Consider the following 144,179-nt stretch of genomic DNA (forward strand, 5'->3'; position numbering starts at 1 on the left):
ATATGTGTATATTATATCACTACACTTTCCGTGTTGTAGTACCTTCAATGACCACCAGAGGGCAGTATAAGATCAGCTGAGCAGTGTGAAGTGGAGCAGTGTGTCACATTAAGGCTCTGTTCACAATAGTATACTGTCATACCACTTTTAACTCCCTCTTGCAGTATGTATACTGTGCACATTATGCACATCGAAATTATGTATCCCACAATGCAAATGTGATCAACATATAATCTTCCATTTTAACGTTCATATTTTGACTTTTTAATTATTTGATCAGACAGACAAACATGAAGACATTTTCACTCAATGTTGGATTAAAGTGGAAAACTTGCTTTTTAATTTAGAAATGACAACTGGATATCACTCACTGAATTAAACATGCAGTGTAATGAGATAATGTGACTCACTCTAATATACTATCACTGCATAATGCCTAGCAACAGTACACTTACTATTTTTTTAAAGTAGTAGGCAGCATATGGAATATATTGAGCATTATTCAGTGGGAAGCAATCTGGTATTTCATCCTGAACAGCCTAAGGCTGCGTTTCATTTACGGATCCTAAAAGAATGTGCTGGTGATATAAAAAAATACTTACTTTTGAGGACACAGAAAGAGTGTGTCAGTATTTTGACAATGTACAGGCAAGTCCCTTTAAAACAAGTCATTTCACTCGGCGGCCATCTTTGAAACGTCTCTCGGGCATTCAAGTGCAGCTCCTATCTCTTTGAATGGGGAAACATCAAATTCTCCAAAGCTGTTTGCCAAGCTTTCGATTAAATTTCATATTTGAAATTACCAATGAAATCTGACAACAACTGTCTCATAAATTTTGTTTCTAAACGCTCGATTCATAACAAAAAAACGGTATTTCTCTGGCTGGATCAAGACTATGCGCATGCGCAGTCCTAAAGTCAGACGACGTCTGACTGTTTCTATAGGAACCGGAGCTTCTAACGGCCGCCGCAGTGACGCGATGACTTTACCAAGCGGCGATTGGCTCTTATTTAGAAGGCGGGACTTATTCCGCCATATTGCGCGTTGCACTTTCTCCCATTCAAAACAATACGAGTGACGCGTCTTGTGTTATTCTATAGTCTTTGGTACAGGTTACTGATTATGTTAGCATATAGCTGCATTAGTAACAGATGCAAACTTTGAAAATCCACAGGAAAAGTAATTTATCCGGGCACCTTTGGATTGCTCTTTTTAAGGTACAGTGATTTCGTTTTTTTAAACCTTGCATACTATTTTAGTGTGCAAATTAGGATGAGTGCTGCTCGACTTGCTTTATAAAAGATGGGCAGATCGAAGAAAGAATCCATGCAAACAATTAGCAGATAAAGACACCAAACAAGATAATACATGAACATAAACTTTGAGACTTTCTATTTTGTTTTTTAAATATTTGAGCTCTGAAATAATTTCACAAACTCACATAAAAATAGATTAAAGAAGGGCTTACATTTTTTTACATCTACATGTGTGAATATGATATTTAACCATCAATTAAACCATGTTTACAACATCAGAGATGAGGGAATTTAAATCACTCTTAAAAAAGAGGACATCTTGTAGAACAACTGGAGGAATCCAAGCCAAAAGAGTGAAAGAAAAGGTGATCAAATGTTTCAGGAAAAGAACAAAGTAGTTTGTTTTAGTCATTTTGTTATGTGCTTTTGTCTTTTTTTTTTTATTAGTTTTATTTTTAAATAGCTTTAACTTATTTTTTATTCGTAATTTTTGTATTTTGACTTAAAGGCACAATATGTAAGATTTTTGGATTAAAATAATAACAATATTTTATATTTTGTTGACTTGTGTACTTCCACTACCCCAAAATGTTTGAATCCAGAGAAATCAGATATTTTAACCAGTGTAACATTTCATGTCAATGAGTCGCCAGTGACATCATATCCGCGTTACCCTCGATTTCCAGTTTTACTTCCGTACAAACCATGGAAAAACCAAAGACGCTTTAATATATTGTGTGTTTTATTAGACAGGTGAGCAACTGTTTGGATACTTTTATCAACAGAAAACGAATCATTGTTATATAGCTCAACACGAATCATCTTATTGTTTGAATCTCTTTTCTTGATTTCCCGCGAGTGGCTAATATAGCATAATCAGAACAAGCTTTATTTGTAATACAACATTTTCTCCATCATACAATATATTTTAACATTAATTACATGCCATTTAGCAACACAAGTCATCCAGCTTTTATTAATATGATATTCTAATATCGATCTAGCTTACTGCAGTGTGCAACAAGTAATGTTAACTTTCAACATTGTTTTGACCAAGTAAAACAGCGCTGCGTTACCCCCACAGTTTTAATTCGTCAAATAAACTGACCTGTATGAGTATTAATTCAGCACTTGTGGCCATTTCAGATCAAATGTAACTGTAACAAAGTTCAAATTCAGGGAAGAAGGAGGCGGACGTTAAACTTAACTTTAATCATAAAATAAACATAAACAACAAAACAAAAGGAGTGGCATATAAGCATAATAACAAAACAATGTGTCGCGCAGTTGTCTCTCATTAACATTCCCTCCAAAATTAGCTCATCCATGAACATGATTTCTGCCTGAATCCCTTCGGATTGCTTTCCATCAGCTGTGGAGGTGAAGACCACAACTCCCATGATTCCACACTCATTCACAACATCATCAAGCTACGCCTTTGTTATTGTTTTGAATAAGCGACATCTAGAGGCCAAACTTACATAGTGTGCCTTTAAACTTATATTTTACATTTAAATTTGTCATCTAATATATTTTATTTCAGTTGATGATTTTACTTAACAAGAACAACACTGCAGTCGGCCTAACTTCTCTCTTCTGAACTGGCATATGTTGAATCATGGATTCCAGCAGGAAATGATTAACATTACAGTTTTTCATGTTTAATCATTAATAGATGATCCAAAACAAATCGGCTAATCTATAGTATCTAGAATTGTGCTGAAGAGAACCACTAAGGACTATTAAAACCCCCCAAAAAATGTTGGGAAAAGCTGCAACTGTTTGAGACCAAAAATTCTCAGAATTTAAGATTTTTACACTTTCTGATTTAAACGTGAGTAGTGATTGCCTGTGCAAAACTCAGAGAGGCTCAGGCTATAGATCTTAGTCAGGGTGGCGCCATATTTTGTGACAGGAATTAAAACAAAGCTTAGGGACAAAAGTACAGTGTGTTCAGTGGTTTGTACTGTTGTTTAACAACAACTTACCTATTGTCCAACAGACGAAGACTGTAAGACTGTAAGTATCCCTCACAGCCTCGGTTTTATCCGCATTAAATTCAGTATGGCATCTACCTGGACTACAGCCTTAGTAAACACCACTAATGAAACACTAGTAGCTTGGGCAGTTTCTGTCAACGTTCAATGGATATTCTAATAGAGTGAGAGAAGTCTAAAATCATTGCATGGCCTGTATTAAACAGACTTTCTCATGCACAATAGCTGAGCATCATTAGAGGCAAATTAAATGAGTAATTATGTAGTCCTGCTCCGTAAATGCACAAAACATTGTGTCCCGTCGGGTGAAACGTTTCTATTGTTGTTTCAGTTTTGCAGATTGAAGAACACATCATTACCGGGGAGCGGCACAAACTCGCACATGCACTCGGACTGAAGTTCCTCGTGGAAGAAAGGGCCACACTGTTGGTTGACCAGAACAAGCAGTCATTGTGTTAGTGAATGAGAAATGCTGTTAGTTTTCTTAAGGTCTTGTGACTTTGTTAAAGGGCGACCTTAAGAAACCTTCCACCCAACCTTTGGGAAAACTTGCTTATCGTGGAAACAGCAGAGACACATCACTCAAAAGTGGAATAATTAAACCAGCAGAATAATATAACCTGTTCTTGGTTGAGAGATCTTGTTCCTTCACAATTCAGGAGCAACTACCTGAGTAAAGTTTGATGACAAACTTTGATGTTGGCTTGACAAAGCCAGGTCTGAAAGTTTAAAATAACTTTAAACAGCCTGAAGTTTGAAGGTTTTAATACATTTTTTTTTTTAGTCTTACTAGCATGTTTTAGCATGTTACAGCATGAATTAGTTGGTTGTTGGCATGGTACTAGCACGAATTAACATGTTGCTAACATGTTTATACATGTTGCTAGCATGATTTAGAAGGTTGCTAGCATGTTTTAACACATTTGTAGCATGAATTGTCATGTTGCTAACATGATTTAACACATTGCGAGCATGAATTAGCATGTTGCTACCATGTTTTTCCATTCAGTTACCATGAATTAACATGTTGCTAGCATGTTTTAACACTTTGCTAGCATGAATTAGCATGTTACTAACATTTTTCAGATCTTTGCAAACATGAATTTGCATTTTCTTAAGATGTTTTAACATGTTGCTAACATAATTAGCTTATTTAACACATTGCTGACATGCATTAGCATGTTGCTAACATGTTTTAATACATTGCTAGCATTTTTGAACACTTTGCTAGCATGAATTAGCATGTCGCTAATATAAATTAGTATTTTTAACATACTGCTAACATGATTTAACGTTTTTTTTCTAGCATGAATTATCATGTTGCTAGCATGTTTATACATTTTGCTAACATGTTTTAACACTTTCCTAGCATGAACTAACATGTTGCTAGCATGATTTAGAAGGTTGCTAACATGATTTAACACATTGCAGGCATGATTTAACACATTGGTTGCGTAAATTAACATGTTGCTACCATGTTTTAGCACATTGCTAAAATGAAGTATCATGTTTTAACACTTTACTAGTATTAATTAACATGTTTTAACACTTTGCTAGCTTGAATTGGCATGTTGTTTGCATAAACATATTGTTAACTTCAATTAGCATTTTGCTAACATGATTTATCACATTGCTAGCATGAATTAACATGTTTAGTACATTGCTAACGTTGCTAACATTTTTTTAGAGACTTAATTCATTTTTCAAGAGACTTAATTATGTTTCAAGAATCATCTTAATCTCAAAAGTGTCTTTAGAATTGAATTTATATAAAAGGTAAGTTGTCATACAGTATTAGTTAAATGAATATGGATAACAGCTCAGATCATTTGGTGAGAAATGTTTGAGTTCATCTTGAGATCTTATTTTGTCTCGATTACAAACTGGAATCTTGAGGAATTGAAACAAGGTCTGAGACTTCTTGGTGGTCTATTTTTGGGAAGCAAAAGTAATTTGAATCTCATGGCGAAACATGTAGGAGAAAGAGCTGAGATGCAATTTTCTTGCATCAGATAAAGTAGTTTAAAGTGGCTGTTCTTTCACATTTGTTTAACTTTGAGTTCTTTAATGAAAGTAATTGTATAAAGCACAGAGTTTAAACTCAAAGCACTCCTACTGACCCGTGTATTTAGTTTGGCTCATCTCAGTGAATTTGGTGTCAGGTGATGTTTTAATCTCTGAGGTATGCTTTCACATAAACATCCTCATGATTAAGAAGAAAATAAATCACGGCAGCTGGGTTTACAGTAGGGTACCGTCCACATCCCGCGATATCCTTCAAACAAACCCAGAATTAAGAGCCTGCATGTTCCAGTTTCCCTCTTCAATCCAAAATCAATGTTGCTCCAAACCCATCTATTGTTTTTAGCCTGTGAAACACAAAAGGAGATTTTGTGATTTATGAAATCTCCTCTTGCGCTGCATGGTAAAAAAACAAACAAAAAAACATCATGAATTTGAATAACATGAAGGTGATTAAACAATGACAGAATTTTCATTTTTGGGGTGAACTATTCCTTTAACAAGACACTAGAATAAACACTGTCTGTTAGACTGAAAGAAGGCAAGCTGTTTGTGATAAACTGTCACTCACAGAGTCTTTGGACTTTATCTCCTCAGGAGAAAGCAGCTGTATTCTCAGTGGTTTTTATGTGAGAAGAGATTTAACAGCACAGAAATAGGCCACCATTAGCCATGTAAGAGCTCGTGTACGCTATTTGCTGGCTGTTTTTGTCCAGCCTCGAGGTCCATGTCCCGGTCATGATCCCAGCAGGGACACAATCTGCGTTTGAAGTGTAGGAGGTGCCACAACAACACAGCCCGTTATAGAGTGACTCGGAGGGGTTAGTTAAGAAGCAAGCCGAGCACGAAGCGCTGAATGCTTGACTCGAACCTTGAAAAGAAAAAGAAAACATGCCGAAGCCCTCTGGCTGTCTCTCACTCCAACTAGAGGTGACTTTTAAATAACATGCCACCATCGACGCCGTTTTTTTTTTCTCTCCTGAGAAAAAGATGTTTCCTGTAGAGTTTAAAAAGGAGATTTTAACAATGACTCAAACTCTGCTTAGATTTGCCAAGTTTTCACTCCCATGATATCCGATATATATTCTATGTCCATTGTATTGTACCAAAAGCATGTTTACCAGCGCGACCGATAAGTCAGAATCCTTTGTTGTCAGAATGCACGAATGAATTTTATCGTCATAAAATTAGCCATACGCTGGTGGCCTATAATTTTGTCAGTATGATTGGAGTATGATTTTAATTCGAGGAGCCACAATAGGCTAATTTTAGTTACATTACACTAGCTATAGTCATTTTTTTAACACCTAAATTGAATGCCCCCAGCCTGAAAAACACTTTTTAGACATTTAAAGGCCCGCTGAAGTGTCTTGAAATGCGCAGCATTATTCAGTGTGTTGACGTAATTTCAACTGAAACAGGAAGACGGCGATATATCGAACAGCTCCGCCCCTTTTTTTAAAATAGCCAATAGAGTTTCGTTTATATCACAGCTCAGCCAGAGCCGTTAAACTCAGTAAAACCTCTGTTTCCTTTTAATATCTAACCATTTATCCTCCTAATCTCTGTATCACTTTAAAATATAGCATTCTGTGCAGAATTTAAATGGGTCCGATACCTTTCGTGGTCTGAGCCGATTTGTGGATATGATCCGTTCTGTGCTCTCGTGTCTCTGGACCAGAGCAGACAGTGCGGAGGTTCATGGGAAACTAACGCGAAAACAGACTTCATTCGCATCAATGAAAAAGCATATTTACACTGTCAGAATCGTTCCCTATTCTCTACATAGTGCACTATGTGCCATTCCCCATGTACAAACTAGTAAATGTGTGAACAAATAACCGATTTCAGCCGCAGCTTCAGTGTCTGTTAGTGTAGGAGGGGGCGGGACTACAGATTCTAGAGAGCATTTGATTGGACAGAAGATTTGATGAGAAGCTGAAGTGCAATGTGATGTCATGAAAATCCGTGATCCATTTTAGCGGAAGTGAGAGACTATAAGTTTTGAATGCTTAAATCTCCTAAATGTAGGGCTGCCCCAGACTAAAGATTTTTCTATTCAACTAGTAGTCGTTCATTTAAGCCATTAGTCGACTAATTGCGTGTTTACATTAATAAGCCATAAATCATAATAACCAGCTTTTAATTGCCTATATATATAGCCTAAAAAGCTTTCCACAGCACACCGGCAAAAGTAATGATTATGAGTGTGTCGTGAAAAAAACGGAAGGCGACTGTCTAAACATATTAATAATTTATTGTTTTCTGTGTTTTTGGCTGCACAACGATGCTGACTCGTCATCTCCGCAGTAGTGGACGCGCCTATATGCATGTTTCATACGGACGACATAATCTGAGAATAGTTATTTTCCGTTTGAATTAGTTCGTTAAAAAGTAAACGTCAAGTTTTTTATAGATACATTTCTCATGTTTGTGAAGCAAGGATACGCTGAATTTCAGTTCATTTTGTGCTGAAGTTCACTGAGACCGAGGCGACAGAAAGCGCATCCTGATTGTTTTCATTATTTTACAAATGCACAACGTTTTGCTGTAATTGTGAGTTTACAGAAATAAAAGTAGTCCCTTTACAGTTTGCATTACTAAAATGGAGTATTTTAAAATGCAAAAGTGATAAATGTCATGCAATAAGCACGCTCCACACAAACACTTGGATATGAACCTAATAATAGCACACATTTATCTAGGACTAGGCTAACATTAGAGCGAGCAACTTGTAAAGTTGCTACTACTAACAATTTTCAAGTGATAAGCCATATTTGAGGTCGATGAAAGATATGCGAATGTTGGGATTTCCTGCCGTTAACAATCTGTCCCTCATGGACTGCGTGACTTCGCCACTTCCTGTAGAGATTTTTTTTTTCTGCGACTAACCAACTAATAAAATCTTGCTCGACAAGCCTCGTCTAATCAACTAACGGTTAGTCGACTATTAGGGGGCAGCCCTACCTAAATGCGAATTTTGTCATTGTTTTGAAACACACCAGCTTATGCATAAGATTAAGGCTAACATATTCATACTGAAAGCTAAAAAACTTATATAATGGTTATTTAAAATCAAAATTTAACAAAGATGCTAAATCAAATAGGCTTTATGCCGAATTCACGTGTCTCGTGACCATTTGCTATGTCAATATTTGGATTTATTTTAAACAAGGCCATTATAATATAATATAAATCATAACAGCTGCGTCCAAAATCGAATACTCTTTACTATATAGTACACGAAAACAGTATGCGAACAGGGTAGTATGTCCGAATTCATATTCAAAAAACAGTATGCGAAAAGTACCCGGCTCACATATGCTGCGTTCACGCCACCTCGTATTTACCAGAATCCTGAGATGACAACACGTGACGTTATATTCGGAGCTGTTCACATCCTCGGACTGGAAATTATGCATTTCTATGGCACCACTAATCAACACCTAAATGAATCTACAGCGGTCAGGTGGTATAGCGGCCATGTGGTACACCTGGGAGCTTTCAGAAAACTCCCAGCCTACAAGCTGTAATTGACCATTCGCGAAGACCCACCCCCTTTAGTTACTGTTGCTGTGTCCAACAAGCCATGCCGCTCTCAGTCGTAGCCTAATGGTTAGTGAGTCTGACTGGTAAGCCAAAGGTTGCTGGTTCGATTCCAGCACCGACAGGAAATGACTGAGCAAGGCACCTAACCCCAAATCGCTCCCTGGGCGCCACAGCATAAAGGCTGCCCACTGCTCCGGGTGTGTATCACGGTTTGCAGTTCACTACTCACTACTCTGCTCCTAATGTGTGTGCACTAACTTGGATGGGTTAAATGCAGAGGACAAATTCAGAGTATGGGTTACTATACTTGGCCTTCATGTGTCACTTTCACTTTCTCATGCCACACGTGTTCTCACGCAGTGAAAAATACAACGCGGAGCAAAGAGGAAGCTGACAACATGTCGACATACAAGGCAGAGCAGGTTACTTGTGATATGAAACAAAGTCTCAAATTTTGTAGTTTTTAAAGAAATTTAGTTTTTAAAGATCTTTAATGTGTCGTGACAGATCGCTGTAGCGCCTCAGATCAAGCGGCTCATGAACCGATCATCTCTTCTTACTAGTTAATTTATATCATCAAATAAACGTGAATGAACCACATTTCAACCACAGAAAGACGTCAGTACACATCATTTTTCAAGTTCAAATCCACCGATGTTAATCTACTAAGGCCCTGTCCCCAATGGCACTCTTCATGTGCACTTTCGGTCTTGTGGACTTACAATGGCCGCTGCGTGCGCGTGTCTGTTAAGTCCACAAGACCGTAGGGTGTCCCATTCGTCATTTAAGCTTAAAGAAGGGTGCTTGTGATTACGTCATTACGTCATGAAAGTGCGGACTCAGAGGAAGACCGTGAGGGTTTAGGGTGCCATTTGGGACAGGGCCAATCTCCCCTGATTGTTTTGTCGGACAAAATGGCGGATTTGGCGTTATGATTGGTTAGATCGCCTGTCAATCAAACTCCTAGCGAAGGGTCAATTACGAGCTCTACGAGGACGTGAACGCTTTTTACAAGCTAGAATCTCGTTACTACAGGAATTACGATGCGTATACGATGAACACTTTACTATCCCATGAGGCCACGGGAGAGGATTGTAAATGGAGTTGAAGGGACGCAACCATAGACATAATAAATATTATACAATAATAATAGTATTTATTATGTCGATGGATGTAAATGATGCTGGTAGGTCATGTGACAGTAACAACATGGTGGATGTAATACGTCCGAAATCATTCACACTACACGCATTCGTACTATATAGAACATATCTTTTCAATGGTCGTGAAGTAACTTGACAACTTGAGGGTGAGTAAATGATGACAGAATTCTCATTTTTGGATGAACTATACAATTAAGAAGACTGAATATATTTTCCCCAACATAAGGCTACAGGAGCAACAGATTTTACAGCAACAGGAATTAAATTTGTAGTCTACACTCTAAAAAATGTTGGGTTAAAAACAACCCAAGTTGGATTAAATAAGGACAACCCCAGTGATTGGGTTGTTTTAACCCAGCGGTTGGGTTAAATGTGCTTTTAACCCAACTATTGTTTAAAAATGACTATATGTCTGGCTTAAAATGAACCCAAAATAGGTTGGAAATTAAAAATCAGACACATAATTACTAGAGGCAACAATAATAATAAAAAATTATTAATAAGCAATTTAATACATGTTTATTGTTTAATTATTATTCATTAAACATATTAATAAATGTTCACTTCCAACCTATTTTGGGTTCATTTTAAGCCAGACATATAGTGATTTTTAATCAATAGTTGGGTTAAATAAAACTAGCCAGCAGGTTATGCAAACATTTAACCCAACCACTGGGTTTGTCCATTTTCAACCCAACTTGGGTTGTTTTTAACATGTGTATATACGATCCTAAAAATATCAACGCTCGTGAGTATATTTGGCAGTACCTGCTGCGTAGCAGTAAGGACGATATAGTGCGTGTTTTGCGTCTGAATATTGACGAGCAGCAGTGGCTCAGTTGTTTATTTCTTCCAATGAATTTTAAGAGAAACATCTGAGAAAAAAAGGTAAAACAACCTAGAACACATTTCATCTCCTGAAATACGAAAGAGCAACCTTTGAGCAATACCATTTTCATCTGGGCAGGTCAAAACAGCTCTATATTTCAGAGAATTTTATATTCTGAATGTAGATCAAAGCAGCAGTGAATTAGAGGTCAGTGATGGAGTCAATACACCAGCTTCTGATTCACTCACAATGAAAACTGCCGTGAAAATGATATTGTATCGGTTTTGCAGGAGAACTCTGTGAACTCTGTGTTGTTTGCAGGGAACAGATTGATTGGTTTGCAGAAAATGTCCATGTGAGTGAATGCATCTCATTTGATGGCCTCATTTGTGCTTGATTGTTTCTTTTGCTTTGTTGCAGCTGCCCGGAGAGAGCAATATAACAACATAAAAACAAAGACCACTCTGTTTAATTTGGTTTTGAAGAAGATATGAATCAAACAAGTGCTTCCCGCGCCAACACCTTGACTCTTGTAACGAAACACTTAAACTCAAGTATTTGGCTCGAACATGGGCTGATGTTCTCAGCTGTGTTTGTATATCTTGTTCTGTGTGATTGTTGAGTAGTTCTGTTACATGTCCTGTTCATGATCCAATGCAGAACCCTGTGGTAGTCATCAACTCAGTGTAAACTAAGACATCTCTGTGAGGTAACAAAAGTGTGTTCTTTTACTTTTTTTTTAAAAGCTTTTTTGTTGTTAAAACTACAAAAATGAGAGGATTGTGAAGCTTGAAGGCATGACAGCATGATTTACTGTCAGCGTGCATGTTGTGGCTTCTGCTGCCTTCAAGGAATGATCAAATTTATGAGATAAGCGCACATGAACTTCACCACAATGTCATAATCAGCACTGGGAAACTCTGGATTTTCTTTGATTTTCTTACTTTGCATTGAACGTTGTAAATGTTGACTGTACAATTTAGTTTGTGCACATTTTGTGTTGATGAATATAGTGAACGAGTATTAACTGATTTACTGAAAATATAGCTTCAATCTTTGACTATATGACAATGCTCCTTGAATGATGATTTGAGTATTTGTGATTTAACACTCTTGTATCAGGTTTGTCATTCAAACACAATTGCATCATGACTTGAAACAGTTACTCTTTGGCTTAACTCGATGTTTTCATGTTGAAAGAACATGTTTCAGTCAAGTAGCTCGAACAAATATAGAAAACAAGCTTTCCATTTCTCATTGTACACTTTGCATGCTGGATAGGATGAGTAAATGTTGAAATAAAGTGTTATTTTATGTATTTTTAGCAAGATGGGAAAATGGGGAGACTTGTAAGGAGTGTCTGTTATGTTGGTGTTTTGGGAGGGTTTCCATTGTGGTCGAGTCGAGTGCTTGGGCTGAAATACAAGTTGCTTTAATAAAAAAGCAATTACTATGAGAATGTAAAGAATGTATAAAGAACAACTTTAGCTCTTTGGTTGAACTCGATTCAATCATGGACTTGATGGAGAGACGTGTGATGAACTAAACTGAAACGTAGACGTGTTCAAATAACTTGATTTGGAACAACTGTCCATGATTGACTCCTTCAGCCAAAGAGTTAATTTTTTGAGTGCAGAATTGGCATTTTAGGAAAACAAAGAAAATGTTGTCCTTTTACTGGAAAACATGCAAAATACTGATTAAGAAAATTATTTGCAATGTTAAAAATAGCATACATTAGAGTGACATTCAGCAGATGGTTCCATGACATTTATGATTTATATGTTTGTAGGCTACTAGGGCTGTCAAAATTATATATATTTTTTTTTTTCATTTTAATGTGTTAAAAATATGTAAAGGGTTAGTTCACCAAAAAATGAAATTTCTGTCATTTATTACTCACCCTCATGTTGTTCCACACCCGTAAGACTTTCGTTCATCTTCAGAACACCAAAAAAAAAGCAAAATAACGACTTTATTCAACAGTATCTAGTGATGGATGATTTCAAAACACTGCTTCATGAAGCTTTACGAATCTTTTGTTTCGAATCAGTGGTTCGGAGCGCGTATCAAACTGCCAAAGTCACGTGATTTCAGTAAACGAGGTTTCGTTACGTCATAAGTGTTTCGAAATTTCAATGGTTCACCACTGGGGGGCGTAACTTTAGCAGTTTGATACACGCTCAGAACCACTGATTCAAAACAAAAGATTCGTAAAGCTTCGAAGCTTCATGAAGCAGTGTTTTGAAATCGCCCATCACTAGATATTGTTGAATAAAGTCGTTATTTAGTTTTTTTGGCGCACAAAAAGTATTCTCGTCGCTTCATAACGTTAACGTAGTACCACTGTAGTCACATGAACTGTTTTAAATATGTCTTTAGTAGCTTTCTGGGCATCTGAAAGTCTTAATAAAGTATCTTAATTTGTGTTCTGAAGATGAACGAAGGTCTTACGGGTGTGGAATGACATGAGGGTGAGTAATAAATGACAGAATTTGCATTTTTGGGTGAACTAACCCTTTAATGCAATTGCGGCTCACTACTCGAAACATGCGCATTGAGTTCTCTTTCACACTTGAATGGACAGAAACACACAAAATGAATGCCGAAATGCCAGTTATTGGCGAGTATCCTCGTAAGCACAGTCTTAAGTTAAAAAGTTTTAAATGGCCGTAAAGAGAACATCCGATGTGCGTCAGATCTGCGTCGTGCGTCAGCTCTTAAAGTGACAGCAGCCTAATAAACCTGCTGCCGTCTGTGTCAGTATTGTTACTCAAACAACAAAAGACAGAGAAAATCACTCACTGCTCTTGACTGAATCAGTTTTGTAGCTTTAATAAGGATTAATCTATACATTTTGGCAGAGCAGGCAAAAATCAGAACCAGTGTTCTGACAATTTGTGCCCTGTCAGATTTTGCTATCTCCTATTAAAACAGTTCGCACAATTCAACAGCAGATTGTGCTTCCAGCGTGATATTAATGTGGTTTAAGGCTTTATTAACATCTACACCTACCCCAACCCTAAACCTACCCTTACAATAATGCAAGTACAGTGGTGGTAGCACAGTCTAATAGCGTTAGGTAACATTTTTCGCTGTCGATTCTATCAGATGTGCACTAAATGCACTAAATCTACCCTTGCAACAATAATACAGTAATTTTGTGTTATTTATCATGACAAAAATGTTGTAATATTGATGTGCGCATTCATTATAATAGATTTATGTGAAGTTCACTTAAAGTTGTAATATTTTTAACGCCTATTAAATGTTAAAAATGATGGCTGTCGATCATACTGTTGAATGGCTATAATTACTGGTTTCATTCTCAGAAATTGAGAAAGAAATTTTAATCGATTGACAGGAATAGTTTGCGCACAATCACTGTGACACTTGCATATCAGGGTAGAACTTTCCATTTAAACAGAATAGTTTCTAGGCCACTAATTAAATTAATTATTTTAATTTATACTAATTACATTTTTTTTGAAAGATGCTCTTTTTGTGAAATCAGTATGTGCTGAGAATACTAAAGAAAATCATCTACATTTTTGTAAAGTTTTTGACTTTTTATATTATTAATATAATTTGCAATAAAAACATGTATTAAATAGAAGCATTTATATTGGTAAGCTCAAGACTTACTGTCATAATAAAGAGAAAACACAAATATTTCAGGAATCTGTCAAAAAACTTGTTTAAAACTAAAAAAAAGTATTGTCATTTATTATGTAAATATCAAAGAAACAACTATATAGCCTATATTCTCACATAATAACTAAAAATGTATGTCCTCGTTTGGCCTTGATAACAGTTTGTATTCTTTCTGGCATTGTTTTTATGTACTTTTCCAGTCTCTTTTGTTATATTGACTTCCAAATAGTTTCTAGTTGTTCCTAAAGACTTGCTTTTGAGCGATCTATGATCTTTGAATCCATTAAATCCCAACAATAATTATATTTTCGCATTAGAAACACTACTGTGACTAAAGAGCTGACACATACTGGTGGATTAACCATTACAGAAACATGAAAAATGATTCTAGTTTAGGGTAGCTGTGGCACAAACCGTACATTGGGTGCTGGTCTAATAAGTTTGTGTTTATTGGGGAGGTATTGTATTTGTCTAGAAATGGCTTTCGATGAAGGGTTTCCTCTTATTGGGGAGGCTAAAACAAATGAATTCAGTGGAGTGTGTCAGTGTCAAACCTTCCCAGGTGTCCTCAGCAACAATCCCACATGTCCCTGGGGTTTTTCCATCGCTTTCCACAAATTGTAATGTAATCAATAGTAATGCCTTCAGTCCGAGAGCGTCATGTCATTGAGTGAAAAATCTGTGCTGGCTCTCCAGGGTTGCTATAGATCTCTCAGGATGGGCCGTGTTCAAACGCACCCGTCTGAGAGAGATCTATTGGGTAATAACACTAGAGACTCTCGTCGCAATCATTATTGCGATTGCTGTTACACAAGCTCATGAGCAGGAGCCAAGCGTGATTCATCTAATGGCTGGAAGGTAAACAGAGGTAGAGCGTGTATATCATCTCTTTCAGGTGTCATTACTGTGTACTTTGAGCACCAGAGAGCCGTGATTTAATGATCTTTCACATACACGACAGACGCTGCCTCTTTGTTGGTCTTACCTGGACACATTCTTATGCCCAAAGGACAGCTCTTCATCTAATGAAGTCGAGATAACTAGATTGAGTTTGATGGAATAACTGTAAATCCAATGTAACTGGAATCTCATAAAACCTTTCAGCAAATACTCGGGTATATATACAAAAGTTTGGTGGCAGTACGATTCTTTTAAAGATAAAAAAGAGACAGTAAAGACTTTTACATTGTTACAAAAAGATTCCTGAAAAAAAGTGTATCCCGTTTTCTGCAAACATGTGAAGCAGCACAACCGCTTCTAACATGATAATAATAATCATAAATGTTTCTTGAGCAGCAAATCATCATATTATTCAGATTTCTGAAGGATCATGTGACACTGAAGACTGGAGTAATGATGCTGAAAATTCAGCTTTGATCACAGGAATAAATTACACTTTACTATATATTCACATAGAAAAGAGTTATTTTAAATTGCAATAATATTTCACAATATTCCTGTTTTTACTGTATTTTTGATTAAACAAGTGCAGCAATGGTGAGCAGAAGACTTCATTCAAAAACATATAAAAAAAATCCCCAAACATTCGAGTAATGAATTATTTATTTTAGTGCTGTCATTCGATTAATTGCATCTAACGTAAAAGTTTGTGTTTAATGTGTGTGTAATATAAATATATGTGTGTGTGTGTATGTGTACGTGTGTGTGTACAGTGTATATATATATATATACAGACATACATACACATTATATAAACACAAACTTTTATGTTAGATGCGATTAATTGATTTCCTAATTTATATATATATATTTATATATATATATATATACACACATACGTGTGTGTGCATATATTATATTTTATATATATATATATATATATATATATGTGGGTCAATGACGTGACGGGTCTTTTTTTGTCCAAAGGTCTTAATAATAATAAAAAAAACAAAGATATGACATCCAAAGTATGTAAGGTAGTACAACTAGATCTCTTTTATTGAATCCAAAAGGTTTTAATTATATTTTGCTACATATAAAGGTATTTTAAAGATTTTGAAGTGTCAAAAGGTCATTCGGTTTAACCGTCCAAAGACCAATACAACCATTTCATTTGTGATTAAAATATCTTAAAATGTAATAAATGTCTATTTTTTTTTATTCTGGCGTGATTTTATAACATCATATATCAACATAGTGCAAAATGGTATTAAAATTATGTGTAGAAGTTGTTGCTTTGTTATGAGAAAGAATGTCCGGAGAAATTAATTTCATTGATGTCATTCGGAGTTTTTGGATCAAGTCATGTGGTCAATATCATGTGACAGGATGTGACATCATTCAGACACCTGCAAAGGACCACATGATTGTGAAGCAAAGTAACTAACTCTCTAACTATTTAAAAAATTCATGTTTTCACTTGATCATACGCATGTCCCGAAACATCAGGTCATTCGGTGCAACCGATATAAAACATGGAAAATGTTGTAATATTTTAAAAACTTGTACTAAATATAAAATGTTTGATTGTCCTTTTGCTAGCTAGATATCAGCCTGTTTTGACCTTGACCAAAATTTTGGTTGAACCGAATGACTTTTTGGTGACAAATTTTGTTCATCTTGTAAAAAATGACAAAAGCAGTGTTAATTAATTATAAAAACCACATAATCTCATTGTTAACACACTTCTTAAAACTTAAAATGAATTATATCGCCATTTTTTTTTTTTTTACACTTTTAAAAACCTTATTCGTCAATGACCCATATATACATGCACACACATGATATAAGCACAAACTTTTATGTTAGATGTGATTAATCATGATTAATCGAATTAACATCCCTATATGCATGTATGTGTCACAATGCCAAACAAAAACAATTCATGGTTTTAACATGGGCTATATGAATTAAGAAAATTAGAAAAGTTGTTGTTTTTTGGCTTTGTGACATTTTCATAAGTATTTTGTGTACAATATAGACATTAGAAACTAGAAAGAGTTAAAGCATGTAATCATCGTGGTTTATTTCAGAGCACTGGGTCTTAACAGAGTTAAACAAAACTGATATTGTCTTTGAAACTATCACCCACTCCTTAAACGGTTAACTATAATTATAAATACACAATAACAGCACTGAAATGTATAAACAAATTTGTCTTTTTTAATCTGGTCACACTGTGTAAAATCCAATGGAAGTGTTTCGGCGGTAGATTGGAATGAGCTGGAGACAAACACTCACAAACTAGAAGCAACTTGTTGGGTTAAAAAAAGGCAATGTAAGACAGAACTTCAGCAACAAGGCAGAATCATATCTGAACAGTATCCATACACACATGGACTACTTTGTTTCCAGGAATGCTTGAGAAGCTTTAATCGCAACACTTGATGTACAATATTCAGTCCGCTCTCAAAGGCCACGCACGAACACACAGAATAAACAGAAAAAAATTGGTGTAAGATTTACTTTGGAACAATTTTCAATATTGTTGTGGACAATGGAGTCATGTTTCTGTTTTACACTCGCTGAATGGCAATCGAAGTTGCTTTGATAAAAGCATCTGCTAAATGACTAAATGTGGACGCATTAAAACTGCAGTGTGTACGTGGCCAAAGAGACGCAACGATCGGCCGAGAGACTCACCTATTCACTTGTACAGTAGCTGCTGGTAATATCTAAAACTAGATACATCCTCAAATCCCTCCTGCATTTATACAAATAATTTAAAAATAAGCCCATAAAGGGCCGGGCCCGTCTCATAAGATCCTGTTCTGTACAAGCAAATAAAATATGAGCTCTTTAAAACATCAATTTCTCTTAACAAAATAATCTGATCCATTAAAAGTTCACATAGCAAAAAAGGTAACAGATCTCCATATATATATATATATATATATTTATATACACACATACTATTTTGGCAGACAGAACGCGAAGTAGTTCTTTATTGTAAACAGCTCTCTTCTTTCCACACACGACGTCTCGTTACATTCATGGCTCCAGTTCTAATTCCTCGTAAAGTTTGTGCTTGTAGAAAGGCCTTTGAGCGAAGCTCGGCCTCATCGACACCCACCTGACCCCAGAGACCGGCGGCGTTGAGGACGGAGACGGTAGACGAGGCTTTGGCTCCGCTCATGAAGACGCTTTCCGCTCAGGGTAAAACGTGCAGAGGTCTTTTGAAATGTGTTCGGTACACGCTGACCCAGGGAGAGGATTTATGGGATTTGGCGGGACGCTTCGGCACCCTCAGTTCTCCTCGTCTGTGATGTCGTCCTCCCCGACTGCCTTCTCCGGGATGGCCTCCAGGTTGGGGCGGCCCTTGGACTCCGACCCCGACGAAAGTCTCGCTCCTCCCTTGACCAGGTTACAGGCGAGGGCGGCGTAGTGGATCTGCTTCAGGTTTTCAAGCACTTCGGCCCGGGCGTGTTTCAACAGATCCGCCTGACCCTGAAACACAAGCACAGACGAGGGTCGTTCACTAGCAGCTGGACACTAGTGTTCTTGCAGGTAAGGGTCTCCCGCTCATGCAGAGACTTGTTCTTTTCTTTGCTGTATATACAGCAGACCTAAACTACATTCAATCAGCTTAAGTTTTTATGTGGAACCTCTGAAATGTTTACCTGTCAGAATATGCTGACATTTGTGTTACTTATTCTACAGTCATAATGATGCATGTAATCATTACACTAAAATAAAAACTTAAGTGTTAAAAAATAAGTGTTATAGTGTTATATATATATATATATATATACACACACACATTTAAAACATTTACATTAAACACTATGTAATGATTATTTGTAATTGGCAAAATAAAAAAGGACATAAAATTATGAAAATTAAAACAAAAACTGATCATATAAAAATAAAATCCAATTCTATAAGTGTGATCAAATATTTTTATTATTATTATATACATATTCACACACACACGCGCACACACATGCACATATATACACACGCACACATATATATACACACACACATACACACACACACACACATATACACACACATACACGCACACATATCTACACACGCACACACATATCTACACACACACCCATACACACACACATATTGTACACACACATCTACACACACACGCACACATACATATTGTATACATGCACGCACACACACGCACACATATATATACACACACACGCACACACACACACGCACACGCACACATATCTATGCACACACCCATACACACACACACACACACACGCACACATACATATTGTATACATGCACACACACATATGCATGTACACACACATGAGCACACATATATACATGCACACACACACACGAGCACACGCACACACACACATATATATATATATATACACACACACATATATACATGCACACACACACAAACATGCACACATATCTACGCACACACCCATACACACACACACACACACACACACACGAGCACACATACATATTGTATACATGCACACACATATACACACACAAGCACACACGCATATATATATATACACACATGCACACATATCTACGCACACACCCATACACACACACCTACACACACACAAGCACACATATCTACACATCTACACACACACATACATATTGTATACATGCACACACATATGCATGCACACACACATATACACACACACAAGCACACACACATATACACACACACACATACACACACACAAGCACACACGCACATATATATATATATATATATATATATACACACACAGACACACGCACACATATATACTCGCGCACACATATATATACACGCACACACATACAAACACACATATATACACGCACATACACATATACACGCACACATATATATACATACATGCACACACACATATACACGCACACACACATATATACACACACACAAATACACGCACACATATCTACACACGCACACATCTACGCACACACCCATACACACACACACGAGCACACATACATATTGTATACATGCACACACACACACACATGCACACACAAAATGAACATACAATTGTGTCGAGATCAAAACTTAGAAGAGTGTGAGTGAATCTGGAGTGAAATTGAGCTTCATCCACGTGCAGAAACACACTGGAGTTCAGAGTGATGTGTGTACTGAAGCTCTCGCATCAAAATCTGATCAACAGTCTTCGCAGGAAACGCATTTCAGACATGTTGATGTAAACAGAAACCATCTTGGCTGAGTCTTTGTGACTGGACAGCAGCAAGAAGAAAAAAGCCTCTGTGATGGACATCACTCCACAGCTAATTTCCAACACAGTGTGTTTTGTTCTGAGCAACAGGCTTGTGTAAATCTACACACACATTCACCATTTAATGATCACTGATGTCTTTAACCAAACCAAATCGCCACCTTAATGGTCTTTAATGGTGTGATGTCACTCGAATTGATTCTGTCCAGCTGGGGCGTTTCAATTTGAAATGATCTCTGTTTAAACATCTTATTTCCAATGCTGTGCATGTTTAGGCACTGAAAGGCCTTCAGAGAGCCTCTCTGTCAATCATAAACCACCCAGGCTGAAGAAATGGAAATTTTTTTTTGCCACTCTATTTATGTGGTTCTGATTTCTATTATTGCTATTTGCTTCGTATTAAACAGTATTAAAGAAATGCCACATTGCTAGTGAAAATATTAATATTCATCATATATTCAAGACTCTAACTGCATCTTAAATCACAAGAAACTTCTTATGCTAAAATATATGCAAATCTCAAACAGGGAAATCGTTTTTCACAGGTGTTAACCGCCTGTTTAATGTTTCATCTGTGATCACCTTCAGAATTGTGATGTTCCAGGTGAAGCTTTCTACGGATTTGTGGAGTTTTCTTCCCTTCAGTCCTTCTTTCATCGCCATGTCGTGTAGATTCTCATGAAACTCCATCGCTGAAACGACAGATTCAGAGGTTCAGATGAGGCCTCGGCAATACAAGTTTTTGAAAGTCTCTTCTGCTCACCAAGGCTCAATTTATTTGATCACAAATACAGTAAAAACTGTAATATTTTTACAATTTAAAATAACTGTTTTCTATGTGAATATATAGTAAAATGTTATTTATTCCTGTGATCAAAGCTGAATTTTCAGCATCATTACTCCAGTCTTCAGTGTCACATGATCCTTCAGAAATCATTCTAATATGATGATTTGCTGCTCAAGAAATATTGGTAACACTTTATAATAACTGCATGCTATGAATCATTAGTTAAGCATTAGTAAATAGCTAATTCATCAAAGCATTAATAGACATTAATAAGCAGTTTATAGATACTGCTTTATTTTTGATTTTTAAGCATATCTATGTGTTTAATAATTGCATTTTCATAATTTGTTAAACATAATATTAAACACATTAAAGATATGCTTATAAAGCATTTATAGGTGTATTTATACACTGCTTATTTAATGTCTATTAATGTTTATATATGAATTTGCAATTACCGCCATAGCGCCTAAACAGCTAATGTTATACACTTGTGGTTTAATGTTTGTGTAGACATTCACTGTTTTTATATTGCTTGTTGAAATATTCATGCAATATATGTTGCATTTAGTTGGTAAACAAAGTTTTAGTACGCGTTTGTGACACAGAGACTGTTCTAGAAATATGTGATCATGCTTAATGCATATATGTAATATTTCCTGCCAATATGTGATATTAGCATTATAGGGATTATTATATTTTGATTTATAAGCATATAATTTAATGCTTATTATCCAAAGCTGATGTTTAAATGTTTGTAGAAATTTATTTGGTGATGAGAACAATACTGGATAGTAGGCCTTTGTTTCGTTTGACCACACACATATACACATAAATGTGCAAAAAATACTCAACTAAAATTAAACAACAACAACGACCAAATGTGTACATTGTGAGTTCTGCACGAGAGGAATAAAAGACAAAATCAAGATCCAAGTTAATGTTATCATTTCATGTGTAACACTAATGCTTAACTAATGATTCATAGTATGCATTTATTATAAAGTGTTATGAAACGTTTCTTATTATTTTAATGTTAAATATTTTTCATATTTTTAGGGGAAACCATAATACATTTTTTTGTTTTTAGAATTCTTTGATTAATAAAAAGTTAAAAAGAACAGCATTTATTTGAAATAGAATATTTTGCAAAATTATAAATGTCACTTTTGATCAATTTAATGCGTCCTTTTTGAATAAAAGTAGTCTTTCAAAAAAAATAAATAAATAAAAAAATAATAATAATTTTTTTACTGAGCCCAAACCTTTAAACGGCAATGTAAATCACAACATATTTGCAGTTTTTTTATTTAAAAAAAAATAAAAAATAAACGAAGTAACTATAATTCCATCCAAACACTCACTGCAACGAAGATTCAAAATGTTTAACATAAAAACGAAATATTCAATCTTTTATATTTATATACACAAATATAACAATACATAATAATAAATGCAATATATGCCTACATACATTTTACTACAATAATTTTAATGTATGAAAAGCTCATTTCCTTCAGATTTTTGAATCAATTAATTTAAACCAACAGTTTGAACTGGTTGACAAAAATGTATCATTTCAACTTCAATTGATTTTTTTTTAACTGCAATTCAAATCAGAGACGTTATTAATATTTCTGTCTATTAAATGATCAGTTCACTTCAGAATTAAAACATTCTGATAATTTACTCACCCCCATGTCATCCAAGATGTTCATGTCTTTCTTTCTTCAGTGGAAAAGAAATGAAGGTTTTTGAGGAAAACATTCCAGGATTTTTCTCCATATAGTGGACTTCACTGGGGTTCAACGGGTTGAAGGTCCAAATGTCAGTTTCAGTGCAGCTTCAAAGAGCTCTACATGATCCCAGACGAGGAATAAGAGTCTTATCTAGAGAAACCATCTGCCATTTTCTAAAAAAATAACATTTATATACTTTTTAACCACAAATGCTCGTCTTGCACTGCTCTGTGATGCTCCAAGCTTTACGTAATCATGTTAGAAAGGTCACGCGTGATCTAGGCGGAAGTACCGCGGTAGGGCGAAAAAACAACATCCTTGTTTTACCTTTTTTTGTAAAGGGTGTTTGACTTAGTCTTTGTAAACACTGGATCGGTACTTCCGCCTACGTCACGCGTGACCTTTCCAACATGATTACGTAATGCGTGGAGCATCACAGAGCAGTGCAAGACGAGCATTTGTGGTTAAAAAGTAAACAAATTTTTTATTTATTTTAGAAAATCGCTGATAGTTTCTCTAGATAAGACTCTTATTCATCGTCTGGGATCATGTAGAGCTCTTTGAAGCTGCACTGAAACTGACATTTGGACCTTCAACCCGTTGAACCCCAGTGAAGTCCACTATATGGAGAAAAATCCTTGAATATTTTCCTCAATTTCTTTTCAGCTGAAGAAAGAAAGACATAAACATCTTGGATGACATGGAGGTGAGGAAATTATCAGGAAATTTTAATTCTGAAGTGAACTAATCCTTTAATACTTGAGTTATGAGACACAGAATCATTGCAAATAGGTCATGTAAATTCAATATATAGTACAAAATTCTGTTTGTGGGACATGCACAACTCAAAAATCGAGCTAAACGATAAGGATGGCCAGTGTGAGAGAGTTTGGAGCCATCTAACCAAAACCCCTGCAACTAGTCATGCCTTTCAAGCTTTTGTACTTTCACAACTTTAGTTACGAGGATCAAAGAAACTGGGATGTGGGCGCACGGTTCAAACAAACACATTCACTTCCTGTCACGAGGCAGTTTTATTCTGTTGGTTCGGATTAAAGCCTCGTGGGAGACGTGAGGACGAGGCTTATTGTGTGACATACAGCAGATCACCTCATTGTGTTACGGGAGTTGTGGTATAAATTGCGAGTGTCACGTTTATCCTTGAGCCGTGCGGCACAAACAAGGATGGTAAACGCTTGTGACATGGTCAGAAAACAGGTGCCTAATACAGAAAGAGAAAAAGAGAAATACAGAAGGTAGGAAGCAGAGATGAGAAGATGCGAGCGTGGGCGCAGCAGACAGACATGGAATCCTTTCAGACCGCATTTACATCAAGGCAAAGAACACAGAAGAGATTTGTCACCCGAGAGCCACACCGTTCTGTTTCTGTCTTCGACTTTCTTTCATTCGCAGTGATCTGAAGAACGGACACTGAGGAGAGGAAACATCACTATTTGGTGATAGTTTAGTTTGGTGCGCTGTGTCTTTAAAATGCTCGACAAATAAAGATATTGTCTCCTAAAAGAAAGAATCGACTCTAAACTACCTACGTAACAAATTTGCATAATGCCAGCCTATGGTTTTCATTGGCTGCCTGCGAACATCGTCTGCTTTGCCCCGCCCTCAAACACTGTTGTTGTTTCTGAGACTGGAAGAGTTTGGTTTGTGTTGTTCATGTCGAGAAGACGCTGTTTTCTGCTGCCAAAGCAAATCCACTTTGATGAGATTGATATGATCATCGTTACTGTTCGTATAAAGTGCTGAGGAAGAGCTGAAATCCATATATGGTAATGAGCGTTTCATTTCAGACTTCCGCTGTAAGCAGCTGACTAATCACAACAGACTGGGACGTCTGACCAATCAGAGCAGAGCAGCTCTCGGAGAGGAGGAGTTTAGACCGAACCTTCAAACGAACCGTTTTCAGACTCTTCGAGAAATGAGGTGATATTCAATGTATATTATGAGAAAATTCAAGTGTTTTTTGGCCTTGGATGCATGTAAACTTATTGTAGGAGACTCCAAAACAAGATTAGGAGCATTTAAAGTAGCATAACAGGGGCGCTTTAAAATAAAAAGACCCATATAAGATGCAGGCCGCACACAAACACGGCAAGATACAGGTGAAAATGCAATGTTTCAATCTGAAATTGAATTGAATTTTGCATTATTGTTGCATTATTATTACATTATTATTTGCAACACTTATTTTCCAGTTTATTAATGTGACGCTGCTTTGAAACAATCTGTATTGTATAAAGCACTATATAAATAAATAAATATGATATTAAATTAAAATGTGTTAATAGCGATTAATAGCGAAATTAAAATTAATAGTGATTAATCATATCCAAAATAAAAGTTTGTGTTTACATAATGTGTGTACTGTGTATATTTATTATGTATATATAAATACACACACATGCATGCATATATTTAACAAAAAAATATTATAATATATATATATATATATATTTAAAATATTTATATTAACAAATTCTCTCTCTCTTGCTCTCTCTCTCTATATATACAGTATATATATATATATATATATACATACAGTATAACAAAATATTATATATGTATATATATTATATATACATATATAATATTTTGTAAATATTATACATGTTTGTGTGTGCATTTATATATGCAAACTTTTATTTTGGATGCGATTGATCATGATTAATCATTTGACAGCACTATTGTTAACTAAAACAAACTAGTTTTATTAATTGAAAAAACAAAAATAAAATAAAATATAAACATTAGATGGAAAAACTTTAAACAAAAATGACAAATTATGCTAAAACACTAAAATTACTAACGGGAAATAAATTAAACCTAAATAGTACACAATATATATATAAATAAAAATAAATTAAACCTAAGGAAAATATCAAAAGCACATAAAATTACTAAAATTTAATTAATTAAATTAAAACCGAAAATATAAAAACAGAAGCTAATTCAAACTAGAATAAAAACTATAATAGTATATAAATAATATTTAAATAACACTGTGTGAGAAACAGACTGCAATTTAAACTTTAAAGACATCAAACATTAAATCATAAGGCATCAGAAGAAATTGTACTAATATTATTGCTCTTTTATGGTGTTTTTTGGTCCTTTGCAGAGATTAAAACATGTCTTTCGCAGGAACACTTGAAACTAAACAGCAAAAACATCAGAATATTGCAAATGGCAGCACATTTTCATGCATCAACTTGCACATTTGGTGTTCAGCAACTTGGCAAGCACGATTAAGAAATGAGGAGGAGGAATCAGGACAGATACTGTTACACCTCCTAAAATCCTGAAGGACTATCAATGGAAGCGCCTGTCAAACCCAGTGCTGTTTCTGTCTGTGTGTGAGAGCTAAACCGCCTATAAACGTGCTTCTGTCATCCTTCTATATATATATATACAGCTGTGCAAACGATCCCACAGCTGTAAACCTTCACTGAAAGGCGCTTAAACGACGGTCTCTAGATGCAGATTGCTGGCCAATGAAGCAGCACACAAGCCTGAGGGGAGACAGCGTTTGACTTCGTACAAATAGAGCAATAATGCTCAAGAGGGGGAAGCCATTACCGTGAATAGCGCAAGCATATTTCAAGATGATTTGTATTCATTCCTGACGTTACTTTCACACTCTGTTAACCTCAGCGGTGGTGGGCTCTCGTGTCTGCGAGCCCCTCGGATTTGACGGGCGGTAAGTAAGGAGAGGTGCTGTCGGGTTAATGATGCGTGATCGTGCCAAGGAAGGCGGCCAATGGCACTCCGACTGCTCTTCGTGGCAGGGGTTGCCTAGCAACATACTGTAGGCTGAGCGGGAAAACCCGGGCTGTCATTCCACACGCTCAGCGTCTCTGTGAAGGCATGCTCTGTGACACAGCGCAGACACCATGAAAGAAAGCCGCAGCCCCTGAATGCACGTGCAAGGGCGGCAGCGTGCTTCTAAGGCACCTGCACATCACTTCATAGCCTTTTATGTGCTTTAAATGACTTCATTTTTCAGAATTGCCTGAACTCTGGCACGCCGCACAGTTATGCATCATGCACCTCCTGTCAACCGCAACAACAAGAGTGACTGCAGTGTCAACATGCAACTTGTTTTTTGGCGGTGCAAACTAACTAAAACTTGCCCTTTTCACAGCATTTTAGATGCACAAATAAACTTTTACTAAACGAGACTAAAGATGCAGTGCACTAAAAAATTAAAATGATCATTTTTCAGAATATCTTCTTTTGTGTTGACAAAAGAGAGCAACATGAGAGTGAGTAAATGACAGAATTTTCATTTTTAGGTGAACTATCGCCATCGACGTAGCCTACATACCCACTAGAGCTGCACGATTACTCGTTAAAAGATTGCAGTCTCGCTTGAAACACCCACGCAATCTCATTCCTTAATGACAACGATTAACCTCTGTGTCTATTAAACCTTTGACTAAAACACACAAGTCTGCATTGGCGCTGCTGCTGATCCAGAGAGAGCCATTGTCATGGATGAAATTACTTCACAAATAGTCTTTTCAACCACATAGTATCGTTATTTCTGTTTCAAATATTCATATCACAGAAAAACTGGAATTAAAGTTTATAGTTCGGATATAAACACTGATGTCTACAGAAGCGTTAAGAATAGAGTAAAATCACCTTTTGAAAGTAACTTGGTGCTTCAAATAACGATTGAATCATTACATCGTTACGCCAGTAGGTGGCGACTAATGACTCTTAAAAAATGTATTTGTTATTGAATCATTCATTCAAGAGATTCGTTCCAAAAACACTGATTCATCCAGTAATAAAACAAGTATTTATGAGTGAGTCATTGAATCATTCAGTCAAACTGATTTTAAATAATCAATTCCGATTCATTAAACATGTTAAATAGACTGCAGCGATTCATATTCTGTCAGAACCAGCGGTGTAGTCTACGTGATACGCAGGTATACGCCGTATACTCACTAGGAAAGGTCAAGGATTTCTGGATACGTAACCATCCAATAAATCACAATAAGCTTTGTGCTTTGTTGCTTTTGACATGAAACAAACAAAGTCTCATATTTCAAATTCTGCCTATTTTACTATGAAATAAACAAACATAAATACCGTTTTGGCGCTGTTTAATGTGGCGTGACAGATCAATGTAGCGCCTCAGTTCAAGAGAAGCGGCAGCGTGAAGCGCACGTGAACTGATCCTCTCCTCCGCTTTACTACCAGTTACAGCGCAAAATAAACATGAATGAACATCTGAAGGTACACTATATTGCCAAAAGTTTTGGGACGCCTGCCTTTACGTGCACATGAACTTTAATGACATTCTTAATCCGTAGGGTTTAATATGGAGTTGGCCCACCCTTTGCAGCTATAACAGCTTCAACTCTTCTTCCACAACGGTTTATGGGAATTTTCGACCATTCTTCTAGAAGCGCATTTGTGAGGTCAGGCAGTGATGTTGGCGAGAAGGTCTGGCTCACAGTCTCCGCTCTAATTCATCCCAAAGGTTTTGAGGTCAGGACTCTGTGCAGGCCAGTCAAGTTCCTCCACACCAAACTCACTCATCCATGTCTTTATGGACCTTTCTTTGTGCACTGGTGCGCAGTCATGTTGGAGCAGGAAGGGGTCATCCCCAAACTGTTCCCACAAAGTTGGGAGCATGAAATTGTCCAAAATGTCTTGGTATGCTGAAGCATTAAGAGTTCCTTTCACTGGAACTAAGGGGTCAAGCCCAACCCCTGAAAAACAACCCCACACCATAATCCCCCTCCACCAAACTTTACACTTGGCACAATGCAGTCAGGCAAGTACCATTCTCCTGGCAACCGCCAAACCCAGACTCGTCCATCGGATTGCCAGACAGAGAAGCGTGATTCGTCACTCCAGAGAAGCGTCTCCACTGCTCTAGAGTCCAGTGGCGGCGTGCTTTACACCACTGCATCCGACGCTTTGCATTGCACTTGGTGATGTAAGGCTTGGATGCAGCTGCTCGGCCATGGAAACCCATTCCATGAAGCTCTCTACTCACTGTTCTTGAGCTAACCTGAAGGCCACACAAAGTTTGGAGATCTGTAGCTATTGACTCTGTAGAAAGTTGGCGACTTCTGTGCACTGTGTGCCTCAGCATGCGCTGACCCCGCTCTGTGATTTTACGTTACCTATCACGGTACCACGCTTGAATACCCATTCTTTCACAAATGTTTGTACAAGAAGTCTGCATGCCTAGGTGCTTGATTTTATACACCTGTGGCCATGGAAGTGATTGGAACACCTGAATTCAGTGATTTGGAGGGGTGTCCCAATACTTTTGGCAATATAGCGTATGTTAAAAGATACAGTACAACTTAATGAAATCTGTATCATATCTTGTGTAATCGCTCAGTGTTTCAATCGTGGAAAGACGTTAATAACAGCTTGGAAACAAGCAAATATACCATCACATTTACCTCAGAACAAACATCCAGTGACCATAAACTCATTAGTCAGCTAGAAAAATTAGCATTTAGCTTAATATGTACACCATATTACATATTAATTATAATTTTTTTATGTTCTTCAATAGCTTATGCAATGCATGTTTGAATAAATCCGTCAAGTTGACAGCCACCATTTAAATGTTAATATTTCAAAAAATGAATTGGAGTAGAAATAATTTTAAAGTTAGTAGGCCTATTATAACTTTATTATTATGAAAATTTCCTTAAGTGTAATTTAAGTTTGTAAACAAAATAGTTCATTTTAACCTTCAATATTAATGTAGTACCAGCTGATTCCTATGTATATTTTACAGCATTAGCTGAGAGATTTTTTTTCTTGAGAAAATTTGCCATGTACTGTACCTGATATACAGTATATCCAAAATAACTGATATCAAATCGAATTGCAACCTTGTGAATCGAAATGCATAACTATGATGACAGACTGGCAGGAAATGGTGCAAAACAGAAAAAGTCCAAACAGGGTGATATTGTGACATACGGAGAAGCCTCATCTTTTATTGTTAATAATAGTTGCAACTCTTAAATGTGCATTGAAAATTGGCAGCTGATAAAACCTATGATCCAGAGACCATATTCATATAACATCTAAGGCTAAATGTAGATCTTAACTGGCTGAGTTAGATGGTGATTGACACTAAACAGTAGAAAATCTGTCCAGTCTCTCCAGCTGTGAATGTCTTTGGCTGTCAAAGTCTTGTGTTGCTTATAATAAATTGACATGTTGATAACACACACATAAGCATTGTTTCAGAATGCTCTCAATTACATGTAGCCTAGATCAGACGCATCCTATATGCATTAGTGAGTGTGGTGGTGCTTATGGGTATACTCACTACAAAAAAAAATTTACACCACTGATAAGAACCTCTAGTAAATTACATGTTATTTTGTTTAGCTGTCTGTTCAGAATCTGTTTGAAACAAAAAAAAATTGTGATTCTCATTTTATCCAGAATCGTGCAGCTCTAATATTGTTTAACATAAGACTTGTAACTTGAATGTGCGAGTCTTCTGGTTTCATCTGCTTCCAGTTATTTTAGCTGTCCAAAAAAAGTATTTTATTCTGCTAACTGGTATTTATATCATATTACCAACACACTGGTTTGTGGCACAAATAGTTTTACCATTTACTTCTCTTGTTATTCTTCTGGTTATTTACATATAGTGGCTAATGAATCTGAAGTCTCGCACATTCACAGAAAATAGCTTACTTATGCAATGCAATGGTATATTTTGCAATGCAGGGTTTTTTTTTTGTTTTTTTCAGTAAATTGCATATTCAACCCTGCTGCAAATAAAAACAAAAGCAGCGAACCCAAAACATAAAGCATCGTGATTTGTCATTACTGTATGTGAAGACTCACTGGCCAACTCAATTAAAAAACACTCAGGAAAACTCTCTCTGCTCGTCCTGCAGATTATCATAATCATCTTAATAAGCATGCAACTTTTGACCCTGTATTTTCAAAATGCGGCTAGCCTGACCAGAGTTCAGCACTTAGCATCGTGTTTTGTAATATGGCGTGTCAAGTTGAGACCCTGCATTCTGTTCCACTCTGTTCTCCTTATTAGTGCGCACTGTTATTGAACTCCCTGAAACACCTCCATTGTAGTCTTGAGTTTTCTCACGTCACAATATTCCTCATTTAAATAATTCATATGCAGAATAAAGGGGCGGGGCCTGGTTGAGTTAGTTAGTAGTGTGTTGAAACTGGCGGTTATGGTAAGGGGCGGGACATTTCCCAAACACCAATCACAACACACTGCTCCAGCTGACCAATCAGTGCTTTTCAGAAGGAGGGGCTTCATAGAGACAGGAACTAAACAGAGCGTTACTGACAGACTGGGAAGAGAGGAGCTGCAACAATGGAGAATATGGGAAAAAATAAGGCGTTTTTTGAACATTCAATCATGAAAATTTGTTCCAGTAAAGCCCAAAAACAAAATCAAGACTTTGAACAAGTGCATAAAATGTCCTCTCATCACAAAATCCAATTCAGTTTGTGAAAACTTTTTTCCATGGTTTCAAAGTAATGTCTCAACCACACCACCCAATCTGGTCCACTCAGGGGGCCAATCATTATCCCCTACAGGTAGAAGTCGGAACTACACCATTATAGAGGCAAAAAGCATTGTTTTCTTTAACTAAAAGGAAATGCTAATTCATTCAAATTAAAAGAGAATGATAACTGCTTCGGTCTGCATGCATGTCAAATCCAAAGCACATAACCACAGCCTCCTCACACGCATCAACTCCCGCTGGCATCAGGGTGATTGTTAGTGCAAACATTTTCAAATATTTACAGCAAAAGTATATCCTCCACAGGTCTCTTAGACAATTAGAGCACTGGCCGGCACTGTTATTGTTATTTACTCTGTCTGTAGATCAATACCTGCTAGGTCTTTTGCAGTAGCCAGTTTTGATTATACAAGCCTGTCGATGCCAGAGTTTTCCACCGGATTCCATGGGGGAATGGGCAAGTATTGACCCACTTTTCCTATTCACAGTTAGCAGCTTGAGCTCAGCATACAGCTCCATCAGTCCATCTCTGCCTCCGATACGCCACACCTCAAATGAAGTAAAGATACTGCCGGTGGGCCATTCAACCACATTTAACAATGAGCCGGGCAGAGACGGGCTTCTTAAGAGAGGAAAGAAACCACAGAGATTGATTTATGGTGTTTACTGCAGATTAGACAAAGCCGTTCTCTGTGCGCTTGTACTGGGACAAAAGACGATGAATATTTGATGTGGCCACAGACTCTGGAAATCAATAACATCTTTGTGGTTTTGGCTCACTTCTAACGCAGGATATTAAACTGCATTAACAGTGGTGATAAATTACAGTGTTAAGCAGAAGAAATCAAAGTAGGAAGTGGCTGAGAGATAGTTTTATGATGAACATACATTTTCTGAAGGATGCGTGAGTGGTGTCATAAGCCTGATCACTTAGAAAAGTAACGGCAAGCCTTTCCTTGACAAGCTGTATGATCTTAGGAATCAAGTTAAGTGCCAACTTTTGCTACTCAAAGAGTTAAGGATTTGAACAAACTCTTAATTTTAAGTATGAGCAACAGTAATAGTGAAGTAAAGGTGAAGATTTTTAATGTTAAAACACATTCTCTTAACCCAGTTTATTGTTCACTGACTATTATTATGCCATTCATGGGTTTATTTCCCCCACCACAAGTGTAAACACTGAGCCTCTCAGGCAAAAGGAGAACATTGAGAGTGTCCCCTCAGATCTGTCAGTCACTTTCTAGCTCAACCAATAGAGTTTGGGGCGTGGCTACTGTAGCAGACGGAGAGTTTGGGGTGTGGCTACTGTAGCAGGCGGAGAGTTTGGGGTGTGGCTACTGTAACAGGCTGAGGGTTTGGGGCGTGGCTACTTTAGCAGGTGGAGAGTTTGGGGCGTGGCTACTGTAGCAGGCGGAGAGTTTGGGGTGTGGCTACTGTAGCAGGCGGAGAGTTTGGGGTGTGGCTACTGTAACAGGCTGAGGGTTTGGGGCGTGGCTACTTTAGCAGGTGGAGAGTTTGGGGCGTGGCTACTGTAGCAGGCTGAGAGTTTGGGGTGTGACTACTGTAACAGGCTGAGAGTTTGGGGTGTGGCTACTGTAACAGGCTGAGGGTTTGGGGCGTGGCTACTTTAGCAGGTGGAGAGTTTGGGGTGTGGCTACTGTAACAGGCTGAGGGTTTGGGGCGTGGCTACTTTAGCAGGTGGAGAGTTTGGGGCGTGGCTACTGTAACAGGCAGAGGGTTTGGGGCGTGGCTACTTTAGCAGGCGGAGAGTTTGGGGTGTGGCTACTGTAACAGGCTGAGGGTTTGGGGCGTGGCTACTTTAGCAGGTAGAGAGTTTGGGGCGTGGCTACTGTAGCAGGCTGAGAGTTTGGGGCTTGGCTACTGTAGCAGGCGGAGAGTTCGGGGCGTGGCTACTGTAGCAGGCTGAGAGTTTGGGGCGTGGCTACTGTAGCAGGCGGAGAGTTTGGGACGTGGCTACTGTAGCAGACGGAGAGTTTGGGGCGTGGCTACTGTAGCAGGCGGAGAGTTCGGGGCGTGGCTACTGTAGAAGGTGGAGGGTTTGGGGCGTGGCTACTGTAGCAGGTGGAAAGTTTGGGGTGTGGCTACTGTAGCAGGCAGAGAGTGGCTAGAGTAGCAGGCGGAGAGTTTGGGGCGTGGCTACTGTAGCAGGCGGAGAGTTTGGGGCGTGGCTACTGTAGCAGGCAGAGAGTTCGGGGCATGGCTACTGTAGAAGGTGGAGGGTTCGGGGCGTGGCTACTGTAGCAGGTGGAAAGTTTGGGGTGTGGCTACTGTAGCAGGCAGAGAGTTTGGGGCGTGGCTACTGTAGCAGGCTGAGAGTTTGGGGCGTGGCTACTGTAGCAGGCTGATAGTTTGGGGCGTGGCTACTGTAGCAGGCTTAGAGTTTGGGGCGTGGCTACTGTAGCAGGCAGAGAGTTTGGGGCGTGGCTACTGTAGCAGGCAGAGAGTTTGGGGTGTGGCTAGTGTAGCAGGCTGATCGTTTGGGGCGTGGCTACTGTAGCAGGTGGAGAGTTTGGGGCGTGGCTACTGTAGCAGGCGGAGAGTTTGGGGTGTGGCTACTGTAGCAGGCGGAGAGTTTGGGGTGTGGCTACTGTAACAGGCTGAGGGTTTGGGGCGTGGCTACTTTAGCAGGTGGAGAGTTTGGGGCGTGGCTACTGTAGCAGGCTGAGAGTTTGGGGTGTGACTACTGTAACAGGCTGAGAGTTTGGGGCGTGGCTACTTTAGCAGGTGGAGAGTTTGGGGTGTGGCTACTGTAACAGGCTGAGGGTTTGGGGCGTGGCTACTTTAGCAGGTGGAGAGTTTGGGGCGTGGCTACTGTAACAGGCAGAGGGTTTGGGGCGTGGCTACTTTAGCAGGCGGAGAGTTTGGGGTGTGGCTACTGTAACAGGCTGAGGGTTTGGGGCGTGGCTACTTTAGCAGGTAGAGAGTTTGGGGCGTGGCTACTGTAGCAGGCTGAGAGTTTGGGGTGTGGCTACTGTAACAGGCTGAGAGTTTGGGGCGTGGCTACTGTAACAGGCTGAGAGTTTGGGGCGTGGCTATTGTAGCAGGCGGAGAGTTTGGGGCATGGCTACTGTAGCAGGCGGAGAGTTTGGGGCGTGGCTACTGTAGCAGGCGGAGAGTTCGGGGCGTGGCTACTGTAGAAGGTGGAGGGTTCGGGGCGTGGCTACTGTAGCAGGTGGAAAGTTTGGGGTGTGGCTACTGTAGCAGGCAGAGAGTGGCTAGAGTAGCAGGCGGAGAGTTTGGGGCGTGGCTACTGTAGCAGGCGGAGAGTTTGGGGCGTGGCTACTGTAGCAGGCAGAGAGTTCGGGGCGTGGCTACTGTAGAAGGTGGAGGGTTCGGGGCGTGGCTACTGTAGCAGGTGGAAAGTTTGGGGTGTGGCTACTGTAGCAGGCAGAGAGTTTGGGGCGTGGCTACTGTAGCAGGCTGAGAGTTTGGGGCGTGGCTACTGTAGCAGGCTGATAGTTTGGGGCGTGGCTACTGTAGCAGGCTTAGAGTTTGGGGCGTGGCTACTGTAGCAGGCAGAGAGTTTGGGGCGTGGCTACTGTAGCAGGCAGAGAGTTTGGGGTGTGGCTAGTGTAGCAGGCTGATCGTTTGGGGCGTGGCTACTGTAGCAGGTGGAGAGTTTGGGGCGTGGCTAGTGTAGCAGGCTGATAGTTTGGGGCGTGGCTACTGTAGCAGGTGGAGTCAGAGGGTGTTTAGCCGCTGTCGGACCATGACTGATGCGTTACAGAGATGCAGCTGGTGCAGAAGGATGTTGGATGGGTTTATTATAAGCAAGACGCTCGCGTTCACTCTAGACGGCGTGTTCGCCAACTCAATTGCTTACTCATGACACATAGCAAAACAGCTAAATGTACCTTTTATTGAAAGTAACCTACTTTTACCTGTTGAGACATGCCTTCACAAGCACCCGTAAGAGCTGTAGTTGTGATGTTTGAGTTGGAAGAGGCGCAACGTTTGAAAGGGGCGTTTGGAAAATATGCTTTATTAATGTAATTCCACTAGGTGCCACTAGTAATCGCAGAAACTACATACTTCACCTTTAACAAGCATCAATTACTGCTGTGCATCAAGATTATTTGCCCATTATTGAAGACAAACAGTACAGGAAACGACATGTGGTATTAAAGCAATCGGCAAGCATAATGATTCAGTGTTGGCTTGACAAAACAAATGGTAGTGTGTGTGCATTTGGGTTGTGATAATTGCTCATCCAGAGAACATATAATGAAGTCTAACAGCTTCCTGTGCCAAGATTCCATCAGCTACGATCAATGAAACACACTGCCAGCCTTCCGCATCGATCACCTGCCAATCACTGTCTCCCAGCAACAAACCCAAGATGCAAAAAAAAAAACCCCGAAAGTGATTATCAATGTTTCCACTCCGCATCGCAAGGTTTTATGAACGCATTAGCACATAAACAGATAAAAGGCGATGGGGGAAATGAGGAATCACAGCAGGAATGACGCACCACTTTGTGTTTGGTCACATCTAATAAAAAGCAAAACTTGGAATGGTATACTTTGCCTGGGTATATTTAATTTCGTCTGTAAAGTTTGATCTGATTTGATTTGTAAGATCAGAAGTGAAGCTAAAGATGAAGCCACGTCGCTCGCTGCATACTACATTGTGCACTTCAAAAAAGAAAAATCAATGCAATTTCAAAAGGCCACAGATGCACCTTAAAATTGCATGAATGCTTGATAAAACAGACGCCGCCTTTCTATTGCATTTGGTTGTTCTCTTTCATTTCAGAGCGAATGCAATTGAGCCTGATCTTCTGTTGGCGTCACCATTGATTGCAGGGCTTTGATAGGCCATAGATGTTTACCCTTTTAGTGGCCTGTTAATTAGAGAACAGAGAGCGAATGACACTATTGAGAGTCAAAAAACCCCACTTGAACAGTGTTTGAAAGGCATCACGCAGGTGAAGAGAAAAGCATGCACAATGAGCCTTATACAACACACCGTGGCATAATTAGTTGTTTCTCTTTGAGCTTTTTTAGTATGAACACACTTGTGTTTTCCGCACTCTATTTCAGAGGGAAGTGCGATCGAAGGGACGCGTCGATCTGCTGTGTTCCAAGAAACATCCCTCCCTAGTGGAACACTGTGTTTTTCTCTTTCTCTCGCTCTCCTTGTCTTTGATTTCGTTCTCTCTTAAGGTTTTTCATTCTTACCTGCTTTCTGGACTTGCAGTATTCGCTCGTACACGCTGTCAGAGTTCTCCAGCAGCGTTCGGCTGGTCTGGATCATCTGTGAACACAGGAAAAAGGGACACGTAATGAGCATCTGTGCGGTTACGGTCACAATCTGATGACAGCTCATTTGTAGTGGCCTGCAGATACTCGTGTACATTCAGAGGTCATGCGAAACACAGCGGGCACATTCCAATAACACAAAAAATAAAATAAAAAAGCAAAATTAAATAAAAATAAAATGATATAGGTAGTAATAAAATAATAAAACATTTAAATAAATTCTATTCTACTTTTGTATAATTGTCAGGGAGACATGAATGTGTGCCTGAATATGGGTCATGGTTGCTGTGTAAATATTATATTATTATAAATATAAATAAATAAATATTATTACAGAGGTCATTCGAAGCATAAATACATTCCAGCCAGCCAAAAAATACAAAAAATAAAACAAAACAAAAAAATGAATAGACAGCAACAAAATAATAAAATTAAAAATGAAAATAAAACAAATTAGTATTATGTACTACTTTTGTATAAATGGCAGGAAGATATTTTGTGTTTATGAATTTATGCCTGAATATGGATCATATAGTAGCTATGAAAGGTATTAAAAATATTATCAGAGGTCATATGAAATGTAACAAATACATTATAATTACCAGAACAATAAATAAATAAATAAAATAAGATAGATAGTAACAAAAAAAAAAATACAATTTAAAATAAAATAAATTAGAATTCTGTACTACTTTTGTATAAATGGCAGGAAGACCTTTTGTTTATGAATTTATGCCTGAATATGGGTCATATAGTACAATTTAAAGATATATTACAAATTATATCAGAGGTCATATGAAACATAAAAACATTCCAGTCACCAGAAAAAAATAAAATAAATTAAATAAAATAAAAAAATAAAATAATAAAAATAAAATAATATAATAAAATTAAAAAAAATATATATAGTATTCCAAACTACTTTTGTATAAATTGCAGGAAGACCTTTTGTTTATGAATTTGTGCCTGAATATGGGTCATATAGTAGCTGTACAATTTAAAGATATATTACAAATTATATCAGAGGTCATATAAAAAAAGGCATTCCAGTCACTGAGAATAAATAAATAAATAAATAAATAACATTTTTTAAATATATTTTTATTATATATATATATATATATATATATATATATATATATATATATATATATATATATATATATATATAAATTATAATTAATGATATTAATGAATATAATTAATTAATTATAAATAATTATGTATAATATATATTATATATAATTATAAAAAAATATAATATATTTTTTATTATATATATTTATATTCAGGAATAAAATATGTTATTGTAAAATAAATAAATAAATAAATAAATAAATTAAGAACCCTTTAATTTAGTATTCTGCAAATTAAGAACCCTTATAAAAGTTATACATTTGTATATAAAGTTATACATTTATATATAAACACCCCACCCACACAATAAAAATAATGTAATAAAAACAAATATTTTCCCAAGGCAAGGAAAAATATGAACTACTGGCCTGATGAAGCCTGCAGGAAAAACATCTATTTTAAGCCGTGTGTTCAACTTAAGATCAGTAGCTACAATGCAAAAGAGGAAGTAGACGGTTGTTGAATTAATGAGGAAAGTCATAGCAGGACAGGAAGTGGGGCAGATTATGTAATAGATATACTCTTTTGTTGAGCCTGAACCCGTACCCTTCTAATGAGGTGAGCGAATTCCCACAATTAATTACGCCAGAGCATTCAGACACACACTCAAACTAATTCAGACGGACATCTCAGCACAGGGCCAGCGGCTACAGATCCTGCACCAAACCACATCATACAGCCATAGTCTAGATCAACAAGCTTTCCTTGTGAAACTCAACATGCTGCCAAGAAAGACAAAGAAAAGCTGCATTTACTAAAGGGTCTTTGCTGACATTCACTTCACAAGTCTAGTGATGTGGTTTACATGCCTATCTCTGTCCTTTAGAAATAATCACAATTTTAATTATGCTAATAAGTGTTTTTGCTACTTTATATTTAATACTTCTCTATGTAAATTACCTGTGTTACGATTTGCTGGCATAGTCTCCAGTCTCTGTTTAAGTTTATCTATGCAGATTATGCATACGCTCATTCTGACCTTTAGACTCCTGAAATGCTGGCCCGTATCATAAAAACAGAGTTCCCACCTTTAAAAAATACACCAGGCTGGGAAATGTGAAGTCATGCCTTGATTGTTGAAACTTCCTGCATTAAACATTTTGAATCTATTTGGTAACAACGGCTGTTTGATCATTTATTAAAAACAACAGCCTTCATTTGAGTCATTTCAGAGCAAATACATAAATATCACAATATATATTTTATGATTTACAGTGCCTTTCAAGATGTTGGTGTCAATAAGATTATGTTTTTTAAAGAAGTCTCACTAAGGCTGAATTTAAAAATACAGTAAAAACTGTGAAATATTATTAGTTTAAAATAGCTGTTTTCTGTGTGAATATATATATATTAAACTGTAATTTATTCCTGTGATCAAAGCTGAATTTTCAGCATCATTACTCCAGTCTTCAGTGTCACACGACCCTTCAGAAATCATTCTAAGATGCTGATTTGCTGCTCAAGAAACATTTCTGATTATTATCAACTGTTGCTTAAACTTTTTGGAGCATTATTTGATCAATAGAAAGTTCAAAAGAATTTGAAGTAGAAATATTTTGGTGTCTTTACTGTCACTTTTGATCAATTTAATGTGTCCTTGCTGAATAAAAGTTTGAATTTCCTTTCAAAAATATACTTTTGACAAGTATATATCAAATATCATAAGATATAAGATGATGATTTTCGCAACCTGTTGTGGTGTCATTACTATGACAGTGAATCAGCAGACCTCATCATCTTGAGCAATTACTAGCTCATGTGCAATAGCCGCCTTTGCTATATTTCAGCCATTTCGCAACAGAAGGAGCCTTGAAAAAGATCACACCGCGCACTAATGGGCAAAAACGCCACCAAAATTAATAAAAATGCCCCAAAATTCGAGATATGGGGCAAAAAAAATGTCTCTGTATGAGTTCTTGTTTTTAATATTTATAACAGTATATAGTTAAAGGCACAGTATGTAAGTTTCACTGCTAGATGGCGCTTATTCAAAAATTCAAAACAATAACAAAGGCATAGCTTGATGACGTGAGTGTGGAATCATGGGAGTTGTGGTCTTCACCTCCACAGCCGATGGAAAGCAATCCGACGGGAAATCATGTTCATGGATGAGCTAATGTATTAAAGTTTTGGTAATGTTACTGTGTTATGAAGCAGAGAGCCTTGCTGTTTTTATTATGCTTGTATGCCGCAATCAGCCGCTCATTTTGTTTCATAATTTATGTTTATTTTATGATTAAAGTTACGTTTAACGTTTGCCTCCTTCTCGTTTTAGACTTTTAATTCGTGACCGTCATTTTTTTTTTTTTTTGCTCTATCCTCTGCACTTCCACGTTCGTTAATTCTCACCTGAGCTTACGTTACGCTTAAGGTTGCAAAATTCCAGGAATTTAAAAAATTGGAAACTTTTCATGGGAATTAATGGGAATATATGGGAATTAACGGGAATATGTGGGAATAAACTGGAAATTTACAAAATTGCAGGTTAACAGGGAACTTAAATATAGTTGGAAACATCTTGCAGCATAATTTGGTTAAAACAACCAGATTTAACGCAAATTCAGTTAACGCAAAAATGCAGAAACCAGAGGCTTGAGAAGCTTGAGAGAAAATGCTTGCATTTCACATTTTTAACGGGAGTTTTTTTGTAATATAATGTTTATTTTATTCAACATTCATGCATTTGTTGTTCAATGAAAGAAGTGATTAAAGTTCTACTCAAATTAATCAAAGTCAAAAATGTAATTTTTAGAATTTGTATTAGTTTGCATGCATGTTGACCAAACAAATTTATGTTTGTATACGAGTTACCCTAAATTTCCAATTAATTTCCATAAATTCTTGTTAATTTTTTTGACCAAAAAAAATGTTTATATTTATGTTTGTATATGATACAGTTATGCCAAATTACCCCAAAATTTCCAATTAATTCCCATAAATAAGTTTCCAGCTTGTAAAATTTCTAAAATTCCCCAGCTTTACTTCCCATGGAAAGTTTCTGGAAATTTACCTGAAATTTTCCAACCCCTTTACAACCCTAGTTACGCTACGCCTCTCTCATGAACACACGTACGGCCATTGCCGGAAGCCAGTTATTATAGTTAATAAAGTTTTAAATATGGATATTTTTCTTACAAAAACCCATCGCTTCACTTCAGAAGGCCTTTATTAACCCTCTGGAGTCGTATGGATTACTTTTATGATGGATGGATGTGCTTTTTTGGGCTTCAAAATCTCGACCCCCATTTACTGCCATTATAGAGCCAGAATATTTTTTAATATAACTCTGATTGTGTTTGTCTGAAAGAAGAAAGTCATAGGCTTGAGGGTGAGTAAATTATGGGATCATTTTCATTTTTGGGTGAACTATCCCTTTAAGAGTGAAATATGAGAGAACATTGTTAAATATAACAGAGATAAAGTAATTGTAGTCGCATTGCATACAATGTTTTGTCTGTCTGTTTTTCTCCAACTGTTTCTTTGAAACGGGCCACCGAATCTACTCGTGTGACGAGGAAACAAAGGATTAGCTGAAACTTTCATTTAATGCAGTCAGGGATCTTCTCCAAACACTGCCAAGGCCACAGGTCATTATGTACCGCAGGTCAGTCTAATTGAATTGTACATCTCTATAGTGGCTAAAAGCATGGCAGGGTCACTTGTCAGGACCAGATTATCTTTCAGTGCCAATAAAGAGAAGAAGAACAGCTGCTTTAGTTTTGTGCCAGCATGGGTCGTGCTCAGAAACCTCTCGCAGAGATCAATCATGAGGATGTGGCGACTTTCCAGGAAGTCGGGCGGAGCACACACTTTCTGATGGCCTGGCCACGTGGCGATGGTTGCCCAGACATGACAGATGCAGAGAGCAGAGCTAACAGTGTCCGAACAGAAAATTGCTGAAATAATCTAGTTTTGGCCTTAAACAGAAAAACACCACTCAGATGTTCTGCAGAGAACGTAAAAATCTAGTTAGGTGACACTTTATAAGCTACTTACAGTACACACTTTAAAGTGGAGTAATCACATTTGGAGTAACTTGAGGCTAAGATCAATGACACGCTGGTGAAAGTTCATGAATGCATTTGTAAACGCCCACTGCTGTGATTGGCTGACATCTTTGCATATGAAATAGCTAAGTATTACTCTCTCGAAAACTTTTAGCACGTTTTTACTATTACAGCTCTCAAGGTTAACAAAACGTGAAAAGCATTACACTTAAATCTATGGCATTATATTTAGATCGTGGCATGAGAGGTTGCAGTGATGAACATTGTAGCCGATCACAGACATGTTGTTGAGCTCATGAAAGCAGTGATCTCGTCAATTTCTGCACACTAACGAATGCTTTCATCATAACTAACAGTGAGGTAACTAAGAGATTCGTTGAATAAAACGGGAGTTTTGGCGCGAGTCCAGAACTCAGTCCCTGATAAACTCACTCTGTTTGATTGACAGCTCCAGCGATTGTAAAAGGAGCGTTCTTTGATCGCTTTCTATATATAACTTAATCACTGTTTAAATAACAGATTATTTTCATCCCACTAAGAGAAACAACGTGAAGTTGAGCGTTTAGTCACTGGTTTGATTTACTGACACATAGACAAAGAACATCTGACTGTACATGAATCATTAATATCAGATCAGGCATTAGAATGAACACAGTTACTGACATGTTGTTGCATTACTGTCGTAAAAGTCTAAAGTCCGAAATGCGATTGATTTACCAAAAAATCCACAGTGAAATGTACCGAATACAAATAAATAAAGCTCAACTGAGACATTCACATTGTTGAAAATAAATAACCATATTCCTAGCATTAGGATCCTTTGAAAGGTAATGTTATTTTAGTCCTGTATCGCTCTTCTCTCCTCCTCATCTCACTAACACACCAGTGGGCGGGGCTAACAAAGCAATGATGAAGTAGGCGTTGATTTCTTCTGCGGAGGCGGAGTTTCAAATATCTATAGGCACATTCCAGGACGAGTCGTTCGCTGGGCCTGGTGTCAATAAAAGCGTTTATTGGACTAACAAGGACGCTTTCAGTTCTGAAACTTACAGGATATTCTTATAGTACGTCGATGACATCTTATATATCAAAAGCTCAAGGAAAAGTTGATTTCTCAATTCATGACCCTCTTTATGTTTAATCACCTTTTGCTTGTATCTGTGACAGAGAAACACAGGCCGCACGGGGGGGTCGAAGCTTGTGCGCATCCAGCTGCAGCAGCTGTCTCATCGCTGACATGCACACTGTCATTACATTACTAATGGCTGAAGAAATTGCAGACTTGGTGGCAGACAAACCACTATAAGGGGGTATTTATAGAGCGGGGGACCAGGAGGAGGACAACAGCCACCCCTCGTTCAACTGGTGCACAAACACTGCTGCTTTTCCTCAAGGATGTGCATATCGTTCAGATAATTCATGTGCGTGTCATTGATAAATAAACAGTCTGCTCTTTAGATTTCAGCAACAATATCAGCCAAAAAAAACATTTATTTAACGGCCTATGGTGATTATTTTTATGAATGTATTTTTTTAAAGCTATTTTAAAGATTCCTGTTTTTGTTTTGGAGTCTCCTACAATAATGTATCCAAGGTCAAAAAACACTTTTATTTTCTCATAATATACATTGCAGCATCAGCTCTTTTCTCACAGTGTCTGAAATGGATCGATAAAGGATTCAGTCTCTCTAAACTCCTCCTTTCAGAGAGCCTGCTCTGTTGTGATTGGTTGGAAACCAAATGCTTATTACCATAGATGGATTTCAGCTCTTCCTCAGCACTTGATACACAGTGAGACGAACAGCAATGATGCCGTCGGTTTTACCGTATCAATCTCATCAAAGTGATTCAAGAAGACTGAACAACGCGAACCAAACTCTTCCGGTCTCAGATACAACTACAGTGTTTGAGGGCGGGGCAAAGCAGGCGTTGTTCACGGGTAGCCAATGAAAAACATAGGCTGGCATTATGCAAATTAGCTACAAACCTACACAGGTTCGTACAGCAACTGAGACTGGAATTTCTGACGACTCATTTCAGGCAGTTCAGAATCAATTCTTTCTTATAGGAGACAATAACTTTATTTATCTGCACTTTGCAGACCTTTTACATTCACAAACAGCTATATTACACACATGAAAGGTACAGTAATATCTGAAAAAGCATAATAGGGGAACTTTAACAATGTAAAACTTGGTCTCATATGGATCTGTTGTGGTCCTTTGCTCCAGCGATCTTCCTGAAATGAGAGCTCGGAGACTTTAATTCCGTTCCTTCACATCAAACTGCAAAACACGGCTATTCTCTGGGCAGTTTTCCCAGGAGTTTGAATTTACAATTTGTGATGGTGCATTATTCAAACATAAGCAAAAACAAAAACTGTTGCAACTCATTATCATGACCTATGAATACGGACCTGGTTTATTCGTGACTGCATCAAATCTGAGTCAACATGCATCTAAAAAGCCTTTGCATTTCACTACAGGCTACATTACATCATGCAAACCACAAAATGTGTGCCTCCAGAACTCCTTGGGAGGATCTGCAGATTTCAGTATGTGTATGTGTAATATTTTGGCTAATTTGATGTACTCACCATCTCATAAGCGGTGACCACTTTCTTCAGGACTTCAGGCAGCAGGCCCTGGGCCTCCATGATGGGGTACTGATCTCTGAGGTTAAACAGCAAAACCGGGCTGCTGTCCGGCCCGATGAGGCGTGGCGAGAGCGCTAGTATACACTGCTTCAGGTTTGCCACCGCTGACAGACCGCAAAGCTCTTTAAACGGCACAATGGCGTTCTGTGGAGGACATGTAGGTCAAAGTGTGAAGTGTGCACGTAAAATGTTTTGAAGCACAGGACACATTGTTTTGTTTATGATAATATCTGTCACCAAATATTGGGCTGCATGATTAATTGAAATAAAACAGAAATTGCAATATGGTTTGAGGATGCAATTTAATTAAATACATATGAATATGTGCTGTGAGTTTCAGAGTGAAGCATGGCAGTGAGTTTGGGTCGCTTTAATGTGCATTTGTAAACTAAAAATAAATATTGATATTATAATTTTACAGTTGCAATGGAAAATAAAAGTATTAAATATTATATTTTCCTTAAATATTATATTTTTATTTTAGTTAGTGTAATATTTCTTATTTTATTTTTAAGTATTTTTAAAAAAATATTTTATTTAGAATAATAATAATAATTATTATTATTATAAATATTATAGAATAATAATAATAATAATAATAATAATAATAATAATTATTATTATTATTATTATTATTATTATTATTATTATTATTATTATCATTATATATAATTACTATTATAATATTATATAATTATTCTTATTTATATATATATTTATATATATATATATATATAGTATTTATTGATTTTATAAATATTATTATGTAATATTTCTTATTTTATTTTTTTTAGTACTTTTAAAAATATTTTTTAGTAATAATAATAATTATTATATAAATATAAGCGTTATTATTATATAAATAATAATTATATATAATAATAATATATAAATATATACAATATAATTAATAATAATATTAATAATAATAACTATTATTATTATAATATATAATAATAATTACTATTATAATATTATTATATATTTATTATTATTATTATTATTATTATTATTATTATTATTATTATTATATATTATATTAAATATATTATATATTATTAATTTTATTTATCATTATATATAATAATAATTATTTATTATTGTTTTTTATAAATATCACTGTATAAATAATAGTTATTATTATTATTATTATTAAACAAATTTTAATAAAATAATAAATTACTATTATTATAGTTATTATATAAATAATAATAAGAATTATCATTATCATATCGCTATATGCATTTAATCATAATATTAAAAAAAAAAAAAAAACTTTTTCAAAATTGCTATAACGAAGTACAATAGTGGCTGGCTATTATTATGTTCAGAATGGAATACTAAAATAACGTGCATATCTCTTTAAAATGCAGTTATACATTTATTTTGGTTTCAAACAATACTAAAGTCGCAAGACCTCATCCGGTTGCATGTTTAAATCAGCAAGCGGTGTCTAATTATAATCTTATAAAGAAATGCATATTTAAACTTAGCAGTCCAATCAAATGGTGAAAAAAAAACATGGCTGATGATATCACAGTACACTGGAAATGGAAGGTCGAGTGCATTGCATTGTCGGATATAGTATTCCTTGCAACAATGTGCTGTTCAATAGAGCACATCTGGCAAATATAGTAGGTCATCTGGGTAATTTATGCATATTGCATGCCACACATTATATACTGTACATGCACATACATACTACGCACAGCACAAACAGGAAGAGCATAGTATGCTATTTCAAACATACCCATTGACCTAATTGTGGGAGGTGACGAGAAAACAAAAACCAAGCCGATGTCAACTTCCCCATAGTGAACGTCCACGAACAAGAAACGCAATAGGAAGTGGTTTTACTGAGTATGTCTTCTACAAAAGCACCGCTCTGAATGTGGGAGGAAGACTTTTCTTGTGAAAGCTCCTCTAGTGAGTTTAAAACACAAACAACAGCAGTATTTAACAGGGGCACATTTAAATAGTGAACGCAGCAGAAGCGCCTGGAATTGTTTCCACAGGAAGAATGCAATGTAAACAGAACTATTAAAATACCCGTAATGTACAGTGTGTTATGAATAGAATAGCTTGTGCTGAAATAAAGCAAACACCAAAGCAGGAGACCTTGTACAGTGCTCCATCCACTCTCTGATTTAAAGCATCTGAGTGTAAAATAATTGAGGCATTAGGGATGGATGTTGTATTAAATAATCATAATATATTCATGGTGTTTTTGCTGGAGATATAAAACTAAACAACATTCAAACTGTTAATTTAAATGAACTGATTCTTGATTCAAAACTCGGATTCAACAATTTATTTGCATCATTATTCAGAAGTGATAAAGTAATGTGCGGGATTCTATTATATACATTTATACAACAGTTCTTTCTGGTTCTTGAATCTGATTGGCTGATAGCCGTGCGATATTCTAGTGATAACAGCACTCCTACCTTTTCACCGTTTGTATCACTCCGCTTGAAGCGACTGTCATGGCGGTCGAGCAAATCCACTGTATTTTTTACGAATACTACACTTGTTGTACCACGAACTGTAGTTTTAAGAGTTTTTAGGCGAGAATGTAGTTGTTTAGACCTGAAATATGTGACTCGTACTTAATCTCAGCATCTATTTTACAATTTGTTTAGATGTTTTCGGAGATGCGAGCTCCAGACCGTCAGCAGCCGTTCAGTGCTCGTGTACCCGCTGAGAACAGCTGCTTCAGAGATTTGCCGCTGGCTCTTATAGTGGTTAAACATGAGATATAATTCATTTTGTGTACATAAAATGTGCAATCTTATTAATCTATTACTTGTCCCTGAGCAAATCTTATTGTTAAATTTAATAATTTAATATTAAGGCTATATTTAACTTTGTTTGGCAGCATTACCTGTGTCTGATATAACATTCATTCTTCAGGTCGATGTCCATAATATTATATCCATTATAAAAATCCATTTGAATGTCCGCTGAGGAAAGCGATCTTTGTATTTGTCTTCTTTACAGTTAAGGGAATTTTTCATAACAGAGCTAAAACAACATCCTTTGTTTACAAAAGTCCCTTTCAATTTAAAAGTCTCTTGCGACTGACTCATTCACTCGTAAAGTTTGCCGCCATCTAATGGCGTATTAATGTAACTTTCACTCAATCCATATTATACACTAATGGACCCTTTCTCAATACCAAATACAACATATTATATATATAAAATAATATTTATTGAACAACAATAATTAAATTGACAACAACAGCCATTATAAATGACAATAGGAAAGAATCACAATTGTACAATTTAGTCAAACATACAAAAGCAATGCTCTACAGTTAAATATAGTGTTAATATAAAACTATTAATTTTAACATAGCCCAATTCGATTTGCTCAGGAACAAGTAATAAATTAATAAGACCAAATACTGCCCGTTTTATGTACCCAAAATGAATTATATCTCATGTTTAACCACTATAACAGCAAGCAGCAAATCCCAGAAGCACTGGCCGAGATGAAGCTGTTCTCGGCGGGTACACGAGCACTGAACGGCCGCTGACAGCCTGGAGCTCGCATCTCCGAAAACGTCTTAAATTGTAAAATAGGTGCTATGATTAAATATGAGTCACATATTTCAGTTTCATCATCAACAAAGATGCTGCATTAAAATATTATTTTTATTATCACTGATCCTTGAGTATGAGTCAAGATCATTCTGACAAGAGAGCTATATGTGCATTCTAAAGGCAACAGACCAAAAACCAATGAACGAGAAACAAATTGAAACACCATCTGCGGTATAATCTTAAAACGAAAAAAAAAAAAACTATTTCCTGACTTAAAAAATCATCTCAGTTCTTTCCTGTTATAGCAGTGCCACTCCTTTTATCCATGAGATGGCCTAATCTCTACTTAAGGGGATATAACTGACACATGCCTCAGGACATACTAACCCTGTGTTATGCAACATTTTCCACATCAAATATTAAAAAGGAATTTGGCTGATCTCCTACCTGTAGCCTATATAGGAGTATATTTTCAGTTCTCGTGGCTAAATAAGGGACTGCTGTTGATCTGGACAGTGTTTTTGTGTCAGTCTGACAAGTTGTGCAACATTGAGGAATCACAACTGATTAAAATCAGCACTTTTGTTTTTTGTTTATCAGTGCCAGAGAGACTTCAGTTCAAATGCTCTCAGCCTTGTGAAGAGAAACGTCCTGTAAGCTGTGCTTCCTTCTCAGGGTCAACTCTCTGATGTGAGAAAACTTTCTCACGCTATGAAAAGAAGGTACTTGCCACAATGAAATAAGGTTGGAGAGTCTTGGCAAGCTGCAAACTAAACATTTGCTGAGTCGAGTCATTTGCATACTTTGCAGACAGTGAATGGGTGAATCTCACAAAAAGTTTCTAGATCAGGTTTCACCTAAAAATCTAAAGACATATTGTCCTTAATTGTCCTACAAACATGACCCCAGCACACCCAAATCTCATTACCATAACGTAGAAGGACTTTATTGTTGCTGTTTTTTAATTACAGCAATGATTTTTTTCCATTATATTTACATGTCACCCCATCAAAAAATCTTTCACTAAATATAAAATAAGTGGTATAGAGGTAAAAAAAATAATATACCTAAAGTCCTACAATAACCCCCAAAATTTTATTACCATAATGCAATATGATTTTATTATAGTTACCATTACCCAATAAGAAAATTTAGCCGATATATTAAAGCCGATAAATAATGGATTATTTCCTTCAGCTGAGACACTTCAGATGCGCACTGTTCACTATGATGGTTTTAAATTGCTTGAAATATGATTGGAGTCACTTCAAAAAGGAAAATACAGTTAAATGCAACATGGGCAGCGCAAATTTGTCATATAGGCTACATAAAATTATAATGAGAACATTATAATTGTGTTCTTGGGACATGGCTTTTAATGGTGAGACTTTTGTCTTTGTAATCAGGCTCTCAAAAATGATATAAAAATTTGGATTTAGATTTATCGGCCAATTTATCGGTTATCGGCTTTCAAATATAAAGAATTATCGGTTATCGGTATCGGCCAAAATTTAAATTACATAAATGACAATAGGAAATAAACACAAGTGTACAATTCAATCAAACATACAAAAGCAGTGCTCTACAGGATGCAAGTTAAATATAGCCTAAATATAAAAATAGCCAAATATAAATAATTTTCGGTTATCAGTATCGGCCAGAATTTTAATATTGGTGCATCCATAGTTAGAAATTTTATGGCATTAATCTGAAAACAAGTCACGACTCTATAGTATCTCACCTGCATGTTCTCTCTGAGATCAGTGGCCTCCCGTAGTGGCTGTGCAGCAGATTTAAAGACTTCATCTACAGCCTTGATCAGAAGTATCCTCATAGTGGCGTATTCCCGACCCCGCTTACTCTTGCGGACCGAAAGCCCTCTTTTGTGAGGCTTACCCCCACCACGCCGGTTGGTAATGGCCACATGGACGAAGATCCAGGCGTGTGGAAGTACTTCACCTGTCAGCGACTGGAGGGGAATGTGGCGGAAGCCTGGCTGAATGCATTCAAATGGAATCGTGTACTGACCGATAAATTCATCCCCAATGTAGTCGTCATCCAGAACAACAAAGCGCACCATTGCCAGTTCTGGAAGGTTAATCTGAAACTCGAAGCTCTCATCAAAGATGGGGTTGTCGCCATTCTGATGGATCGTTTTAGTCCTTTGCTCTGCGCAATCCGCAGGGATACCATGAATTTCGACGTAAACGTAAGGATCAACCACGTCGCCTTTGGCGCCTGAGCCCTTGGGTTTGGGGAAATTTTGTCCGCTAATGATCTTTATGTGAAGAAGCTGCGGAGACACTCCCGGAACTGAGTCTTTAGTATTGGCGCTGAAATAAGACACCTGCTCCCTCATGATGGCTGGGCGTAGAACATAACCACAGTTGCCATTTTGTCTAAACCAGCCAATGTTGAGGTCCATCATGAGACCTGGTGTTTGATAGTTCATCGCTACTATTTGGCAGCCGCATTTCCAAAAGTCCTGCGGGTTCATGTTGCTGGAATCGATCCGCATTGGGCTTGGGTAAACCCTCGCTAGGAACTTCTTGTTGTAGTTAACAAAGTCACCAGGGTGGTCAGTAGCACAACGACTGGCAAAGACCTCATTGAAAGAGCAGAGCTCCCAGTGCTTCTGGTTCTGGAAAGCAGTCTGAAAATCCTTAAAACTAACAGACTTGCATAAGGTTACCATGTCGGATAGATCCTTGGAGAGCTGGAACTTTTTGGGTTGAACAACCGTCTGCTGTTCACCACCCTCGTTGTTCATCCGCTGAGACATTTCTGCACCCTCATCCTCGTCCGTCACCTCGCCTTCGGAGCCGGCGCAGTTGCTCGCCAGCTTCTTTCCTTTCAGAAGAATCTTTCCCTTTAAGTCCGAGGGGGACGGAAGGTAGTTGTCGTCGAGGTTAGGAGGATCCGAGTGAATTTTGTCTCCAAGTATTTTCTTAAGGTGCTGAAACATTACCTTCTGTTGCTTCAAGGAACAGTGGTTCTCCAAGCACAGGATCAGTGGAAATTCAGAGGCCACGAAAGCATACTTGTTAATGATGTCGATGACGCTGCGAAAGACAATCTGTGAGGTCATTGTATGGCCCGTGTAAATGAGTGGTTCATTATCAGGCCCGTCCCACACATCAAGTTCCACACTCCTGCAACCCATCTTTAGGGCACGGATGTAGCCAGTAATGTCTGAGGGACCCTTGAACTGGTCCTCAATCAGGTACGTATTGTGAGAAGAGTTTATGAAATAGTGAGAAAGAGGTTGGTTCATGTCTTGGCATACTGTTTTTTGTTCAGGATCAAAGATGTGGCAGTCCGCTGACATGAGGTAATTGGTAAATCCATCCAGGGAGAGCCATCCCTTGAGTTGCCCTTCCTTTGAGGGTTCATATTTCTGAATTACTTCCACACTGATGTCTTCGCTCACCTTCGCCATGCCTTGCTCTGCCTCCAAAAAGATCATCAAATCCTTGGTGTCGAGAAATTCCTTGTTGCTTGAGAACTGCACCAACAAAAAATAGATCTCTGGTCTTGTGCAAAGGTCGTGAAAGACTTCGATGAACTCCTCCTTGGTCACGTCAGAACCTGTTTTGTCTTTCGCTTTGTGCAACTCTTTGAACTTGAGCTCTATCTTGACATTTTTCACTCCAGGACTTAACTTTTTGATCAGCTGTACGGCCGAACAAAGACTAATGCATTTTCCGCCGATGATGTCCGCTTCATCGAATAGGTCACCCAGCCAGGACGCTCGCATGTTATCCTGACAGCTCTGAATCATATTGAGAGTGTGTTTTCCGTACGATATTAAGTACCTGAGTCCCGTTACCCATATATTTGCTACATCGGCTGAATTTGCCACTAAATCAAGCGATTCGTAGTTCTCCCCATAGATGATGGAGAATGCACAGTCCTCAGAAATCTGATCTGAAATTCCATTGGTCCTGAAGGTGTCTGTGTTCTTACCGGTTCGCACCTCTTTAATTGATTTTACGTCAATCTTGGCCTTGTCAGACTCTTTTTTGGACGGCTCCCACCGCATAGACTGCATGTCGGCGTCTAGGAGGAAGTAACGCTGGTAGACTCTAGAGTTGGAGCGCACCTTCCTCAGTTCAGACCCGTCCACCATAGAATTAATGCAGTCGCTTGCACTGCTGATCTTTTTTTCTGTTGGCATGCTACTGAAAGACACCGTCTTTTTCCGTTCCTTGCACCGCCTGGAACCATCCTAAAAAATAAAGCAATTTATCATCAGTATTGAACTGCTGCAGTATAATATGATGAACACATTTATGGAGAGCAGTACATGTTTTTTACCATTTTGACGTTCTGTAATATTTTTCAACTAAACATGCTAAAAAAAAAAAAAAAACATTTATTTTAAAAAAATGTTTTATTAAATATTGATACGTAAACATCTTTTTATTAAACTGAGTTGTTGATCAGACATCTGTGTGGTCTGTAACTTGTTTCAATAAAAATTCACATGAATGCAAATTTACATTTGAATAAGTATAAGTGCATGATTTGCATATTTAAAGTCCCCCTGTAGTCAATAATTTTATCCCTTAAAACTCATCTTTGATCACCAAAATTACATATTTAAATGTTTTTTTTCCTGTGAAAAAAAATTATTCATGCCTTAAAATAGCTTCAATGTAACTCGACACCCTTGTTTCATTTAATATACGCGGATCAATGAATATGCAAATTAGCCCCGCCTCCACTCGCTCATGCCAGCTCAGAGATCCACTCAGTCAACTCACTGAGGTAAACGCTGCACAATAGTATCGCTTTTTACAACGTCGGACACATAATGGTAACTAATATGATTAGCCTTTTGCTTGACTATGCTATCAAACAGCTAACGGCCAAAAAAAGTGGCTGTTTGGATTTAAATAGGCAAATGCTTAAGAGTCTATGACTGGATCATTATTGCAGTGATTATTATGTTTCTAGCATGTTTGGGAACAGTTCTTCTAACCCTAACTAATGGAGTGTGTGTGTTGTGATGTTATTTCCATCAAGAGGTACATAAGTCTCCTCTAGCACATCCCAAAGACTTTCAATGAATTTAAGGTCTGGACTCAGAGGTGCCAATTCATGTGTGAACATGATTCTTCATGCTCCCTCCCAACCATTCTTTCAAAATTTGAGCCTGATGAATCTTGGCTTTATCATCCTGGAATATAGCCATGATGTGTCTTCCTTCATGATTGTTTAAGAAATGAAAACATCACGCTCCACCAATAAGGGTTAGAAGAACTGTTACCAAACATGCTAGAAACATAATAATCACTGCAATAATGATCCAGTCATAGAATCTTAAGTATTTGCCTATTTAAACCCAAACAGCGACTTTTTTTTTTTTTTTTGGCAGTGTATAAACTACTGAAATTGCATTTTTAAGTATGTAAAGGGGGTAACATAAAATGACAATACAAACTAGAGTTTTCCTGCATCATCTCTGCTGGTACCGACAAAACAAAACATCAATGTGTCCTTTTCTTTTATACCACCCTGAGCCTAGAGGCAGGAAAATATTGAGCTACAAGAGGCTTAATTAAGAAAATAATTACAACCATTTCACAAAGAGAGAGCAGTTCTTCACCGGGGTATGTATGGTCTAAGAAAAATGCTGTATAAATGCAAATGTTCTTAGCACTGTTTCTATCACATATCTACTTACAGCAGAAAATCTGTTTTTTTGTAGAGAAATGCACCGTTAAAATAGTGTTTAAGCGCAGCGCTGCTTTGTTTACAGCGGTAACCAAGAAAAACCTATATCGCTGCTATTCTATAAGCGCCACTCACTGTCAGAAAGTGAATTTGCATTTTATTCAGTCCGTCTGGTATGTTTCATGTAGCACAATTTCACAAAGCTAAAAGTAAACCGTGCAGTTTTTGCTTTAAATCTTGAAATTATACAATCTAATTTAAATCAAAAACAACCGCTCGTGTTACATGTGTGTAGCATCTTCGTTTGGATCGTGATTAAAATGCAGTGGTTGCCTCTATTTTCAAATGGCTACAGATATTTGTTTAAGGCCAGTTTGGCCTGTAATAGAGCAAATAAAGATCAAATAAATTTGCTTCAACAAAGAAAAAAATAAATAAATCGGAAACCGGTATCAGAATTGGCCCAAAATCGGACATGAAAAATCATGATTGGTGCCATATCGGTATCGGCCGATACATGTTCATTTTTAATGTTATCGTTATCGGCCCGATAAGAAAATTTGGCCGATATATTAAAGCCGATAAGTAATGGATTATTTCCTTCAGCTGAGACACTTCAGATGTGCACTGTTCGCCATTATGGTCTTGAATTGCTTAAAATATTATTTAAATCACTTAAAAAAGCAAAATACAGTTAAGTGCAACGCACAGCGCAAGTCTGTCATATAGGCTACATAATATTATAATGAGAACATTATAATCATGTGCTTGGGACAAGGCTTTTAATGGCGAGACTTTTGTTTTTGTAATTAGGCTCTCAAAAATTAAATACAAATTTGGATTTAGATTTATCGGCCAATATATTGGTTATCGGCTTTCAAATATAAAGAATTATCGGTTATCGCATCAGCCAAAATGTTCATATTGGTGCATCCCTAATTTAGATTTATTGGCTAATATATCGGTTATCGGCTTTCAAATATAAAGAATTATCAGATATCGCATCGGCCAAAATTTTCATATCGGTGCATCCCTAATTTAGATTTATCGGCCAATATATCGGTTATCGGCTTTCATTTATAAAGAATTATCGGTTATCGGTATCGGCCAAAATGTATATACTGGTGCATTCCTAATAATTTGTAAAAACAACTTTATAAATCATAATTTATAAAGTGGATACTTGCATTTAAATAAATCTAAAAGTATTTTGAGTGTGGAAGTTCACAAAAAAGTGCCCAATGCCCAATGTTTTGAATATCACAGGTTCCCAAATGTGAACCTGTAAAACAAAAGGTGCACAATCGAGATAAAAAAAATAGTGGCTTATCTTATGTAAAGTACTGAATTCACTGGATTAACCACATTTAGGCATTCATGCATCATATGATTATTTAAAGCCAAAACAATGTCCGTAATCTTATTTCCAGGTCAAAAAATATGATCAATGGGGAAAGCTTTTATCTGCTTTTGACTGGATCATGAATACTCAGAATTTCATACCAGACTGGAGTCAGATTAGTCAAATATTAAAAAAAAAAATAAAAAAAAAAATAAATAATAATAATAAATATAAAACAAATAAAGAAAAATATATAATAATATAGTTTGCACATACAATGACATACAGTTATGTCACCCATCTTTGAGTGTGTGTAATGCTCAGAATTCGCAAAATAATATTTGTTTGAGCAGAAACTGTAGAGTTTGCTCCGGGGACCATGAGCCCCAGAGACAGGCAGAAGATACGACACTGACAGATTATATAACAGCCTGCGTCAGCTGTGACAGGCACATCAATTAACAGACATTAATTCACTTTAATTAGAGAACTTTGAGCTGCATCTATTCTAACATGAAATAACAATAATTAAGACTGTGTAGGTATGATCTGTTGCCATTATGGAAAAACTTTCCAAATTCCAATAATTGTATTAAAAAAGCTAATTGTTTATGCCAGTATTCGACACTCTACATCTGTCCTTGCTGTGCTCTACCTGCTCATAAACATCAGAACTTCAGTGGGTTTTGTGCCCGTCAGCAAACACAGGCACTCCCCCGTCCCATGGTAAACCCTGTCCCATGAGAGGTCAGGCCAAAATCTGGCCCCATCCATCCGCCTGTCTCTCAATACGATGCCGCACAAGCGCTGCAGCACTTACTGAGAGTAATGGCCCATGCGAATGTCAATGGCTTTGGTCCACTGGAAATTTATTCTAGCTGGGTCAAAGGAAATGTGCCTTCCTGTTGGAAAGAACTGAGCTTTGGAGGTTAACCTAATTCTGCTTGGAGGGAATAAGCCCACAGTGACCATAAAACATCAATGGAAAAACTTTTTTGCTTTCTAAAATCCTTTTCCAAACAATTCTCCCACCCCCCCCAAAAAAGCAATATGCAATATTTTTAAAAGTATTGTAATAATTATATACATGTTTTAATTGTATAAAAATATCTATATCTTTTAACAGTATCACTGTCTCTGAATATCTGCGTCGTTTTAAAACTACAATTTCAAAAGTGAATTTAAATAAATTAGAAAGTGTTTATATTTGTGACCCTGGATCACAAAAGCAGTCATAAGTCACACGGGTATATTTGTAGCAATAGCCAACAATACATTGTATGTGCCAAAATTATCAATTTTTCTTTTATGCCAAAAATCATTAGGATATTAAGTAAAGATTGAAGATATTTTGTAAATTTCCTACCGTAAATATTTTTGTGAGTGGATATGCATTGCTAAGGACTTCATTTGGACAATTTTAAAGGCGATTTTCTTAATATTTAGACTTTTTATTTTTTTTGCACCCTCAGATTCCAGATTTTCAAATAGTTGATCCTAACAAACCATACATCAATGGAAAACTTATTTATTCAGCTTTCAGATGACATATAAATCTCAATTTCAAAAATTGACCCTTATATGACTGGTTTTGTGGTCCAGTGTCACATATATTATATTGTATTGTATTGTATTGTATTCAGGGCTGGAAATGGCTGAGATTCACTGGGGGGACTCTAGACGGGAAGATTTTGTTTGTCACCTGTTTGTCACCGGATGTCACCTGTTGGAGTTTGGGTTCCTTGCCGCTGTCGCCTCTGGCTTGCTTAGTTGGGGACACTTGATATTCAACAATGTTTTTGATCTGCCTGCATTGACACCATTGTATGCGAACTACATTAATAACTACTGATTTTTACAACGGAATGAATCAATACTGAATTTACTTAAGCTGAACAATGACACCATTTTCTTTAAGAGCTGCTGTGCAGCCAAAACTATATACCAGTTATCACTGTAAAGCTGCTTTGACACAGTGTGCATTGTAAAAAGCGCTGTATAAATAAAGCTGACTTGACTTGAAGTATTAAGTTACTTTCAAAAGGTGTTTTACTCTATTTTGTTCACTTCCGTTTGGGATGGGGGGACTGGTTGTCTCCCTCGGTTGCGAGAGAGTTTATTAATAGGTTTATTTATTTGTTTGTTGCTTTATTTTTGAAAAATGGCCCACACAAGCAAAGTTGGTTGATAACACAACTGCAATAAAGTAACAGCCTATAGTTAACAATTACTTGTTTACAAAGTGCCATGGGAAGTCAAACTATCTTTACTTAAAATGTTCTTATACTGAACATGTTAATTCTTGGAATACAGACAGGTTTTTTCCTAATAGGCATATCTGTCATGTTAGCAAACACATTTTACACATGGGGAAAACCAATATTTAGTCAAGAAGGTCCATACTTCAAAGCTCTTGATTCTAACTTGTACTTGGCCAATGAAAAAGTAGTTCTTGTAATTGTTTAACCATAGCATTTGTTATAATAAGGATATAATTACAGCTAGACCGTTGATGACTCCTCATTGCATGCTTAGGGCAATGTTAACTTTCTCTCTTTTTTAAAATCTATTCCCTTAATAGATTATATATTATAAATTCTACAACAAGTTAGTTAAAATGTAACACAATAAACACAACAGAATGTGATAAACTCTAGTAAAGGTGGTCATGAGAAGTTTAACAAGCTTGCAGGATCATCATCATGTTTTCCCCTCTTTTCATCAGTCTTTTTAGTGGCTGTTTTTAGATCATGTTTGACTTTCTCCATAGCATTTACTACACTCTCAATAGAATTCAAATGGGTTTCACATTTTGTGAAACCCATTATTGAGTGAATAAATACAGAAATCCATTCATTTTGCTCGATTATCAGTGTTTTGTAATGATTTAATCTTTTGTAATGATTTTAAACTGTCACATTTGATCAATTTAATGCATCCTTGCTAAATAAACAGTATTAATTTTTTTAAAAAAACAATTTCTGCTGTTGCACGATATTAAAATACTTTTGTATTTCCTTAAGGAACTCCAAATGTTTAAAGTGACGGGCATCAAACAGCCCTTACTCTCAGACTCTCGCTTTTGAAGGTACGGTAATTAATAATTTGGAGATTATTCTAGCATCCTGCGGTCTCGTCTAATGGACTCACACTCACAAACTGCCAGAAAACCCTGAGTTTACTAACACACACAGTCTGACATTTTGCTGATTATTTAGTCAGAATTTCTATGTATATGTAGTTAATTATCCAGCACAAGAGTCTGTTTTCTGCTAGACTTGACGGGGTATTGTGTAAGGGGCCGGAGGCCTGGAAAAACAGCGGTCAACTCTTACATAATGCACATTCTTCAAGTCTTATGAAGACTTTTGAAGAATTAGTCGAAACATTATTTTGCGCTTTAACCTTATATGCTCACGCTGACTGACTGACACGACCAGGAAATGACTGACTAGAAAAAATCATTTTTTAGACAGTGATAAAAATAACATGTCACACCGCTGACCACATCAACGCCCGATAACAGCCTTTGGCAAGATCAATTGAGAGAAACAGATCACCATCTGAGGCTGGAGATGCTCGAGGTCTCGTCAAACTCAGAACTAATAATATCTTATATGCTTTTTTCGTCAGTTTCGAACAAATATGATTGAAGGCTGCAGACTAACAGACATCTGATATTTCAACGGGTTTTTGTTCTGTCTGTACAAAAGGTTTGGGTTCAGAAAGATGTTTTAATGTCACTAAGGCTGCATTTATTTGATTAAAAAATACAGTAAAAATAGTGAAATATTTTTACAATTTAAAATGGCTGTTTTCTATGTGAATATATTATAAATTGTAATTTATTTCTGTGATGCAAAGCTGAATTTTCAACAGTCTTCAGTGTCACATGATCCTTCAGAAATCATTCTATATCCCAGGACTCCTTTCATTCAGGCCAGTAAACAACAACCACTTTTTTTTTGGAAGACTTTGAAAAGCACGACATTTTCCATGTCTTGCGCTCTTCGACGTCACAGCTCAGTGAAAGATTTGGGACTTTGTGTGTTCATCATCAGCCAATCAGTGTCGTCATGATGTCATTATTCCTGCGGCTCTAGAGTGGTTAGTCACATGACATTTAGTTGGCACAGAACTGTTTGACAGGCCTATAAAATTCCCCTCTCCAAGCAGCGCTGTAAGAGAAACCAGTAGACATAAACAGGGCTAATTTAATAGTTTATATTCAGACCTTGATTAAAAAACTCCCGGATTTGCCACATAATGTAGTCTCAGCTAAATCCTAATTCCAAATGTTCTCAGGAAAAGCTGAAGCGCATGACTAAATATAATCTGCCTGATCTGGGAAAAAATGCAGAAGGTCCTGTCTGGGAAGGGGTTTGACATGTGTTGACCTTTAGGTGTGGCCGGTTTCTATTCTGAAGTCGTGTCTTTGAGGAGAGGCGTCCTTCCCGAGGATTTCCTTACGGCGTGTAAGGGACGCCCTCACATCCCCGTGTTAGAAAAACAATGCTGTAAAACCCCCTCAGTGTCTGAACAGCTGTTTTATTATTTCCGTAAAAAAGTCTATTTCTGGCCAGTTACGTAATGACCGCCTTTTTCAGGCCTGCTGGGATCGGGTCAGCCGTTTCATTGTTTTAATGAACACAATTTGATTACGGTTCACATGAATGCCGGCATTCCTCGTCAAATCACATTACTCTGATAAAGATAAAGGCAAAATTATGCTATTTGAATTACATAACATTTAAATGCATTTCCATAACTTGTCTTTGTTCATCCAAAATACACATTTGAGTGTTTATTTTATTACACTTCATCTATTTGAATCTGTAGAGTTACAATAAATATCTTTAAAGATCATTTTTCTTAAAATGTGACAGAAATCTCCACTTTACACACACCAGACTTCACAGTTTTATTCCCATCTATATTCTGAAGGTTTGTTCGCCTGGTTTATATTAGGGCTGGGTGATAAAACGATAACAATAATTATTGTGATATAATTTTCCTCAACCAAAGTTTTTGGTTCCCAGAATGTTCTTTTTTTAGGTTTGTTTTTGGTTAGCCAGGAAAGTTCTCCTAACAGAAATAGAACGTTAGTTTTTGGTTTGTAGAACGTTATTGTAACGTTACCCTAACGTTCCCCTACCTCAGTTCATCATGTTTATTTTTATATTCATGCATTCGTACATCTTTAATCATAAATAAAACAGTATTATATGGATGCTTACAATCAGAACTAAACAAACCATATCTTGTTTGTATATATTGTTTAATTAATAACAATAATCCAAGCACATCAACCATCATATGGAAGATTAAAAAAGATTAAATTTGTACCCAGATTTTACATTTCTTAAGCACCAAACAACGATAACTTCAAAACAATATACGGTTTTTAATATATTCAGATAATTTGAAAATAACCATCATGCAACGTTCTGGGAATGTTATTTTACGGTTTTGAAATAATATCCTAAAACTAACCATTAGGGAACGTTCTGTACAAGTTATTTTTAGGTTATTTAAAAATAACCACCCTACATCGTTTTGGGAACGTTGTTTTATGGTTGCAAAAAATACAACCTAAAAAGAACGTTATTATTTGGTTCCCTAAAAAAATAATCAAATACTAACAACGTTAGGAGAACGTTCTGTGTTTTTCTAGGTTGTTTGAGCCACACAGAGCATTTATCAGCTCGGATCAAAACACACCGCAGCGTGAGCTCAGACCGAATGCGTTTACTCGCTGATCACATGACCACTAAACAGCGCTGTGAGATCCGGTGAGAAGCGTTCGAGTTTGGTGTAAAATTCTCACACACAAACCACTAATCAAATGCCTTGTGATATAAAGTCCATGTAAAGCAACATTAAAATGTGTTTTGAGTTTGTTACACCAGATAAAAATGTGTTATTAACCACCCAGCCACATTTGAATGATTAAAAAAACAAACCACCAAGTAAATTAAATAAGTTATCAAAATCTTAGAATAATAAGCAGTATCCTCTGCTCTCAAACGCTGGGGGCGTGTCCGCTGTCAGTGCTGAAACCACGCCCACTCGCGAGAAAGATGCCATCTCTCTCAACTTACTTGTCTAATGAGTCAAACATACTGATGCATATAAACAAAAGAATCACGTTTGAGGGCTGCAAAGTTTAGTAGAGTTACTGTGGACTGCCTACTAATTAAAACATACGCACAAGGCAACTTACAATCATTAGTGGACACGTACCACCGGGATGAAGGCCGGGACGGGAGATAGTCGGTCCGGCCCCATTCACCAATAATCAGTGAATCCCAGTTGTCTCTGATGAAAGTTTGTATAACTATCTGGTTTAAATTATCAACTGCAGAGGCGGGTGTTGGTGGTGATTGTCAGCTCTCCATCAAGATGGCTCTTCACAAAATTAATCCACCTCTTCTTCATATCATCATTTTTAGGAAATTTAAATAAGGAGATTGAGCTGTTTTGTATATTATCGCAACCAGGTAATATGTATAACATTTAAATGCATTTCCATAACTTGTCTTTGTTCATCCAAAATACACATTTGAGTGTTTATTTTATTACACTTCATCTATTTGAATCTATAGAGTTACAATAAATATCTTTAAAGGTCATTTTTCTTAAAATGTGACAGAAATCTCCACTTTACACACACCAGACTTCACAGTTTTATTCCCATCTATATTCTGAAGGTTTGTTCGCCTGGTTTATATTAGGGCTGGGTGATAAGACGATAACAATAATTATTGTGATATAATCCTCAACCAAAGTTTTTGGTTCCCAGAATGTTCTTTTTTTAGGTTTGTTTTTGGTTAGCCAGGAAAGTTCTCCTAACAGAAATAGAACGTTAGTTTTTGGTTTGTAGAACGTTATTGTAACGTTACCCTAACGTTCCCCTACCTCAGTTCATCATGTTTATTTTTATATTCATGCAGTTTGGTGTAAAATTCTCACACACAAACCACTAATCAAATGCCTTGTGATATAAAGTCCATGTAAAGCAACATTAAAATATGTGTTTTGAGTTTGTCACACCAGATAAAAATGTGTTATTAACCACCCAGCCACATTTGAATGATTAAAAAACAAACCACCAAGTAAATTAAATAAGTTATCAAAATCTTAGAATAATAAGCAGTATCCTCTGCTCTCAAACGCTGGGGGCGTGTCTGCTGTCGGCGCTCAAACCACGCCCACTCGTGAGAAAGATGCCATCTCTCTCAACTTACTTGTCTAATGACTCAAACACACTGATGCATATAAACAAAAGAATCACGTTTGAGGGCTGCAAAGTTTAGTAGAGTTACTGTGGACTGCCTACTAATTATAACATACGCACACAGGGCAACTTACAATCATTAGTGGACACGTACCACCGGGATGAAGGCCGGGATGGGAGATAGTCGGTCCGGCCCCATTCACCAATAATCAGTGAATCCCAGTTGTCTCTGATGAAAGTTTGTATAACTATCTGGTTTAAATTATCAACTGCAGAGGCGGATGTTGGTGGTGATTGTCAGCTCTCCATCAAGATGGCTCTTCACAAAATTAATCCACTACTTCTTCATATCATCGTTTTTAGGAAATTTAAATAAGGAGATCAAGCTGTTTTGTAAATTATCGCAACCAGGTAATATGCATTTGCGTGACGAAGGCATAGCTGGCAAAATGCAGTAAGGAGCGGTAATGACAGTAACTTGCGATTGAGCGGGAGAGCCACTGATGCTAATAGCTATAGTTAAAAAATCCTGAACACAGAATTGGTGAAAAACTGTTTATAATTTATAATGTGTTGAGAAACAATTCTCAGAATTGACTTTACACGGACTTTAAACTAAAGCCAGATGAAACAGCACTGACGTGGAAAACAGGAGAAACATTGAGCCACAACGATAGAAGGCTTTTCAATCCACAAATCACCGACATTTATCATGGATTTACTCTAGCAACACTAACTGTAACCATGGTATTGTGGCAGAAATGTGGGATATTCATATTGAATTATTAATGTAGACATTAAATGCATTAAAGGAGTAATGAAATATAATTACAGTATTTTTTGTTTTTAAACTATAGCAGTTTTTGGGCATTTGTATTATACTAAATGCTTTTAGGTTAAGGTTTTTCATAACAAATACCATTGAAACAATATAGTTACTTTTTACCATGGTAGTGTGGTGCAGTGTTTACCTGTGGTTAACATGATCCAAATACTATGGAAGACCAATGGTTCATTTTAATCAACTCAAACAGTCAGAAAAATGTCAATTTTACCCAATTAAAATGAAGTTGTTAGAATTTTGACAGATGTTGCTGTTTTTGTTATAAACATAAATTTACATCTGTATCCAAACTCAAGCTACTGTCAAATATGCATTTCTAAGAGACCAAACATGTAATATTAATTTGTGAAATCTTCATCTGTTTCGCAAATGTTTGTCATGTTCTGACACAATTAACCATCTGGTTTCTACAAATTTCACTCAGGAGCAAAAATCTGCCTTTAAAATTGAAAGAAATAAAATGTTGACATTTACTGTGATTATTATTGAAAATTTTTATCGTGATAATTTATTTGGCCATATCGCCCAGCCCTATAGTTTATAAAACATTTTATTTCTGAAATATGATGACAATTTTTTTTTTTTTTCCTGTCTGTTGACAGTATTTCCTGATTTCTGAGAAAGAGAAATCCAAAATCCCCTCTGAAAAAACCTTCAACTCTAATGTCAACAAAATTATTTTTATTTTGAACCTGGATTTCTGTTCTGGCAATGTATACAAATTGGTACATATTTAATTAGATAATGCATAATTTGCATATGTAATCTGTATATGTAATCTGTATATGTAATCATAATATTTCAGAAAACTTGTCTTAAATGCACTTTTATTAAATTAACTGGGGAAAGTATGATGATATCTATCAATTTAATATTCACCTATAGTGTATTGCCTTAAAAAAAAAAAAGTAAAACTCTGATATATATTTTTCTCTTAAGAACAATGTAAATTAATAAAAAAAAAGAGCATCAAAGAACAGTTCAGTTTCTTAAAACGAAGATAAAAAACAAACAAACAAAACAAAATGAAAAGCAACTCTGAGGTAATGTGTCCTGAGCGATCATAATTGAAATAAGTGTTTCAAATCATGATTCACAAACAGCTGGTTGTCGCTGCCAGCTCCAAACACACAGTGAAAGTTTTCAAGAGATAAAAGCGCACACATGTTAATTGAGGGATTAAAGAGAACGAGGGACAAAGTCATTAAGATAATCCAACAGTGGGATTTCGAGTGTATTTTTGCCTAAAAATTTCCTCTGTGTTTGTCTGATAAGGGACCGTTCTGCGCTTCCACCTGATTATAAGTCCCTAATGGATTGAAAGCGGTTTTATTCTGGCTAACTGCACCGTTCTGAACTGTGTGTCCCTCTGAGATATCCACAGGGGAGGCGCTATTTATCCGCTAGTCTTCAATATGTCACTTTTTGTGATTACACTGCAGTACAGATTGCAGTGCTTTACTGAGAAAAGGGGCTGACATCTGCTGGATTCTAATATACTCAACACATTAATCACAATAACATGAAAACATCCGGATAATATCGCTTTAAAAGCCTCTCCAGCAATGTGGGCATGAAATACAGCGACCCCGGAAAGTATTTGGACACCTAAGCCACAATTAAAAATGCATTAGATAACAAGAATACAAAAATAACAAAGCAGCATGAGCAAACAAATGCTGCACAAGCTTTTCTCAGAACAAACTTTTTTGCAACGGCTTTTAACTGACTGTATGCAAATCATGTCAGTGCAGTATTTACGCATAAACTATAAAAAAGTTTCCAGTGAGCTACCTACCTAGTTTTAAAGTGCCCCTATTGTGCTTTTTGGGACATTCCCTTTCACGCAGTGTGTTATAGAGCTGTTTGTGAATGTAAAAAGTCTGCTAAGTTTCAAAGATCAAAGTAAAGATAAATGTAGTTATTGTCTCCCAAAAGAAAGAATCAATTCTGAGTTGAAACGAGATGTCAGGAATTCCAGTCTCACTTTCTCACTTCCTAATTTAAATAATGCCAGCCTATGGTCTTCACTCATTGGCTAAACAGAGTCTGATTTGCCCCGCCCTCAAACACTGTAGTTGTATCTGAGACTGGAAGAGTTTGGTTCGTGTTGTTCATGTCGAGAATACGCTTTTCTGCTGCCAAACAAATCCACTTTAGGAGCTTTTGCACTGGGTAGTTATAGGAAATAACCACCAGGGCAATTCCCCGAGAACTAAATGTTCCCCTAGGACCATTTTCCTGCTTGCATTCGCACTGCCGTCACTTACATCCCGCCACTTTGGTTGCTGTGCGGGACTTTAATTTTGATGGAGCAGCAGGCTTTTTTTTTGATGGCGCTGAGAACGGTTTAGCCAGAGCCTGAGCACACAGCGCTCCCATTCTCCATCTTCATTAGTTTACGATCTGTTTAAAGGGGACCTATAATGCCCCTTTCACAAGATTTAATATAAGTCTCAGGTGTCCCCAGAATGTGTCTTAAGTTTCAGCTCAATCAAAATACCCCACAGATCATTTAATAACAGCTTGTTAAATTCACCCCTATTTGGGCTGTGAGCAAAAACACGCCATTTTTGTGTGTGCCCCTTTAAATGCAAATGAGCTGCTGCTCCCGGCCCCCTTTCCAGAAGAGGGCGGAGCTTTAACAGCTCACGCTTCGGTCGCTCAACAACAACAAAGCTGGAGAATCTCACGCAGCCAAAATGAGGATTGTCAGTAACGGTGTTCAGCCTTACATTGTTCAAACCGGAGTCGACACTGATGGAGAGACTCAGGAAGAAGTTACAACTTTTAGACGTTTCTGAATGGTTAGTGGATAAATTTATGTAGTTGCTGTGGAGTTGATTCAACTCATCGACTAGCATGTGCCGTCATGTTAATCTTTTGTGCAAATCCAGCGTTGAATTGACCCTCGTTTGTGAAGCAGTCTGGCGTAAAATGACGGCATGACAACAACACTCTACTACAACAACTCTTCCTCTTCTCTAAAGCAGCCCAACATGACCTCACCCCCTTTGTTGTGTGTTCTCGGGGGCGGGGTGTTATGCCCCGTCTAAGGGAAAGGGCACAACATGAAAGACTCTGAGAAATGTAACGAAACTGAACAATGATAAATTTATTGACTTTAAATTTGGGACTTGTGATTCAGGAGCCGACTAGGCCAAAATAACAAACAAAAGTTCCTTGTTTTAAAATGTTTTTCCTAAACCCTAACCCAAAAGAAAAGAAAAGAAAATACAATAACCAAAAAACCAAACCAAACCTAACCAAAAAACAAAGATCAAACAGTTTACAATAAACAAAAATGACGTCAGACTCCCTACTTTCCCAAATAATCAGTATTTACAATATATACAACCAGGCAACCAAAGTTTGAAAGGGCAATCCAAACTCAGCGTCAAAACAGGCAAATGGGTCAAATACAACAAAGTTCCTCAAGTACAAACAATTTCAATTCAAACAAACAATCAAACACATTCAAACTCTCTTAACACACATACAGATTCTGCACTATACAACCAACACTCTGCTCAAAACAAAAGATCTCTCTGTAGAGGAAGTGATGACATGCTTTTTAAAGTACTGTGCACAAGTCAGGACATAGCAATCAGCCTGCAGGAACCAATCAGGATGATGTTCCTAGACAGACACACACACACACACACACACACACACACAGACACAGACACAGACACTCACAGAAAAACAGAAATAGAACAAAACACAACCATAGGGTCGTAACACAGGGCTTATGTAAATTTTGGGGTTTGTGATGTCACTTTGGAAGAAGCTCGTTGTAGTCCCTACCAGCTGTTTGTTGTAGTCCTTAAAAAGCAATTTCTGCAAAAGAAAATATCTCCCTTTGCATTGAACTTTGAGTGTCGTAACTTTGCAGATGTTTATGTTCAAACAGCAACATTACACACTAACTACAAGTCAAATCATAATCAAGGACCTCTTTAACAGTTCTATCTTATGCGTTATTATTAGATAGAACGGACTATATGCACTGAGCGTCCTTTAGAACTTCTGCAATAATATAAGCCAGCTGAAAAAACTTCCGGTGAAATGTCACTTGTTGGTGTGTTTGTATTTTCAATGGCCTGAGGTAGCTTTAACAGCATCAATAGTGTAATACTTAGTTTATAATCAGAATATAGTCACTTAAATAGTCAGGCCTAGCATTAATTTAGTTATTCAAACGTAAGACGACATAAAAAAAAAAGACGTGTCTTAGTGTTCCTCCTCAGCAAAATTCAATTCGACCATCAGTTTTCACACTTTTGTGTGAAAAAAAGCGTCAACACACTATAAATTAAAGATTATTGTACACTTTAGTTAGATTCAATGAATAAAATGTGAGTTTTCACAAGTGTGCTGAAATCAGCTGCACTGACTGACAGCTGCAGTGATTATAAAGAGAGCGCGGTGTTCACTTTCTGTGTAATTCATTCACAAAAAAAGTTATTGTTTTTCATGAGATTTTGTGAGTACTTTATACTTCACCTTAACAAAATTTATTTTTAAACCTAGTGATTTTATAATGTTTAATATTTATTCAAATGCGAAACTGAGTGAGAAACTATTACAGGAAATGGCTAATATGAGCCAATAAATGGCCATCTGACGATTATAGTCTTAAAGGGTTAGTTCACCCAAAAATGAAACTCATGTCGTTCCACACCCGTAAGACCTTCGTTAATCTTCGGAATGCAAATTAAGATATTTTTGTTGAAATCCAATGGCTCAGTGAGGCCTGTATAGCTAGCAATGACATTTCCTCTTTCAAGATCCTTTAATGTACTAAAAACATATTTAAATCAGTTCATGTGAGTACAGTGGTTCAATATTAATATTATAAAGCAACGAGAATATTTTTGGTCCGCCAAAAAAAACAAAATAACGACTTATATAGTGATGGCCAATTTCAAAACACTGCTTCATGAAGCTTCGGAGCGTTATGAATCTGTTGTGTCGAATCAGCGGATCGGAGCGCCAAAGTCACATGATTTCAGCAGTTTGGCGGTTTGACAAGCGATCCGAATCATGATTCGACACAAAAGATTCATAACGCTCCGAAGCTTAATGAAACAGTGTTTTGAAATCGGCCATCACTATATAAGTCGTTATTTTTTACATAAAAGTGTTTTCTATCAAATGTTGGATTTTCTACATCTTGAAACGTTCAATTTTACAAATGGGGGCAATCTTAGAAGGATAAACAAATAATGTTTTTGGTCATCACATTAAAAATAACATTTGAATTGCTGGAAACGTTGCGTGTTCATGTCTAATTACAGACACCGCGTTTCTTATTGAAACGTTCCCATTAGCTTTGTTTTTATTGCAATCAATAAAACTGGTTTATTGGCAAATTAGCTAAGTGTGATAACTGCATTAAAATATAAACACAACATTAAAAAGTCAACCACTGATGGTTTTGTGTTGATGTACATCGAGTACAGAATGACAGTTCACCGGAAATGCCCAAGCTCGCTTATCGAAAACCAGGAAGTAACCGTGCATATGGTCAACTGTCAAACAAAGACAGTAAACAGTATACGAAAAACTATTATAGCGTTTGCCATGTGGTTCCTGCCCAATGTCGCTATCTGAGCAGAAATTTGCTACCTGCAAAGTCGCCTTAGCGTAAAGGTTGAGAAGTGCCTTGACTTCGGTGCCAGTTGATCTATCTCTGTTTTCCATGTTCATAGAGTAAATATATATAGACTATAAACTACACTTATGTCACTGGTAATTCATATTGTGCTTGGTTAGACCCTACTCTGAAGTAGGAGCTAATTTAGTTCCCCCAACTAAAATCATTCCCAGTTCCTGTGGTGCAAACACACCAAAAAGCGGGTATTTCCACCGTTAGTTATAGGAACTATGAAAAGGTTCCTTCAGTGATTCAAGTGTTTTTTGACCTTGGATGCATGTAAACCTATTGTAGGAGACTCCAAAACAAAATTCAACAAATTCAACAAATTCACAACAGGGATCTCAAATGAATTATATCTGAAGTCAAAAACTTTCCAAAGTTGTGCACAGTCAAGCAAGATTGACAATAGAAGCAAAAAAGAAGCTTAAAGAATCTTTAGCAGGTCACTATGGGACATGTCTAGTGAATCATGATCCAACTTTAACCTCCTACGCACACCGCAAAGCAGCAGGGCACTTCTCAAGACGCTCATAAAACATGTGAAGTGTTCCTCTCAGCTCAATAATGGTGGCATGGATTGCTAATTAAGTCCTGCATAACCGAGTAAAGAATTGACAGGGTGGCTATTGCACTTCAATCACAGCCGTCCCTTTCTGCACACAAGCTTTCCCTGTGAAGAAAGCGTCCAATTAAAGTGTTCCCTCGATGAATATGAAAATCATATCCAAATGCACCATGCTGGGCGACTCTTCTTTATCCTCTGAATTGATGCAGGCTTTTAAAATGTATGTCTTTCACTACCTGAATAAGAAAACCCTTTAATCACGGTAAAGAAACGTTTAGGGGTGAATCTCACAAAACCTGTCAAGAACAAGTCATATTATGGGGATATGACTTTTCGTGTGAGATTCACCCAGAGATATATTCGCTTTGCATACAATCTTTAGAAAGTCTTACAAGAACTTTCTGTTAAAAAAAAAAAAGAAAAAGAAAAGGTACTTTAAAACAGATGAGAAAAAAAAGATCTGAACATTTATTTTCAGCACATATATGTTTTATTTAAACGTCACTGGCCGAGGAAACTATCTGTGCATTTACAAAAATGTGTCAAATATATAAATAGCAGTTCAAGCTACTGATTTATTAAAATATAGCAAGAGGCATTAGTTCAGAGCACTGAACGTGTAACCTCAGTTCACATCAGCACCTATAAAGATCTCTGCTACAGTGAATTATGAAAGTGTGAACGAAGCATTCGGTGAACACTGACCGTTATCTGTCTCTGCAATGCCTATTAGCTCTGGTTTCTATCTAATCCATATCAAGAGGCTTATATAAAGACTGAGACTGAATGACGCCACAACCAATGAATAGACCATGAACAACGTGGCGGACCTAGAACTGAGTTCACTCATTTAACATACAAGTGTTCAGCACAAAGTGCACATTGACCTTTTTAAACGCCGCACCACACCTATTACTGGACACAGCAGAGCTTTCATTAACAAAACGCTACTGGGTAATGATGTCAACTTGAGCTAAACATAGAGATGGATGATCAGAATCAAATTAGACTAAAAATCACTACATGAGTAATATGTTTGGAATCAGAAAAATAACTATTATTTCGCAAGGGCACATTAAATTGTTCAAAAGTGACAGTTAAGATATTTGCTGCATTCACGGCATGTTAGGGGTGTAACGGTACATGTATTCGTCCCGAACCATCACAGTTTGGTTCATGCAGTCAGACGACGAATACAGTCAGTCACAGGCGACCCACACTCCAGTCCAGAAGGGGGAGCGTGTGGTAATTCAACGCTGTTTGCTAACCGCAGGAAAAAGCGCAGAAGAATAGACTATCTATGCATAGATATGTTTACGTGTAATCTCTCAACTGCAGAAAGATGTCAATTAAACAGCTTGAGAATAATATCTTACGTAGCGTTACATTTACCTCAGGCAAGTCATTTAGTGTCCACAGCATGTTAGTTCACTAGAGAAATGAACTCTAGAGGGGAATATATGCACTATATTAGCTTATATATTCATTATATTTACTTTACCTCTTAGTAATGTCTTATGTTTGAATAAATTTGTCATGAAAACAATTACAGTAACTGTGTAAATGAACCTTTTTAAAACCTGCCTTATGTGCAATTTACATGTTTTGTTTTGTTTTTTTTATTTTGAGTGTTAATAGCAACTGATAATAATAAATAGCAACTGAATTTAATCATTTGGGCTGTGTTGTTATATTATAGTAATGTGCAAGAAAGGGTTTCCTGTATATAGTTTAGACTCTTAAACATTGATGATAATCAGAAATATATCTTGAGCCGCAAATAATTGATTTCTAAAGGATCATGTGCTGAAAATTCAGCTTTGATCATAGGAATAAATTACATTTTACTATATATTCACATAAAAACCTGATTAAGTCATCTCACATGCCTCTAAAGCAATGTTTCCCAACCTCTATGCCAGGTTGTCATGTGTGCTGTGGAAAATTATCAAATTCCAATAAATAAATAAATAAAAATAAATGCTTTAAATAAAGCTGTCATACGGAAACCTCATCTCTATATTTCGTCATTTTTGTTTTTAAAAATTAACGTTATTGGTCATCCTTTATGTCTGTATGTGTGTTTTACAAATATTTAACCAATGAAAAGCATTTAAAGTAGCCTGAGACTAAACCTTGTTACTCCATTGGCTCCTCAAACTGTCAGTCAAACCTCAAAACTCCACCCACCTCTATCATGAATGAAGTGCCGCTCACATCTCTGCTTGTTTGCAATGCAATGGTAAATAAAGAACTAATGTTTGAATAAGTACAGTTTTTTTTTCACTCAAGAAACACTATATATAAAGGCAATTTTGGCCAGAAGTATTATACAAGAAACACTGAGCACCAACATATAGCTACAATAACCTGTAAGTTGATGCACTTATTGCCTCAAATGTGGCTGTTCCAGTGACGGACAAAAGAAAATATGTCCGACATTCACTGGTCAAAAACCTTCTAACTTCATTTGAGCTTGATTTTCATAAAATGCTAATATAATAATGACACATGCAAGTGTCTGACCACATATAAAGCCACAATACCTGTTTTGATGACGCGGTGTTTATTTAAAAAAATACAATGTTTTCCAACCGCAAATTACATATAGCTTCCTACATGACCTTTTTGTGTTCCTAAGTGAGCTCAAGTTTCACATTAAACGTGACGAGTACTGCTTTTAATATGATATCCAGTTTTTGAAGCAATGCTTGTTTGTGCAGTTTTGTTGTATTTTAGTGCTTAGTGGTGTGCTGTGGGGTTTTTTTCCTTCTCAAAACTGCCGTGACAAAAACAAAGGTTGGGAAACGATACTCTAAGGCTTCACACATGATAAATATTGTCATCTGTGGCATGCTGATGGTGGAACATCACTGACTTCAGCTGCTGATCAGAGACTGTCTCCATCTTCATAACTCGATTCTGCTGAACGCATGGGAAAAAGGCTGACGGGCAGTGTTTTAAGGGCACACACTGGTCTGAATCATCTCTGTCACAATCCACACGTCAGCAATAACAGCCGTTAAAAGTGCTGTTTTAGTCAAATGAAAGAGAATAATGGGTCTATGGAACAAAACAGAGATAATGTGTAAAAACAAACACATGGCTCACAACAGCACCTGCTTTGAGTCAGTGGCTTTTTACATTAAGGACAGGGATGTTTACACCGAAAGCACAAAAATAGCAACTCATTATAGTAACAGGGTTGCCCTCGAATTACTGTCAGGTCATTGTTTTCATCTCAAATAAGAGATTTGCACTAATTTCCTCATAACCTTGCACTTAACCTATGCCGTTCAATGCTGTTAGAGTTTCTAAATTTGAACTTAATGTAGCCCACACCCCTGAGAGACCTCCTTTTACAGACCGAAGTGAACAAGTCCGTTAATGATGAAACCACATCCTCTGACAGCAATGAAACAAACACGCTTATACCAAACCACGGATTAGGACACCAAAAACACTTCAGAAGCAATTACTCCTGGGTACAGACTCGATCTGCTACCTGCTACACATGCAACTGGCCATTTCAGTGTGCCTTCCTGGAAATTGCACTTCATTTTTATTCTTTGTTCAACTGAATCTGGTAGAAAATGATTGTTTCTTACATGCTTTCAAAAGCTCTGGCTCCTGCGGTGTCTCAATTCGACCTAATTTGTTCTTGAAAGCTAAAATGCATCTTGAAAAGTAAAACTGCAATTTATACAGAGAGAAAATTACCATAATAACAGTCTCGGCATCATTTGTGTAAACTACCGTTACTATCAAAATAACATGATGGATCTTGTTGGAGACGTGGCTTTGCAGTTAATGCACGTGCTGCAATAAATTACATGTGACGGGGAAAAAAGATGGAGATTTCTTTAATGCCCCTTTCACAAGATGTAATATAAGTCTCTGGTGTCTCCAGAATGTCTCTGTGAAGTTTCAGCTCAAAATACCCCACAGATCATTTATTATAGCTTGTTAAATTTGCCCCTATTTGGTTGTGAGCAAAAACACGCCGTTTTTGTGTCTGTCCCTTTAAATGCAAATGAGCTGCTGCTGCCGGCCCCCTTTCCAGAAGAGGGCAGAGCTTTAACGGCTCGCGCTTCAGTCGCTCAACAACAACAAAGCTGGAGAATCTCACGCAGACAAAATGAGGTTTGTCAGTAACGGTGTTCAGCCTTACATTGTTCAAACCGGAGTCGACACTGATGGAGAGACTCAGGAAGAAGTTACAACTTTTAGACGTTTCTGAATGGTTAGTGGATAAATTTATGGAGTTGCTGTGGAGTTGATTCAAATATCTTTAATGCAAATCCAATAAAAATCTTTTGTGCAAATCCAGCGTTGAATTGACCCTCGTTTGTGAAGCAGTCCGGCGTAAAATGACGGCATGTCAACAACACTCTACTACAACAACTCTTCCTCTTCTCTAAAGCAGCCCAACATGGCCTCGCCCCCTTTGTTGTGTGTTCTCGGGGGCAGGGTTTATGTATATTTTAGGGTTTGTGATGTCACTAACCCAGGAAGAAGCTTGTTGTAGTCCCTACCAGCCATTTGTTGTAGTCCTTAAAAAGCCATTTCTGTATAAGAAAATATCTCCCTTTGCATTGAACTTTGAGTGTCGTAACTTTGCAGATGTTGTTTATGCTCAAACAGCAACATTACACACTAACTAAAGTAAAAAAAAGTGAAATCATAATAAACTACCCCTTTAATTAACAGGCAACAGTCCAACAGTCCAGTCAATTTCCAGTAAGCTGTGAGAAATCTTATGTGAAAACTGATTCAGTTGTGAAATAAGGACAGTGTCAAACAGCAGTACTGAGATTTACAAATTCACTGCAGAACTAAACGGACATGTGAAAATTATAATAATAAGCATTTTCAAACATACAAAAGCCCACAGACGTCAGAGATTATCTTATTTTATTGAGGTCATTATTTATTTTTCTTGTGATCTCAATCTAATAAAAGATATAACAAGAGCTTTTCTTGAGTTATTTTGAGAAAAGGCCATTTATAATGTCACAGAAGTTTTCTATTTCAAATAAATGCTGTTCTTTCTCTTTATCAAAGAATACTGGGAAAATTAAATGTATCCCAGTTTCCACAAAAATCTGAAGCAGCACAACTTTTTTCAACATTGATAATAATCAAAAATGTTCCTTGAGGAGCCAATCAGCATATAAGAATGATTTCTGAAGGATCATGTGACACTGAAGACTGGAGTAATGATGCTGAAAATTCAGCTTTGATCACAGGAATAAATTACACTTTACTATATATTTACATAGAAAACAACAACTTTAAATTGTAAAAATATTTCACAATTTTTACTGTATTTTTGATCAAATAAATGCATCCTTGGTGAGCAGAAGAGACTTTCTGACCCCGAGGGTTTGAACCTAAGTGTATATAAAATAACATGTAAAACTTTGGACTTGTAAAACTCCTGTCCTCCATGACAGGTTCTGACGTTCCATCACATCTGTGATGTTGACCAATAGAAGCACAGTTTTCAAGCATGGTGAAACGATAGTATTGGTGCTGATTATCTGACGGAGGAAAGGACCCTAAATGTTTGAACGATAGTGTATCTACATACTTTAATGTTTTAGCGTCTGTATAAAATTAAACACCCTACCAAAATGTTATAAGGAAGGAGCCTAATATAGAATTAAACTGTTCTGACTTAAATGATTCACAAAGGAGAGAGAGATGCTTATGTGGGCGACATAAGTTTGAATCCGGCTTGTGTCATTCATTTCCTGCTCCATTCTTTTCTCCCTGTCATTTCCTGTCTGCTCTCTAACCATCCCTATCATTAAACTGGCCAAAAAAACAACACATGACAGATCTTGGTGAGTTTAAACACAACTCAGTGTAACATTGAATCATCGTGTGTTGATGATGATGACGCATCAATTAATCGGTAGCTTTGCTTTGGATATTAACTAGACTACTAAACATGACATTTTATCAGACCTGGATGATATATCAAATGCTTATGGTATATTTCACAATGTTTTTGCTGTCAATATATAAAAAAAACAGTTGGTCAATTCTGCGAATCAGTTCGAATTCCCCATTTCAATGAATCAAAAATCTGATTCAATGATTCATTTTTGATGCATTCAAACGTAATAATTCACTGTTACTAATGCTTAAATATTCTTTCACGTGTTCATTTCTTTTCATTTCATTCCAGTTATTTCGTATATACTGCCTAGCGCAAGTGTGATTTCTTAAGCCTTTCAAATAAGATAGGAAGCAGGAAACGTCGAGAAAGAGAAACTCCACACACAGGAACTTGCAGGAGAATGATATAGTCTTTGTTCTGTTCATGGTGAAAGGCTATTGTGAGGCTAAAGATCAGACAGTCAGAGCTTTCCTGGACTCGACAAGACAGAAATGTCAATGGCTTCACCATCTATCTGCTGCTGGAGAGCGTTTCAAAGTGCCAACCGTGACAAAAGAGCAAAGGATTCAATACTATTCTTTTACAGTTATATATACCCGTCAATGGGTTAAAAACATCTACACTCGGCTGAATATCTTTAGGCTAACACAGATGGTTTTTGATCTAAAACTGTGACTTTGCAAAAGTCTGCTGCAGGGTTTCACGCACCGCTAGTCGGAAGAGCCACTGCAGTTCTTTTTAAATGAGTTATTGGTTATAATCAGTCTAAATCAAATACGGCTCCGAATCAACTCACTGAATCAACTCAAACGACTCGCTGAACTGCAGATTATTACATCTTCCACAAAATCGAGTCGAGAATCGTTACTGCATTATCTTTTGAAAGAAATAATTGGATAAAAATGAGAATTTGTTTTTGTAAGTTCAAAATACATTTCTGCAACTGAGTTTCAAAGTTGTGCTGTAATAAATAGTAGTAGTTCTACACAATTCATCAAAATAAAAAAGTGCTTATAAATCGACTGTTGTCAATAAAAGAGAAGCTTTATAGATTCTCTAAGGTTTTCTGCCCAGATAAAAGCTGGAGGATTTGTGGTTTGAAAATGAAAACAAAAATTTTTAGTATAGTAGTTCGGCAATTTACAACTATACTAGAGATCGACCGATAATCGGTTTTACCGATATTATGCATTTTCTCATAAACGGGTATCGGTTTTATAATATCAGAGTCACCGATAAATGGTTGCCATTAAAGCACAGCGTCTGAGGGGAGATGAGTCAACAACGATGTTCAAACAAAGTTAAAATAACTGACCTGCCTTATTTAATAAACTTTATTTAACATTAGTGGTCGACCAATTATCGGCGCCGATATTAAGCATTTTTATGGTTATCAGTCATTTTCAAAACTGATTTGCCGATAAAATAATTTAATTTTGAAATGCGCTATTTGGCTCTGATGCAGCCACCTCTGTCGGAAATCATTTGTTGCTTGTTGTTGTTTACTTATTATTATTATTAATATTAATGTTGTTATTAACAGTTCTTAGAATTAAAGATATGTTTAACAGCATTTATTCTGTTTTTGTCAGAGCCCTTGTTATTCTTAATTTTGACATTAACTTTCATTTTTTCACCAGACATATATATATTGGTTCAAAATATCGGTTATCGGTCTACTTGATCTGTAATAATCGGTATCGGCCCTGAAAAACACATATCGGTCGACCCCTATTTAACATTAATGCACAGATGAGATAGAGATGTTACATAAATGCTCAATATGTAGTTTAAACTGGTGCTACAAAACAGAGACAAACTCATGGAGTCACGTAATCTATTTATTGATGTAGAAGTGTGTTTTGTTTTGTATGCAAGGCGGAAGTGCAGAAATTACAGTATTTAAAAGGAGTTTGTTCAGTTCACTACTGTTGTTATAATTGTCAAAATCAGAAATTAACCAATAAATAAATATCAGTTCTGTATATCGGTTTATTGGGCACATAAACATGCAAATAATTGGTATCAGTATCGGATATTAAAAAAAAAAAATCAATATCGGTTGATCTCTAAACAGTACAGTAAAAATAAAATTATTATTATATTATTTATTATTTAATTTACAGTGAATATTAGAATAGTAATATTTCTTTGATTATTTTTTTATTTAGTAATAATTATATATATATATATATATATATATATATATATATATATATTTTTTTTTTAGTAATAATAATTTTATATTACATATAAGTATATATATTTCTTTAATTAATTCTTTTTTAATTTAGTAATAAAAATAATTATATATATATATATATAATTTTTTTAGTAATAATAATAATTGTATATATATACATATATATATATATATATATATATATTATTATTACTAAATAAATACTAAATAATTATATATATATATATATATATATATATATAAATAAATAAATAAATAATTGGTATCGGTTATAAAAAAAATCAATATCGGTCGGTCTATAAACTGTACAGTAAAAAAAATATTATATTATTTATTATTTAATTTACAGTGAAATATTACAATAGCAATATTTCCGTTTCATTTTTTTTATTTAGTAATAATAATTTTACATTACATTATACAATTATTATTGTCATATTGATTTAGAATCACCAAATTTTGGACCAAATTGTGCATCCCTACAAACAAGCACAGCAAACCTGGAGATATTTTAAATCACAATTTTTATCAGAGATTTTTTAGGGCTGTCATTAAGCTCCTAGTTACACCCAAAATAGGCCTCGTGTTTCACAAACAGCGTAGGAAACACTAGTGTGCTGATGCTCACAGAAAGACCATCACTTCTCTGCGGTTCACCTGAGACAGTCTATATGATCGCTCCAACCACATGGTTTGACTGAGCTGAGAAACAAGTGATAAATCTTTCCACAGGAAACACTGTAGTACAGGAACTAAAAGCAATGCAAAGTGAAACAAATTTAGCTGAGAGGAGAAAGCATTTCCTCTTCTACGTATAAACTCTCCCCTAAACAAGTCCTTCGACATTTGTCACATTCTTGCTTTCTGCCAGCTTCGGCGCAGAACTTTGACCACAGATGGCACAACGTTACTGAGCCACCAAAACTAAATCAGAGGTTGTTTCAAAGCAAGTGAGCGACCGCTTCTGTTTGACAGCTATATGACCTACATATAAATGTCATCTGTCCGCTGTTTGGGCAAACTTGTACCGGTTCAAATCTGTAGATGGAACTGACAAAACGGCTTTATGCGCCACAACAGTCAACATGGGGAAGTAGAGCAATATTTCCTGTCACAGCTTTCTACAGTAAACGGTCAAAATTTCCCAATAACTTATTGAAGATTCAATGGAATTAATTCATCCCAGTCTTCAAATGCACGGCAGTCATTTTGCCTCTCGCTTTAAATGCATTCAAAGCAGTAGTGGCCTTGAAGAAGATGTACAACTGCAAACAAAAAATGGCATTTTTACCCATAATCAACACACCAAATGTGTGTTAAACAAGCAAAAATTCTCATGTTGCTCAATCACTATTGGCTTGTGTTCAATATTAACGTCATTATCTGAACTCAACAAGTCTGGAATGGCACTGGCATTAAAAATTGGCATAAAATGTGATGAATGAGCAGGTCATTTCAACATTTGTTACTAGTTATGTTGTCACTAGTACATACTAAGCTACTGGTAGCAAATGTTTAAAGTGTGAATTCACTTAACTAGTATATATTCTGATTTTTGCTGGTGCATATTCCACTTTTACTAGCAACGATGACAAGTAAAGCCATTTTAGCTAGTAGTGATGGTATAGATACTAGTATATCTCATAAACAAGTAGTTAACTGAGAAATAATGAGCAGTTATAAACTGGATTAGGTATAAGAAACTACTAAATAATAGTTGAACCACAGATCCCTGCAAAGATTGGATTGCTTAACTAGATCATACTAGGAATGAATGTAAAGGAGCGCACGTGACTTCATCTGACTGATGTCCATCATGAAATCACGAAACGCTTCAAAAGAACACATGATCGGGTGGAAACAGCACTGACATGTCCACAGTGATTTCTGTACATCCATAAGCCCCCCAAACCTGTGGATGTATGTAGCCCACGCTCAGTAATGCGTGTGTGTCAGGGCGAGGTTTGAGCCTGCAAATGAGTAAAACGCCGATGCATTGATGGTTTACCTTAATAATACTGGTCTTCCGTGGTATTCCAGGTTTGCCGTCCAGCACCGCAGCCGCGTTGGCCGTCTCGAGCCCCTGGTTCTCGGGTGCACACAGCCCACAGTCCCCGTTCGAGACCGACACCTCGCTTACAGCTCCGCCGTCCGCCTCTTCGCCGGGCTGGGCGGATTTCCCGCCGCCGCTCGGCGATGAGACCCCGCAGTTCTCGGCGACAAACTCCGCCATGAGCCCCGTGTAACGCACGCAGCCGCCTGTGCCTGGCTGTATTAGCTGTCGGTTCGAGTGTCGAGCGATTGGAGCTCCCCAAGAGACGTTAGAGAGAAACCAAGAGCCATCGCAGGTTCAGTTCTCGTCGGTGTTTCTGTTTCGTCTCGGCAGCATCTGTCGGCTTCGATACATTGTATCTGCGCTCACAAAACAGCGTTCGAATGTTTCAGTGTTACAATGTTGCAAGTGTCATTGTTGAGGCGCTCACGCGGGTCTGACAGATACTGCCATCTGCTGAATTCACTTCACATCGGTACAATACACCGCTGCTGCTCCTAAACACTGCGGATCCATGATCAGATAAGGCTTTACATGGAAGTGCATACAGGTCAGGATACATGCTGCAGGGTGACTGGGGCAAGTTGTCACAGAGAGGGGGGAATTCACAGGAAACTGTCTTATTTACTTTACCTCAGTGACTGTAAGGTTTGAGTTAAAAGTTACTACACAGTTACACAAACCCATTCCAGAGATTTATTGTTATATGGATGAGTCTGTTTTACATCAGATGAAAATGTTTTAAAATTTTAGTTGCTTACAATAAAAAAATGCTGGGTTGAAAATGGACAATCCCAGCGATTGGGTTGTTTTAACCCAGTGGTTGGGTTAAATGTTTGCCCAACCCAACTATTGTTTAAAAATGACTATATGTCTGGCTTAAAATGAGGTTGGAAATTAAAAATCAGACACATAATTACTAGAGGAAACAATAATAATCAAAAGGTGAACATTTATTAATAAGCAATTTAATAAATGCTTATTGTTTAAATATTATTCATTAAACTTGTTCATTTATTAAACATATTAATAAATGTTAATTTCCAAAATACTTTGGGTTCATTTTAAGCAAGCAATACAGTAATTTTTAAACAATAGTTGAGTTAAATAAAACTATCCAGCAGGTTGGGCAAACATTTAACCCAATCGCTGGGTTAAAACAACCTAATCGTTGGGTTTGTCCAACCCAGCATTTTTAAAGTGCATGACCAGCACACCTCCTCAACAGATGCTAGAGATGCAAATGACAGATTACTTAACAACTCTTATTAATAACTTAATAATCTGTTACTTAATAACCGATTACCTAATAACTCGCTGCTGTTGCTTAACGTGCATTTCATGCATCTCTATTATTGCACACTTTTGGTTTCTGACTTCTTTCTGTAGCCTAAAACATCTATTTTAGAGATGTTAAATGCATATTTGTTCGCATCAGTTCATGCATATTAAAATGTGAATTGTGCATTTATTATTTTTGCAATTCTTTAGTGATGCTAGAGATGCATCTATTGCACACTTTACTTTTAAATAGCTTTGTAAGCTATTTAAGTGCTTATCAAATTGGCAACATTATTTTTAAATATGCATTTGTTCCCAATATACTTTGATCAGTTCAATTTGATTGTACCAAAGGTTGAGCAGTGTTTACATTTTCCATTAATTTGTCGCCATCAAGTGGCTTTAAAGGATTTATACAATTCAAAATAATTAAAGATGTAAGGCTTTGAGTACAGTAGGTCACACCCTGACATATTCACTGGCCTCAGGTGGCTGTCGTGTTTTGATTATTATTAGTATCGACACTACAGACTTTATGTATGCCAAAATTGGTAGAGATGTGGAGAAACACCTAGAGACTGGTAAACAAAAGTGTATTTTTGTATAAAACCCAAAATATGATTGAAACACAATTTTTAGTTATGGTTATACGTCTTGAGGCAAAGTTGTTTGAAGTGTGGCGGTTGAGTTACTTGAGTCTCTAATTTGAACTTTTATAAATATTTTTATGCACTATAAAAGTCATAATGCCTTTGCTATTATTCCCAATTTATCATATCTAGGCATCTGAAACTGAGAGATAAGTTTCATGAAAGGCCATCTAACACCTGCAAACCTGCAGAAATGTGTCTGAAAACTCTAAATGGATGGGCTAGACACACGTTATCGGATGAGTTTGCTCTTTTTATTTTGCCAGCAGTCCAAACTGCCAAGAGAAGTTAAGCCTGCCTCTTCACATTGTGTTTTCAAGCACGTGACATGCACATGTCAACAAGTAGCTTTTAAGCAGGTGAAAGTTGCACGCGCTCGTGTAAATGAATGTGCGCTCATATACAGTCTCAGCATCATCAGGGAACAGTCGGAGTAACCTAATAACAGGAAGTATGAAACGTGTGTTGTTGTTCATATAGCGTTCAGCAGAGACACCTGCCGGACACTCACGGTATTACAAAAATGTTCTGACATTAGGAAACATAACGTGGGCCTACTTTTGCACTGTAATAAACAATATATGCGTGTATCTAATTATTATGTGGTGGAATTTTGTTCCTGCATGGCTTTTTTATGATGAAGTAAATCAGTATTTTACATTTTAAGACCATATGGACTATATTATTAGTATTATTAATACTCTAATAATAATTATACAGCAATAATATTAATACTAATTATTATTATTCATATACTTTTTCACAGTTTTATGATTAGGCCTATATATTTGGGGTAGATTAAATAGTACAATTATTCCCTTACTTAATACTCTCAATAGTCATAAAACGTGTATAATATGGAGTATAGCAGTATGTCACACTGCTGTCATGGTTTGAAATGTCAATTTACTTTATGTGAGTAGGCCTATAGATATACACCGTGTCCTAACCAGACGCGATTCGATAAGATTCCAGCGACGAGTAATTTGACTGTCCACACTAGACGCGACGCGACAATGAGAAGCGATAAAATCAATCAAAAACCACAGCCAATCAGAAGAGAGGGTGGGCGGGCTCTCTCGGCAGGAGCACAGCAGACACGGTGAAATGGGAAAGTACATAGTACAATTCATAAATATTACACTATTTAAACATTGTTTAAAGTACATACGGAGTGACTGAACCGGTCTTTATCATAGAATACACTTATTTGTGCGCATTGAATTGACAGTTTAACGTTCTTGTGCCCATTTATTTATTTTCAAGATCTGAGGTGAATTAGCCAGTGTTGTTTTCATTACAGCTAAAAAGCTGGGAACACAGAATGATATTCAAACTCACGTTAGACACTTTTAACATTAAATAAAGCACTAAACAGTACCTGATATTATCATTCTCATACTTTGTGTTGCTGTTCCAGAAACCGTTTCTAAAATAGAATATTTGCGTGTCGCCATCGCGGCTGGTTAGGACAAAAACTCCGATTAACATGGAAAAGATACCTTTTATCGCTTGTCGCGGCGTCGCGGCGTCGCGTCTGGTTAGGACACGGTGATAGTCTTTATTATAAACTGTGAAGTCGGTAAAAAAAATATAATAAACTAATTAAAATGTATTAAAAAGGTCAATTATGTTAATAAAAATTAGTAACAAAGACTTTATATACAGAAAGATGACGGCGCACTCGTATTTTTATGAATGGGAGAAAGTGCAACGCGCAAAATGGCGGGAAAAGTCCCGCCTTCTAAATAAGAGCCAATCGCCGATCGTAAAGTCATCGCGTCACTGCAGCGGCCATTAGAACAGTGAGATGCGCGCTTAGCTTGATCTAGACCTGAAAAATGCCGTTTTGATTCGAGCGTTTAGAAACAAAATGTATGAGACAGTTGTTGTCAGATATCATTGGTGATTTAAAATATGAAATTTAATCGAAAGCTTGGCGAAACAGCTTTGGAGAATTTGATGTTTCCCCATTCAAAGAGATAGGAGCTGCACTTGCATTGCCGAGAGGCGTTTCAAAGATGGCCGCCGAGTGAAATGACTTGTCTTAAAGGGACTTTGTTAGTAAACACTATTATTGACCACTGGAACACCCTTTAACTGGAGTGAAATCACTGTATCCACACATGCATTGAACTGTGAACCCTAATTACTCGAATTAAAATCATTTTAATAAAGTGCTGTGATTGTATAAAATAGTGCAGTGTTGCAGAAAACATTACATGAACATTTCAGCAAGTGCACAAATCTACACTACACATACAGTGACTGAATGTTTGACTGACGGAAGTCACTTGTCCTGTTTTCACAGTCTTAAGTTGTGCTATTGTTTTCAGTATCTGGGTTTACAAGGCTCATAAAACACAAATAGCTTTACTGCTATGTGATTGCATAAGCTTTACTGAAGAAAAAAAAAACAGTTGAGGTAACAATGCAAAACAATGCAGACTGGCCTATTTCATTATATTATGAAAGTACAGTACCCTTGATTTTTAATCATATTTGAGGTATTCCACATAGAAAGAATAGAAATAGAAAGAAGTTAGAATATGTATGTTTCACATTATAGGAAAGAGATGCTACAACTATCAAAATATGGCTGTACTTCATGTAATATAGCCATAGAAAATTTCATTTCCTCGCAATAGGGATGATTTTGTCTTCACACAGACAACTGGCTGGACAGCCCTCGCTCACGATGGAGTTTTCACAAGTGGCCTCTTCTATCAAGGCGTCACAGTTGGTGTACGTGTTGATGTACGGACAGGGGTTAGCTAGAAGAGACAATTGAAAGTCAATGAAGCAATAAGTATGATAAAGTAAAAACATTCTGGAATGCAAACTGTGACCTCAAACGTCATCATTCAGGAAAATTTTGCAACCAAAAACAGAAATGCACTTACTGCAGAGATTGTCTTGGCAGTCATCCGGGCAGGAGGCACATGGAGCGCCCAGAGAGTACGGAGGGACTCCTTTGAAATTCCCTCTGAAATAGAGGAGAGAATTGAGTTCATAGGAATTTGAATTCCAGTGTTTAATGCAGGAATGAAACATTAAAGAGGACATATTACTTTTTTCCATGTTCAGCTTTCTTTAGTGTGTGATGGAAGCTTGTTTACACCATGAAACAAAAAGTAAAAAAGTTAATTGGGACTTTTTAATCTCACAATTCTGACTTTTTTCACAGAATTGCAAGATATAAAGTCTGAATTGCATGATATAAAGTCCGAATTGCGAGTTCTAAAGTCCGAATTGCGAGTTATAAAGTCCGAATTGCGAGTTATAAAGTCAGAATTGCGAGTTATAAAGTCCGAATTGAGAGTTATAAAGTCCGAATTGCGAGTTATAAAGTCAGAATTGCGTGATATAAAGTCAGAATTGCGAGATATAAAGTCCGAATTGAGAGTTATAAAGTCCGAATTGCGGGTTATAAAGTCCGAATTGCGAGATATAAAGTCAGAATTGCGTGATATAAAGTCAGAATTGCGAGATATAAAGTCCGAATTGCGAGTTATAAAGTCCGAATTGCGAGTTATAAAGTCCGAATTGAGAGTTATAAAGTCTGAATTGCGTGATATAAAGTCCGAATTGCGAGTTATAAAGTCAGAATTGCGTGATATAAAGTCAGAATTGCGAGATATAAAGTCAGAATTGCGTGATATAAAGTCAGAATTGCGAGTTATAAAGTCAGAATTGCGTGATATAAAGTCAGAATTGCGTGATATAAAGTCAGAATTGTGTGATATAAAGTCAGAATTGCGTGATATAAAGTCAGAATTGCGTGATATAAAGTCAGAATTGCGAGTTATAAAGTCAGAATTGCGAGATATAAAGTCAGAATTGCGTGATATAAAGTCAGAATTGCGAGATATAAAGTCAGAATTGCGTGATATAAAGTCAGAATTGCGAGTTATAAAGTCAGAATTGCGTGATATAAAGTCAGAATTGCGTGATATAAAGTCAGAATTGCGTGATATAAAGTCAGAATTGCGAGTTATAAAGTCAGAATTGCGTGATATAAAGTCAGAATTGCGTGATATAAAGTCAGAATTGCGTGATATAAAGCAGAATTGCGTGATATAAAGTCAGAATTGCGAGTTATAAAGTCAGAATTGCGTGTTATAAAGTCAGATTTGCGAGTTATAAAAGTCAGAATTGCGTGATATAAAGTCAGAATTGCGTGTTATAAAGGTCCAGAATTGCGAGTTATAAAGTCAGAATTGCGTGATATAAAGTCAGAATTGCGTGATATAAAGTCAGAATTGCGAGATATAAAGTCAGAATTGCGAGTTATAAAGTCAGAATTGCGTGATATAAAGTCAGAATTGCGTGATATAAAGTCAGAATTGCGAGATATAAAGTCAGAATTGCGAGTTATAAAGTCAGAATTGCGTGATATAAAGTCAGAATTGCGAGATATAAAGTCAGAATTTCAAGTTATAAAGTCAGAATTGCAAGTTATAAAGTCAGAATTGCAAGTTATAAAGTCAGAATTGCGAGTTATAAACTCACAGTTCTGAGAAAAAAGTCTGAATTGTGAGTTTATATCGTAATTCTGACTTTATAACCTGCAATTGCGAGAAAAAAAGTCAGAATTGTGAGATAAAAAGTCGTAATTACCTTTTTTATTTTAATTTAGTGGTGGAAACAAGCTTCCATAGTTATGTTTTCTTCCAGTATTCCTCATTTAAATAATTGCAACAATGTTTTTTTTTTTTGAACATTCAGTCATGAAAAATTAGACCCCAAAATCAAGACTTTGTAAAAAGGCATAACAGGTCTCCTTTAAAACATCATGGAGTGAAGTCAGCAGCTCAATATTGAGAGAAAGGCAGCCGGGACTTACGCGCGGTAGTAATGACATCCGTAGAAGTACAAGCTTCCGCATTGAGCCACGGCACACCCGACCTCATACGAGCTGTACCACACCACCTTCAAAGATTCACACGAGGAGAAGCATTACTGTAGTTTGAGACACCTCCAACATACATCACATTTGACACACAAATAATAACGTGGCAAACAAATCCATTGCTATTCTGTTTGGCCTTTGTGAAAAAGAAGTGCACTTATTATTATCTTAAAAGTAAAGAACTGTTCTTGCAAATAACATGATCTTAATAAAATAAAACTTAAGCATACTTAAAGAGAGTACACTTTCATGACTGTTTTTAAAAAGTGCACTTTGTAATAATATCAATGTAAGTTTTACTTTAAAGTACATCTGAAATTGTCTTTTAAAAGTGCCCTATCATGCTTTAAAAAGTACTTGAAGTTGATTATAATTTTAACTGTAGTGTGTTATTTGATATCACATTTAAAGTTAATATATTTTAAATGTACTAAATTGCAACTTCAGCATAATTAGATTTAAATACATGACAGAAGTTTTTTTAATAGAAATGGAATTAAAGTTTACCATAAATGCAATACACTAATTAAGTGGGTCAAAAAAACTAATTGCATTTAATATAAATGTAAACTATAATACATTTTCAGTTCATTGTAAATAACATGCAATTATGGGTCTATTCCATTCAGTTTGCACTTATTATTTTAAAAAATACAATTATTACAATTATTTTAAAGTATATTATTTTGGTAATTAGCATACTTTTAAAAGTATGCTTATCTGTACTTCTTTTTCCACAAGAAATGACCTTTAAAGATCTCTGAAAAGCTGTTAAAACCTATTTACATATACTCATTGTTGGGAAAATGGGCCAAAAATATTGATGAATCTTCTTTTTGCAGCAAATCACAGCATATAACTGTGATGTAAACTAACAGCTAATGACGTTTTAAATAAATGAATCCTTGTTGAATGCAAGAAAGAAAAATGCTACCGAATAATCACCTGTGTGTAATGTCCAATCAGATGACCGTTGGCAGATCCGCTGGGATATTCATAATTGTTGACTTCGCTATGCCAGGCATTTATCACCTTAGTCCATGAATAAAGTTCAGAGGCCTTGAAGAGATTTTCACCCATTTCATATCCTGTCCATCAGAGAGAAGACATTCAGTGAGAGGAACTAAAGCATTGCATCTGGTTGTGACAGACATTATGATGATTTTAAATTACATTTTTGTTGTTTAATGTGTACAGCAATGCATGTTGGTGCTGTGTTTGTTGTGAAGACATTGAGATCTCGTTCATGTGACTGTGACATTCTTCCTGCACACTTCGTCTGCATGTGTTCGTCAGCATGTCAACACACACACTTGCACAATCCTCCTGTATAAATATTAGGTCTATAGGCATGAGGGCTGGATGAAAGAAATCCTCTGTTTTCTCACGTCTACACTGCTCTGGTTGCATATACCGTGGCTTCAAAACGTATTTGGACAGTTAAGCCAAATTTTAAAAAAATATGTCACTGCAATGATAAAATATTAAAGCAAAATCGAGTTCTCAGAAGTCTTGTGAACAAATGTTTAGCATGTGTTATATATGGCCTTATTTCAGTGACTTAACATTTTTGCTTTTTCAAAAAACATGCATAAATGTTATTTTCTCAAAAATACAAACATGCTGCTCACATATTATTGTAGCTCAGTTCATGCTGAATACAGCGATTTTAATATGTTTACAAAAGCACAAATGTCAAGGCATGTCAAAACTCCCCCGAGGGTTAAAAGACGAAAAACAGCACAAAGACACTTTTCAGGTACAATAGTTAACAAAAAGAAGTTTGTATAGTTTGAAGTGATAAAACAATAATGCTGGGTTGAAAAAAAAGTCCCAAGTTGGGTTGAAAATGGACAAATTCAGCAACTGGGTTAAATGTTTGTCCAAACCTACTGGGTAGTTTTATTTAACTCAACTATTGTTTAAAAATGACTGCATTGCTTGCTTAAAATGAACACAAAATATGTTGGAAACTAATATTTATTATTTTGTTTAATAAATGAACATTTAATGAATAATATTTTAAAAAACATTTTGTTAACTTGCTTATTCATAATTGTTCATCTTTTGATTATTATTGTTGCCTCTAGTAATTATGTGTCTGATTTTTAATTTCCAACCTATTTTAGGTTCATTTTAATCCAGACATATAGTCATTTTTAAACAATAGTTGAGTTAAAAACATGTTGGGCAAACATTTAACCCAATCACTGGGTTTGTCCTTTTTCAGCCCAACTTGGGTTGTTTTTTACCCAGCATTTACCCAGCATTTACCCAGACAGTGTTGTGTGACTTTGTGTTTGTGAAGCATTAACATGTGCATATTTGATTTGATGAACTACACCAAAACAACAGTTGATTAAAAGACACTTAAAATTGTTTGAAGATTTATCATCAATGCAATAATGTTTATACATTTTATTTCTGATTGAAGTAACCAAATCTGTTTCAGGGTCAGTGTACTGTAGTACAAAAAGGGTTCAGTAGGATTCTGTATTGAACTATATTGCTGCATTAAAAACAACCCAAGTTAGGTTGAAAATGGACAAACTCAGCATTTGGGTTGTTTTGGCATGCTGGGTAGTTTTATTTAACTCAACTATTGTTTAAAAATGACTATATGGCTGGATTAAAATGAACCCAAAATCAGACACATAATTACTAGAGGAAACAATAATAATCAAAAGGTGAACATTTATTAATAAGCAATTTAATAAATGTTTATTGTTTAATTATTTGTCATTAAACTTGTTAATAAAAGTTCATTTATTAAACATATTAATGTTAATAACATATTTTGGGTTCATTTTAAACAACAATACAGTCATTTTTAAACAACAGTTGGGTCAAACATTTAACCCAACCACTGGGTTGTCCATTTTCAACCCAACTTGGGTTGTTTTTAAAGAGTAGGATTCTTGACTCAATTTTAAAGAATGCTTTATAGTTCTATATCAGGAGATTAACGTCTTAAATGATTGAGTAATGGTTTACTTCATTTTTTTTCTAGAGGTAAAGTGTGTCTTACAAGCGGTTTAATTCATACACTTGGAATCTAAATCCATAAAATGATCCCATGATCCCTTTATATGAAGTGCTTCTAAAAGTGTACTTAAAGGGACAGTTCACCCTAAAGACTAATAAAAACATGACGCCTGGAAATGCCCCAAAAAGTATCCGTGTACTTTCTTCCCTGAGTTGAATATATTTGGTCAGGAACTTCGTTTGTCTGATGGCAGGCAGAATGACAGATGTGAACGCGATGAACACGACGGACATATTTACCTTCTATTCCATGTTGCATTTTTGTTAATCTTGATTTCTCACAACTTGTGTGTTTTTCTGGGCGAGCCGGAGCGAATTGCAATGAATGCGCTTGAGAAGACCAATGGCCAAGTTCAGGATTTTCATTAAATAATACATTAAATTTCATTTTAATTTTCACCAAAACCCCCCAGGACACTTGGAATAGATGACGTGTGTCGCATGGGATCATTCTGTGATACTTTTGCGTCTTTTTTAAAAGCTTGATGCTGGTCGCTATTTACTGCCAATATATGGACAAGCACGAGTGGGTTTTAAAACTTCTTCTTTTGTGGTCCGAAAAAGAAGAAGGGCGTATTGGAACAACACCAGGGTGAGTAAATGATGACTTATGATGATGACTATCACTTTAAATACTTCAGGGTTTGCCTTTGACTTGCAACAATATGTATCACCTACAAAAGAATGTAACATACCGTCAATCAAGCGGCTGCTTGGCGGTCCGTGTGTTATGTTACACTGCTCAATCCAGCCCTGAGCGGACTGTGCCACGGCATCGCTCCAGCTCTGCAAACGACACACAGCATCTTCCACTCAGCATGTGACTCTAAGAAACATGCTTAAAATGCAAATGTGAATCATAAGCATGTGATTGACCATTTTCAGCATGTTGCTGGCAGACGGCTCCACAGCCCTCCGGAAGGCATTGTGAACATCCACAATCTCCTGCTGGACAGAACTCTGGTCTGTACAGATGCCTGTGAAGATGCAGAGCAAAACAGAAAGTATTTTCATATAAATGCATATTAAACAGAGTTATTGTAGGCATTAAAGTAATATATGCTTACCTGACTGGAAAGCCCACCACAGAAATGAGACATGCAATGGATGGATATTTTTGTTAGATCATTTCATCACATCACAAAATATATTATTATCATTATTATTGACCATAATGCTTAGATTTTATTCATATACACTACCAATCAAAAGTTTGAACACACCTACTTATTCTTTATATTTTTTCTCTAGCTGTTTTTTATTCAATATCTGCTCCAAATCATCCATTTCTAAGTAGTTTTGTGAAGAAATTTGAACATATAGGTGAACATTTCAAGATTGAAATATTTTAAGATGATTATAAATTCACTCAAATGAGTACAAACGTTTCATTGGTAATGTATATAATCGGCATTAATATAAATAACGAAGTATCATGAGTAAAATAGCAATTTATTAAATTTAAACTCACCAAGCTGCAGGCAGAGCTCGTATAGAGCAATCCCAAAATACAAACTGTCACTGCAAACATTTTGCGTCCTTCTGTTCAGCAAACTGTGGAAGCAGTCATTTTTTAAATTATAATAATAATTATAATTAAAAAAAAAAAAAAAATAAATAAATAAATATATATATATATATATATATAATTTTTTACACAATAATCAAAGTAAAAAAAAATGTATTATTATTTTTTTTGTAGTTCTTTTTCAGATTATACAGTTTGCAGCAAATAATCAGCATTATTAATATATATAATTATTAAATTATATATATTTTATATATATAATTTGTAAAAAAAAAAATATATATATATATATATTTATTTAAATATTTTTACTCTATAATTGAAGTAAAAATGTTAGTAAAAAAAAACTCAGATTCCAATTTTTAAAAAATATTTTGTATTTCTTTTTCAGATTATACAGTTCGCAGCAAATAGTCAGCATTATATATATATATATATATAATTTGTAAAAAAATAAATAAATATTATTTAAATATTTTTACACTATAATTGAACTAAAATTGTTAGGAAGAAACTCAGATTCCAATTTTTTTTTTAAATTATTTTGTAATTCTTTTTCAGATTATACAGTTTGCAGCAAATAATAAGCATTATTAATATATATATATATATATATATATATATATATATATATATACACACACTACCAGTCAAAAGTTTGGAAACATTACTATTTTTAATGTTTTTGAACAAAGTCTCTTATGCTCATTAAGGCTGCATTTATTTCATAATAAATACAGAAAAAACAATAATATTGTGAAATATTATTACAATTTAAAATTATGGTTTTCTATTTTAATATACTTTAAAATATAATTTATTTCTGTGATCAAAGCTGAATTTTCAGCATCATTACTCCAGTCTTCAGTGTCACATGATCCTTCAGAAATCATTCTGATATGATGATTTATTATCAATGTTGGAAACAGTTTGTGCTGCTTAATATTTTTTTGGAACCTGTGATACTTTTTTCAGGATTTATTGATGAATAAAAGGTTAAAAAGGACAGCATTTATTCAAAATATAAATCTTTTCTAACAATATAAATCTTTACTATCACTTTTTATCAATTTAACACATCCGTGCTGAATAAAAGTATTAATTTCTTTAAAAAAAAAACAAAGAAAAAAAAATGACTGACCCCAAACTTTTGAACAGTAGTGTATATTGTTACAAAAGATTTCTATTTTAAATAAATGCTGATATTTTTTAACTTTTTATTCATCAAAGAATCCTGAAAAAGTATCACAGGTTATAAAATAATATTAAGCAGCACAAATGTTTCCAACATTGATAATAAATCATCATATCAGAATGATTTCTGAAGGATCATGTGACACTGAAGACTGGAGTAATGATGCTGAAAATTCAGCTTTGATCACAGAAATAAATTATATTTTAAAGTATATTAATATAGAAAACCATAATTTTAAATCGTAATAATATTTACAATATTATTGTTTTTTTCTGTATTTATTGTGAAATAAATGCAGCCTTAATGAGCATAAGAGACTTCGTTCAAAAACATCAAAAATTGTAATGTTTCCAAACTTTTGACTGGTAATGTAAATATATATGTATTAGAGATGCACAAATATATCGGCCAATAATCGGTATCAGCCGATAAAAGCAAAATTTCACACTATCAGCCGATAGTTTAAAAACAGCTGACAGTCAGTGCCGATATATCCTGTCAATCATAAGAGGGCAGGAAAATGCATAGCATTTGTACTTTGTGTAAAGAACATGCTAAGAAACCAGTTTGATGTTCAATATTAATAGTAATTATATGAATGAATAACATTCAGAAAGTTAAGAAATATTAATTTAATCTTCAGAATTTAGTTAATGTGTGTTAATATTAATTTGAGTAATGTGTTTGTTTATAACTGATCCCAGTCACTCTGAAACAAGCTGATGAAATGGAGAGAATAAAGTTTTTATTTGCATTTATTTAAAAATATAATGATTAATTATTAATCATAATGAAATTATCATTAATTTAAAAGAAGGTATAGAAGGCATAAACCCCGAACTATCGGTATCCGCAGATATCACTCTGAATAATCGGCTATCGTATCAGTGCATCTCTAATATATATATATATATATATATATAAAATTTGTAAGAAAAAAATTAAATATTATTTAAATATTTTTACACTGTAATCGAAGTAAAAATGTTAGGAAGAAACTCAGATTCCAATTTTCAGATTAAAATTTTTCTTTTTCAGATTATAAAGTTCGCAGCAAAAAAAAAATCAGCATTCTTGACTCACCTGCCCGTCTGAGTCGAGGCGTCTGAGATGTTGTGAGGGTCACTACTGTTCTTATACTCCCAGCATCTTAATGGGCTCAAAAACATGTTCCCATGTCAGCAGTGACATGTGACACCACTTGAGCAATATGTTCATAAAGCTATACAAAACCTCAGAGTTTAATAGTAGAAGCAAACATGAGAGTGTAAACACGAGGGTGTAGGTTTAGTTTAAAGAACACCGTGAATTAACCTGCAGAAGAATGAGGCGATGTCTAAAGAACCTGCAAACAAAGCAACAATGATAAATCGAATGGACAACGTGGCAATGGACCAGACTGTATAGTTAAACAATACAGATTATACTGTCTATTATGAGGAACTATTAATCAGAATAAAATAGAAACTGTAGACTTTACTTTGTCTCAATCACCCGCATGCAATCGGACTATTACAGCGTGACATTTGCTATTGTGTATTGTACTTCATCAAGCAAACAAGGGATTTTTGACACTATAAAAACAGTTTCAGTCTGACTAAATAAAAAACCTATATTTGACCTGGATAATTAACAAACACAAACACTATAGAGTTTCATCAGATTAGTGCATTAAGGGTTCCCCGAGAGGCTTTTCCTGGTTTTTAAGAGGGTTAATAATGCAATGAGATGTAATCCGACCTTTTATAGAATTGACTCTTTTTAAATCATTTTAAGATCTTTAGATTTGAATTTAGCTTGTCTCAATAGAGCCAGAGGATCATTTCATGTATTTTATGCCATTATCCTGATGCTGAAGGACTGACAGGTTTATATTCTTGAACTTAGCGAGTACAATGCCTCTCATGAGTGCAATTGTTGAATGATAAATGACATTTACAGCAGGCTGAGCAAACCTGTGGCATGTGACTGTGAGCAACACTGTAGATTTTATGGGCAAAAAACTGATTTTCAGATAAAAAAAAAAAAAAAAAAGATGATTTTTTTGCCTAGCAATCATTGTATTGTATTGCAATTATTGACTTACATAACCTAAAGTGGCTATTTCTCTATCTCTATCTATTATCTGTCTGTCTGTCTATTAGGGGTCGACTGATATGAGTTTTTCAGGTTCAACCTTTATGTTATGAAGCGACAAGAATACTTTTTGTGTGCCGATAATGAATATCTAGTGATGGGCGATTTCAAAACACTGCTTCATGAAGCTTTAAAGCTTTACCAATCTTTTGTTTCGAATCAGTGGTTCGGAGCGTGTATCAAACTGCCAAAGTCATGTGATTTCAGTAAACGAGGCTTCGTTACGTCATAAGTGTTTCGAAATTTCAATGGTTCACGTGACTTTGGCAGTTTGATACACGCTCCGAACCACCTAAACAGAAGCATAATAATATTAAAATATTAAAATGCCAGGGAGTAGAGATATGTTTTCAATTTTGATTTAGAAATGGTAAATCGAAGGTGCAAGGAGGATGTCCAAAGGCAATTGTTTCCATAGACGGGGGGCGGCAACGGAAAAAGCTCTCCTTTAGTTTTTAGACAGGAGCGAGGAATAGATAATAGAGCTCTGTCTGACTCTGAAGATCTTAAAAGTCTAGAGGATGACAGAGGTAAAAGAAGATCTTTAAGATAAAATGGGGCTTGATCATTAAGAGCTTCAAAAACAAACAACAGAATTTTAAACTGAATCGGGAGCTACTGAAGCGAAGCTAAAATTAAGGTGCCATGATCATATTTCATGATCATATTTGCATTTTGTACCATCTGTACCATCGATGACTGAGGAAGACCCAGATACAATGAGTTAATCTAAGCGTGAGGTAATAAAAGCATGAATAATCTTGGAATGGCAAAAACGATTTAAGTTTGGAAATAGTCCGCAATTGATAAAAACTGTTCTTAACAACTGAATTAATTTGTTTGGATAAACATAATTCTGAGTCTAGGATGACACCGAGGTTCCTAACCCAGCTCCTTTATTAGACTACTCCTTATTTTTGGGGATCCAAAAACAATTAATTCCGTTTTGTCCTCATTAAGTTGGAGAAAGTTATTTGATAGCCAGATCTTAATGTCCTGGATACATTCCAATAAAGGTTGTATAGATTTCAAAGGCAAGTACAGCTGTGTATCATCAGCATAAAAATGAAATGAAACATTATGTTTCTTAATAATGTCACCCAGTGGTCGCATATACAAGTTAAAAAGAAGTGGACCTAAAACAGAGCCTTGAGGTACTCCACTAATAACAGGAGCAGAAGATGAAGAGAACTTACCTAACTCTACAGAAAAAGACCTGTCTTTAAGATATGAATTAAACCACTGTAAGGCCGTACCCTTAATACTGTATAAATGCTCTAAATGCCAAATAAGGACATTATGGTCTACAGTATCAAAGGCAGCCGTAAGATCAAGTAGGATCAATACGGCATTTTTGCCGGCATCAACTGCAACTAAAATGTCATTGAACACTTTTAGCAAGGCAGACTGTGTGCTATGATGGGCAGTGAAACCAGACTGAAACGGTTCTAATACCTTGGCTGCGTTTTAAAATGGGATTAATTGAGACTGCACAACTTTTTCTATAAGTTTAGATAAAAATGATAGCTTAGAGACAGGCCGATAATTAATAAAACAACCCTCATTCAAACCTTGTTTTTTAAGCAAAGGCTGAACAACCGCATGCTTAAAACTATTCGGGACCACCCCAGTGTCCAGAGATGAATTAATTAACACTCGGACACTGGGGCCAATTATAGGAAAAGTTGCTTTTATAATCTCTGTGGGAATAACATCGAGTGAGTTGGTAGTTGTCTTCATTTTGATTACCAGATCAGAGAGTTTCAATAAAGAGACATGCTGAAAATGATGAAAGCAAAAATAGACTAGCGGACGAATTCAAAGACAAATCTGAGAATTGTGAAGTAAAAGATGAACGAATAGGTAACATTTTATCAGTAAAAAACGTTAGAAATTTCTCACAAAAGTTCAGCCGAAGGTTCTGCATGGAATCAGCAACTTGGACTAATCACAGAATTTATTGTGGAGAATAAAATCCTAGGTCTATGATAGTGTGTATTAATTAAATTAGAAAAATATTTTGATCTAGCTGACTTTGCAGCACTCTGAAAATTAACCAGACACTCTTTGAAAATCTTAAATGACACCGTTAAGTGATTGTAAAGCGTCGAAGCTTCATGAAGCAGTGTTTTGAAATCGTCCATCACTAGATATTGTTGAATAAAGTCCTTATTTTGTTTTTTTTGGCGCACAAAAAGTATTTTTGTCGCTTCATAACATTAATGTTGAACCACTGTAGTCACATGAACTGTTTTAAATATGTCTTTAGTAGCTTTCTGGGCATTGAAAGTGTTAATTGTCTTGCTGTCAATGGAGGCCTCACTGAGCCATCGGATTTCATCAAAAATATCTTAATTTGTGTTCTGAAGATGAACGAATGTCTTACGGGTGTGGAACAACATGAGGGTGAGTAATTAATGACAGAAATTTCATTTTTGGGTGAACCAACCCTTTAAATATCAGGAAAAATATCGGTAAAACCGCTTATTGGTCTGTCTATCTATTATCTATCTCTCTGTCTATCATTATATCTATCTATCATTCTGTCTATTATCTATCTATCTCTCTATCTGTCTATCCATCTATCTATCTTACAATATAATACTTAATATTTAGACAGAAACCCACAGAATCACGGGCTCTTGTGAAGTGAAGGGCAGTGTGACCAGCAGGTGGCGCAGTGGCACCAATATCAGGATTTCACAGACTGAAAGTTTCTTGAGGTTGTCTTGCATTAAAAGAAACCCTTGAATTCATATTGGTTTTTTAACAAACAAAATCACCACACACACACACACACACACACACACGTTTTGATTCAGTTTGTTTAAAAACCTATACGAATTCAAGGGTTTAAATGTTTGTGCTTAGAGCTTCATATATAATGGTTTTCAATGCTCACCTAGAATGCAGGGAGGATGATTGCTGACATAATGATGCCAATGTGAACTTTTTACTGACAATCCACATTATAAAACTTGACATTGGCTGTTGACATCTATCAGCGAGATGCCTCAAAAAATATAGCCAAACATTGGCTGATTTATGGGCCAGTCTGACATATCGGTTCATCAGTGTTATATGATATATATGATATTATATATCACCATCAGACAGAAGTGTGTAAGTGCATCTCTTCAGTGTGTGAAGGTTGTTCTGGTCCAGTGACAGAGGAGTGTGTTTACTCGTCTTCTGCTGCACTGCACACTTTTTGTTTTCCTCTAACAATGTAGTTAGTGAAGTGTTCAGTGCTGTCGTACAGCTCTTTATTTTCACAGGGATTACGCAGTGATTAGTTCGCAATGAACGCAGCAGTAATTATGCAGTGGGAGGTCTCGTTTTCCACCATCTCTCCTTCTTATTCAAGCTTCAGTGAAGGAGACGTGTTTGGTTGACTTATCAAACAATCTGTGTGTGTGTGTGTGTGTGTGTGTCGATTTTAATTGATATAAGGTAGGGTTCAGAAGTCTGAGAGCGTTCTTTTCTAATTAGTTCAAATTGTTTCATCACTTGTGATAATTTTCTTTGATTAGTGACCTAAAAATAGTGCAGAATATTTATTCAGATCTTTATGCTTATTTCCAGGTTTAACAAAAACATTTAAACTTTTAATGCACCTATGTTATGTTCGATGTCACAATAATAATAAATAAATAAATAAATAATAATTTATATTGTTCTATATAATATATAAATATATATAAAGTATTACATATGTTATTATAAAAACATATAAATTTCCAGGTTATTTAAAAAAAAAAACATTTAAACTTTTTATGTGCCTATGTCACAATAATAATAAATATTTTTTAACATAATTATATATAATATATAAAATATTACATTTTATAAAATAAAAAATAAATAAATAAATATATTTCCAGGTATTTACAAAACATTTAATCTATTAATGTGCCTATGTTATGTTCAATGTCACAATAATAATAATAAATAAATATTATAAATATTATATATAATATATATTATATAATAAATAAATAATAATAAAAAATGTATATTGTTCTATATAATATATAAATATAAAGTATTAAATTTTAGAATATATTATTATAAAAAACATTATATAAATTTATTTCCAGGTATTTAAAAAAAAAAACATTTAAACTTTTTATGTGCCTATGTCACAATAATAATAAATATTTTTTAACATAATTATATATAATATATAAAATATTACATTTTTATAAAATATTACAAAAAGGTATTTTCCAGATATTTACAAAACATTTCATCTTTTAAAGCACCTATGTTATGTTCAATGTCACAATAATAAATAATAATAAATAAATATTATATTTATTATATATAATATAATATTATATAATAAATAAATAATAATAAAAAATTATATTGTTCTATATAATATATAAATCTATATAAAGTATTAAATTTTAGAATATATTATTATAAAAACATTATATAAATTTATTTCCAGGTATTTAAAAAAAAAAAACATTTAAACTTATATTCAATGTCACAATAATAATAATAATAAATATTTAATAATATATTCTTATATATAATATATAAATATATCTAAAATATTACATTTTATGTAATTTTAAATTATTACATTTTCCAGGTAATGTACTAATATATATATATATATATATATATATATATATATATATATATATATATATAAATGATATGCAAAAAATACATATATATTAGACAATTATATTCTAACATATTAAATATATATAAAATACTATATATATAGTATATATAGTACACACACACACACACACAGTATTAGATGTGCATACACATATAAACATATAGTATAATACACACACATACATCTATATATGAAGTATTATATTGTCAAATATGAAGTATTTTAATCAATAATTCAACATCCTACCTCATGATGAGCAGTTATCAGCGATTGTACTTGAGACAGGCATCGCTCGCCACAAGGTTTCCTGTTCCAGAAAGACTCTCTGATCTGGGCTCGTGTCATTAATTTGTGTCCTGGGGTCAGCGGTGTTGTCTGCTGTGCATAAAATCACTATCAACAGCCTTTGAAACTGGAGCGTCAATCATCTGCAGTGCCTTAAAGACAATATTTCCCATTAAAACACTCTGACTTCTAATGAAATGCTGGTGTGTGATTTTCATCATGGAGATGTGATGGATGAAATTACAGTGATCATGGTGTGATTCGGACCGGGCCGCTGTGATTTGGGCAGGGTGTGTATGTGCATGTGTCTGTCCCCTCGCTCACAGACCGCTCTGAATAATGGATTCACAGCTATAGGGGGCCACGGCTGGGCCTTATGAAAAATACATCTCACTACCGGGGCCGGCAGACACAGACCCTCTCAGCCCAGAACAACCACAATCCTCCCCAGAGGAGAAGGTGACCGCTCTGAGGACGCTCTTTCATCGCTCCAGACAGTCCTCGGTTATGGTCCTCTAAAACAGAAACAAAAGAGAAACCTGTTTTCATACTGTAAGAATATTGTGATCTGAATAGCAACTCACATCACCTACTCTCATATTTTGACTGCATACTTTCAATCTCTGCAAATATGAGCAGATTGTTGAGTTTTCTTCTGAAACTCTGCGAAGTCATTTTCCATCTCGCATACTCAATCTGGAGCACTGCATTCACAAGAAACACTGGTGTTTTGTTTCCTTCAGTGACATTATGGTTTCGGTGTCGAGGAGGATTGAAACTCAACTCAAAAATTTGATGTGCATGAACTACTTTTGTAGCAGTCATGTTTCTTTTTTGTCCCTTTTAGAGCTCAACAGTCATCAAATTGTGCATATAACTTGTGTTTCACTCATGTTTCCATTTTGGAGCTCAACAGTCAGCAAATAAAAAAAAAAACTATATATTTTCTTATAAGGTGACACTTTAGTTTAGGGTCCAATTCCCACTATTAACTGGCTGCTTTATTAGCATGCATAATACTAGGATATTGGCTGTTTATTAATACTTATAAAGCACTACTAAACTATTAATAAGCAGAAATTAGGAGTTTATTGACCAAAACCATAGTTTATAGTGAGAACTGGACCCTAATCTGAAGTGTGTATATATATATATATATATATATATATATATATATACTTATAATTTATTATAATATAAAATATATAATTATATTTATAATATATGTAATTTTTTTTATTTCATATATATAAAATATAATTTATTTACTTATTTTGTTTGTATTTTAAATAATATATATATACATTAAATACATGATTATATATATTTATAAAATTATTTTATAATTAATAATTATTTTAATATATGTAATATTTTTTGTATATATGAATATAATTTGTATATATGAAATATAATGTATTTACTTTTGTTTGTATTTTAAATGATATACATTAAATATATATATATATATATATATATAATTTATTATAATATAAAATGTATAATTATATTTTTAATATACAGTATGTAATTTTTTTGTATTTCATATACATTTAAAATATAATTATTTACTTATTTTGTTTGTATTATAAATTATATTAAATATATATGATTTATATATATATATATATATATAATTATTTTATGATTAATAATTATTTTAATATATTCAAATATTTTATAATTTATTATAATAAAAATGTATAATTATATTTTTAATATGTAATATTTTTTGTATTTCATATATTTAAAATATTATTTACTTATTTTGTTTGTATTTTAAATAATATATATTAAATATATATGATTTTATATATATATATATATATATATATATATATATATATATATAATTATAATAATTATTTTATAATTAATAATTATTTCAATATATTAGAATAATTTATTATTATAAAAATGTATAATTATATTTGTATTTCATATATATAAAATTTAATTTATTTACTTATTTTGTTTGTATTTTAAATTATACATACATATATATATATAATTTTTATAAAGTCTCTCCAAGGCTGCATTTGCCTGATAAAAAAATACAGTAAATATTGTGAAATATTATTACAATTTAAAGACTGTTTTCTACTTTAACCATTTTTAAAATGTGATTTATTACTCTGACGGCAAGGCTGAATTTCAGTTGCGTGTATCACTTCTGTTTCCTCGGCAGTCGTGCGGATCAGGAGAATAACTGTTGTTATATAGAAAGAATCTGTTTAAATATTCTTCGATATTTCTCCTTTTGCACTCAGCTTTGGGAACATTTAAACTAATTTGCTCTCCATTTAATCTCATTATGATCATGGAGAAACATTTGAGATATTAGAGAAATCTAACTGCTGAATCTTTACTGTGTTTTTTGGTTATTTTCTTGCTCTTTCAATCCTCAAGCATTCTTACCATTGTTTTTTTTATTTCACTGTAATTTCTAAAAGAACTGCTCCCCCTCTCTTTTCTCCCTTTTATCCGTCTCCCTCCCTCTCCTCGCTCGCTCGCTCGTTCTCAGCACCTCCTCCTCAGCTGGATTCTTCAGTTGGTGGGCAGGAACTGTGTCGGTTGCTGAAGAAGCCTAGAGAGAGAGAGAGAGAGAGAGAGAGGGAGTGAACTGTGTCTGGGTCAGCTCGGTCTGTCATCTCAGACAGTCAGAGAGAGCGAGAGAGACACAGACGGCACGCAGGCAGCAGGATAGAGGAGGTATGTCAGAGGATGTGGTTTCCCTGAGCTTGCAGAACATTGCACAGACATACTTTGAGCATGACCTAACGGCAGCAAGCAAAGTGTGTCTTCTGCGCTCCGTCAGCTGCCTGCCGCAGGAGGACTGATCCGCTCGCGTCCAGGGATCCTCGCTTCTTGTTACATCCAAAGGGAATCGTACCAGCACTCTCACTTCTTCTTCTTTTTCCGCCGGACGGTGGATCGCTGGCTCAAACTTGCAGCGTCCGCGTGTCGACACCTTCACAACAGGTAACCGGTCCGTCTCTGTTGATTTACTCACTTCAGCGTGTTTGGTAGGAGCTCCGTGATGCATGCTGTCTGTCTAGGAGGAAAGTAAACACTACAACAGTGTTGGTGATAAAGAATCAATCATGGGAAGCCACAAGCCACAAGTTTGCCACTGTGTGATGAATGTCTTTATCAGTTAACACACAGGCACACGCTCCTCGTAAAGCCCATCACACAGATCAATGCTTTAGTTTGAGTCACATGTATAAAGTGTGATGTTGATACTTACCTTCAATGCTTGACCGAAGAAGTGTCTTTCTTCAGCACTGTTTCAGTTGTTTGTCTGAAAGCGTAGGATTTTAGTTGCAAATTCACTGCAAAAAAATGATGTTCTTCTTGTCTTGTTTTCCAGCACAAATATCTAAACATTCTTAAATCAAGATACATTTACTTGAGAAGCAAAACGAGTTAAGATATTAAGTATTTTTTAATGAGAAATTGATCAAAATGAAGTGAGTTTATGCTTAAAAGAAGAACGAATAACCGCCAACGGGGTTAGAAAAATAATCTTGTTTTCCATTTGAATTCAGTTGATTTTTTCTGACCCCGTTGGCAGATATTTGTTCTTGTTTTAAGCATAAACTTACTTCATTTTGATCAATTTCTCATTAAAAAAGACTTGGATGCTTAGATGTTTGTACTGGAAAACGAGCCAAAAATACACCGAAAGCGAAAATGCTGTGTAATGTAGAACAATTTGAAGATATCTGATGTTTAAAGTCAGCATGAAATGAAATTTAATCTTTTTCATTTAATTTATGTTATTGATCTTACTGTGCACAATTCATTTGTGCATGCGTTTCGTTTTTTACCTTTTTTTGACCCAGTAATTTAAAGAGTCCCCTTTCACAAGATGTAATATAAGTCTCTGGTGTCTCCAGAATGTGTCTGTGAAGTTTCAGCTCAAAATACCCCACAGATCATTTATTATAGCTTGTCAAATTTGCCCCTATTTGGGTGTGAGCAAAAACACGCCGTTTTTGTGTGTGTCCCTTTAAATGCAAATGAGCTGCCCGCTTTCCAGAAGAGGGCGGAGCTTTAACAGCTCGCGCTTCGGTCGCTCAACAACAACAAAGCTGGAGAATCTCACACAGACAAAATGACAAAAGTGTTCAGCCTTACATTGTTCAAACCGGAGTCGACACTGATGGAGAGACTCAGGAAGAAGTTACAACTTTTAGACGTTTCTGAATGGTTAGTGGATAAATTTATGTAGTTGCTGTGGAGTTGATTCAACTCATCGACTAGCATGTGCCGTCATGTTAATCTTTTGTGCAAATACAGCGTTGAATTCGTTTGTGAATCAGTCCGGTGTAAAATGACGGCATCACAACAACACTCTACTACAACAACTCTTCCTCTTCTCTAAAGCAGCCCAACATGGCCTCGCCCCCTTTGTTGTGTGTTCTCTGGGGCGGGGTTTACCACAAAAAATATCTGATTACTCAAATAATCGTCAAAATAATCGACCGATTACCAAAATAATCATTAGTGACTTTACAGACTACAGACAAACAGACTTTTAAACCTTTACAAAATGTTCTGTGTTTTTTATTATGATTTTGTGCAAAAATCTCTGGAAATGTTAGTTTACGGTTATTTTAAATAAAGAAAGCTGGAAATAGACTTGCAAAATGTATAAAAAATATATAAATTATACATTATGCAGCAATAAGTGTTTTTAACAGTGTTATTTCAGTATTATTTATATACTATTATAGTATTTATTAATATATTGAATTAGCTTTGAGTTTGAATCATATTTTGAGTTTTCATTTTAATTTTAGTTGTTGTATGTGCTTAAGTCATTTTTTTTTTTTTTTTTAAATATATATATATAAATTTAGCTTTATTTTTATTTTAGTCTGGGCAATTTTAGTACATTTCTAAATTTGGCTAATTTTGTTTTTTCCATTTAATATTTATATTTTATTTTATTTCAGCTTCATTTTAATTACTGAAAATGACTTTTAACAGTTTTTTTTTTTTTTTTTTTAATAACCACTGATTTTTAAGTGTTTTTGTCACATTATATTGTATGTGGCATCAAAAGATATGTTTTTTGGCATACTGATCAAACAATGAGTCAAAAAAGAGTTTAAAATCACTGCTTAAACTGGAAGGTCAAGTTGAGTTCACTGCTGCACCATGTTCTTTGTTGTGCACATTATGTCAAATGTAGTTTAATAAAGTATGCCAAACATACCTATAGAAAATTTGCACACTGTGCACAGAGTATGATTAGTTTGTTAGTATGCTAATCTATTGCTGCTAGTAGGCGGTCCGGCTAACGGTCCCTGTCACTCATATTTCCAGAAATTGCCCACTCTCCTTGTAAATGAATGTCTTGCAGACTCAAATTGCTGTCAGTGTGAACGCCCTTTAAGAAAGGAATGTAAGGAAAGAGAACAGAGAAGGCAAACTGTCATTAATCAGTTCCAGACGGCGGTTCGGAGGCCGTGCGCACTCATTCGCGCTGCGCCGGGCGCCTCAGGAGCCGACACACAGAGCTGCTGTTGTCATGGAGGAATCTGGTGCATCATATCACGGGCTAGTCACCTCCGACCCCAGCGTACTCGCTGTTAGAGAGTTACTGTTGCTCCTGCAGAGGAAAGTAATGCTGTCTTCAGTGTCATACGTGCATCAGCTGGAACATTTCATTACAGCTCAGAGAGAAACAAATACAAAAACTAAATTTTGTACACAGTGGTACTCGCCTGTGCAAAAGTCGCTGACATGATGCTATGGTTGTTTACTGGGCCAATCAGGTGTGTGGGATTTCTTAGGAAATGATAACACGACAACAATGTACTAAAAACGGAAGCGTTTTTCCTTTTTCGAGTACCGACGACAACGTTGTCAAAACGATCGGATCCGCAAAAAGCAACTAAAAATGCTGTATTCTGCTGCCTGGCCAATAGATGGCGATGTCACTATATAAAGAAACACTACGCGCCTACAGATGAATGACCACATCGTTTTCACAAATTCACGTTTGTGTAGTTTACACGTAGACATTAACAGTATCGTTTTCAAAAACTTGCACTTTGAAACCCGTTTGCAAATATTTGCGTTTTCAGGCCCCCCAAAACAGCAGTCGCATAAACGAACGGGCAAAACGAATAAAAAGTTTTTAGTCAAAAACAGTGTTGTGTAAACTTAATTTGTTTTAATGCCCATTCACACCAAAGACCTAAACAATAAAGATAATTTTAAAAATTGCTCTAAATTGAAAAGATTAGCTCTGAATTTATTTCAATGCTTTAGCATTCGCTCTCAAAAGCATTGCAATCTCCAAGAAACTTAAGTTAAGAAATATAGTTAAATATAGTTTTTCATATTATTTCCAATGCAATTTTTTCATGAGCGAACGCAGTTTTTTTAAAAGCGAATGCACATTTTTTTGCGAGCGAACACAGTATTTTTTGCGAGGGAACGAATTTTTTTTGCAAGCGAATTACATTTTTTTTTGCGAGCGAATGCACATTTTTTGCAAGTGAACAAAGTTTCTCAGGGAAATGCAAAAGTTTTGTGTGAGAATACAAAAGCACTGAAATATAGATTTCCCGCCCACCTCATATTATTTCCAATGCAATTTTTTGCGAGCGAATGCAATTTTTTTTGCAAGCGAACGCAATCTTTTTTGCTAGCAAAACGCAACTTTTTTGCGAGCGAACCCAATTTTTTTGTGAGCGAATGCAATTTTTTTTGCAAGCAAAACAATTTTTTGTGAGCGAACGCAATTTTTTTTTGCAAGCGAACGAAATTCTTTTGTGAGCGAACGCAATTTTTTTGCAAGCGAACGCAATTTTTTTGCGAGCGAATGCAATTTTTTTGCAAGCGAACGCAATTTTTTTTGCAAGCAAAACAATTTTTTGCGAGCGAACGCAATCTTTTTTGCTAGCAAAACGCAACTTTTTTGCGAGCGAACCCAATTTTTTTGTGAGCGAATGCAATTTTTTTGCGAGCGAACGCAATTTTTTTTGCAGGCGAAACAATTTTTTGTGAGCGAACGCAATCTTTTTTGCGAGCGAAACGCAATTTTTTTTGCAAGCAAACGAAACTCTTTTGTGAGTGAACGCAATTTTTTTGCAAGCGAATGCAATTTTTTTGCGAGCGAAACGCAATTTTTTTGCGAGCTAACACAATTTTTTTTGCAAGTGAACAAAGTTTCTCGGGGAAATACAAAAGTTTTGTGAGAGAATGTAAAAGCACTGATATATAGATTTCCCGCCCACCTCATATTATTTCCATCACAAAAATCTTACAAGTGAACGTAAGTTTTTTTCCGCAAGTGAACACAAAATTTTTTGTAAGCGGACCCAAAGTTTCTCAGGTGAACGCAGAACTTTTGCGAGAAATTTTCCTCCCATTTCATATTATTTCCATCGCCATGTCCCCTCCATAGTGTATCCATCCTAAATAGTATTCGAAATTAGAATTAGTGTGTCCCAAATCATAGTATGTTTTAATGAGTACTTTAAAGATACACGGATAGTCTACTTTTTCCGGTTAGAATCTGAAGTGCAGTGCAACTAAGCGACAGATGAAGTAGTTTGTCCCAAAGCTTGCCTACTATTCTTCTACACACTCAAAAGTATGTACTTTTGTAGTAGATAATTTTGCTTTTTGAACTCCTGCAGATGTTTATTCAACCTGCATCATCATCGGCAGCTTGGCTGATGCGTGTTAGGAATATGATTAATACACGTGAAGCTTCAATATTTTGGTAACCTAATTAGGACAGAGAATCCTCTCTTGTGCTCAATTAAATCTAATTTAGATAATTGGAACGTGCATTTGAAACTTATTTGCTACTCGTCGCATACTGTACCTGTGATCTCTGAACGGCTTCTCCTCATGCACGTTCAATTAGGACAGGCTCTCCTGCGAACAGAGCCCTTTTTCAAGAGAAAATGTACACCCTCTCCTGTGATTAGACAGCCTACAAATCAGATGTCACATTCGCTGTCGGTGCACCTTCGCCTCAGCTGAGTCAGTCGAGGAGATGAAACGCAGATTTAGCTGTGCGCCTTGATGGAAGATGAATGGTAATTTTTGTTCTTCTCCTGCGTGAGGTGCCACTTTGAACGGATTACGCTTTCTGGATGTGAGCGAAGATTAGGTTCTTCCCTCCTGTCGCAGCGACGAGCTTCTGCCACAAATATTCAGGCCGCTGGCGATGCCTAAGCACAACAGAGAACAATCAAAGCGGGAAATATGCAAGCGCTGCAGGAAAACACAAGCTTTCTGTGTTTAACAGGCGACAGAATAAAGCATCTTAAAATGTCTTAAAGACTCATCGACTCTCTTGGTAATGACTGACCAGGAAAATTCCGGCGATATTGATCGAGTTCAATGCTTTGCTTGAGTGCAACAGAACTTGAGCTTTGTTTGTTTTAAAGGGGGGGTTGATTATGATTTGACTTTTTTAACTTTAGTTAGTGTGTAATGTTGATGTTTGAGCATAAATAACATCTGCAAAGTTACGACACTCAAAGTTCAATGCAAAGGAGATATTTTCTTTTAAGGACTACAACGAGCTTCTTCCCGGGTTGGTGACATCACAAACCCTAAAATTTACATAAACCCCGCCCCCGAGAACACACAACAAAGGGGGCGAGGCCATGTTGGGCTGCTTTAGAGAAGAGGAAGAGTTGTTGTAGTAGAGTGTTGTTGACATACTGTCATTTTACACCAAACGAGGGTGAATTCAACGCTGGATTTACACAAAAGATTAACATGACGGCACATGCTAGTGGATGAGTTGAATCAACTCCACAGCAACTACATAAATTTATCCACTAACCATTCAGAAATGTCTAAAAGTTGTAACTTCTTCCTAAGTCTCTCCATCAGTGTCGACTCCGGTTTGAACAATGTAAGGCTGAACACTTTCGTCATTTTGGCTGCGTGAGATTCTCCAGCTTTGTTGTTTTTGAGCAACCGAAGCGCGAGCTGTTAAAGCTCCGCCCTCTTCTGGAAAGGGGGCCGGGAGCAGCAGCTCATTTGCATTTAAAGGGACACACACAAAGATGGTGTGTTTTTGCTCACACCCAAATAGGGGCAAATTTAACAAGCTGTAATAAATGATCTGTGGGGTATTTTGAGCTGAAACTTCACAGACACATTCTGGGACACCAGAGACGCATATTACATCTTGTGAAAGGGACATTATAGTAGGCACACTTTAAGAAAAGAGACTGAAGGCTTTGCACTGGATTTTTTCCACTAAAAACAGTCTCACACTCTCGCACAACATACTGTCTCCCATATGGACACCGGGGAGGGTGATATGATAAAAAAATCTCAAAAAATTATTGGCATCGATGGTTCCATGAAGAACGTTTAACATCCATGGAATCTTTTCATTGCACAAAAAGTGTAAAGAAAGAAAATGCTTCTTTTAGGAACAAACAGTTTTTATTTTATGACATTGTATGACAAGTGTAGTGAAAATATATTTATTTTTCTCACTCTAAAGTTGTTTATATATTCAAATCTCCACAGGTAATGCCTATTTTTAGGGTAACACAATTAATTAAATACTTTATATTTTAAAGAATGATACTGCATTTTAGCATTTTCTCTTTTTATCTAAAACAATGAAGCACATAAACCTAAAGATTAGGTTATTCATAACAAATTACTAAGTCTGACAGTGTAAAAAAAAAAAAACTAAATTTCACATAATAAAACACTTAAGTTCAAAACAAGACTCAAAACGATAAAACTAATATTATAAAACAGATAAATAATTTAAAATAAAGCATGTGAGCATGTCATTTGAACTGAAACGCTTCATATTACATCCTTCATAAGTTCTTTCTGTGCATTTTTACATTATCGTTTCTTTGTTTTTGCACAAATAATATAAAGCCTCGTGTCTACTCATAGCCAAACATACAGTAGTGACCAAAAGTGATGTTCAGCCTAGGAAAAATGACATCTTTACCCTTTATTCACATATTATTATTAATATTTTGTAAGCAAATTGCGTAGTTGTGCTTGGAGTCGATTGTTTTATATGTTATAATAACGCAATGAAACATGACAAATTGTGCAGACATATTTTTTTGAGCCAGAAATCAAGAGAGAACCAATGAAATATTAATAACTGATTATGTTGTAGTCGATGTATGCTTTTTCCTTTTTCTTTTGCATAGTAAAATAAAACCTGTAGCTTGCCTTTTTTGCCAAATAATCTTATCAGATAAGTTTAGTGTTTTGTTCTTCCCTCATATATAAAATATTGTCCTCATATTTTGATGGTTTAATCACTTTTGAACACTACTGTATATATCTAATACAGTCTAGCAAAATCTCTGACATATTTCTGGGTTACACAGCTATTTAATAAAGGAAATTATATTTGTCTTGTAAAATGAAATGGCACATAAAACAAATCAGAATCAGAGAAAGAGAAAGGAAAGACGAGAGAGAATGAGAATATGAGAGAGGATCTCAAAGTAAGCGAATAAAGGGAGAGAGATATTGCTCTCTTTTCTTCTCTTGAGTATGAAATCGTTGTCAAGGGGCCCGTTCCCATGGCAATTCCATCCGCTGCGTCTGGGTTTCCAGCGTGGCCGTGCCCAGACCTTGGACGCTGAGCGGATGGGTTTTCTAGGTTCATGCCGAACAAAAGGGAAAGTGAGGGAAAGTGTCCCCCCCTCCCATCATCCAAGGGCTGCAGCGAGAGGGATTTTAAAGAGACAATCTGTCAGACGAGTTGCAGTGTGTCTAGAGCATGCCGAGATTGGATTCAGTCTATAATTGTGGCTTTTATTGTACCTGGCTCCTTATTTTTTCTAATTATTCATAAACAGGCAGTGAAGCAGCGGCCGGGAACACAAGAGGGTCTGGAGCTTGTAGGGACATAAAGTAGGAACGCTTTCCCAAGACACCAATTAACCCCGATTTTTGTCTAAATTATGCTGTGACATTTTGTTTATCTTTACTCGGGAAATGCGTCCTCAGAGTAAAACACGTTGTTTGTGCGTCTCTCGTTTAACAGAAAAGTAAAAGTGGTTATACACTGTATTCGGTCTTTGGAAGGCATTTAGGAAACACACCAAAAATGAAGGCATTATTTACCTAAAATCTTCCCCTCTGCCATAGTTCACACATTTGAAGTGCTCCCCAAAATATTTTCAGTAGGTTCAGTAAGTTAATTAGACGTTTTTGTGCATAATTTTACAGAAAATATTGAAGATATTGTCATTGCCATTTGCCACACCAGAAAGGCATTTTCTCATTTGGAATTGTTATGGATAGCGTATAGATGGTGTTCATCATAATATAATCATATTTATGCATAAATAACACAATTATGATTTGTATTTCTTGTTTTTAGACAAAAATGTACACGGGAATGTTTTATGGAAAGGACAAGACAATCGGCTCTTCCAGACAAATGACAATAGTGATAAAGTTCAGAATAATCTGTGCTTTTGGGAACAATATTAAATAAGCCTCAATCAATTTTGAGTCCCAAATATTAATCAAATACAAGAAAAAAATTATAATTTTTTTTTCTTGTATTTAATTAATCTATGGGACTTTGAGTTGATTAGGGGGACTTAAAATTGATTATATATTCCTCTTATTTTTCTTTCTTAACCCTGTTTGGTCACTTTTGACCAAATTTTTTTCTTTGTTTTGATTTTTGTTTGTTTTTTATTTCATTGGAACGGTACGCAACTTGGTTCGGTTTTGGCACTTGCTATGTGAAAAGAAACAAACAAACAAATAAAAATCATGGACCAGTCGAAAAGGTTAAATGGTCCTGAAAAAAATACTCACATTTGTACTCCTCATGATCAAAAATGAGCGCATTGGAAATGAATGGGAGATGAATTTCAGCCAGTGGATGCGTTTGGTACTGCGCCCAAACAAAATCTTACTGAAAGCTCATTTTTTGAGATATAAACCTCAAATTTGGAACACAACTTGTTTAGATTTATGGCTTTGATTTTCTTGCAGTTTTAGAGTAAAACGTGTTTTGGAAAATATATATTTCATATAAAAATTGAAAATAGTATTTTTGTGAATTTTTCATAACAATAATCTTAAACATCTATAACTTTTTTTAAGTTCACTTTTTTTCCCATTTCAGCAATAATCTGCATCGACTTATAAAGAGATCAAACTTCAGTCTTCATTTTTAGGTCTATGTGCTCCAAAAGGTAATAAAAATGGATTATAACTTCTGCATAAATATAATTTAGTACCATGAATTCCCCTATAAATACCAAATATTAAATAAAAAAATTTAAATTAATTAAAAACCATTAAAAACAAAAAAATTGTGTGAAATCAAATGCAAACGAATATTCTAACACAATACGTACCATACAAGGTTATGATGCTTTTATGGTGCTTTTTATATCTGGACTCCTCTTCAAGTGTGTCCACATTCCCCACAACACCCTGCTCAGGTGAGGGGTCTTTGTTGGGACCAGGACGTCCAGGAAGGAAGGAGGAAGTCCAAACAGGGAGACTGCCTCATTCCTACCCCAGGAGAGCATTTTCCCTGCTGAACCGACAAAAACACAAGTCAGGAAACTGTGGAGGTTTGCCTTATTTGCCACATTAAAGAAAATGGGTCAAAGGGAGAGTTGCTTTTTTTTCAGTCCATCTTTGAGGAAATGCATCTCTAAACATGAAAAGCCACAAACCGTGACAGTGTAGTTTTGTCCTTTGCAGTTAGTTACTGAATTAGTCCCTTTAAGCAGGAACGAATGGCCAGCGGCGAAGCTTCTCCCCGAAGGGTCATTCCTGTGAAAATGACCATTTTTACAAACATTTCCTGTTGCGTCTGATATAAGATGCCTTGCTGAACAAATGAACGCTCATCAACAGGCTTGTCCAGAGTGCCTCACTTTCTCTCCGTTACAAGGAGACAGATTTTACATTATGAAAAGTCACAGGAGAACCATTTTTTTGGACTAATGCAACGGTATACTGGAAGTGAACTCTTTTCTTGTCAGTCTACAGTGCATGAGGGAGCTGTTGCCAGGTTGACTAGAGAGACAGCGCTGCCAAAAGCTCGTAGCGTGAAGCAGAACCTCGGGGAGGGAGTAGTCGTTCTGAAATCATAAACATCTCCCACTTCCTCCGTCAGCTCTAAAAATACCTTCCTGCTTCGTTTCATGCCTCCCCGTCTCTATCAGCTATGCAAATATCAGCCCCTCCAACCAACTTTGTTTTCCTCACGGATCGCACCACCCATTTCGTTTTTATTTTCCTTGGTTTCTCTCTCCGATGGAGCACACGCTTAGCCTGTTGCCTCCAGAGAGCATGTGTCTGAGCTCAAAACATGGAGCGATGTCTGGAAAAGCCACTTTGTGCTAGTTGTTATGTCAAAGACAGCTAATTTTGGGGCAGTTTGTTGTTTTTCCATCTGATGGAAAGATATCAGAAAAGAGCAATATTCAAAAGTGAGCTGTCCTGCCTTTTAGCCTGGATTAAGGCTCGTTCACACTTATAGTCCACAACTATCACGATAACGACGGTTCAGAGAAACGTTATAGTCAGGGTTGCCAGATTTTCACAACAAAACCTGCCCAATTGCTACTCAAAACTAACCCAATCACATTTCAGAAGGGGTCCCCCAGTAAAAATCACGTTCCGGGGGGTAAAATCCAATTCCAGGGGTTAAATATGTTATTTGGGATCACTTCAACTCGCAGAAATGAAAAACAACTCGCGGCAACCGTGTTAAAGTAGCCCAATTCCACGGGAAAACTGCATACTTGGCAACACCGGTTATAGATGTAATCCCTTTCAGAACGTTTTTTTCCAGCTGATGAACGATAAAAACTTTGACAGCCAATCAGAATTAATCATGCTTTAAAGAGCTCCAGCATTTAAAGCAGCAGACGACAAAACTGCAACGCGTGCAAGAATAAACAGAATGATATCGTCTGCTGGTGTGGACACTAATATAGTTATCGTTATAGTTATTCTTGGTTTGGGCCTTTTCTGTTAATGGTAAATCAGAGTTGCCAGGTTTTCACAACAAAACCCGCCTAATTGCTACTCAAAACTCGCTCAAAACTAGCCCAATCGCATTTCAGGGGGGATCCCCCGGTAAAAATCACGTTCTGGGGGGTAAAATTTGCATTTTTGGCAGGATTCCCCTGGTAAAGTTCACATTTGGGGGCTAAATATCATGTTATTTGGCGTTGCTTCAACCCGCAGCAACCATGTTAAAGTAGCCCAATTCCACGGGAAAACCGCAGACTTGGCAACACTGGTTATAGTTGGAATCCCTTTCACATTTCAGGGGGGGGGTCCCACGGTAAAAATTGTGTCCCGTGTGTCCACGGTAAAAATCCACCCTGCTTTAAAGGTGCAATATGTAAAAAAATTGTCCGCTAGAGGTCGCTAGAGGCATATTCAAAACAAAGGCGTAGCTTGATGACGGTAAGTTTGAACGCGGAATCTTGGGACGTGGTCTTCACCTCAACGGCCGGTGGAAACAATCGGGATAGGACTCAGGAAGAAATCATGTTCATGGATGAGATTATTAATGTTACTGTAGTATAAAGCAGAGCAGTACCGAGTGTTGTGGGAGCTGAACGAGGCCGCTGGAGCGATTGCGTAACACACGCCTCACGGGCAGTAGAATTTTTATTATGCCACAGGCGCCGGCGCCGCTTCCGCTTTCCGGTCATGAGTATGAGGTAACGCAGCTCTGTTTATCATATTAGATACATTTGCGTGTGTTGAAAATGACGTTATAACGTTACTCTGTGCTTTTGCTCGGCGTGTTTTTTGGATATTTTACTGCAAAAATATTACATATTGCACCTTTAAAGAGCTCCAGCATTTAAAGCGTCAGATGACAAAACTGCAGAGTTCGCATGAATAAACAGCAAATATCGTCCTCTGGTGTGAACACTAACATAGTTATCATTATAGTTATCTTTATAGTTATTCTTGGTGTAGGCCTTTTCTATTAACAGTAATTCGGGGTTGCCAAGTTTTCACAAAAAAACCTGCCCAATTGCTACTCAAAACTAGCCCAGTTGCGTTTCGGGGGGAGGGTCCCCCAGTAAAAACCACGTTCAGGGGCTAAAATCCGCTTTTTGGCAGGGTTCCCCTGGAAAAATTCGCATTCAGGGGCTAAATATCATGTTATTTGGGGTCGCTTCAACGGACATGAAAAACAACCCGCGGCAACAGTGTTAAAATAGCCCAATTCCGTGGAAAAAACTCGGACTTGGCAACACTGGTTATAGTTGGAATCCCTTTCAGAACGATTTTTTTCCAGCTGATGAACGATAAAAACATTGACAGCCAATCAGAATCCATCCTGCTTTAAAGAGCTCGCGCATTTAAAGCAGCAGATGACAAAACTGCAGCGCGTGCAAGAGATATTCATGGTGTGGGCCTTTTCTGTAAACGGTAAATCAGGGTTGCCAGGTTTTCACAACAAAACCAGCGCAATTGCTATTCGAAATTAGCCCAATCGCATTATGGGGGGGTTTTGGCGGAGTTCCTCTGGTTAAATTCGCATTCCAGTGGATAAATAACATGTTATTTGGGGTCGCTTCAACCCACAGACGTGAAAAACAACCCGCGGCAACAGTGTAAAAGTAGCCCAATTCCGCAGACTTGGCAACACTGTGGTAAATCCACTTTGAAAGGCAAAAAAAATCAAACATTCAGGCTGTAAATCAAAATTGATGCCGTTTACTTTTTAAATGCATGTTTCTGGTCTTATTGTGCACATTTTAATAATATGATTTTAAACTTTTTTTCTTGTAACCTTTAACCAAAATCATTTTTCAACCTTTCCTTTGAACCATCAATTCTGATACACTACTTGTACTGTAAGTTTGGGGACAGTACGATTTATGAAACGTGACCAAAGCTGAATTTTCAGCATCATTACTCCAGTCTTCAGTGTCACATGATCCTTCAGGAAATCATTCTAATATGATGATTTGCTGCTCAAGAAACATTTCTGATATTATCAGTGTTGAAAACAGTTGTGCTGCTTCATATTTTTGTGGATTTATTTCATGATCCTTTGATGAATAACAGTTCAAAGAAACAGCGTTTATTTGAAATAGAAATCATATATAACATTATAAATATATTTATCTTCATTTTTGATCAATTTAATACATCCTTTCTGAATAAAAGTTTCAACTTTAAGTATCAAACCCATATTTTTTAGAATAGTAGTGTATGTATAGCCCACTTTTCACTTTTCCCACTGGATAAAAAGTTACAATTTATTCTCATTACACTCTTTAAAAAGAAAGGTTCTTTATTGGCATTGATGGTTCCAAGAAAAGAACCTTTACCTTCCATGGAATCTTTTCAATCCACAAAAGGTTCTTTAGAATATTCTTCACACTATGGTTCTTTTAGAATTGTTCACTGAAAGGTTCTTTGGGGAAGTAAAAATGGTTCATCACTGCAAAAAACCCCTTTCGGAGCCTGAAATACATCAGATTACGACATTAAAAAAGGGTTGTGTGCCCATTTCATCAAGCCGAAAAAACTCCAAGTCTAAAATCTTCCCGCATTTCATTCAATCGATCAAATTAGAAAAATCCAATTGCTGATGCATGACTGTCGTACTGGAGATGTCATTTCCCCGATTGGATTCAGCCACGGATAGCCAAACGCATCCATTCATGTCCGTGTCACAAGAAACAGTGATTCCTATGACAGCGTTCATAAATCCGCATGGCCTCTCGTCTGGGTCCTAATTAGAGTCGCCCTGCCGCCGGAGCTGCCGGCACGCTGTGCATTATCCCGACTCCTAATGAACAATCTGCTTGATTTTCTGTGATTGATTCTCACCTTTTCATTCGAGCGGTTCACCTCATTAACCGTGTATTCTCTAGAACCCTCGGCCGTCGCTGCCTCTCAGATTATTCGTCCCGGCCGCTGTAATTAGACAGGAACATAATAGAGAGTATTCTTCATCAACGGCCCACCCCAGGTTTAATCAGCTGGTCACAATGGGATATTACCTGCACCCTTCTGATTCGCTCGCGACTGTCGGCGGTTGTCACTTTAGATTTGGAAAAGGGGGGTTTGGCCGACGAACAGAGAGCACTTTTGGCCTCTCCGTGGCTGGACGTGTTAATTCCCGGCCTGCCAGTTGAGAGATTGGGCTCCCATGATGAGCTGAAGCCCATTTATGCCTCTTATTTATTTATTTAGTAATCTAGTGTGCCTTAATTGGGTCTTTTTCTGCTTTATTTCTGCCAAACAAGCACAGGATGAGGCAGTACCTGGCTGTAAGGAACTGAAAAACAGCAGTGTACGGTATTTTGCTGCACACGCAGAAGCAAATTAAAGTGGTACGTGAGAAAATAGACGGATCACTTTCCTCACGGGAAACACCTGAAAGAAAGCAGTACATGAACGGAGTTACTCATAATGAAACCAAACACAGTCCGTGAAATCAAAATAGGAGTTTAGTGGGTTTGTAGTCCTTGTCTGTTTGTTTTGAGGACATACACTGATCAGGCATAAGATTATGACCACTGACTGGTGAAGTGAATGACACTGATGATCTCTTCAGCAGGCGAGCTGCTGTAGCTCTTGTGCCTGACAGACTGATGAAGCTCTAAGCATATTAAACACAAAACAGGCGCCTTGAATACTGTGTGTCCTGAATAGAAGTATTGACGACTACAGCGTATGAAAATTGTTGTGGACAAACTGTGAATGTCATTATAAAATAAAAAATATCAAATGGAATGAGCACCAATGACAAGCAATAGCAAGTAACAAATTATTATGGACTATATTTGGAATAGAATATCAGCTTACTACTACTGTGCAGCATATGTAGTGTGTACTATTATTGTTTGAAAATAGTATGTGAAACAGAATGCATTATGCAAATAATAATTATTTCAAACAATAGTTTGTTGTCACATCATGCTGCATGCTTTAATAAGTGATATTCAATCATCTTGGAAATTAAATAAAAGAATTCAATTAAGAAAATGTAATTTACAATTTAATTTATTAACAACAACAATACATTTTATTTTATAATTTTTATTAATAATAATAATAATAATATGAATAAAATTTAATTCATTAATCTATTTACAATAATAACAATATAATTATGATTACTATTATTAATTAACCTTGTAATTATAATTATTATATAATTAATAAATGGATTTAATAGTAATAATAATTATTAATATAATTTATAAATTAATAATTATAAAAATAATACTTTAAATTGATAATATTAAAATAATACTTATTTATAACAATAATAGCAATTATTATAATTAGTAGAATTTATGTAATTATATAATTATTATACAAATCATAAATTGATTTAATACTAATAATTATTATTATTATTATTACACAATGTATATATTCATTTATTATTATTATTATTATTATTATATTGTTGTTATTAACAAAAACAAATATTAATTTATGAATTATTTTAATAATAATATGAATACAATTTAATTTATAAATTTATTTACAATAATAATAATAATAATAATAATAATATTATTATAATTAGTATTACTATTAATTAACCTTCTAATTATAATTATTATATAATTAATAAATTGATTTAATACTAATAATTCTTATTAATATAATTAATTAATTAATTAATAATTATAATAATACTTATTTATAATAATAGCAATAATTATTATTATTACTAGAATAAATTTTTGTAATTATATAATTATTCTACAATTCATAAACTGATTTAATACTAATAATAATAATTATTATTACATAATTTATATATTCATTTATTTTATTATATTGTTAACAACGGCAAATGTTAATTTATAAATTATTTTTTAATAATAATAATAATAATAATATTAATACAATTGTATTTACAAATTAATTTATTTACAATAATAATAATATAATTATGATTACTAATTATATTATTAATTATAATTATTATATAATTAATAAATTGATTTAATACTAATAATTATTATTCATATAATTTATAAATTAACAATTATAATAATACATATTTATGATGATAATAATAATAATAATAATAATAATAATAATAATAGCAATAATAATTATTATTATTACTAGAAATAATATTGTATTTATATAATTATTATACAATTCATAAATTGATTTCATACTAATAATTAATATTGATATAACTATCATTATTAATATTAAATATATTATTATCATTATTATCACACAATTTATATATTAATTTATTATTATTATATTATTTTAAACATTCTTATTTTTATTATCATTATTAAGTCATTTTTCCTTTTTAATAACATATTGTGTAAAAACAGTGTTGTTGTTTTGAAGGCTGAAGACATTGTTTAAACTCTGTGTCTCTGATCCCAGGCTTTAGTGTGCAGTCGTTCGGCAGAAATGGGCTGCGGCTTGAGGAAGTTCCGTCAGACGGAAGACAACAGTCCGGGAAAGATTTACTCCACCCTCAAGAGACCACAGGTGGAGACCAAGATCGGGGTCGCCTACACGTACCAGCACTTGGACTTCCTGGTGGGGAAAGACAGTAAGTCGTCGGTACTTCTCATATCGCTGGTGAATTCACTCTGAGATCGAGTTACTTTTAAAAGAGACGATCAGCAGAGTTAGAAATGTTGAGGTAAGGATAATCTGCGAGGAACTTTTGAAAAGAGAAATCAAACTGAGATTCTCCAAAAACGCTCCTTGATTCTTTGCTGCTCCGCAAATCCCCGAAGTGATGACACTTGCAAATGACAAACCCCAAATCCTCCCAGAATTCTCTCTGTGAATCACAGCTGCCTGGTAATAGCGCAGCGACAGACTGTACCTGTTCCTGCGAGGCGTGTGTGATCTGTGAGGAGCTGCCGGAGAGAAGCCACAGGCGCTGAGGTGGCTAATGGGGAAGATCCGGAGGGCCTCGGATAAATATAGCTGTCAGTGTTGTTGTGTGTCGGGTTGAGCTGGAGGGTGTGGAGATGCAGTGTGAGCCTGAAGACTCGCTGACATCTCAGATCAGAATAATCCTGTGAGGAGATTCAGAGCAGCGCTGAGGTCAATCTCTCTCTCTCTCTCTCTCTCACTCTCTCTCTCTCTCTCTCTCTCTCTCTCTCTCTCTCTCTCTCTCTCTCTATCTCTCCTCAGATCTAAACCAGCATCTATACATTTTTTCCTCCTCTTGAGAAATTCTTGTTTTCACTTTTTTATCACTACGCAAAAGGGGTGGGTGAAATCTATCTATCTATCTATCTATCTATCTATCTATCTATCTATCTATCTATCTATCTATCTATCTATCTATCTGTCTGTCTGTCTGTCTGTCTGTCTGTCTGTCTGTCTATCTATCTATCTATCTATCTATCTATCTATCTGTGTCTGTCCATCTATCATCTATCCATCCATTTATCTATCTATCTATCTATCTATCTATCTATCTATCTATCTATCTATCTGTCTGTCTGTCTGTCTGTCTGTCTGTCTATCTATCTATCTATCTATCTATCTATCTATCTATCTATCTGTGTCTGTCCATCTATCATCTATCCATCCATTTATCTATCTATCTATCTATCTATCTATCTATCTATCTATCTATCTATCTATCTATCTATCTATCTATCTATCTATCTATCTATCTGTGTCTGTCCATCTATCATCTATCCATCCATTTATCTATCTATCTATCTATCTATCTATCTATCTATCTATCTATCTATCTATCTATCTGTCTATCGCTCTATCTATCTATCTATCTATCTATCTGTCTGTCTGTCTGTCTGTCTGTCTGTCTGTCTGTCTATCTATCTATCTATCTATCTATCTATCTATCTGTGTCTGTCCATCTATCATCTATCCATCCATTTATCTATCTATCTATCTATCTATCTATCTATCTATCTATCTATCTATCTATCTATCTATCTATCCATCCATCATCTATCACTCTATCCATCCATCCATCAATCCATCATCTATCTATCTATCCATCCATCATCCATCCATCCATCAATCCATCATCTATCCATCCATCCATCCATCAATCAATCAATCAATCAATCTATCCATCCATCCATCCATCCATCCATCCATCCATCCATCCATCCATCAATCCATCATCCATCCATCAATCAATCAATCTATCTATCTATCTATCTATCTATCTATCTATCTATCTATCTATCCATCTATCCATCCATCCATCCATCCATCTATCCCTCTATCCATCCATCCATCATCTATCACTCTATCCGTCCATCCATCAGTCATCTACCCATCCATCATCTATCGCTCTATTCATCTATCACTCTATCCATCATCCATCAATCCATCATCTATCTATCCATTCATCCATCCATCAATCAATCTATCTATCTATTGCTCTATCCATCCATCCATCCATCCATCATCTATTGCTCTATCTATCTATCTATCTATCTATCTATCTATCTATCTATCTATCTATCTATCTATCCATCCATCAGTCATCTACCATCCATCATCTATCGCTCTATTCATCCATCACTCTGTCCATCCATCATCCATCTATCTGTCTGTCCATCTATCATCTATCCATCCATCTATCCCTCTATCATCCATCCATCATCTATCGCTCTATCCATCCATCACTCTATCCATCCATCTATCATCCATCCATCCATCCATCCATCCATCCATCCATCCATCATCTATCGCTCTATCCATCCATCCATCTGTCCATCCATCTATCATCTATCCATCCATCTATCCCTCTATCCATCCATCCATCCATCCATCCATCCATCCATCTATCCATCTTTTCTAACAAAAATGACAATTGGTTTTCTTTGAATTTCAATTCATTTTAATTCTAATACCTTACAATTCTTCATTCTCTTTCTGCAATCCTTGATCCAACTTCAGGAAGTGAGTCATGTTTCATGTGGGTATCAACGTTGTCTCAGATGTTTCTCCTGAAATTACATACAGGAGAAATAAAAACACACAAATGAGACCAGTGCTGACATACAGTAAGAGCACAGAGGGTTATTACATTGATAACATAGTAGAAATTGATGAAGTCTTTTGACATTTGATTGTAAACCTGAGCACAGTTGGAGACATTGTTGAGATCACCTCTGAAACACAAATTACCTGGGCTAAATCAACGTTCTGGATGACTGACATCTGGAATTATAGTTTTCCAGCACCGTTACGGTAATGACTATAATAGAGCAGGCCGGCAATGCGATTGCTCTAGATGTCCTTGAGTTTGGTGAGATGGGTGAATGTGTGCACTGCAGCGAGCCCCGCATACGAGAACTCTGTTATGTTTGGCAGTTTTCACCCATATCTCACACTTCCCCCACAACGCTTCATTTCTCCGTACTGCCTCGACTCTATTATTGTAAATATATTGCTATTCATAAAGGAGGGAGTTGCAAAGCACTTTAAATGAGGGGGAGGAATGAGCAGCAAATGTCTCATCTACAAGGCGAAGACAATAAACTTCCTCATGCAAGACTGCCTCAGCTATAGCTTAATGTTCCCTGACGCCACGCGGGTGGAAACATTACACTGCACATTTGTTAATCGCCTTAATCAAATTTACGCATCCATGGTCAACCTGCACCACTGCTTTCTTTCACAGGCACTGTGTGCATATGTCTATTTTAGAGATCTGACCCATCAATCTATCTTAAGATGTTTTGGTGATATTGTGACATGCACCAGATGTTGTGATTACGAAGAAGACGAGCACCAATAAAGCTACGTTATTAACTTAATTTACTGCTCTAATAATACAGAATAGGAAAATCACACATAATGCCTCAATTTTGTCACCTAGATTTTTGCAGAAGTCTTCTATTGCACAGATTTAACTCTAAACTGTCTTCAGATTTGAAGAACCTGCAGTAAAAAGTTGGATCTAAATATGAAATAACATATTTCTCATTAAATTCTTCAAAAAACAAATGATCTATAAGCTGCAGAATCATTTTATAGCTCTATACTTTTACTCTTTGTAAGTGTTATTATAGACAACTGAAACCGACTGCTTCACAAACGTGGGTCAATTCAACGCTGGATTTGCACAAAAGATTAGCATGACGGCACATGCTAGTAGATGAGTTGAATCAACTCCACAGCAACTACATAAATTTATCCACCAACCATTCAGAAACATCCAGTTTCATTCTAAAAGTTGTAACTTCTTCCTGAGTCTCTCCATCAGTGTCGACTCCGGTTTGAACAATGTAAGGCTGAACACCGTTACTGACAATCCTCATTTTGGCTGCGTGAGATTCTCCAGCTTTGTTGTTGTTGAGCGACCAAAGCGCGAGCTGTTAAAGCTCCACCCTCTTCTGGAAAGGGGGCCGGGAGCAGCAGCTCATTTGCATTTAAAGGGACACACACAAAAACGGTGTGTTTTTACTCACACCCAAATAGGGTCAAATTTGACAAGCTATAATAAATGATCTGTGGGGTATTTTGAGCTGAAACTTCACAGACACATTCTAGAGACACCAGAGACTTATATTACATCTTGTGAAAGGAGCATTATAGGTCCCATTTAACTGAAATAAAATAAAAAACCTTAAACTTATTATTTTTCATCTAGTTGCCAAATCAACATTCCTCGTTTTCAACTAGCTTAACAATGCAATAAAATAACTAAAACTAATATAAAATTAATTTAAAAAAACTATATAGACAGATTAAACACTCACACACAACTAAATTACTATAACTTTAACTTAAATATGAAACTAATATAGTATTTTAATGATATTAAAGGGTTAATTTACCCAAAAATGAAAATTCTGTCATTAATTACTCACCCTTATGTCGTTCCACACCCGTAAGACCTTCCTTCATCTTCAGAACACAAATTAAGATATTTTTGATGAAATTCAAGAGTTTTTTTTTTTTCCCCTCAATAGAAAGCAATGAAATTACCACATTCAAGGTCCGGAAAAGTAGTAAAAACATCGTTAAAATAGTCAACGTGACTGCAGTGTTTCAACCTTAATGTTATGAAGCATCGAGAATACTTTTTGTGCGCAAAAACTAAACAAAAATAATGACTTTATTCAACAAATTCGTCTCCCCCCTATCATTCCGCTATGCTATTTACGTTGCAGCACTTCCAGGTTCTACGTCAGAACTCCGGCTCAGTATTGGCCGACACCTGTTCACGTGACCAGCACGACGCATGTGAGAGATGCTAATGCAGGAGCCGGCCAATAATGAGCCGGCATTTGGACGTAAACACGGAAGTGGTGAACTGCGTTCACTGCATCAACTGTGTACAAGTCTGACAGGGGAGAGACGAATTTGTTGAATAAAGTCATTATTTTTGCTTTGTTTTTGCGCACAAAAAGTATATTCATCACTTCATAACATTAAGGTTGAACCACTATAATCACGCTGACTATTTTAACGATGTTTTTATTACTTTCCCAGACCTTGAATATGGTAATTTCATTGCTTTCTTTTGAGGATAAAAAAACCCTCTTGGATTTCATCAAAAATATCTTAATTTGTGTTCTGAAGATGAAGGAAGGTCATACGGGTGTGGAACAACATGAGCGTGAGTAATTAATGACAGAAATTTCATTTTTGGGTAAATTAACCCTTTAATATCATTAAAATACTATATTAGCTTTATATTTAAGTTAAAGTTTTTGGCTGAACTAACCCTTTAAAATAACTCTGCTTATTCAATGATTGTCTCATTGGTGTCTATTTTCCCAAGGCATTTAAGGCAAAGCATCTGAGTATGAATTTCCATCCTGTTTTAAACAGGTTTTCTTGTCTAATGCTGGTCTGGATCTCAGTGATGACGCAGTTTGACCAAGAACATATTGGTCACACCAAAAAAAAAAAAATTCTTCTAAGACATTAAAGAGAAACGTCTCAACAACAACACTTTTCTCTGGGATTAGACACCGGTTTGACTAAATTAACACTCTTCGCTTGTTGTGATTTCATCTGAACGCATTTTCCCCCAATGCTGGTGCACAAAAAAAACACAGTGAGGCAAGCGAATGGTCCTCGTAATAAGTTGTGAGGGGAAAAACCCATCACACGAAATACGCCAGTGTAGTGCTTAAGATGCCCTGCACGTTTTTTATTTCCCTCAAATGTGATTTCAAATGTTTAAAATGTCAAGAGGAAGCAGAATAGAAAACACACTTACGGACGGCTCCTCGGCCACACGCCGACATCACAACCCCCGATATAATCAGCAGATTATTAAAATGCAACGACACCTAATACCTTTCTTCAGCCTGTCAGTCAATATCGCAGGAGGGTTTTTTGCAAAGCAGCTGAAAGGGAAGGCTGGTACGGGGTTAAAGCAGCAGTAGTTGTGCCGGGGATTAGAGCAGGTGGATGCGGGGACCGGTGCTTTTATTCTGCAGCCAAGCGGCGTGAAAATTGAGTCGGAGGCGCGCAGCGGGAGTCACATTCAGAGGAGAATTCACAGCCATTTGCTTCCCCACATTACCTTCCTTCATTTCATCTTCGCCATGTGGACGACTGCCACGGCGCTGATGAGTTCGGGCCCCGGACCCTGCCAGAGAGCCATAGTTCAAACCTCAGCCTGTGAAATGGAGGCTCTCTGCTGTTATCAGGTTAAGGGTTTTTCAGCACAAAGGCAGGTGAACCTCTATTATATTCTCTCTGATGCAGACGCATCGATTCCCTGAGCTCTTCAGTGAGATGGTCCTGCAATAAAGATCAAATGGGCTATTCGTACAAGTCGATTGAGACGCTGACAATGCAAAGCCCTTCTATCGCCGTAGCTTTTTTTCCTTGAAACCTTTTTATCTAAAGGAAAATACTTAAGTGCATCAAATAAGTTTCATACACAAATATAAATTGTGCTTACGTCAGGCTTGAGCAAATTCAGAATCGGTTCCCTTTCAATTCCTTCCTCACAGGAATTTGAACCAGAATGACAGGAGAGGAATTTACTGAATTATAACTGTTAATCCAGTCTTCAGTGTCACATGATCCTTCAGAAATCTGTTGTGGTGATTCATATTTTTGTGGAAACCGAGATACATATTTTCAGGATTCGAGTCTTTACTGCAACTTTTGTTCAATTTATTGCGTCCTTGTTGAATAAAAGTATTTTAAGTCTATCTATCTATCCATCTATCCATCATCAATCCATCCATCATCAATCCATCCATCATCCATCCTCTATCCATCTATCCATCATCAATCCATCCATCATCCATATATCTATCCATCCATCTAGCTGTCCATCCATCCATCCATTATCCATCCATCATCTATCCATCTATCATCCATCCATCAATCCATCCATCCATCAATCCATCATCCATCCATCCATCAGTCCATCTATCAATCTATCAATCCATCTATCCATCAGTCCATCCATCCATCCTTCCATCCATCATCCATCCATCCATCCATCCATCCATATATGTATCATCCATCCATCAGTCCATCTATCCATCCTCTATCCATCTATCAATCCATCCATCCATCAATCAATCCATCCATCCGTATATCAATCCATCTATCCATCATCCATCCTCAATCAATCAATCCGTCCGTCCATCAGTCCATCCATCCATCCATCCATCCATCATCTATCTATGTATCCATCCATCCATCCATCCATCCATCCATCCATCATCAATCCATCTATCATCCTTCCATCCATCCATCATCTATCCATCTAGCTGTCCATCCATCCATCCATCCATCCATCTATCAATCCATCCATCCATCCATCCATCCATCCATCCATCATAGTGTACAGAGGAGTGCAATGCTTTGGCTTCTTTTGGAACTATTTTGATTAGCAGAAAAAATGAAGTGAAACACCTGAAATGTGAAACCAATCCGCATCGAGGACCGTAACTATGAGATTCTCATATAAATGATTCCAGCAGATGAATCCTGCACTATAAATACACATGGAATGTCAACAACTAAGCCATAATGCTTCAAACAGATTTCAAGATTAACAGTGATTTTTTTGTGTTGATATGGTACGTGCACTTGACCAGAAGACTCTTTTTTTTTTTAAGTCTCTAATCTTTCTAAAGGATATCATGTCTGCCTGGGAGAACATCTAAAGAAGAGATCAATGCGCATTAAACTTACAGTCCTGAAATGGGAAGCTATATAATTTAACTTCAGTGCAAAGACATAAATAGCACTTCCACACAAATAAGGTACAAAACGAGATCTGAAACGTTTTCTTTGCCTATGAAATTATTTTTTGCACATGCAACATGCAAGAAACATGAAATTGTGGGATATGTTTTTGGATGATAGTTAATTTTATGCTATTTATGTTTATCTGATCATGTTCAAAAAGCCATGGGATTTATGCTTTTTAAGAAAGCAACAGTATTCCCTTGCTTCTTTCGACCGTTATGATTATGCTACATGTGTAAAATCAGTTTTGTTTTTAGTGTGTTGTCAGAAGCGTGTGCCGACAGTGTTCTTGTCAACAGGAAGTGCAGATCTCTGCAAAGTTCCTTCCTCTCTTTCGACAGAGTCAGTGTGTCAAAGCTCTGCTCGCTGCAGTTTGTTTCAGATTATAGCTGCTTGAAGGGGAAGAAATTCATCTTACTCTGCTCAACATCTTTCCTGTGTCAGGGCGCTGTCGTCTAAATGGCTTTTGCCTCAGTATAATGTCAAAGTAAAGCTCATTTATTGGTGCACGTCTCCACTCTGTCACTATGAGGGAGAATAGGTGGCTTCTGCATTGATCTGCCTGCCGGTGTGTTGATAAAGCTGGTTTTCTTCACGTCGTTCGCCCTCGGCCCCTGACTGTCACGACGAGCGTCTGCTTTACATCACAGCATCTGTTCTGGCTTCGGTGCTAAAGAAGCACATTGAACTTGTACAAGCCAATCATCTCACTTCAGCATCACAGTCGCTTCAGAACCAGCAGTATTGATTCTGTTCAAATGCAATCATCACGTTTCCAGCGGTGGGGTAAACAACACCGATTTAACAAAGCAGCCTGTTTTCTGTGATCTCATTTTCAAAGTGAGACAAAAGAAAAATATTTAACTTAAAATCTGACTTTTATCTCTTTCAGTCCACGTCTGTCAGCTTTGAGGCTTGTGTACAAAATTATTTGATATTCACAGTATTTCTCACGGAAAAAATGCTGATGACTCATCCTGCACCACACAGATTTTTGTCCAATCAGATTCACCGTAATTTGCACTCAGAAAGCTGCAAATCATGTTCATGCTTGTGATGTAACTAAAGTCTAATGTCATAAAGTCAAAAGGGGATTTTGCTGAATTTCTGAGCTGCTCTTGTCCAACTAAAACAAAAACATGTGGTTGTGGTGACCACATCTGTCAAACCCTTAAAAGAAGTCTGTAAGACTTCTGAAAAAGTGCACTCAGAAGATGTTCCTCGTTAGAAAGTTTTACACATAAATAAATACAAAAAAAAATGTTTAACGATATTAGTAGCCTAAAAAACAAGACTTGTGATCACATGACCAGCCCAATGTGGTTTGCTTTATCACTTTACTTTAACTGTGGCTGACTAGAAATAGTGCATTTTTACGCTGGTAAAAATATGCAACACGCAGAAGCACAGATGAGATTTTAGTTACCGCAAAGAAAAAAAAAAAAGAAGAAAAAAATCACAAATCTATTACAAGACTTCAGAGGACTTGGACTATAGTTTATACATAAATTATATATATTTTATATATATATATATATATATATATATAGAGAGAGAGAGAGAGAGAGAGAGAGAGAGAGCTGGGTAGTAACGGATTACATGAAATATAATAAAAAAAAAAAAATGAAAAATTAGAAGAATCAATGAAACTTACTGCAAGTTTTTCCAGCGGTGAGGGGGAAATATAGATGTGTATATATATGAAATAATAATAATAATAATAATATATGAAATATAGATGAAATATTTGATGTAGCAGTGATATTGCTGTGAATTTCATGTTTTTCAATATTTGTTTTTGTAATGTTGCTGTTTTCTAAATTTAATTAATTTTAAGTAAATATGTTTTAAAAATCATAAGATGTGATTTTGTTTTATTCAGTGTTACTATCAGCAAACACTAACAGGTACATTAGTGTTAGTATTTTGAAGTATTAACTGTCCATACATTGCACTTTAAAAAGAATCTGTTGAGGCTCTATTTTTTGATATATATTTTTTCTTTGTATCTGTCAAAATAGTAGAAGATTATCCTACAATATATGTGACATCAAATAAGGGTTAGCACAAAAGTAATCTAAATGTAATCCAAAAGTAGTCAGATTACGTCACCAAAAATGTGTAATCTAAGAGATTATATTACTGATTACAAATTTTGTCATGTAATTTTTAATCAGTAACTGATTACAATTCATAAGTAATCTACCCAGCTCTGTATATATATATATATATATACACACAATGCTGCTGCAGTGAAAGTTTGAGAAGGTGTCTGAATGAAATTATCTGACTATATCAATATAAGTGAATCAACTGAATTAAAATCATTTATATACAGGATCAAAAGAAAACATGCAAGCTTAACAAAAGCTGTATATATTAAAGCTTTCAATTATATGTATTTATATGAATTTAAATGCAAACTTTAATATTTATTGACAATTCAAATAATAACTATATATTATATAATATATAATTATATATACATATATACATAGTTATAATTCATATAATATAAATATAATAAATAATTAGACTGGCAATTTTGTCTCTAAGATTCTGTCACTATAAACTGCTTTAATTTGGACTGAGAGACACAGGGGGAGTGGCTTATCGCATCAGATATATGTCACTTTGCTTACAACTGATTGGTCCAGTTTTGGTTTGCGATCTCTAACCCAGAATTAAGCCTGATCCAGAGCAGGTTGTTCGTGTACCATATAAGTTAACATGTTGACAAACACTGCTAAAAAACAATCCACCTTCTTGAGCCCAAAAAAATTTTGCTCAAACTAATCTCAAACTTAACTGAAACTGGCTTCATGCAACAGGCCTCAAGACTGCATTTATGTGATTAAAAATACAGAAAAAATCTGTAATATTATGATATATTATTACAATTTAAAACAGCTGTTTTCTATGTGAATATATGTTAAAATGTAATTTATTCCTGTGATCAAACCTGAATTTTCAGCATCACTCCAGTCTTCTTAGTCATACACAAATATAATTTTAAACTGATAATAATGTACGATGCTCTGTGTCAGAGCATGCGAGCGGAGCGCCTAGAGAGAGAATGCACATTTCATTCGGATTACATAATCAGAGAGTGGCCTATTTCTTTTTGTTTTGAAGTTTCGTTTAAAAGTAGACATTTCAAGCTTTCTATAGATATATTTCTCATGTCTGTGAGGCAAGCAGCCTATACGCTGAGATTCAGTTCATTTAGCCTGTAAGATGCACTCCAGTTCACGTGCAAGTGGTCGCGCCGGCGTCTCCATGCCTTGATTATATTGTCTGCTATATTTGCTTCTTATTTATTAAATCCAGGTAATTGGTTGATTAAACATTGATTAAAATTAAGATACAATTTGTACAAAACGAATTTCACTTTCTACAAGACAAAACCTAATGAAGTGTTCAAAATCATGTCTGACCCACTCCATGTCTCCCGATATTTTGTGCATCTTATGATATTCTCTTACTCATGCTGTTCACTTTTCATAATCAAATAGATGAAATTAAAAAATAATGTTATAATAGGCCTATTTAAACATAAATATGAAACTAAATATGTTTTCTTTCATGGCTACCAGCACGTAGTAAAGTACAGAGAAAATTCACGCGAGCAAGAGCGGATCATGAGTCGAGTCGGATCGAGCATAATTTATTTTTAAACTTATTTGTTGGCCAGTTGTGGTCTGTGCAATAAATATTGAAAGTTCTAAACCATATATTTTTGTTTTTATTGTTCCACTATAGTAATGATATATTTACAATAATATATTGAATTTGATAGGTGTCTCTCACATTGTCCCACAGCAACATTAAACGAGTGTAGATTAGTGTATAATGTTTTATAATAATATTTTTTTCTATTTAGTGTCCATTTCATTCATTTAACATATTTAATATTGGGGGCATCCAAGTTATTTGACATACTTGAATTTTTTTTTTTTTAAAGTAACGCAATAGTTACTTTCCCTGGTAATTAGTTACTTTTATAATGATGTAACTCAGCTACTATTTATGAGAAGTAACTAGTAACTATAACTAATTACTTATTTAAAGTAACGTGCCCAACACTGGTCTTCAGTGTCACATGATCCTTCAGAAATCATTCTAATATGATGATTTGCTGCTCAAGATTCTTTCCTTATCAGGATTCCTTGATGAATAGAAAGTTCAAAAGAACAGCATTTATTTGAAATAGAATCTTTTGTAACATTATAAATGTCTTTACTGACACTTTTGATCAATGCCCTTTCTGAATAAAAGTGTTAATTTCTTTCAAAGAAAAAATGTTGGCAAACTATTCCTTTGAAGATAAAAAGTGAACACAATCTTGCAAGTGAACTCTGCTGCGGCTGGTCACATTATTCAAAGGTCATAGAAAAAAGTTCATTCCTACCACTTCTCTGGATCTCAGCCAGCATCTGCAGCTACTCCATTCAATTTTGTTTTGTGGCTTCATCTGACCTTGATCTTTGGGTTCTGGAATAAAACAAGAAATCACAATAACAGAGCATAAAAATGTTGTTTATTTTCCCCCCCAAAGCCCCTTTTTCAAGTTTCAATTACTTTTTTCTTTTCTCATCTTTTCTAGTACTGTGTTCCACCATGGGGTGAAATATGTTGATAATCAGTTTTATATGTGAAAAGCAGGCTGATATAAACTGAAAGGAGAAGAATATCTGCCACATCTGAAAGTTTCACTTTTGAGGGACTTCAAATGAAATAATAAAAAAAGAAAAAAGAGAAACAACAGCTCGTTCTCAGAGCTGTTGAGCTCAGCGTTTGCTATTTATTGAGTGCGGGTTAACTATGTGACGCATAAAGATGCAATTCATACAAATGTGATGGACATGTTTTAAAGTATGATTTTTTTATATTCATTAATATTCAGAACAATTTTGTCCCTATTTGGGTGTGAGCAAAAACACACCGTTTTTGTGTGTGTCCCTTTAAATGCAGCTGCTGCTCCCGGCCCCCTTTCCAGAAGAGGGCGGAGCTTTAACAGCTCAACAACAACAAAGCTGGAGAATCTCACGCAGACAAAATGAGGATTGTCAGTAACGGTTTTCAGCCTTACATTGTTCAAACCGGAGTCGACACTGATGGAGAGACTCAGAAAGAAGTTACAACTTTTAGACATACAACTTTTAGACTCCTTTTTTAGCAATCGAGCTTGTCAGGATCAACTTCAGGCTATCCAAGCTAACGAGACTCTAAATAGAGTTCAGTGTTCGTCTATGCAGCCAATGACAGAACAGTTAGCATGCTTTGCTCCAACTTTTGCCATGCCGTTAGAACTGGTACACCGTTTTCACTTGCGAAAACAAAATGGTGGCGCCGTGGGTGGAAACGTGCAGATTAAGGGGCGGTAATATTATAATAAGATCCCCTTCCTACGTCACAAGGGGAGCGAAATCTGAGTGGCTCGATTGTTCACATGCTTACAGAGAAAGTCCTCTGAAGTCCTCTGAGTCCTTTTTTTTTTTCTGGTTGTTGTTGAAAATTATATAACTATTTCAAAAGTGTATGAAGCCATCATGAATATGATTGCATTTCTAAGAACTTTCTAAATTAAATTTTTGAATTGGTTTCCCTTTTCATCATCTTGGACATCTTTATTTGTCACTGAACTCATAAATCTTCATTCATTCTTGGATTGGACTCTAATCAGTGCTGAATATTTGTGCCACTAGATTTGAGCTTGACTATCATCCAACAATTTTCTTCTGGAGCTTGATGAAAATCTTTGTCAGTTTGTCAGGTTATTTTTTGCAGATGGACGTTTCTCAAATACACTAATTTCTCATATTTCTACTCCCAACTTGAGTGAATTTTTGGACTTGTGTTTCCATGGAATCAGCCTCCATGCTGGAATCACGGAGCTGTTTCCATGACAATCCACCACCTGTTGTTCCATTCTTTTCACACGTCTGCCATGAGATGATTGGCATTTGGGAATAACAAAGTATACAGGTTAATTTCTTTGTTAGGAAGCGTCAGGTCTATGGTGTCTCATTATCAAGTCTATACTTTGGTAGTTTACGAACAAATTTAGTGCTATAATTTAAAACATTTTAGTCCTTATAACACCAAAAACAAGTACTATATTTCAAAAACGGCCCTAGTGAGGACTGAAGTGAAATGACGGCTCAATAGCAGGTCAATACTGACCTATTCAGTCTCAATGATGAGAAGAAAGCCCTAAAGAGATGCATGAGAAGCCTTTCACTGATGCTTCAAACAACTAAATGCTTTTGCAAAGACTTCATTGTACAAGGGAAAGGCCAGTTTTGTCATTTCCTTTGCAGGTTTAAAAATGACAATTCATAGAAAGGAAAAAGAAGAAGTTCTTTTTTGAGGATGTATCCTGTTTAATGCTGTCATACTGTAAACACTGAAGTAATCTTGTCATTGACATGGGAGAACAAGCAGATGTTTAACTGCATTTAAAGTGCGTGTGTGTTGTTGCAACGCATTCTGGTAGCAATTACAGAGGGTTTAAATGAATGTATGCACATTATGGAATGTTTAAAGTACAAATCCCAGAGGAATGGCGAAATTTCTAAGGCTGTTTATGGGAGATCATGATCAAGGGGTCTTGGCTTCTTACTCAACTACACAAACACAGCGGCAAGGTTTACAGAAAAGCAAACAGCACCATTTGTAGAAACATTTCTTGTGTTTTGTGAAGCTGGAAACTATACACAATATACTGATGCAGCAACTGTGGTCAGAGCGAGGTGACAATGACACATGCAAAGTGTGATATCAATATGCCAAAGCATTGCAGAGATGCAGCTTCAAGAGTCGTTTTTGCATCGTACCTCAAATTCGTTGCTGCGGTATACGAAAACTGTTTGACGGATCGATTCATAACCTTTTGTTGGCATGGTCTGAAGATGATACGATCCGATGTTGGTGAAAATTGGAGAAACGGTCTAGGAGGAGTCAGAAAAAGTAGGTTTTTAAAGAAAAATGGTGGACAGGAAGTTCGGCCAACTATGGCAAAATTGGTATCTATGTTCTCGGCATGACCCAAGGAATCTATAGAGACTATAAATCTATTTCATTACAATAGGTTAATATAGTCAAAAGTTATTAGCATTTAAAAAAAATATATAACTTTTGACCACAAGGTGGCGCTGCCCTGAAACTTTTTGAGCACCCTCAGGGCATGGTGCCGAAGACCCATACCAAGTTTCGTAATGATACGCTAATGTGTTCATAAAATACAGCATTTTACGACAAAATTCAAAATGGTTGACACCCAAAATGGCCGACATGGGAAAATTGTATATCATTAGACTCGGCATGGCATCCCAAATCTAACGAGACTTTTATGCTTTTTGGACAAACTGTTCAGAAGTTGTAAGCAAACAAAAAGCCATTTATCATATCTCAAGTTCAGCCAACTATGGCAAAATTGGTATCTATGTTCCCGGCATCACCCAAGGAATGAGACCATAAATCTATTTCATTACAATAGGTTAATATAGTCAAAAGTTATTAGCATTTTTAAAAATTGCATTATAACTTTGACCACAAGGTGGCCCTGAAACTTTGAGTACCCTCAGGGCATGGTGCCAAAGACCCATACCAAGTTTCGTAATGATACGCTAATGTGTTCATAAAATACAGCATTTTACGACAAAATTCAAAATGGCCGACGCCCAAAATGGCTGATATGGAAAAAAATGTATTTAAAAAATCATTCAACTCTGCATGATGAATCTAATGAGACCACTTTTATGATTTTTGGACAAACCGTTCAGAAGTTATAAGTAAAAATAGCCATTTATCATATCTCCGAACCAGTAGGTGGCGCTGTGCCGAAACGTAGTAAGTGACATCAGGTGGTCATGCTTGTGATGACGTGGACCAAGTTTGGTCTGATCACGATAAAGCGTTGAAGAGATACTGCCTTACGTCTATTTTCGCAAGCGATATGTACATTTTAGTTTTTCGAAAATGGTTTGACGATTTGACGTGTTTTCCATAACTTTTTGTCGGCATGGTCTGAAGATGATCTGGTTCAATTTTTTTGAAAATCTGAGAAAAATGGTAGGAAAATTTTCTTGATGGAAAATGAATTTTGTTTCTAGCCCTTACGGTTCAAAATTAGCATAAACGTGAGTGAAATTTTGGACAGGTGGTGGCGCTAGAGGGATTGAGATAGAGGCTTAAAATTTGCTATGGTGACAGTTCAGACTGTCCTCTATCAGTGTGCCAAATTTTACAACTTTTTAACACACAGTTCTGTGGGCTGCCATAGACTTCCAGAGCGGAAGAAGAAGAAACAAAAGAATAATAAGAACGCCAACGATTAGAATATTACTAATCACATTTTATAATATATTCACATAGAAAACAGTGCTTTTAAAGTGCAAAAATATTTCATAATTTCAAAAACATACATTATAGACCCCATATTATTTAAAAAGTTGTGAATTCCTATATTTATAGGATACATAGAAATATACTGTGATGGAACAAGATTTTTGTTTGCAGTTTGTGTTGTTCGGTCACATCAGGCCTCACGTCACTTTCCATGAAAGCCAGATTACATTTATAAAACTGCATCACTCCCTCAATCGCTACACATTATTTATGATTTCTTTTTGGAGCTTGACGGACAAACGCCCGCATAAACCTCCATCCATTTACTGCTTAAATAATTCACGATCTAACACAGCGGCAGGAAACAGCAGTGTGAAATCGTGAATTAACAGCCCAGCGGCTCCTATATCATGTCAAAAGAGGCACAATCAGAGTACATCAAATTGATTTCTTCACTTGTGCCGTGATGACTGTTGCATCGGTTGAATAGCACTTGATTGTTAGATTGAGTGTGACTGCTGCACTGGGCCCATTAAAGCCTCTGACAATGGCAACGGAGTAATATTCTTAGCTTTTCCAGACGCTCATCAATGGACACAGAAATAACACTGATGAACAAGCCTCCACTATTTAACAGAGCTTGTTTCCCAAGAGCTGTCACTTAGCAACAGGGCTGTCAGTGGACTCCTGGGCAAAAACCCGCGTCTGAGATGTCCTGTCAAGCAAATGACTGAATTCCACTAAAAGGCTATTAATAAAACCTTTTTACCTGGAAAACAAATCACCTTTAATGCATCCCATCAGACATAGGCTGTAGCGTCTGATTAGCGTCTGGAAAATTCAGTCGGCAGAAAATTGCAGTCCTCGCCGGCTTGTTCGAAAATAAAAATCTCGTCTCCAACCCGCACGGCGCTACTGTTCTGTAGAGGAAAAGAACGGCGTGAGCATCAGGACACAGAATACAGAACTGATGAACTGCCTTTGTTTCCATTCACTGGACTTAAATTGAATTGGCCACAGCACACGGAGAGCTGAAATGGAATTTAATTGGAATGACAGTAATTTAAAGAACTGCAATTCAGAAATTTCACACTAGTAATGAATTCTGAGAAATGAAGTGTTCTTCCTCCCTGATCTTCATATTAATTCATTAAATATTATGAAACTAAAAGCAAATTAATACATCATATGTGTAACATATCTATCTATCTATCTATCTATCTATCTATAGTCTATCTATCTATCTATCTATCTATCTATAGTCTATCTATCTATCTATCTATCTATCTATAGTCTATCTATCTATCTATCTATCTATCTATAGTCTATCTATCTATCTATCTATCTATCTATCTATCTATCTATCTATCTATCTATTGTCCATCTATCCATCCATCCATCTATCTATAGTCTGTCTGTCTGTCTGTCTATCTATGTATCTATGTATCTATCTATCTATCTATAGTCTATCTATCTATCTATCTATCTATCTATCTATAGTCTATCTATCTATCTATCTATCTATCTATAGTCTATCTATCTATCTATCTATCTATCTATAGTCTATCTATCTATCTATCTATCTATCTATCTATCTATCTATCTATCTATCTATCTATCCATCTATTGTCCATCTATCCATCCATCCATCTATCTATAGTCTGTCTGTCTGTCTGTCTATCTATGTATCTATGTATCTATCTATCTATCTATCCATCCATCCATCCATATATCTAAAGTCTGTCCGTCCATCCATCCATCCATCTATCTATGTATCTATCTATAGTCTATCTATCTATAGTCTGTCTGTCCATCTATCTATCTATCTATCCATCCATTATCCATCTATCCATTCATCCATCCATCCATCCGTCCATCTATAGTCTCTGTCCATCTATCTATCTATCTATCTATCTATCTATCTATCTATCTATCTATCTATCTATAGTCTGTCTGTCCATCTATCCATCCATGCATCTATCCATCATCCATCTATCTATAGTCTATCTATCTATCTATCTATCTATCTATCTATCTATCTATCTATCTATCTATCTATCTATCTATCTATAGTCTATCTATCTATCTATCTATCTATCTATCTATCTATCTATCTATAGTCTATCTATCTATCCATCTATCTATAGTCTATCTATCTATCTATAGTCTGTCTGTCCATCTATCTATCCATCCATTATCCATCTATCCATTCATCCATCTATAGTCTCTATCTATCTATCTATCTATCTATCTATCTATCTATCTATCTATCTATCTATCTATCTATCTATCTATCTGTCTATCTATCTATCTATCTATCTATCTATCTATCTATCTATCTATCTATCTATCTATCTATCTATCTATCCATCTATAGTCTGTCTGTCCATCTATCTATGTATCCATCTATCCTTCCATTCACCCATCCATCCATCTATAGTCTGTCTGTCCATCTATCTATCCACCCATCTATCTATCCATCTATCCATCCATCTATAGTCTGTCTGTTCATCTATCTATCCATCCATCCATCTATAAATTCAGTTGCACTTTCAGGAATTGAAATGGAATTTAAAGGCACTCTCAATTCAGCTCTGAATGACGCACACCACCAGTGAAAATTGTGTTAAAATCTTGTGTTTTCCACTGAAGAAAGTAAGTTTGGAACATCATGAGGATGTGTAAACGATGGCAGAACTCTCATTCGTGGCTGATCTACGCCTCTACCTCGGTTTCATTTTTAGCGCTGCACATGAAATCAAAGGATTTTTCATTTGCAATATGCCACGACTAACTGCTTGATGTATTTCTTTTGTCACTGTGCAGTGGATGCACATCAAGTAGGATTCAGTTTTAACGTCCAATAACAACAGATATATGAGTCTGTAATCAGTTACTGCAACTTTTACGACCAATAAAACGATTTATATCTCAGTTTACAGATGAAATACATCATATCAACATTTTCCTCCTTCTGCCAGATTATATTTGAGTTTCAGAATGTCAAGCGCAGGGTAATAAGCTGGGAAACAGACTCTACGGCATATGTCTCGAGCTCAAAGGGACAAAATATGTCTCTCTATCTATTGATCTGGCTAGGAAGGAATAGCTAGTCGCTCCCGCTAGAGTTGTTGCAGTGTTTATAAAGATGTGAATGTTGTTAAACAAGGCATTAACACTCAATCTGGCCTTAGATGGATGATTATGTCTCTAGGGAGCAGTAGCTGCCACTTCTTGTTTGTGTCTTAGTACTTTAGAACTAACAGTCCTTAGAAGATTAGTGAGTCTGAGAGCAAGAAAAGAGCATCCGTGCATGGGTGTCGCTGTGACCTGAGCTGACTCTTTTCTGGATAGCAGCGTTGTTAATGTTAACTAAAAATAAAACTATAAATAACTGTTTTTGAGTGTCTACTGGCTTTTTACACTAACTCCGCCCACCACTGCCTGATTGAGCTAGACTAAATTACAAAAGAAACTTGTCTGATAACAGTGGTGTGGAGTAAAGTGGGTGGCTTTTTTGATGTAACCATGTCCATTGCATATCAGCTCGGAGAGGCATTTATTTTAATTAAAAATTATACTCAAAAAGTGGATAAAGTGTTTAATGAGTAGGGTTAGGTGCTTCTACATCAGTGTTATCGGTATAATTTCCCTCTGATTTTAGGGATAACTTATGGGTAGGGTAAGGTTTAGGGGTAGGGATTTGGTTAGGATTACATTTTCGGACATTTAAAATATGTTGACCCAGGAAAGCATCTAACTCATCTAAATCAGGACGTGCCATCATTACTGAACAACACACACAACATCCATAAGTGCCAATGCAAATGTTCCCTGTGGCGACATGGAAGTGGACGCAGTCATGCATTTACCTATTTAAGACTGATAGTTTGCATTCCCATTCTTCTCAATGGCCGTCGCTCAGCTGGCTCCTTCTGTCCTGGTGGTTTGCCATCTTTCATGGGCATGGAAAATCTGTGACGTCAAACATGGTGCATTGCATTTAAATGAAAGAGATGGGTCCAAAAGCAACTGGACATCACAAGATCTGATTAAATGATTCAGTCTATCAGTGTTGTTATTGTTAACTAAAACTACAGTAAATCAGTAATCGAAATAAAATATAAATTTTAGATTAAAAACCCATTCTTCTTCGCTCAGTTGGCGCCTTCAGCTTTGGTGGTCTGACATCTTCCATGCGCTGTAAAAAATTATTTTATCAAGGTTGTAAATAAAAAAGATTATTGAAATATGTTGTACAAGAAAATACTATTTCAGTCTTTCCATCTTCAATTTGTTAAATGTGTTACCTGCCATTTCCTTGCGAATATTTATTAAATTCACTGGCAATTTCTAAGTGAAAATTGTTTCAAAAGTAAATCCTGCACATTTTTTCCCCACTGCTTGTGCATGAAAAATCTGAGATGTCAAACATGGTGCATTGCATCTAAATGGAAACCGTGGCTACAGATGCAGAAAAACAAAAGTTTTACAGGCAAACTAATATTATTAAACCTGTAAATGTCACATTTCTCCTCCACACATTTTTTTGTTAATTTTTGTCAGTGTGTGCATGAAAAATCAGAGATGTCAAGCATCAAAATGGAGTGCAAAAGTCCTGAATTAAGGGGTCCTTTTATGCTTTTTTCCATGTTCAACTCTCTTTAGTGTGTAATGTTGCTGTTTGAGCATGAAAAAGCTCTGCAAAGTCCCTCCAGCAGGAGTTCTTCTCTATATCAGTGTCAGTGTTTCTGAACTCCATTGGAGTTTTCTTCACAATATTCCTCATTTAAATAATTCATACGCAGAATAAAGGGGCGGGGCCTGGTTGAGTTAGTTAGTAGTGTGTTGAAACTGGCGGTTATGGTAAGGGGCGGGACATTTCCCAAACACCAATCACAACACACTGCTCCAGCCGACCAATCAGAGCACATTGTGCTTTTCAGAAGGAGGGGCTTCATAGAGACAGGAACTAAAAAGAGGGTTACTGACAGACTGGGAAGACAGAAGTCGTTTTTTTGAACATTCAATCATGAAAACCTTTCTAGCAGTGACTTTGAAAAAGAGCATTTCAGGTCCCCTTTAAATGGTTAAAAACTGTTGAAGGAAAGAAGCAGGTCAATGGAGAGGTTCAAGATATGAGAGGAATGAAGGGGAGGGAATGATGGGAGGAGAGAGATTTGGGAACAGCTCCACAACCACAGCTTGATTCTCTCACAAAGGGTCATTAGTGAAGTAATTAACGCGTGCCGCTGTGCCCTGGGGCTCGTGTGCCGACTGTGAGCAATGACTACTAATGACATAAAGCAGTCTTCCACGGAGCCCAGCCTCAAGAAATACTTCCACAGACGACACTGCAAATAATCCTCTTTCATTAGGGACTCAGACAAACATATTTCACAGATGCCTCACGTTATACGTGGTGTTTATCATAGCGAGCTCACTGGATCTTTAAAAACGAAGGTATTAACACATGCATGTGTGCGGAACTGCCTAACGTTCTGTAAAACATTAGCAGTTCCTTCCCACAGATCTTTTATTCCATCCCTCATGCAAATCGGATTGAACCGTGTTCCCCAGCGGCAGAACTCCGCGTTCTCTCCGCTATCTGATGGTTCATTCGTTCCAGACTTAACGCAGTGGCTCATGAATGTTCTATAACGGCAGGTTAAAGGGCACAGAGACCAAAAGCAAAGTCCCTTTAAGGATAGTCATTTGACTCGGCGGCCATGTTGCCCAGTCATAGGAATATGAGTGCAGCATCTTTGTCTTTGCTGGAAAGACACGGCTGAAGCGGATTCTTTCGTGTCTGACAGAGATGCTCATGAGGCCTGGAAGAAACAGAAAAGAGCAACCTTTTCAAAAACACTACTCGAAAACACAAGCTCATATGTGTTCCTGAGTAATCATTCACTCTTGGATGGGTCGCGTATTAGAGTTAATGTAAAAATAATTACATTTCTTATTAATAGTCTCTGCGGCATTGGCCACAGTCTGCTGCTGTAATTGAGTTTTTGTGTCTAATGTCTTTGGGCAAGGGTTACCATTATTACTCTTACCATTATTAATCACAGGAAATAAACTTTTGCTGTGGCACACAGCTACAGAAAAAAAAGAGTTTCGCAGGCAAACAAATATTATTAAACCGGTAAATGTCACATTTCCCCCTCCATACTTTGTTATTTGTAAATAATTGATATAATAATTCTTCCAGCTAAAAATGTCTTGACATTAATGAATATTACCCAAGGCTGAGACAAAATCACAGACTAACCAGACGGGAGGAGCATGTTATTGCTCAGCGGTGAGAGAAAAAGCAGTCCTCAGATGTTTTTCATTAACTTTGCTTCTCCTACAGATCTAGAAATGAGAAAATTATTGACATATAGAAGGGTATAGAATGAATGTAAATAGTATATATCTTGCAATTTTGATTGCAAAATTTGATGTACAGTACCGGATAAAAGTTTGGAAATAGGCATGTGACGGTATCAAATTTTCATGCTGCGATAATTGCTGAAGCTTTTATCACGGTATACGGTATTATCACGATATTGAAATAAGTTGCAAAAAAAAGTGTTGTCATACTATAACAGGTTTAAGAATTCTTTTTCTTATAAGAACATTTAAATACAATAACACAATACAAAGTAAAATGTTTCAAACAGATTAATGTGCAAAAGAACAACAGGTAACGCTTTACAATAAGGTCTCATTATTTAACGTTAGTTAATGCATTAACTAAGATTAAGATAGCAATAGCTACATTTGTTACAGAAGGTATTTTTTGTTAATGTTAAAAAATATTACTGATCATTGTTAGTTTTAGCTCAGGTCCATTAATAATTACAACTTTTGATTTTAGTAATGTTATTAAAGAAATTAACATTAATAATTGCTTTATAAGTATTTTTCATTGTCAGTTTGGTAATAATGAATTAACATGTTAACTAACGAAGCCTTATGTCATTAAGTGTTACTGAACAATAACAAATAATAACATTTTCAATCATTATAGGGCATGTTGTAGTCCAGATTAAAATATAAAAATGTTTAAGTTTGAAAGTAAATAGCTTATTAAGTCTTTACGTATTAAGTATTTAGTGCTGTGATGAACAACATTGCGAATACAAAAAATTCAATGGCTGTTTGAAGCATTTTAATTGACCCTTCGCAAAGATCCGCCCCCTTAATTACTGTTGCTTTGTTCGACAAGCCATGGCGCTGTCACGCTACACAGAGTGAAAAATACAACGCGGAGCAAAGAGGAAACTGACAACACGTCAACAGACAAGATCGAGCAGGTTACTTATGATATTAAACAAAGTCCCAGCTTTCAAGTTGTGTATTTTTTTAAGAAATTCAAACAATAAAAACTGTTTTGTGGCTCTTTAATGTGTCGTGACAGATCACTGTAGCACCTCAGCTCAAGCGGCTCGTGAACCGATCATCTCTTCCTACTAGTTCATTTATAGCATCAAATAAACATGAATGAACATCAGAAGGAATGTTGTTTCAAACGCGGAAAGACGTCAGTACACACCATTTTTCAAGTTCAAGTCTACTGAGGGTAATCTTCTAACTCCTGACTGCTTTGTCGGACAAAATGGCGGATTCGGCGTTATGATTGGTTAGACAGCTTGTCAATCAAACTCCCAGCGAAGGGTCAATTACTGTTCAGTAGCACAGCTGCTTTGTTTACGTGGTTTCCGGGGTAACCGCTGCATTTCTGCTGTCAGAGAGTGAACGTGCACTTTCATTCAGCGCGTCTCCTTCACTCGTTCCGTCATGTGCTTCATACGCACGTCAGGTGTGTTTACATCTGAGCGCGCGTGTTCTTTTGACGCAGCATACAGCGGTGTTGTGCATTTTATATGGTTGATGGGTAAAGTATTCTTAAAATGTATTATAAAAATGTTAATTATTCATAATAATAATAATTATTCACGGTATTTTGAAGTTCCCACATGCATATTCATTATCGTGATATATCGTATTACCCAATATCGGCACGTCTATTTGGAAATATTACAATTTTTAATGTTTTTAAAAGAAGATGCTCGTCAAGCCTGCATTTATTTGATCAAAAATACAGTAAAAATTCTGAAATATTATTACAATTTAAACTAATCATTTTCTATTTTAATATACTTTGAAATATCATTTATTCCTGTGATCAAAGCTGAATTTTCAGCATCATTACTCCAGTCTTCAGTGTCACATGATCCTTCAGAAATCATTCTGATATGATGATTTATTATCAATGTTGGAAAAAGTTGTGTTGCTTAATATTTTTTTGGAACCTGTGAATAAAAGTTAAAAAGAACAGCATTTATTCAAAACAGAAATCTTTTCTAACAATATAAATCTTTACTATCACTTTTTATCAATTTAACACATCCGTGCTGAATAAAAGTATTAATTTCTTTCAAAAAAAAAGAAAGAAAAAAAAAAATGACTGACCCCAAACTGTTGAACGATAGTTTATATTGTTACAAAAGATTTCTATTTTAAATAAATGCTGATTTTTTTTTTTTTTTTACTTTTTATTCATCAGAATCCTGAAAAAAGTCATAAAAAATATTAAGCAGCACAAACTGTTTCCAACATTGATAATAAATCATCATATTAGAATGATTTCTGAAGGATCATGTGACACTGAGGACTGGAGTAATGATGCTGAAAATTCATCTTTGATCACAGGAATAAATTATATTTTAAAGTATATTAAAATAGAAAACCATAATTTTAAATTGTAATAATATTTCATATTTTTTACTGTATTTTTGATCAAATAAATACAGCCTTGGTGAGCAGAAGAGACTTCTTTTAAAAACATTAAAAATAGTAATGTGTCCAAATTTTGAGGTTACTGAGGTCTTTTCCTCAGGAATATACATATATCTCTGAGAGGCTTGTGCATTTGCTCTCCATTTCTTCTCATTAGTGTCTAGGAGAAACAATTGAGATATCACAGAGAGCTCCTTTGTGATTGGTCTTTCCTATGGGATGAGCGACAGTATCTCATGTTATCAAAGGCTGGTCTGCTCCGGTTCACGGGCTGAAAAAGACTTTTCTGTTTGTGACTTCTGAGTGATTAAGGCCAACTTAAGCAACAT

At 36.0% G+C, this 144,179-nt stretch overlaps 3 protein-coding genes and 4 long non-coding RNA genes across 15 annotated transcripts in view; 2 read left to right on the forward strand and 5 right to left on the reverse strand.

Annotated features, from left to right (window-relative positions):
• Window positions 1–17,432: 17,432 nt before the first annotated feature.
• Window positions 17,433–80,376, reverse strand: LOC127497895 (inactive phospholipase C-like protein 2). The gene is made up of 6 exons (XM_051866676.1): window positions 79,792–80,376; window positions 50,085–52,571; window positions 44,736–44,939; window positions 36,915–36,990; window positions 21,245–21,354; window positions 17,433–18,878 (listed from the first exon to the last, which is right to left on the reverse strand). The coding sequence occupies exons 1-6, from the start codon at window positions 80,014–80,016 to the stop codon at window positions 18,678–18,680; spliced, it is 3,303 nt and encodes a 1,100-aa protein (XP_051722636.1). The 5' UTR covers window positions 80,017–80,376; the 3' UTR covers window positions 17,433–18,677.
• Window positions 41,184–44,727, forward strand: LOC127497898 (uncharacterized). Its single transcript, XR_007925694.1, has 3 exons — window positions 41,184–41,736; window positions 43,307–43,560; window positions 43,846–44,727. It is a non-coding gene; the product is annotated as an uncharacterized LOC127497898 (long non-coding RNA).
• Window positions 80,377–83,916: 3,540 nt separating the features above from the next.
• Window positions 83,917–90,738, reverse strand: LOC127497490 (cysteine-rich venom protein ENH1). Its single transcript, XM_051865963.1, has 6 exons — window positions 90,601–90,738; window positions 90,420–90,510; window positions 87,625–87,767; window positions 86,614–86,699; window positions 84,671–84,753; window positions 83,917–84,541 (listed from the first exon to the last, which is right to left on the reverse strand). Exons 1-6 carry the CDS (start codon window positions 90,736–90,738, stop codon window positions 84,399–84,401), a joined length of 684 nt encoding a protein of 227 aa, XP_051721923.1. The 3' UTR covers window positions 83,917–84,398.
• Window positions 90,739–90,808: 70 nt separating this feature from the next.
• Window positions 90,809–102,899, reverse strand: LOC127497899 (uncharacterized). The gene is made up of 6 exons (XR_007925695.1): window positions 102,761–102,899; window positions 101,929–102,583; window positions 99,755–100,025; window positions 99,472–99,662; window positions 93,531–93,792; window positions 90,809–91,278 (listed from the first exon to the last, which is right to left on the reverse strand). It is a non-coding gene; the product is annotated as an uncharacterized LOC127497899 (long non-coding RNA).
• Window positions 102,900–103,231: 332 nt separating this feature from the next.
• LOC127497900 (uncharacterized) lies at window positions 103,232–112,608 on the reverse strand. The gene is made up of 4 exons (XR_007925696.1): window positions 112,209–112,608; window positions 111,882–112,066; window positions 107,366–107,717; window positions 103,232–105,133 (listed from the first exon to the last, which is right to left on the reverse strand). It is a non-coding gene; the product is annotated as an uncharacterized LOC127497900 (long non-coding RNA).
• A 6,257-nt stretch (window positions 112,609–118,865) lies between these two features.
• Window positions 118,866–144,179, reverse strand: part of LOC127497897 (uncharacterized) — a 27,357-nt gene continuing 2,043 nt past the window's right edge. For 2 of the 7 annotated variants that reach the window (XR_007925693.1, XR_007925690.1), the window contains exons 2-8: window positions 141,335–141,420; window positions 138,933–139,261; window positions 135,846–135,980; window positions 131,120–131,202; window positions 121,380–121,475; window positions 119,357–119,552; window positions 118,866–119,058 (exon numbers count right to left, since the gene is read on the reverse strand). This is a non-coding gene — a long non-coding RNA (uncharacterized LOC127497897). Of the gene's footprint in view, window positions 119,059–119,356; window positions 119,553–121,379; window positions 121,476–131,119; window positions 131,203–135,829; window positions 135,981–138,932; window positions 141,421–144,179 lie in introns of all 7 variants that reach the window. The other 5 variants (XR_007925691.1, XR_007925688.1, XR_007925687.1 and 2 more) reach the window with 5 other exon arrangements.
• Window positions 118,922–144,179, forward strand: part of LOC127497896 (raftlin) — a 98,885-nt gene continuing 73,627 nt past the window's right edge. For all 3 annotated transcript variants that reach the window (XM_051866677.1, XM_051866679.1, XM_051866678.1), the window contains exon 1: window positions 118,922–119,074. In XM_051866677.1, coding sequence (XP_051722637.1) covers window positions 118,930–119,074 — 145 coding nt within the window. In that variant the 5' untranslated portion in view covers window positions 118,922–118,929. The remainder of the gene's footprint in view (window positions 119,075–144,179) is intronic.

This window comes from Ctenopharyngodon idella, chromosome 16 (genome assembly GCF_019924925.1).
Source record: "Ctenopharyngodon idella isolate HZGC_01 chromosome 16, HZGC01, whole genome shotgun sequence".
Taxonomy (NCBI): domain Eukaryota; kingdom Metazoa; phylum Chordata; class Actinopteri; order Cypriniformes; family Xenocyprididae; genus Ctenopharyngodon; species Ctenopharyngodon idella.

Coding starts and splice junctions, on each gene's coding strand:
- LOC127497490 (XM_051865963.1), bottom strand. CDS start 90,738: ATGAAAATACTTTCTGTTTTGCTCTGCATCTTCACAGGCATCTGTACA. Junction 87,768..90,419: donor AAGCAGCCGCTTGATTGACG/GTATGTTACATT, acceptor TCTGATGGACAG/GATATGAAATGGGTGAAAAT. Junction 84,754..86,613: donor GGATGTCATTACTACCGCGC/GTAAGTCCCGGC, acceptor CCTCTATTTCAG/AGGGAATTTCAAAGGAGTCC.
- LOC127497895 (XM_051866676.1), bottom strand. CDS start 80,016: ATGGCGGAGTTTGTCGCCGAGAACTGCGGGGTCTCATCGCCGAGCGGC. Junction 44,940..50,084: donor ATCTCAGAGAGAACATGCAG/GTGAGATACTAT, acceptor TGTCCTCCACAG/AACGCCATTGTGCCGTTTAA. Junction 36,991..44,735: donor TGGTCACCGCTTATGAGATG/GTGAGTACATCA, acceptor CTGTGTTCACAG/ATGATCCAGACCAGCCGAAC.